The sequence below is a fragment of the Tauraco erythrolophus genome, chromosome 8 (genome assembly GCF_009769465.1).
Source record: "Tauraco erythrolophus isolate bTauEry1 chromosome 8, bTauEry1.pri, whole genome shotgun sequence".
Taxonomy (NCBI): Eukaryota; Metazoa; Chordata; class Aves; order Musophagiformes; family Musophagidae; genus Tauraco; species Tauraco erythrolophus.
In genome coordinates, this window is record NC_141472.1 from 34,237,367 (window position 1) to 34,347,877 (window position 110,511).

General features: G+C 43.8%; 6 protein-coding genes across 11 annotated transcripts; 2 read left to right on the forward strand and 4 right to left on the reverse strand.

Moving 5' to 3' along the window:
* Positions 1 to 4,830: 4,830 nt before the first annotated feature.
* LOC104382740 (protein mono-ADP-ribosyltransferase PARP14-like) lies at positions 4,831 to 27,316 on the reverse strand. Of its 4 annotated transcripts, XM_086615466.1 has the most exons (20): positions 27,133 to 27,316; positions 26,914 to 27,020; positions 26,801 to 26,834; positions 25,774 to 25,848; positions 25,557 to 25,598; positions 24,791 to 24,985; positions 23,493 to 23,753; positions 21,401 to 21,637; positions 18,252 to 20,506; positions 16,748 to 16,981; positions 16,270 to 16,491; positions 15,153 to 15,243; positions 11,364 to 11,513; positions 10,784 to 10,846; positions 9,583 to 9,750; positions 8,504 to 8,707; positions 7,812 to 8,405; positions 6,508 to 6,653; positions 5,797 to 5,971; positions 4,831 to 5,574 (listed from the first exon to the last, which is right to left on the reverse strand). In XM_086615466.1, exons 1-20 carry the CDS (start codon positions 27,314 to 27,316, stop codon positions 5,285 to 5,287), a joined length of 5,727 nt encoding a protein of 1,908 aa, XP_086471592.1. In that variant the 3' UTR covers positions 4,831 to 5,284. The 4 variants fall into 4 exon arrangements, with proteins under 4 accessions (XP_086471592.1, XP_086471593.1, XP_086471594.1 ...); XM_086615467.1 differs by lacking the exon at positions 25,557 to 25,598; XM_086615468.1 differs by lacking the exon at positions 25,557 to 25,598 and having other exon boundaries at positions 6,508 to 6,647; positions 15,159 to 15,243; positions 25,774 to 25,854.
* Positions 27,317 to 28,764: 1,448 nt separating this feature from the next.
* On the reverse strand, positions 28,765 to 37,317 carry DTX3L (deltex E3 ubiquitin ligase 3L). Its single transcript, XM_086615776.1, has 5 exons — positions 37,143 to 37,317; positions 36,583 to 36,812; positions 32,305 to 33,846; positions 31,369 to 31,586; positions 28,765 to 29,798 (listed from the first exon to the last, which is right to left on the reverse strand). The coding sequence occupies exons 1-5, from the start codon at positions 37,315 to 37,317 to the stop codon at positions 29,729 to 29,731; spliced, it is 2,235 nt and encodes a 744-aa protein (XP_086471902.1). The 3' UTR covers positions 28,765 to 29,728.
* A 78-nt stretch (positions 37,318 to 37,395) lies between these two features.
* On the forward strand, positions 37,396 to 49,338 carry PARP9 (poly(ADP-ribose) polymerase family member 9). Of its 2 annotated transcripts, none has more exons than XM_086616012.1 (10): positions 37,396 to 37,462; positions 37,937 to 37,976; positions 39,957 to 40,789; positions 42,166 to 42,384; positions 42,464 to 42,682; positions 43,866 to 43,941; positions 44,392 to 44,766; positions 45,321 to 45,469; positions 46,883 to 47,057; positions 48,406 to 49,338. In XM_086616012.1, exons 1-10 carry the CDS (start codon positions 37,448 to 37,450, stop codon positions 48,744 to 48,746), a joined length of 2,442 nt encoding a protein of 813 aa, XP_086472138.1. In that variant the 5' UTR covers positions 37,396 to 37,447; the 3' UTR covers positions 48,747 to 49,338. The 2 variants fall into 2 exon arrangements, with proteins under 2 accessions (XP_086472138.1, XP_086472139.1); XM_086616013.1 differs by lacking the exon at positions 37,396 to 37,462 and adding an exon at positions 39,235 to 39,289 and having other exon boundaries at positions 37,910 to 37,976.
* A 1,517-nt stretch (positions 49,339 to 50,855) lies between these two features.
* Positions 50,856 to 58,147, reverse strand: FAIM (Fas apoptotic inhibitory molecule). 2 transcript variants are annotated; one of them, XM_086616015.1, is made up of 5 exons: positions 58,122 to 58,147; positions 55,038 to 55,173; positions 54,449 to 54,677; positions 52,932 to 52,981; positions 50,856 to 51,498 (listed from the first exon to the last, which is right to left on the reverse strand). In XM_086616015.1, the coding sequence occupies exons 2-5, from the start codon at positions 55,146 to 55,148 to the stop codon at positions 51,349 to 51,351; spliced, it is 540 nt and encodes a 179-aa protein (XP_086472141.1). In that variant the 5' UTR covers positions 55,149 to 55,173; positions 58,122 to 58,147; the 3' UTR covers positions 50,856 to 51,348. The 2 variants fall into 2 exon arrangements, with proteins under 2 accessions (XP_086472141.1, XP_086472140.1); XM_086616014.1 differs by lacking the exon at positions 58,122 to 58,147 and adding an exon at positions 55,822 to 56,614.
* Positions 58,148 to 58,430: 283 nt separating this feature from the next.
* On the forward strand, positions 58,431 to 69,643 carry CEP70 (centrosomal protein 70). The gene is made up of 16 exons (XM_086615414.1): positions 58,431 to 58,439; positions 58,798 to 58,897; positions 59,058 to 59,181; positions 59,509 to 59,689; positions 60,012 to 60,181; positions 61,424 to 61,483; positions 62,138 to 62,237; positions 62,634 to 62,722; positions 63,078 to 63,152; positions 64,267 to 64,369; positions 65,058 to 65,228; positions 65,876 to 66,022; positions 66,554 to 66,722; positions 67,979 to 68,093; positions 69,044 to 69,123; positions 69,493 to 69,643. Exons 1-16 carry the CDS (start codon positions 58,431 to 58,433, stop codon positions 69,552 to 69,554), a joined length of 1,755 nt encoding a protein of 584 aa, XP_086471540.1. The 3' UTR covers positions 69,555 to 69,643.
* Positions 69,644 to 71,000: 1,357 nt separating this feature from the next.
* On the reverse strand, positions 71,001 to 107,065 carry ESYT3 (extended synaptotagmin 3). Its single transcript, XM_086616167.1, is given in 23 exon segments — positions 71,001 to 71,037; positions 71,953 to 72,002; positions 72,588 to 72,692; positions 74,172 to 74,313; positions 74,854 to 74,943; positions 76,138 to 76,577; positions 77,120 to 77,269; positions 78,118 to 78,204; positions 79,579 to 79,644; positions 80,576 to 80,644; positions 80,739 to 80,801; positions 81,656 to 81,745; positions 82,395 to 82,443; positions 82,896 to 82,978; positions 83,498 to 83,671; positions 84,681 to 84,801; positions 87,510 to 87,565; positions 88,650 to 88,739; positions 89,357 to 89,423; positions 99,614 to 99,690; positions 100,262 to 100,396; positions 101,257 to 101,298; positions 106,781 to 107,065. Coding segments are annotated over 23 exon segments (2,568 nt in total).
* Positions 107,066 to 110,511: the final 3,446 nt, after the last annotated feature.

Here is a 110,511-nt window from a genome sequence, read left to right on the forward strand (position 1 = left end):
GAGATTGTCCATGCGGTAGCCCTTGGGCCAGTCCGGGAAGGACAAGATGTAAAAAACGTTCTCTACACTGCAGCCGGGGAGAATGGCCCTGCTTGGAGCCTTTGGCAGAAAGCACCAGGGGAGACTCGAGGTCGACCACTTGGGTTTTGGAGTCGAGGATACAGAGGATCTGAAGCCCGCTACACTCCAACTGAAAAAGAGATACTGGCAGCATATGAAGGAGTCCGAGCTGCTTCAGAAGTGGTTGGTACTGAAACGCAGCTCCTCCTGGCACCCCGACTGCCAGTGCTGGGTTGGATGTTCAAAGGAAGGATCCCCTCCACGCATCATGCAACTGATGCTACGTGGAGTAAGTGGGTTGCACTCATCACACAAAGGGCCCGAATAGGAAACCCCAGTCGCCCAGGAATCTTGGAAGTCATCACAAACTGGCCAGAAGGTAAAGATTTTGAAATGTTACCAGGGGAGAAAGTATCACGTGCTGAGGAGGCCCCACCATATAATAAACTCTCAGAGAGTGAAAAACGGTGTGCTCTGTTCACGGATGGGTCCTGCCGCATTGTAGGGAAACATCGGAAGTGGAAAGCAGCTGTGTGGAGCCCTATGCGACGAGTTGCAGAAGCTGCTGAAGGAGAAGGTGAATCGAGTCAGTTTGCAGAGGTAAAAGCCATCCAGCTGGCCTTAGATATTGCTGAGCGAGAAAAGTGGCCAATACTGTACCTCTATACTGACTCGTGGATGGTGGCAAATGCTTTGTGGGGGTGGATTCAGCAGTGGAAGCAGAACAACTGGCAACGCAGAGGCAAACCCATCTGGGCTGCCCCATTGTGGCAAGACATTGCTGCACGAATTGAAAAGCTAGTTGTGAAGGTACGGCATGTGGATGCTCACGTACCCAAGAGTCGAGCAACTGAAGAACACCAAAACAACCAACAAGTGGATCAGGCTGCTAGGATTAAAATTGCTCAGGTGGATCTGGACTGGCAGCATAAAGGCGAAAAATTTTTAGCTCGGTGGGCCCATGATACGTCAGGCCATCAAGGAAGGGATGCCACATACAAATGGGCTCGCGACCGAGGGGTGGATTTAACCATGGACACTATTGCGCAGGTTATCCACGAGTGTGAGACATGTGTTGCGATCAAGCAGGCCAAGCGGTTAAAGCCTTTTTGGTACGGAGGCCGATGGTCAAAGTATAAGTATGGGGAGGCCTGGCAGATTGATTACATCACACTCCCACAAACTCGCCAAGGTAAGCGCCATGTACTCACAATGGTGGAAGCAACAACTGGATGGCTGGAGACCTACGCTGTGCCCCATGCCACTGCCCGAAGCACTATTCTGGGCCTCGAGAAACAAGTCCTGTGGCGACATGGCACCCCAGAAAGAATCGAGTCGGACAATGGGACTCACTTCCGTAATAATCTCATAGACACTTGGGCCAAGGAACATGGCATCGAGTGGGTATACCACATCCCTTATCACGCGCCAGCCTCGGGGAAAATCGAGCGATACAATGGGCTGCTAAAAACAACACTAAAAGCAATGGGTGGTGGAACTTTCAAACACTGGGATACCCATTTAGCAAAGGCCACTTGGCTGGTTAACACTAGAGGTTCTGCCAGTCGACCCGGTCCTGCCCAATCAAAACTCCCATGTGTTGTAGATGGGGACAAGGTCCCTGTAGTGCATGTAAAGAATATGTTGGGGAAGGCAGTCTGGGTTAGTCCCACCTCGGGCAAAGGCAAATCCATTCGTGGGATTGCTTTTGCCCAAGGACCTGGGTGCACTTGGTGGGTGATGCAAAAGGATGGGGAAGTCCGATGTGTACCCCAGGGGGATTTGATTCTGGGAGAAAATAGCCCATGAATTAAATTGTATTACGTTAAGGCCACACACTGGTCACAGACCAGAGCGTGGTTTTCTTTTTTTTTTTGTTCATGTTCCCAGGAACAGAATTAAGACTCGGAGTCAAGCGCCAAAACAACTTTATTGAAAAGAAAGAAAAGAAAGATGCAGGGAAGGGAAGAGTTAGAGGAGAGCTGCCACCATGGAATTGCAGTGTCCCAACAGTCCGACTCCTCGAGCAGGTGGATGCGAAGTCCCCAGTCCCGCTTGGCTCCACCCACTACCTGGCGGTGGTGCGCATGCCCGGTGCTGTCACTCGAGACGCCACCAGGGGTCTTCGATGGTCTCCAGTCCCCTCTGCTTTTGGACCCCAGGGTCTGGGTGCACGCTGGTTTTCCTGGATTCCACTCTGAGGTCCGTGGGAGGGCAGGAGATCTCGGACACAGCCAGTGGTCTTCCTTCCCGACAATCTTCGGACGGACATCCGCGACTGGTGTTTCTTCAAGAAAAATGGTTCTCCATGGTGGCACAAGTGATAGAGATAGAGAAAGAAAGAAGAAAAGAGATGGCGCGCAACAACAATTTTCAATATGGAAATAGAGACTTAACAATTTTAAACCTGATTAACATTGATGAACAACGATAGCTAACAACAGTTTTCAACGTTAGAACAGAGACTTAACATTTTTATTTTTTTTTTTTTTTTTCTTTAACATCTAATTAACATTGACTAGTTACAACATTTGGTGGCTCTGACGCCTCGGGAGCAGGCTGCGGGGATGGCCTACATGGACAGCGACAACAACAAAAACGTTCCCGGGGAAACACCCACATAATCACAAACACAACAATTAGAAGTAAAGTCAGGCAATAAATTGGAAAGAATATTGGCATAAATTTCATCATTTTTCTCACGTTTTTTTTGAAGATATAAAGCGACACAACTCTGCCCTCGCGATCCACGCAGCCTGCTGCCCTGGACTGTTGGATTCTGGGATAGTGTGCGCAGCAGAAAATTCTTTTCCACGCCCCCTGTCCAGAGCGCATGAGTGGTTCGGAATTAGAACGAGTTTTCGGCAATCCACGTCCAGCAACTTTTCCTGAGACTGACATCTCTGACCCACAGTCAAGGATCGTGCCGGACACACCAGCCACGAGCTCCAGATGCAGCGTACAACAGCCTGACACTGCACACCGCCTCGCCTGACCTGAGGGACTGTTTGGATAACGGGGCCCCGAAATCGCGGACTAAATGAACTCAACGGACATGTTAGAGGGATGGTCCATAAATTAAGGGAATTAATTGGAAGATGTATGTTCTGAGCATGATGCAGATGGTATAGAATAAGGGGTGGATAATGTTCTGGGTTGGGCCGGGAAAGGGTTAATTTTTTTTATTTTTTTTTTTATTTTTTTTTTTTTTCCTTCCTTTTTTTTTTCTTTTTCGCGGGAGGCTGAAAGGGACACGGTTCAGGCAGCTGACCCAGCCTGGCCAATGGCTATTCTATACCATGTGGCTCATGCTCAGGGTATATATTGGGGGAGCAGCCGGGGGAGGGGTTCGCTTCGGTGATCGGGAGCGGGCGGTGCGTCGCGTTTCGCGTGCGGTCGGTTCGTATTGTTTTCGCGTTTATACGTTCAGAGTTGTTTACCCTGTTTTTCTTTTCCCTTTTCCTGATACTGTTCTATTAAATCATCCTTATCCCAACCTACTGGTCTCGCCCCTCTCGTTCTGATTTTTTTTTTCTCCTCCCATCCTGCCGGAGGGAGGAGTTGAGCGAGCGGCAGCGTGGTAGCTCAGCTGCCGGCTGAGCTAAACCACGACAGACACCAAGCTGTGTGGTGTTGTGGACACGCTGGAAGGAAGGGATGCCATCCAGAAGGACCTTGACAGGCTGGAGAGGTGGGCCTGTGACAACCTAATGAAGTTCAGCAAGGTCAAGTGCAAGGTCCTGCACGTGGGTCGGGGCAATCCCAAGCACAAGTACAGGCTGGGTGGAGAATGGATTGAGAGCAGCACGGAGGAAAAGGACTTGGGAGTGCTGGTGGATGAGAAGCTCAACATGAGCCAGCAATGTGCACTGGCAGCCCAGAAAACCAACTGTCCTGGGCTGCGTCAAAAGGAGCGTGGCCAGCAGGTCAAGGGAAGTGATTCTGCTCCTCTACTTTGCTCTTGTGAGACCCCACCAGGAACACTGCGTTCAGCTCTGGAGTCCCCAATACATGAAGGACATGGAGCTGCTGGAGCGAGTCCAGAGGAGGGCCACGAAGATGATCCAAGGGCTGGAACACTTCTGCTATGAAGATAGGCTGAGAGATTTGGGGCTGTTCAGCCTGCAGAAGAGAAGGCTCCGGGGTGATCTTATAGCAGCCTTCCAGCACTTAAAGGGGGCCTACAAGAAAGCTGGAGAGGGACTTTTTACAAGGACATGTAGTGATAGGACAAGGGGCAATGGCTTTAAACTGAAAGAGGGGAGATTTAGATTAGATCTAAGGAAGAAATTTTTCACTCTGAGGTTGGTGAAGCACTGGAACAGGTTGCCCAGAGAAGTTGTGGATGCCTCATCCCTGGAAGTGTTCAAGGCAAGGTTGGATGAGACTTTGGGCAACCTGGTGTAGTGGAGGGTGTCCCTGCTCATGGCAGGGGGGTTGGAACTAGATGATCTTTGAGGTCCCTTCCAACCCAAACCGTTCTATGATTCTATGATTCATTCCTCCTTAAGATCACAGGAAGGTTGCCACAGCTGGTGTATAACAACAGAAACACCTCAAAATTTGCTTTCCCGTCTCTCTTAAGCTATATATAAGTAACTCAGGCAACTCCTATAACCTTCTGTAGAACCTCTTACTAACCTGCCAGGGAAGGTTATTGCATTAAAAACGAGCAAACCCATATTTGAGACATCAAGTTCATTAAAGTTCACTGGTTGAAAACCAATGCTAAATGCTCAGAGACGTTTAGACAAACAAGAAGCCATTAACTACAGTTAGTTCATTTATTGAAAACCACTGTATCACAATTCATGATGCAGACTGTCACCAACAGAGCTAAGAAGCCATCAGAAACACAACACTGAGCAGTCAGTGGCTGGAAGAAGTTCTCTTCGAATCCGCCGCCAGTTCTCCCCACTTCCCAGTGCAATTAGGATGGCCATAAGGCTGCATGGAAGGACTAATACAAAGGCTTGACAGGTAATCTAACAGTGGTTTTCCGTAGAATGCTGAGCTCAAGTGTAAAATATGCTCGGCTACTCTGAGGGTAAACAAGCAGCCTATTTCAGTGCTATCAAAAATTGCCAGAGGTTGCTTAAATATAAACAAGCATTAAGAAATTGATTTGATAAACCTATTTGTTTTTGTTTTGTATTTTGTTACAACTGTTTCCGTCCTACATAAAGGACTGCAAGACATGCAATCTTGGCTGCAATCAAAATGCTTATTTAGTGAAAGTGATAAGGTATTCTGGGTAAGCTTGAATGTCACTAAAGATGATAAACATGGACGGCTGGTTCACATTATCAGTTGAACTATCAAACAGATCTAAGGAGTTACTAGCGTTTTTTGCTGCTGGAGTAATTGATCCTTTTGTCCCCTGAGAATATTCTCCAACAAGGACTCGAGCCAAGTACATGAACTTCTTCCCATCTACATCTGGTTTAGAGTAGGTGTCCTGCGCAGAATAGCTGGCATTAACAGCAAAGTACGTTCCATTTCCAAAGTTTGCAGCTGTAGGCAGAAAAACAAACGTTTGTGAGCATTTCAGTAGCAGCCATCACTTATCTGCCATCTTGAGAGCCTGTGAATCAATCTTGACAATTTTGCTTTTTATTTGCAATAGGGAGACTTAACAAAACAAGTACTTTTGCATACGAGGCAGGACTATACAGACAGGGCAAACAGTCCTAGCCCTACTCAGGAAAATATGAGTTGTTTTGAAATTCACATTACCGTGCATTCCAGCATAGCTCCGGTTAAACCCACGGTCGTTAATGAAGGTTAACGACTCCTTACTTGTCCCATGAAACAGAAGCCTCTCATTATTTCTGTTACCATTTTTCTTATCCATTTCGCTCTTTTTTATTTGGTAGACCTTCCAAAGATATGGGTTCTGTATCCTTTCAATCTGCAAAATTTGAAAGTAAGACAGAAAGAAAGTAGGTTGCTGTCATGAAAAACATTAGTGTATCAACAATTCAAACTGCTTCCAAGATTCTTCTCCTAGTTCCAATGCATGCCATCAGATTATGAAATAAATTAGTCCAGTCACTCCAAACTTGGGCAGGACAGACAACAGAACCCAGCGCAAAACATGACAGAAACACTCAATGGGAAACAATACAGGACACTTTCACAGGTTTCCAGGGCACAGATGACATGTCTACCTGCAAAGTACATGAGGCTTAAGTGAGCAAATGTTGTGCTCTACTTTAGCAAAAACGATTTGAAGAAAGAGCACTCTGCCTTGGTGCTGAAGAAGCAACTGCTTAAGAGTTGTTCCAAATACCTCAACTGCAACAAAATGATGCCGATTAAAGTTAGTGACAGCCAAAAAGACTAGTCCAACTTGAGAAATCCCAGTGCAATTTATTTTTCCATTGTTATTACTCTTCATCACTCATATCAAAGTATTTATGCTCAGAGATGATGACATGCTTTTACCTTTTTAATTTTAAATAACTGGCAGGTCTTCAGAAACCTTTCCTGAACATCTTTATATTCTCTTGTTTCTGTTTTTAGTTCCACTATTTTGAGTTGCTGGTTTTGCATATCGTCCCATGTTGCAGGGAGCACTGTTGATGCTTGATCTGCAAAAGAAACATAATCAATCATATTTACCATAATCCTCTGCTTAAAATTACACATGCCCTGCTACAAACCCTTCTAAAAGCCTATATACCTAGCTTATCGCTAGCGCCTACTGGTCTGTCAGCCAAGAGTAGCCCCTGGGTCTTTTACCAGAGGATGAGGGCGTTTTAAGTTTCTAGTTCGCCATTGCACTGGCAATTGATGTGCCTGAATTGGTAGTTCCTAGACAAATCTGTTCTTCACAGCTGAGGAGGGGTCCTTTGCAACATCTTTTACCAGCAGCCTTTCCTGTAAATCAAGTTTTCAAGGCCATGGAGCAAATGCAGAAATACTGAGTAGTTAATTGCCATCAACTAGGAGACTAGGAGCAAAGCATTTGAACAAGGAAGGTTTTAACTTAAAAAGATCAAGAATATAACTCTCCATTTGAAAAGCAGAAGTCTTCCCTTTCATCCCTTCTCTCATTTCATGCAAGGTCTAGTATCTAGCTGTATTGTCAAGCAGTAACACTGACGCATATGCTACAAACATCCGGCATTATAGGTTTCCTCAGTTAGAAGTATGAAACTCTTTTGATAAGTGACATTTTTTGGTAAGAGAACAAAAAATAAAAACCTGAAAATACATGCAGGAGGCATTACTAAGGCACTGGGTGCTGCACAGTTACTTAAACCTGCCCACTTTCAAGTGTTAAGCGGACTAAAAAGTTGTTCCCATCAAGATACAAAACGTGCCCCTGTAAAACCGAGTCGCAGCATGACAAAGAAAAATAATACACTGGGAAAAGTCCTGTATGGATGAGTAAGAAAAAGGTAGCTCCTTATATTGTAAAGGACTAGAAGTAAAGGGAAAGGGTACATCAAGAACAGAAACCAGCCCATATCTACAATGACAACTTCTACAAACATCTAATTATTGCTAGCAAGCCTGTTAAGAACCTCAAAATGCATTACCTACATTTCCAAAAATTTTCAATAACTGCAGGATTTTTTTTACTTTCGTTTCCCAATTCAGTTCCTTTCTACATTCTCCAGAAATGGACCTGCACAAAACTCCTAACAATATTTGCATACTCTTACCATTTCTTACTCTTTCTAGGCTGGATGCAACCTAGTTTTAATGTGGGAACGTCAGTTGGTCAAGAAGCTTTTACTTACCTTCAGATTTATCAACACGTGTAATGGGTATACGTTTTCCTTGGTCATCCACAGCATATCTAGCTTCTATATTCACTGTGTATTTTTTCTCATCAATGATGACTGAAATGTCTCTCTGCCTTCCCTTGAAAGCATTTTCCAAGTGCATATTTGTGAGACTGTCAAAGGGCACATAGGAATCCTTTTCAAAATACTTCCACTCAATTAAGTTTTGTAAAAGTTCCGCGCTCATCTCCTTCTGTTTAGCAGCTTCCACCCTGTGGATCATTTCTTTAACAGCTGAATAAGCAATCCAGACATTTTTCTCAACACCTGAAATTCGAATAGAGTTACCATACATACGAAGAGCAAGATTTAATTTATCTTGTAGGTCACATAGTTCCTTGCTCTCCACTTCACCGAAATGTAAGATAGACTCATCTGTGATTTCTGTTTGAACCTGTTCCTTTAAAATTGCACTTTTCAACCAGTTTTCAGCAGCTTCCACTTTCTTTCTGTTTTCACCACAAATTTGCACCACAGCCATGTCGATTTTCTTTTCCAAAACTGTTTTGGTTTTTTGCTTTGGGGACTGTTTCTCAGAGCTCCAGATTGCTACATTGAAATACACAAATGTAGTAATTAATATTAACCCTGATCAGCTGGTGCTAACAGACTGATCTAACACCTGTATTTAAGTGACATCTACTTACAGATTTTGTTGAAAAAGAATTTTAATGCTGTTTTCAGACGACTTTCTCTTTTCTGCATGCTTGTATGGAACACACTCAGCAGATGAGGCTGAAAGATGACAATTTTAATAGTTTTCACAGACGGAGCAGAGTTACTTCTTGCAAAGTCCGTTATTGCCTCTATCATGCTGTCAGCTACTACAGCTGGATCACGGCCTGCCTCTCCTGAAACAAGTTACAAATATTTTGCCTTAAAAATCATTAACGTATGTTACAAATGGTTAAAACACCTTTAAAAGAACAGTTATGAACATACTTACAATCACTTGGATCACAAAAAAGTCAGAAATAACTTCAGGCTAGCAATTTAGCAAAGATTTTTATTTATCAGGAAAAGGAGGTTTGAGATCATCTTTCCAGCAAGGGAAAAATGGAAGTTTACTTTTGCTGACATGGCGACTGATCAGATTATGATGTAGATGACACGGCTTGGTGCTTGGTTACCTAACAGACCACAGGCCTGACACTCAGTGGCCCAGTAGCCAACTCTTTGCTCAAAAAATAAGCCTAATTTTACTCATGCAAGAGGTCCCTGCATGCATGGGGTCCAGTTCTAGATTCTCTCTCTACGGATTTCTACTGATCTGACTGAAAATAACAAAGAAAAAGAGATAAAGGGACAATCTGGCCTTTTTGACAGGTTCACATTCCATCCGTATCAACCCTACTTGTGCGGCTGTCAGCCAGAGTTGCATTATCTACTGATTTCAGCAATGGAGAAGTAGCTTCCTGGATATTCTCTGATGAGCTGCCCACACATATCAGGCTGCCGTGACAAGCATTTATGGTTCTCCAGAAGTATAGACATACTTCTGAATCTCTGGTAGCAAGGAAGTGTTGGCTTTAGAGCACTCATACTCTGTACATACTAGCTGACTGCAAGGAGTGAAGCTTTCTAGGTTTTCATAACAGTTTGAAAGTTCACAGTTTCTGAATATATTTTCACCAAAGAATAACCCCTCCAGATAAATCAAACCCATCGCTTGAACCCTGAGATCAGCAGAATCACAGACACTGAACCCATTTCAAAAGGGACAGACCCGTTCCAATTGCTGGGAAGGTGACAGAGGTGTGCTGCTGTAATTCACACTCCTGAAGCACTTTGGAGACTAGCCCCTTGATATCATCTTGGGCAACAAAATGAATTATTTTTTTGCACGGCAGGTTTCCTGCTTGGGTGGTGATATAGCCATCGTTAGGTTGTGAGGCTGAAACATAAGTGGGAGAACGTAATCAATCAACAGTTATCCACAATATAGATGTGTACTAATCCTCATTATGAGATAAGAAATTATGACGAATATGCCCCAGGACAAGCTTCAAGTCTCCTTCCACAAACTGTGCAATACCCTCTCTCTATTTTCATTTTCAAAGCACAAGGATTCATTTTATGTTTGTAAAATATTTGCTTCACTCGGCAATTAAATTTTGTGTGCCTTTATTTGTCAAGTTTGCTCTAAAGACTTGAACTTCATGCAGACTAGCACTATGTCTTCGCACGCACACACGTCATCTACCCTCAAGCTGCCTAGCCCGAATCACCCTCATGGCCTGCGCAACAGAGGTCTACCTCTTACCTCCTCCACATAATTTCTTCCTTTGGTTGTTCTTCCAAGCTGACCTCCACATAAGCCTCTTTTCCACCTTCCTTATTTTGTGGGGTTTTAAACCACGTACTTGTCCATCCTTACTCCCCATTCATCACACCTGCTGTTCACCAGCTGAATTTGGTCTACAAATAAATGCTTCTTCTGAGGCAGGAAGCCAACTTCACTAGTTTTCCCTCTTGGTCACATGGAGAATATGTTAGTGGGTTGCAAGTTAAGCCAACAGTAAACATTTTCCTCACTCAGGAAAGACAAAAGGAGTTTCAGGGAGACAGTTGCTTCCAGTGAGGTATGGCTTCTCTTATTGACATTCCTGCCAACATCATCCCTTGCTCATGGCTTTGTTCGATGTAGACTTGATTTGTTTTTATCATGGAAAGCTTTATTGGAACAAGGGGATGCAATAATGAATAGTTTTAGTTCTGTACATGTGCTTAGAAGCCCTCTCTTCTTCAGGATTTTTCTTTTCCTTCCCTCATTAGATGTTTTACATATATCATTAACTGATTAAAACTAGCTGATGTAACACAGTGCATAATACAGATGGATGTACAGTAGGCATTAAGGAAGTATTCCAACAGACTCCCTGCCATGCAAGCACACCTTCAGAAAGGTCAGAAATGTTGTACCATACCTAGTTGAGCACACTCATCTTCAACTGCTTTTCCAGCACCATTCAGAATTGCTCTAGAGACACCTTAAATGAGAAGAGGCATATGAATCCATGGTTACTACTGTTAATGCTGTTAAACATCCCATCTGAGGTAGAACTGTGCACCACATAATATTTAAATATCTCAATCCTGATAACAGTAAAGGTTGTAATTGAAAAGCACTGTTGCTTCAATTGTAGGCTTATACTTTTCAATTCAAAGTGATGTCTGAAGTACCTAACCAGTTTCACAGAGGTCAAAACCTCACTGAGGCTTATCTTCTCCTTTAGTCCGAGAGATGTTCTATAAAAAGATTCTACAAAAAAAAAGTTATTAGTTTCCCTTTCTGCAAAAGCCTTAAATGTGCCATCCTGCAATGCAGATAAACAAGAAAAACAAAGTTTCATACACTTCCTAATTGAATCTTTGTACCCTGAGAAGCAAAACAGAAACTGCACTGAAACAAAAGGGTTTGAAACACTGAAAAAATACTTCCTACTCTCCTTATTCAGCCCTTCCAAACACTCGCAGTGTTTTCACACATAATACCAACCAAAATACCTGTTTTGAGGCTGAAGGTTTGGTTTGTTATGTTTACAATGACATCTCCCTCTTCCTTGGTAATATCACCTTTCGCCACGCGGAACACGATGGAGCCAATTGTCATTTCATGTACATCCTGTGCTGAGGCTGAAGAGATACCAGAGGAAGCTGCAGGAAAGAAATACCGACCCTGAGCAGAAGGGAGCAATAAGGTAAGAGGTAAGGGACTTATTCACAGGTACAACACCTATAGAGCCCACAGTTTGGCTCCACACTCCACCTGTGAAGAGGACTGCCTGCCATGTTAACTGAAAATCATTCCTTTCTCACAGGAGTCTCTGATCAACCTTCACCTATTCCCATCATTGCTATTCATGCTGAGATGGCAGAAAAAAATTGTTGTGCTGCACACCTGGTACACCGACACTACTTTGTGACATGTGAATGGCTACAAACATGTGAATGGCTACAAACTCTTCAGGAGGGATAGGAGAGGTAGAAGGGGTGGTGGGGTTGCCCTGTATGTAAGGGAAGATCTAAACTGTTTAGAGTTAAATGTTGGGGATGACCTAGTGGAATGTCTGTGGGTGAAAATCAAAGAGGGGCCTATGAAGGCGGATATTGTAGTGGGTATCTGCTACAGGCCACCCTATCAGGACAGTGAGACTGATGAGCTATTCTTTAAACAACTGGGGGAAGTCTCGCGCTCACTAGCCCTTGTCCTTATGGGTGACTTTAACCTGCCTGATGTCTGTTGGAAGTATAACATGGCAGTCAGGAAACAGTCTAGGCGGTTCCTGCAGAGTGTGGAGGACAACTTCCTCTCACAACTGGTTAGTGAACCGACTAGAGAAGGAGCTCCCCTAGACCTGCTGTTTGTGAACAGAGAAGGTCTTGTGGGAGATGTGAAGGTTGGAGGACGCCTGGGGCTTAGTGACCACGAGATAATAGAATTCTCAATTCTAGGGGAAGTTAGGAGGGGGAACACTAAAACGGCCAAGCTGGACTTTGGGCGAGCTGACTTTGAGCTGTTTAGAAGTCTGGTTAACAAAGTCCAATGGGAGACAGCTCTCAAGGGTAAGGGGGCGCAGGAGGGATGGTTACTATTCAAAAAGGAAATTCTGGAGGCACAGGAGCGAGCTGTCCCTGTGTGCCGGAAGTCGAGCCGCTGGGGTAGAAAACCAGCTTGGATAACAAAGGAGATTTGGGAACATCTCAAAAGAAAAAGGGATGTCTACAAGTCTTGGAAGAATGGGCAGGCATCCAGGAATCAATACAGGGAGGAAGTTAGGGCATGTAGGGAAATAATCAGGGAGGCAAAAGCCCAATTGGAACTTAGACTAGCCTGCTCCGTAAGGGACAACAAAAAGTCTTTCTATAAATATATTAATAACAAAAGGAGGGCTAAAGATCACCTCCAGCCCCTACTGGACTCAAGGGGTACGTTAGTCACTAGGGATGAGGACAAGGCTGAGGTCCTTAATGCCTTCTTTGCCTCAGTCTTTAATAATAAGGTCAGCAGTTCCCAGGTGAGCTGGCCTTCGGTGTCTGAGTGCAGGGAGGGAGAGCAGATGGAAGCTCCTGTGATCCAAGAGGAACGGGTCAAGGATCTGCTCCTTCGGCTGGATGCCCACAAGTCTATGGGGCCTGATGGTATCCACCCGAGAGTCCTGAGAGAGCTGGCGGATGTCATTGCCAAACCCCTGTCCATTATCTTTGGGCAGTCTTGGCTCACTGGGGAAGTTCCGCTGGACTGGAGGCTGGCGGATGTTACCCCCATTTACAAAAAAGGGCGGAAGGAGGATCCGGGGAACTACAGGCCTGTCAGTCTGACCTCGGTGACGGGCAAAGTCATGGAACAGGTTATCTTGAGTGCTATTAATGAGCACATACAGGTTAACCGGGTGATCAGGCCCAGTCAACATGGGTTTATGAAAGGCAGGTCTTGCCAATCAAACCTGATCACCTTCTATGACAGGGTGACCCGCCTGGTTGACGAGGGAAGGGCTGTGGATGTAGTTTTCCTGGACCTCAGTAAAGCCTTTGATACAGTTTCTCATAGTGTTCTGGTGGAGAAACTGGTAACTGCTGGCCTGGATAGGCACACCCTCCTTTGGGTTAAAAACTGGCTGGATGGCCGGGCCCAAAGAGTGGTGGTAAATGGGGCTAAATCCGGCTGGAGGCCGGTCACCAGTGGGGTTCCCCAGGGCTCAGTGCTGGGTCCAGTTCTGTTTAACATCTTTATCAATGACCTGGATGAGGGTATTGAATGTACCCTCAGTAAATTTGCGGACGACACCAAGCTGGGAGGCTGTGTTGATCTGCTCGAAGGTAGGGAGGCCCTTCAGAGGGATTTGAACAGACTGGATCGTTGGGCTGAGGCCAATGGCATGAGCTTTAATAAGGCCAAGTGCAGAGTCCTTCACTTGGGGTATAAAAACCCCAAGCATCGCTATAGGCTCGGGGAGGAGTGGCTGGAGAGCTGCCTGGCGGAGAAGGACCTGGGGGTGTTGGTTGACTACCGGCTTGATATGAGCCAGCAGTGTGCCCAGGTGGCCAAAAAGGCCAATGGGATACTGGCATGTATCAAGAACAGTGTGACCAGCAGGAGCAGGGAAGTGATCCTGCCCCTGTACTCGGCACTGGTGAGGCCGCACCTGGAATATTGTGTCCAGTTTTGGGCCCCTCGCTTTAAGAGAGATATTGAGCTCCTGGAGCGAGTCCAAAGAAGGGCGACTAAACTGGTCAAGGGGCTGGAAAATAAAACTTATGAGGAGCGGCTGAGGGAGTTGGGGCTGTTTAGCCTGGAGAAGAGGAGGCTGAGGGGAGACCTGATTACGGCCTATAAATACTTGAGAAAAGATGGTGGGGAGGTGGGGGAAGGGCTCTTTACATTAGTGATGGGAGATAGAACAAGAGGAAATGGGCATAAGCTTAGTCAGGGGAGATTCAGGTTGGATGTTAGGAAGTATTTCTTCTCTGAAAGGGTTGTCAGCCACTGGAATAAGCTGCCCAGGGAGGTGGTTGAGTCCCCATCCCTGGATGTGTTTAAGAATAGGGTGGATGAGCTACTTGAGGATATGGTTTAATGGGGATTAGGGATGGTTGGACTCGATGATCTCTAAGGTCTTTTCCAACCTAGAAATCTATGAATCTATGAATCTATGACATTTTACTATAGAAGCCTTTGTGAAACTCCAAGGTAAGAGAGCAGTAAACTTCCCAAGTCTCACTCCCTTGCTCCTCTGTCTTACAGAGTTTTCAGGCAGGTTCTCTACTGCGTGACAGGAACTTTTTACCTATGTGTTACTTGTAAAAACTTGATGAAGCTTTCAATATGTAACTCATTTTCCACACTCTGCAGTTCCATTAAGTTGTATAACACCAAAGATACTTCAGTTTGGTTTTGCTGTTCATCTGAACACATAAAAGATTTTAGAGTATTCCAAAGAGGCCACTTTAGGACACATAACCAGGAGCTCACCTGCCTTCCCAGGATATAGGAAGACACTGAGCTGTTCACAATCTAATTGAGTACTGCAGCAATAAAAGAAAAAGCCCTACTTATGCCCTCAACACAAGATAGCTTCTGCTGTCCTAATCTGTAGGGGCACTATCCAGATAATGAATCACAGGTATGTTTTGTTATCTTAGCATCTCCAAACACTGTATCAGACATCACAGACACTCATCCTGAAAATACTATATCCTGCCTTTACAGCAACATCTATAATGAATGCATTCTCTGGAATATTTAAAAGAATAAAAAAACCCAGTAGGCACACAACTTCTGTGAAACAAGCTTACCTGTGCCTTGGCTAGCCTCATTTGGAGAAGTCTTCCCCAGTTCAGCTTCTACAGTATTTCCACATCTGTTCTCAAATTCATCTGAAAATTCCTAGAGAAGGAAATTACAATCAGCTCCTGTAGAAGTCTTTATATTACGCAGTAGAAATAAAGGTTTGAAAAGTAAAGTTAAAAAAAAAAACGTTTAGAAAGAGCTAAACGCTCTCTCTAAAGAGAAAGACTGCGTACCATCTGCCATAACGCTGACGGCAAGCCTTGACACACTGTTGTTCTCGGAGAGCAAGGTTGTTCGGTGTGAGCAACAGACAGAATTCAAAAACAAGTGAAAGCTCCAGCTACCATTCCAGGGGGATACATTAACAGATGGTATCCTTACACTGAGGGGCTGGTGTACACTCTAACTCAAGTCTTGCAGCTAATGCCACCCTTCTGTATGCACGACAGCTCAGGCTTCAGTGCGCTTGCCGTCGAGTTTTGCCTTTCAAAACGTGTTAGCTACTACACAAAATAACAGAAGTCAACAGATGCAGAAACACTTACTTGGACCTTAATTCACAGCATGACTACTCTCTTTTGAGAGATTCATGTGTGAAACGAGTAACTTCAGCATGGATATAGAAAATTTGTACTAACATGATACTGAAGAAAGGGAGATGTGGAATACCGATACATTTCTACTGGAAAAGCTTACCAGCACAGCAATGCTAGCATAATTATTCTTCCTAGAAAGACATTAGCACTCCACTGAAAGCACTTGCTTTTCCAAAAGTGAAGGCATCTATGCAGGAGTTGCAGCAAATTTATCTGTAGGCAAGTCCTATGTACTGAAGAATTAGGTGAGTTCATGAGATAAAGAGCAATTACACTTTTGTCCGTATTATTGCCAGGGAATGGAAAAGGACAGGAAGGGAGCAGGGCTGTACAGGACAGGCAGGTGACTATGAGAGGTAGAAGCAAGAAGAGAACTTTCAGTACAGACGAGAGAGACTGTCAGCAAACTTCTTTAGCGTAAGAACAAGGACCATGTGGATTCTTCGGAGATCATCAGAGAGCCAAGTATCATGAGATAGACCCAAATAAAGCAGCGTGTAATAGACAGAAAAACATGGTAACTCACCCGAATATTATCTGCGTCTTTTGGGTGCAACAGAAAGTGAACTTCCTCAAGAGAATTTATTTCGGTTTTACTACTGAATTCAAACACTTTGTCAAACAGTAATTTAGCAACAATAGACCTTGGGAATCCTAAATTCCCTGTCCCAATTGCTGGGAAAGTAATTGACTTCAAAGATAGTTCCTCAGCAATCTCCAGGCATTTTGTGATGATGTCACCCAAGACCTGCAAAGCACAATTATTTTTTCAATTACTGAAGGTGATTTTTCCCTTTTAGCTACCTCTTGGTATTAAAATACAACAATTACATTCATTACAAGGAACATATTAGTCAACAAGGGATCAGCCACACAGTCAAAAAAGAACAGGACAAAGTCTCTCGTCTCCTATGACACTGTCCCCCATTTCAAAGGAAAAGTGGAATTAAACCCACTATAAAGCACAGTTAAATTAGAGTTCAGGCAGACAAAAACCCTTATACCTTTAAAGATGCGTGTTTACTGGACCATGCAGGTACGACAGCATGAAGCACAACACTGCAACCCAGATTGTAGCCTTCTGTTTTCAACACACATCCTTCCTCAGGTGTTTTTTCTAGGCCCTCTTCTTTTAAGCGTGTCTGAAGCATTGGCCCTGCCCTGCTTAGCAAAGCTTTAGAGAGCGGCCCTTTATCAAGCTGGAGATCTTTGGCAACACTGATGACGACAATGTCTGTCTGAAAAACACACAAGCAAAAAACTCTAGCTTTTAAGTATCAAGTTTAAATTCTGCACTGATTAATTAAACACAGCCTGCCTGCTGATTTTCAACGTACATGTTTGGGACAGCAATCTGAGAGTGAACAAAGTTTTGGAATAAACCAGGGAAGTTATGCTCGGTCCTAATACCATGAGCCTGCCTGCAGCAACACAAAAGCCAAATTAATAATGAAATTCATTTCAGGCCAACAGGAGAAAGTTAAAATTCTGCATTCCTGGTCTACTCATTACACCTCCATTTGAAAAACATTTATGAAGTTCATTCTTGTCTTGGTTTCAGCTGAGATAGAGTTAATTTTCTTCCTAGTAGCTGGTATAGTGCTGTGTTTTGGACTTAGGATGAGAATAATGTTGATAACACACTGATGCTTTAGTTAATGTAAGCATTGCTTAGTAACAACTCAAGGACTTTCCAGCTTCTCATTACCCTGGCCAACTGGAGGAAACGCATGCACAAGCTGTGGGAGGCATCCACTCCTGAAAGCATCTGCTGGCCACTATGAGAAAGTTTCTGAAAGGAGTTGCTTCCAGTATCAGTGATCCCAGTAAAGGACCTATCAGCCAGCTAACAGCAATTGGTTCTCCAAAGGAAATGCAATAGCAACTGCACAATGCGTGCCAGTGTCCATCAACAGCATAATGGATAACAGTTCCCCAGATCAACAGCCTACAGGTGGAGGGAGAACCAGACTGGCTGCAGGCCCAGGGCTCAGACGTGCATGGCTGTGCTGCCTCAGGACCATGGTGGATCTGGAAGTAGCCCAGCCACTCTCACACAGCAGAGTACTCACATTAACTGACGCCCAGCACCCTTCTTTTGCTTCTGCACTAGTACCACACTCCTGTAGCAAAACAGGATTTCTGGGAAAGTAATTGCTGCATGCAGGTGGTTCCTGCCCAGCAAGGCAGAGTCGGGGGGGTCGGAGCCCAGAATCATTCCTGCTGACCCCAGCTGCTTCTGCTGAACTGTAACGCACTGTGTACCACAGGGATCTGTGTGCCCGTGTCAGCAGATGACAATACAATGCCGCACAGCCATCCGTATCGATCGTGTAAGCATCATCTAACAGCAATTCTTGTTATCAGCAGTGATAGCCAATTTCAGTAACATATCAAACACGTTACATCGCTAATTACGGATGGTCGTTTTTTGCTTTTGTGCTGTGTTTAAAACAAAACAAACGAACTCATCTGATATTTTAAAAGCAGATAATTTAAAACACTTACTGTAGCATCTTCAATGCTTCCTTTTTTCAGCATGATATCAAGGCCTTCCTCTGTTGTTACCATTGGGAAGTTTTCGCTCTTTTGAGAGAATTTTCTTTTCCTAGGCTGAGGAACTGTACTGGTCTGATGCAGTGAACTGTAGGAAGGTGAACAATCTGGAAACACTTCTCCCAGTGCCTTGCTGAAAGCCTGAATGTTATTCTGTGAAATATCCACGAGATGAACCTCTTTTAAGCTGCTGTCTCCCATGGATTCTTCCAAGGTCTCCTTGATGGAAGATACAATCGAATATGTACACAGTTCCAGTGGGAAACCAAAAATCCCTCCGCTTATAGCGGGCAGAGCTATGGAACGATAATTGTACGTTTCAGCTAGCTGCACGCTTTTCTTGACCGTCCTTCTTAACAAGCGCACGCATTCTTCTGCCTCATCCTTCCTCCACCTGGGCCCAACAGCATGGATGACGTTCTTGCAGGGGAGTTTCCCGGCGCCCGTGATAACCGCACACCCAGGCTGCAAACTCCCGTGCTTCCTCACCAGCTCCTCACACTCCTGTTGCAGCTCTGGGCCAGCTGCTTTCAGCAGCGCATCAGCAAGGCCACCGATGTGCCGTAAGTCTTCGTTAGACGCGTTCACCACAACATCAACCGGGTAATTACACAAGTCAGCTTTATAAACCGCTATTACAATCCCACCTATGGTCACCTGCCTATAGGGCTTGCCTGTGTTACTATGTTCTTGCTGTTCTTCCAGCTCTTCTTCTGATGGGTCCTCCAGCCTGACTAGACAACTGAAGTCTTGTTTCACGCTGGCAGCAAAAAAGTGTTCTCGCTCTTTGAAATATGACTTGGCTCCTGGCTCTCTAATTACCACACGCTTATGATGCAGGCCAGACAGAGTTTGCTCAACTAAGGTGACTCCCTTCAGCACTTGCCTCCTTGGCCCACTCAAGGATATAACTCTACATTTCCTCTGTGTGCTAAAGTCAACTTTCACACCTTTATTCTGTAAGTCACCCCAAACATTGGTCTTCTCTTTCTCAAAAAACATTATGACCACCATAGGCTTTTCTCCGATGACCTTTTGCACTTGCGTGTTCTCATCTACAAAATCAAAAAGTTCCTCAAAGGCTTTTTCTACTGCTTGAGAAAAACCAGCAATGATGACCTGACTCTCTGCCTGAGTGACTGTTACAGCTTCATTAGAGCAGTTTCGCTTGGTGAGCAACGTCCATTCCCTCTTCTGGAGGATTGACTCATCCTCCAAAGTAATGCTCTTGTAGTTCAGTTCTTTCTTTATTTCTTCTTCTGCTTTTAGGAGATCTTCAGGTGCACTCCCTTTCAAGATGATAGCGTCTGTGCCAAGCTCATAAAAGGCACTAATTTGTTTTGACATAAACAGGCTCTGTGACAGGGTTTCATTATCAATATGCTCTAAAAAATGGAAAATGAAAGGGTGTATACTAACTGTTTTCTTTGCCATTTTGTGTATATTATCTAGTATTTCCCCTTTTACTTTATAAACTTCCTCAGGCACTCCACATAGGCTAACTACCTTCAGCAAATGATCGTAAGTTATCTGCAGGGCTGGGAACTCCGTACGAATTTTTTCCTCAAGACCAGTACTCTGTAAAATTGCATATTCCCCTGAACCCATTACCATCATTTCCTCAGTTCTTTGCTTTTCTCTTTCAATTTCTCTGGTGGCCTTTTCTATCAGAAACTTCAGTTCTTGTTCAACATTCTTCACGACTTCTTTTTCGCCTACTAGAACAAGTAAATCCTTGGAAATATCTGGGATTATCAGAACTTCATTGTGGGTAAAGTTGTTTCTGATGGTTTCCCACACCTCTGCACTTACTTGACATTTAATTGCTTTGTACTTCGATACGCTATGTGAAAATGCCGTGGAAACATTTTCATTCCATGTCTTGATCAATCGAGATACTAATCTCTTCTGCTGAGACAAAGCAGCTGAAGGATGCAAAGTAACTTTTGGATCTGCACAGCTGGGTTCAGGCCATGTTAGCTCACAATTGCACTTTGCCATTTCGCAACTTATTGCCTCAATTAGTCTAGCATTTCTCTGCAAGTAACTCCAGATATACGGATCCAGAGGCACTGTAATTGGATCCGGCTTCTTTATTTGTGGCCCTTGCTTTCCATATAGAGCTGTTCCCAGTGAGATGTAGTATGGATAGACAGAGACTGGTGTTTTGTTGAAGGAATGCTGCTTTGCCAAGATATTGGTTACATCTAAAACAAACAAATCAAAACCCAAACAATTAATGCTAGCACTTAAAACCAAAGGTCTTCTGTTTTTTTTTTAAAAAAAAACCCTTGTTTTCCACATAATAAAGTTTGTTATGTCTAAGAATAGTTTTGCATTCATTTTCCTGCCTTCCCAGATAGAAATAATTCCAAATTACTGAAGAGTTACTGGTTTTAAAAGCCAAAAACTAAGCTGGAGAGAGACAGTTAAGAACCAACACTGTCCATCTTCAGAAGGACGTATGCACAGCACTGTCTCTGCCTCCGCTTCCGTTACCTGCTATACCTGAAGTGCCCAACTCAGTAATTGTCTCGGCTATTACTCAGCAGTATCAAATCACAGCACCTCTGTTTCCCCCCAAAAGACCATCTATTTTCTTCAACTTCCCTTCAGCTCTCCCCTTCACTGCAATGCCTCCAGCTTCCCCCTTGTCCTCCATCTTCCACAGATGCTCATGTCTCTGTCACTGGCTGGACAAGCCACAGCACCTGCTCTCCAGCCAAAAAGCTGTCCAAAAAATTGTCCTCAGACCAGCCAGACAGCACGCATGGTCACATGGTGGTGAAAGCAGGGTGGAAGAAACCTCCTGCACTACATGGGGCTGCGCTTTCTCTATTGAACTCAAACTGTAACCTGAACTCTGTAAGGATCAAGGCCTGGGTGAAAAAAGAACTGTGCATAAAAAGGAAAAAATTCTTTGCCTTATGCCCAGCTGGTCCAAAACTTAAACTTGCACTCCAGTTAGCACAGACATGATGACAAAGCACCAGATCTGCTGTTTTATGAAGGTAAAGTAACCATTTCTCTAGAAAAATTCACATTTTGATCTTTAAGTGAAAGGATCTCAGAGAAATAGAGGCTTCGTATTTCTGCATTACCTTTATGGTCACTGAATGTAACGATAGCTGCATCTTCATCAGGCAGCTGCTCAACATTCACCACTTGTGCACCTCCGTTCTTCTTGTTTTCAAAGTAGATGGTTATATAGTCATTAGGTGTGTTGGGTGGTATATTTTCAGCCCTAATGCTTCTTGTTAGCTCAAGGCACCGTGCAGTAATATTTTGTTGCTTTGCTCTGTGGTTTTGATTAAGCTTTTTAGCAAATTCCCCTGCAACTAGAAAGAGAAGGGAGAAGAAAAAAGGAAAAACAAAAAAAACAAGATCAAACTAGAAGCTCGCTTTTCTACTATGATGTTAGCAGACTATCACTGTGTGCATTGACCAAAGCACAGAATTACAAAGCATTTGTCAACTCAGAGGTGCCCACAAAGCTACTTCTTGCCACGCATTCAGTATCTGTCACCTAGTATTCGCCACATGGTTGATCACAGTTGTTGATCACAAATACTGTAGTCAGAATTCCTCACTAGTTTTCCTACCGAGTTGCATTGGGTCTCTTTAACCCCAAAAGAAATTAAAATCAGGTTTATTTTTGGGCTATGGCTCTATACACGACTAATCAGACATAAGTCAACAGTTCAAATTTGGATTCTTTCAGTTTTATAACAAACACATTCTATTTTTGGCTATTTTCCCTCCCGTTATCATCACGGTAAAAGATAGTCAAGTCACTTTTACGTCTGTCAGGCAAATACATGATTAAGTTTTCAAAGCATCTGCTTATTTCTGAAAGGCTACACCAAAAATTTGGGACTGGACCATGACATGAGAGGCAAATGATTTCTGACTTCTAAAGCAGAAAACTCCATGCCTTCTCAGAGACTAAAAACTTCTTTAGTTTAGTGATACCACTGACTAATCCCTTCACAAGTTTAAGATTTCTGAGTAACTTCATTCTTACATATTACCAATAATACAACTACTCTCACAAAGTTCACCATGTTCCACCTTCTAAAGAGATTTTTAGATAATTTTTCCACACAGAAGACAGGATTCTCTCTTCTTTCCTGTCCCACCTCCTCACCCAGAACCAAGCACACTTAAAATCACCTTGTCCCTAAAAAAGACTCAAGCGCAGCAGCACTCAAAGAATACTGGGACCAGTTCACTGCTGTCAGTTTAATTCAGTTCTCCTGGTAATGCAGTGCTGTTATGCCTATAACATCAGCTATAGCACTGGCTTACGCTGTTTCTGAATCTGATCTTATCATACCACTTACTGTCATCCATGTCCTGGGATGGAATTTGTTAACAATATCAACTGTAAGTCAACCAGGAAGCCCTCCCAACCTCTCACTGGTGAGAAGCAGGAGCAGACACCTCTCCATCACCTGGAAGATGCCTTTGTCCTCCATCAGTAATAAGGCACAAGACACACACTAAAAAAACCACAGTGGGCACACAGTAGCTAAACAACTAGTTGGTGCTGGAGCATCAGGCGAAACATACAGTGTTAATTCCATGCTTCACATAACTGACAGCTGCCACTCTGCGTAAGGACAGCTGGATTTGCCTCAGCATCCCAGGCTCCATCCAGCCCAGTATCCTGTCTCCAGCAATGGCCACAGCAGGTACCTAGAGAACAGCTGTGAGAAGACGTTGACTCCCTAATCTTCTCCCAGCCTCCATCTATTTTTTAGTACAGTAGATTTTCCAAGCCTGATGCAGTCTATCCAATAACCTTAAAAAGCTCTGTTCCATGCACTTCTTCAATTTTCCCTCAGATTTGTACAAACTTACTAGACATGTAACATCTTTTGGCATCAATCCATTTAAGACAGCATACATCCTCTTGTTGCTTGTAGGAGGTTACAGTTTGTTTTCAGACTTACCTGTTCTGTTAACTATCCAAATCAGAGCTAGCCCTCTTCTGACTTACCTTTTATCTGTAAGGTGTAGAGGCCAATGCATGTCATTAACATGTCATACAGTACAGTAAATTCTCATTTAAAATGACGCAGTCTCAGATTAAGCCTTAAACTTATGACAGAAAGCATTCTCTTCCCCCCTTAGTCTCCCTCACACACACAAGTAGCTAATAAAAGATCTGCAACTCTGACTCCTCCTTACCAGTATTTCCAGTAAAAGTAACTGCAGCAGCATGTATTTCAGGTATCATTTCCACGCTGAAGTCACCATCATCCTCTGACAGGCCACTGATGTTCTCTACCAGCATAATTAACATGCAATCTTTTACTGCCTCCTGCACATTTTCAAGCACAACTACAGTGGAAGACAGGGATCCTTGAGAGTCCTCCACTTGCCATGGCCTCACGAGCAGATCAATTTTCTTCACTGAGTGATGCTTCCTTCGCAAAACTTCTTGGGCATCTAGTTCCACAGGAAAACAATCAAAGATGTGATCTTCCCTTCCTCCCCCACCTCAGCAGACCAATATGTTAAATTACACTCTACTTTAAAAATCTGGCCATATGTTCTCATATCACACAAGAAACAGAAGTAAGGCAAAACTAAATCAAAAGTTAGGGTCTGGATAAAAGCTACTCTGTGATTTAGATGTGCCCAGTCTCCCTAAAGGAAAAAAAAATATTACTTTTTCAGTTAAGGGCTACCTCCTTTCTACTACACTCAAGAGTAAGAAACTCTTCTCCAGATTAGTAACACTTAATGAATAATAAAGAAAGGAAGAGTTTTCCATCCTACTTATCTTTGCATTTAACAGATATTTAACTATTAACATGGAACTATATTAAATATAAATATTAAACTATGTTTCCTGCATAAACAGTTTCCTCTTTTTGTGTACATCCTTCACACACCACCAAGAAGCCAACAGCACTCTAGTGCAGAGGACAACATAAGAAAACTACAGATAAATTGAGGCTACTTTAAAACCATTTTCTCCAAAGAAGTGAGTGAACGCATCTCTCTTATCTCTTACTACCTCTTACTATCTCATCTCTTATCTCTTACTACCTCTTTTCCTCTCAACCTCCAAAACCCTGGCAATTGAAATGAATATGAAAGAAAATCCAACAAAATAGTATTTACCCATGATCTGCAGTTAATACTGTGCTACACTTTACCCAGTCCACTGAACTAGAATTAAAGCTTACTTATTCTGCAGTGCTCCTGACACCATTTTTCCCGTATTATTCTCTGTGAGCTGGGATCAAGCATTTAGGAGAGGTCTAGAGAACCACTTCCTTCCCTGTGGGTTATTATAAACACTGTCAGAAACCCACATCTGCATTGAATAGACAGGTATATTTGCTCCTTTTATATCTGTCATTCTCTGGGAATAATACATCATTTTTGGTGGAAAAATACCCACAAAGAGATCCAGCACCAGCAAAGGTCTATTTTTAAAAGGGAGCTTTAGTAATATAACACCCAAAAGATCATACCTTCCTCATCCTGAAAGGTGAGGATCACTTGCTGATCCTTTCTGAGGTAGGACTCGATGGCCCCGCCACCAGATCTCTTTTTATTTTCAAAGTACATTTCCACAATTTCATCTTCTATTTCCTCCCCAGCGGCAGTTACTACTATGACAGACTTCCTAGAGGCTGCATTTTCTGCTTCCAATTTCTCACATGATTCTGAAATGACAGATCACACCCTAATGTCTTAGGCAAGAGTTAAGGAAAAAAAACGAGCTTATTATCTTCAAAGCTTTCACATCACTTTGTTTAGATCACAGGTAATACCAGGATAAAGAACAGGCAAATAAACAGTAATTCAGGTGTGGTTTGTTCTTTTTTTTTTTTTTTTTTTTCACAACAGCCTTTAAATCCCAAACAAGCTGAGCATATCACTAGCATTGAGTTGTCACATCAACAGGTGAGAGGAAAAGGCTTCCATTCATCACCAGGCAAGGGCAGCAGAAGTAATGGCTAGGAAAGCTTCTTTGCAAGTTCATGATAAGGGGAATCATCACTGTTTTGTCTATGCACTCTCTCCATATACAGTTCCAGCCACTGCTGTGAGTCAACATGGGTCTACACGCGCTGGCTGCCACAGGAGCTCAGGTGCACCCGGGATACACCGCTACTGATGTTCTATCACAAGTCACCCCCGCAGGGCTGGTGGCATCTGGGAAGGTCTGGGTAGGGACAGCCTTACCCAGAACAAAGGTCAGCATCCACTGCACACTCACTTTAAGGAACTGACCTGTCTGAGGCGGCCAGTGAAGTGGGGAGTTTCCTAAACGGACTCATACAAAGAAAAAAATATGTCTTTATTTTTGCCTGAGACCATGATTTCTACACTACATTAGACAAACACCACAAGCCACCCAGGTCACCAGGGCACCACTGCAGCATAAAGGTCAATGAAAACCAATGAAGCAAGAATACACTGGTCTCTGCTTGGTAAGTGGCATGCTTACCTGTCTTCTCCTGCTGAGCACACACAGAAGTCTCCTTATTCTGGCAGGTGGGAAGAGACAGCTGGGGTTCATTAACTAGAGATAAACGACAGTGATTTCTCAGTTGCTGAGTACTTCAACAAGAAAAAAGTCACGCTGTTGTAGACCCAGGAACTAATACAGCTTGAATTAAGTTTCATCTGACACTACCAGAACCACAGACTTCCATATATTTCTTTCTTTAATCCATATGTTGAATGTGGTTACAGAAACACTCTTTAAGCTCAAGAAGCCTCAGGCATAACTTTAAAAAACAAACTAGCACACAGTCATGCTGTGTGAACCACTGCAAGCAGGTCCTCCCGTGCATTACAGCGCTATCCTCAAACAAAAACTGTGCCATCGAACAAGAGCTCTGTGGAAGACATCCCTCCTCTGGAGGGAACTGCCTTTAGAAACCAGGCACCTCTGTAAAAGCATCATCTATCATGACGTACTCTGACTGCATGACATCTCTAGCCGTTCGTTTAAAACAATAAGAAACGCGGCTAAATTGGAAAAAAAAAAAAGATAACGGTAATATCTGCCAGACTGCTTTTCTAGTCTGCGCCCTCGAGTTTCACCTCTGCGCTGCCCTTGTTTGCAGAAACCAGCAATCTGTACGTAGAGACAAGCGTGCTGCGTGTGATGAGCAAACTCTGGCCCGCAGCGAGAACACGCGCGGCGCCGGCGTTCGGCTGGAACCGCAACGAAACCGCAGGGGAAGTCAGGGCGTTCGGGCCTTATGCTTGCCTTGGAGCTTACTTAAGGGCTGCGCTTTATGAATCAGACTAATTTTGTGGTTTTAAACAACAAAGGAGAGTGCTGGAGGGGGGAAAAACCGGCAAAGGAGCGAGCGCAGCCGAAGGCAGCCCGCACAAGCGCTGACGAGCGGACGCTTCGCTCAGCGGCTCCTGCCGCTTCCCCACGGCCCCTCGCCGCTGCCGCCCGGCCCCCGCCCGGCCCCGAGCTGCGGGCAGCCCCGCACCGCGCGTCGCGCAGACCCTACCTGGCGCCTCGGCTCCGCCGGCCCGTCCCACCTCCTGGAAGCGGAACGAGAGGAGAGCGGTTACCGGCGGCCTCGCTCGCCCACCCCTCCCCGCCCGGCGCCGCCCGCCTCACCTGCGCGGGGTCGCCGTCCGCAGGCAGCTCGGCGACGAGCAGCGACAGCCGCCCGCTGGGCCCCCAGTCGAGCTCATGGACCGGCCGGTCGAGCACCCGTCGCCGCACTGCCAACACGACAGGCACCGGTGAGAGGACGGCGGTGGCGGCCGCCTCCCCATCCAAAACGCGCCAGCTGCCATTAGCGCCCCCTGCCCGTCCCCCTCCCCGGCCGCTCACCCTCGGCGTCGGCGAAGCAGACGAGGAGGTGCCCGGTCCCGGTCCGCAGCTCGCACTCGCCGCCGCCCGAGCGCCTCTGGCTCTGGAAGTAGCAGAGCAGCTTCTTCCTCAGGGCGGGCGGCGGCTCGGCGGCACCCCAGTCGCCGCGCACCAGCAGCGGGAAGCCGCCCGGCTGCCCCGCCATGGCCGCCTCTGGACCTCCCTCCACGCTGCCTTTCGCTTTCGGTTTCTTTTCCTCAGCGAGGAAACCAGCGGCGCCGGCTCCACCCTCCGCCGCGCTCGGACGGCCCCCGGGGCTGCGGGCGGCGGGCGGGACGCAGCCCGTGACCCTCCTTGGAAAGCGGCCAAGTGACAGCCCGCTTTCCTCCGGAGATCATAAACGTAGCGTTGTACTTCCACAGGGTCGAACGAGAAGCCAGTTTTACAAATGCAGCTGCTTCCAATGCCTGAGCTTATAACGCTCGGCTCTGGGTGAACAGACCTCACTCTCCTCTCTCTTGTGCTTTCAAATTGAGTCGTGACACAGTTTCCACCGTTCTCCGTCAGAAATACTTCTACAAGTGCGCAAGAGTGCAACAGAAGACTATTGTCCTCAGACCAAGGAGTCAGCTAGCTGAGACACTTTCAACCGAGCACTCAGGACTTCCCCTTGCAGTTTTCAGCTATTTCTTGCTGCGTATTTTACTAATGTGCCCAAATATGAGACACTAAATTAGCAGGTAAATGAACATTTTTCCCCTTAACTTCACTGAAAGTTCATTGCGGAAATGGATAATAACCAAATGCCATTAAATATGATGTCAGCTAAATATAGGTGCCGTCAGACATACTGCTGAGCGGACCCATGGGGATGCCTTTGTTTCTCCGTGCGCGATTAATCTTTCGCTTCCTAATGCCCTGCTCTCCCAACAGTTAGCCCAGGTACATGTTCTCCTCCCCTGCTGTAACCCAGGTAAAATACCCGACTTTGACTGCAAATCGGGTAGATTTATTCCCAAACTGTACAGCTATGATTAGAAAGCAAAGGTCTGGTTATAGCATAAAGGCTTGGGAGCGTTCAGTGACAGTGAACAGGACTGCTGCAAAACTCAGCCTGCGAAACTTTGCCACAGATAAAAAGCGAGCTGGTGAATTGGCAGATAGGGGTCTGACATCTCTGTACTGGCTGATTGAGACAGAAAGCGAAATGAGAGACCCAAAGAAGCTGGGGAGATTCAACAATCACAGCTTGTTACCATGTGCAGAAAAGCCCAGTCATTTAGAAGCAACTGGAATGTTGGTGTATTACTGCACAGGAAAGGGAGGAAACTTGAAATAGCGTCAAAGGTGAAAACAAATACAGTAAAACAAAACCACAGAAAGAAAGACATCCCAATCCACACAGAAATCAATCAGTGCCCGATACCTCAGAATCTGAAAGTCAAGGTAGTAAAGTAGTACTGCCTGTTCACACAGTGGGAATCTTAAAAAAAAAAAAGAAAAAAGGAGGTGGCAAGGGGTCCAAATCACTCCCTCCATTCGTGGCGTTGCTGGGAAGGTCCTAAATTAAAAAAAAATATACAACTACATGTATCTAAAACGGGAGGGAAAACGTGTACAGAAGAATGCAGAACGAAGCAGATTTTTTTTTTTGATTTTATTTATTAGTTATATTCACCAGGCTAACAGAAATGGTTTAACTCACTAACGATTATGGCTGCATTAAGTGAAAGCTCTCTGTTTCGCACCACCACAGAGGTTATGAGCAGGCTATGTAGACAGTGCAGAGTAGCAACAAAGTATGTTTATAATACAATTTAAACGATATATCGGAAGCAATGGGAAGAATATAGTTTTATAGTTGCGAAGCTGATTTAAAAGTTGTATTAAAGCTTAAATACGATAGAAGGCACAGAACCAGGACACCTTTATCAGAGATGGCCACAGGCAGTTACTTCCCATTTGCTCCAACGTGGCTCTGAGCATTCAGCACTTCTGCAGGGTTAAAATATAGCAGCATCCACGTGCCCCTCCCATATATTATCCATACTTATTTCATGTTTAAAACCCAAACCACTAATGCCATTTCTACCCTGAAAAGGAAAAAAAGCAAAAGATCATAGCCTGATCACGGCTGATACCATAACAGCTGCATAAAAATCTTCCAGTCGATGAGTTACAAGATGCTATCCACAATGACAGACGTAATAACACAAAGCTAACGTAAGCATTGATCAAACAAAAGCTAGTAGCGGATCTAGTAGTGGGTTTGGTGGTCAACTGAAGACTTGCGGGAAAAAGCGCAGATCAGATTCACTGGTAAAATAAGATGTACAATCTGATATTCGACAAATGCAACTAGTACTCATGCTGCACTTACAAGACATTCTGTAAGGGTTACTCGTAGAAGGAAGCATTACTCAAGGAAGTAAATGATGTGTAAAAAGAATGTACATCATTTGATGAAAAAATAACTTTTTCTAGCTGACTGCGAAATACAAGGGATTTAAGCACAGCAGTTGAACAAAGTCACTTCTTTCTTCTTAGTGCTTGAATAGTAAAGGAACTACCACATGGTCAGTTAGGACACTTAAGAACTGACGGTTGATAAGCTTCTTTATTCAATTCCTTTTGCTTTCAATTCTGATCGAACCCGCTTCAGATAATCCGGATCAGGGTAACCAAAACTAGAAGAGGAAAAGAATTGTTCGGGCTACTTCTGCAACGAAGCACTTCACGGTTCTACAGAACCTTCTCATCAAAATCTCTTAAAACACTTCACAAATTGTACGCACTTACTTCTTACTCTATAGAGAAAACAGACCCTATTCTGTAGGTCACAGAGGTGGTACAGATAGTGTAACGCTAAAAACTTAAGAAAAGGAGCTGCTGAATTTGGTTATCTAAACTGGCACTAAGAACTTGATTTTCAAAGCTGCCTGCTGTCTCACTTGAAAATGATAGCGTGCTTGTGTATGCATCTTTCTAAACATCAGACCTGAAGCGCATCCAAGTGAGCATTCAAAACACAAATACGATGGCACCTCTGGATTTGAAGTACTGAATCACCAGAAGTGTGTATGAAGCAAGTGGTAACTAGGGAGAGCATTGGGGCAGAGGGGGGATAAAGTAAAACTGATACTTTTTGCTCTTTTATGATCCCTGCACAAACCTTTAGAGCTTGCAGGTGAACACCTGCCCCTGAGAGGCCCCAACAAGCTTGGAAGGACTGTTCCAAGCCTCCCTCTTCTCTCTGTAAGATTTTTTCCAAGAGCTAAACAGTTTATTGATGTAATCTGTAGTTAATCTTAAGAATGGTCAATTGTATGCGCATCAAGGGGTGGAACATAGTGATTCTGACTGGAAGACCATTATACATTGAGGACTTAGTGACCCACATGGCAGTTAACCTGGGCAGCCCCAGACCCGTGCCGCGCTGTGCTGCATGTGCGGCGTGTCCTTCAGGCCATGTTGTGCTGTGCCCGTCCAGTAGCTGCATGACAGACTCAGCCCACCCACTCCGAGAGAGGCCCTGCGGGCAGCTCCTACTCGGTGCTGGTGATTACACCACCTGCGTGTCCTTGCCTTTATCTAGAAGTGCAGCAAGTCCTCAAGAAAAGCTGAATAGAGTTGTCTTCTAAGAAAATCCTGTAATAGCTCAAACGGCCAAAACAGGATAACCCTTTCTACGGACGGGGTCAGCATGGCCTCCCATGCTCTGATCAGAGACCCACTGAATGCTGCGCAACCCAGGGTTCCTAGCATCTCAAAGGACACAACCGTATCTATACTGCAAGTTCTTTCTTCCTGCTGTTAGCTCTAATGAGCAGAATTTCAAATCACAGAATCACAGAGTCTGAGTGCTGTCTTTACCGGGATCATAATGGACCAGCACCTCCTGGTGCAAAACAGCAGACAACGGAGGAGGCTGAGATCAGGAGTCCAGCAGCCTTAGCTGTTATCAAGAGCTTCCTGTCCTGTCCTGTACTAGAAGTAGTTTCTAATCAGAGCAGTTATGAGTAGGTGCTTTGCACAACCCACTGCTGAATGAGTGGCCTGAGCGGCAACAGAAGACTAAGCTCACCCTTGTTCCAACTGTCCAAACTGGTGAAGGCGATTCAAGTCTGGGTCCATAGAGCATTCCACAATCACTCTGTTAGTGACAAAATCTGAAAACTCTAATGTGGAAAACATTCAGGGTAGCATTCCTGACACATCTGAGTAGCAATAAAATTATGTAAAGAGAAGACTACTTACTTGGTAGGTCCTCCATAAATGGAAGTTTTGTGGTGAATATCATTCCATGTGATAACACCTTGTTCACCAGTAGTACGTGACTGCCCCACTGTGAAAATCAATTTTTGGCTAAAGGCCCTTTTGAGGAGCTGCAGAATTTCTCGCCCTTCTTTATTGTCAGGTAAATACGCTTTTCGAAAAGTCGCAGAATAAGGTTTCCCTGGGTTTGGATGGTTGCTCTGCTTGTCAAAAACCAGAACAAAAACACATTGCATAAGAGAAATGCTTTGAAAGTGTGAAAATCACACATCTCAGCTTTCACAATGCTTTTTATCCTGTCTTTGATTCAGGAGGACATAGCATGACTGATTTTGAGGTGGTTTTTTCTCATTAGATAATTTCTTTCATACAGGTTTCATTCACATTTTCTTGCCATCACTCATGCATCCACTGTTAAATCTGTTTTTTAGCTCTTTGCTATCCCAAATGCATGTCACCCCACCCCCAACTTACTCATTTATCCCATATTCAGTCGTAGTTATGATTCTAAGCACATAACATACGCTGATTTCTCACCTGGAAAGTTTACAAGCCAGCCCACTATTCGTTTTTGTGCGCTGGTGTCAGCATCTAGGAGAATGTCTCAGAGAATCCTCATCATACTCACAAAATCCTGTTTACGTGATATCACTCCATAGATTTCAGTTCAGTTATTCCCAACGTATGAATTAAAAACAGGTAGCTCTGTCCTGGTGCATATAAAATGGAGGGCTACCATTTGACTATTTAATTCCTACTGTATTACTTAACCACACTCAAAAATACTGAATTAAATACTTGCAGATTGCTACAGAACAAAGAAATGCATTAAAATGAGGGAAAAATAGTTAATTTTATATTCAATACTGGTTTTGTTGTGGGAAAAATATATTTTATGAATCTTTAAATTAAACTTACAGTTTGAATACCACTTTGCATCCTATATGTAATCTCAATAGTACCACATCTGGGAAAACCAGGGAGAGATGAAGACATCATTGCTGTTGACATCGTTCCCTCTGGTTGGTCTCCTTCCACGACTCCATAGACAGTATTACAAACAGGACACATTTGCTTATAACTCATGGCCTGGTCGATGCAACTTTTGCAAAATGCATGATTGCACTTTCTCAGTATTTCTTTATTATTAACTGTATCCATGCAAATAGGACACACATCTTCGTCTTCTTCTTCTGTCTTTGCCTTAACCTGTCCTTCGGGAGAAAGATTATTCTTTCGCCTGCCATTGTATTTCTTCTCAGATGCTCCTGTAGCTTCTGGATAGCTGAGATTAGAGGACAGTAGTGCCCTATTTTTAGTTCGTGTTGAGTGTTCAACGTTAAGAAGATTCATAATGTGCTTTTCAGCAGCATCAAGATTGTCTGGTAAACCACTTAAGATGAATTTGTCTTCCTCCTTCTTAAGTTTTACATGCAGATCTTCCCATTGTTTTTCATTAAGTAGCATAGTTAATCTTTTCTTCTGATCTTCTGAAAGCTTCCAGCTGATAAGTTTTTCTCTTAACAGTGCCAAGGACTTCTGAAATGCATTGATGAAGCTTTCAGTAGCATGCGAAGACATATCAGAAGTTTTGATCCTAGGCCTAAATATTAGGAACATCTTCTGGCCAAACATAATGTGTTTCTTTTCTATTACTGTATCAAATTGGTCTTTAATGTCTTCAATTTCTTTGCTTAATATGGTTTCCAACAATTTAAATACAGAAGCATCAACCTCAATTCCATTCCTGTATCTGTACAGTTCAGATGATATTTTCATATTCTTTTCAGCTTGTCTGTTCTCAACTTCCTTTGCTAGAAATTTTTTGGCAGCTAAAATCTCACGCGCTGGACCACGGAGTAGCAATTGATTCCCTTCCTCTTTGGCAAGAAGATTACTAAACTTAGCATTTAATTTCATTATTGTCTCATTTAATGTGTAACTGTTTGTTACAGGAATTTTTTCCTGTTTCAGATCTTCTACGCTTTTTTGAAAAGTCCTGATAAAAAATTCATTAGCTTTTGGTATTGATGCAGGACTTTTATCAGAAGTGAGGCGTATTGATGTGGTTCCATTGTCAAGATCTTTACTTCTTATACACACTCCAAAACGTTCACGTAGTGCTCCGATTTCTTCTTTGCAGGCATGACTGAAATATTCATAGAGAGCTGACAGAACTATAAGCTCGTTCGTTTCTTCTGTATTCAGACCATTTTGATCTTCCAAACCATTTTTACTTTCAGAGTGTGAAAAATCAGGGTCTGGGTCATTGCCTTCAAGGATAGCCCTAAAGTAGTGGTAAGCTTTTTCAATATCTGTAAAATCTCCTGTCAACTTCTCAGAGCCATCAATATCAGGATTTCCTTCTCTTTTTAAATTTGGACATATAATGGTTATTTTCTGCCTTTGCTGTTCAGTGAATATACTGGTATTCAAAGTTGCAGACACCGTAAGAAATATCTAGAGGGAAGATAAGGAGGTATCAGTATTTGTTCTTTTTCTAAGTTTCTCTGCTTGCTCCTTCTGTGTTTTGAGTACGGAAAAACTCTATATGTCTCAATAGGGGCAGATTACTATAGACATATTTGCACACAGTGTTTCTTTTATGTCATGTATGCCAACACTACACACCTGTAAGTAAAGCAATCTGCTTCTAAGTTGGCAGCAAAAATGAAATTTGTTAATATCATCAGCATTACAGGAACAAAGAAAATAACTTTGCTACCTAGTTCGAAACTGTGACCAGTACTCCCTGCTCAACATGGTTAGCATAACTAACGCCATTTTGTAAGGCAAATGGCCATTCTCTGTCACCAAGCTGGTCACGTATTAGTCCCTTTTCCCCTCATCATCAGGCCCTGGAGGTCCTGCGCACCAAGTAGACAAAGCAAACAGATTTCTCCTTCCCCTCCCTGTCGTCCTCAAGGTTCCTGGGCACCAGGCCAACTACTCCTCTCCTTACCGGCCTTGAAGGTCTCAAGGCAACCCGCCAACCAAGTGGTGATGACCCCATCACAGAACAGGGAAGCGTAACAGCACACAGAGCACGGTCCATAAAATCAAGCAGTTACAAGTCCTAAGTGGGAACTTGGCCCACAACTGCTGCTAGACAGTGAGACCCGTGATCCCTCAGTAGCCAGGGACACCTCCACTGTCATCTGCTTCCTCTGAGGACTGAGTGAACGACTTGTATTCTTCTACGTGTTTTCTGAGTCTAGATTATGATTGTTATATCGATATGGCAAGTCAAGTGTCAAGATTTGACATGACCTGCAGAGGGTCCGGGCGATTAGAACCCATAAGCTAAACCATGCTATAAAATTCTGTGCTCCACTACTTACAAAATTGTACTACACCAATTCTGCTTGTAGAAAACCTGTGCTATTCTGATCATTAACTCTATGCTATGCTAATCATAAAATCCTGGTTTTATATAAAAAATAAAAATTTATAATAAAAAATATTATAAAATATTTTGTAAAAATAAAGCTTTAATTGTAACTACGAGTTAGTGCCGTTACCATTCTGCCAAGGATCCCCAAAAGAACCTGTCTGTCCCCTTAGTGTCAAGTGACAGCAACACATCTTTTACAGCACAGAGAAGCTATATTACCTTGTTCTTTTACTGTACTAGACTTTCTAGTTTTCTCTACTATCTTTCTTTAAAAAATTACCAAAAGTCATGCTTTAGTAACTCAAGGTTAAGATAGAAAACAGGATTCTGAAAAATAATAACAAACACGTTCACATCTCTGCTTTGCACAGACAGACGGATAGGGAAATTTGCAGTATACTGCTACATCAGATCACCACCGCGTTAGCACATGCTAGACCTCAAAAGCTACATCTGTGCTACTACGCAAAACAGGGTAATTCCTCTGGGGCAGATAACAGTGTCTTGGTAGAGCTACGTCCGCATCATGTAACACGTAGGCTGGCCCTACCCCATGTCCCTAACGCGCAGTCGATCTTTTCTTTTCTGCGTAACTTTTAGCTCAAAGTGTTTGAAATAATGTTTGCTGTGCAACATCACATCAGAGCAGATTTTTGTAATGCTGAGGTAAGGGATGGAAGTAATTAGAGCCGTCTGTAAGTCCAAAACATGTTGAAATAGTGTTAGAGGTTTGCGTACCACAAAGAGATCATAGAATCACAGACTGTTTTGGGTTGGAAGGGACCTCAAAGATCATCTAGTTCCGACCTCCCTGCCATGCAGAGGGACACCCTCCACTACACCAGGTTGCTCAAAACCTCATCCAACCTGGCCTTGAACACTTCCAGGGATGGGGCATCCACAACATCTCTGGGCAACCTGTTCCAGTGCTTCACGACCCTCAATGTAACAAACTTCTTCCTTACATCTAATCTAAATCTACCTTCTTTCAGTTTAAAGCCGTTGTCCCTTGCCTTATCGCTATATACCCTTGTCAAAAGTCCTTCTCCAGCTTTCCTGTAGGCCCCCCTCAGGTTCTGGAAGACTGCTATAAGATCAGCCCAGAGCCCAGAGCCTTCTCTTCTGCAGGCTGAACAGCCCCAACTCTCTCAGCCTGTCTTCATAGGAGAGGTGCTCCAAATCTCATATGATTTTTCCACCTTTGGGAGCAGTCCTTGGTGCATACTATCACCTGAAACCTGCCAGGGCGTCACTTTGGAGAGTAGTGGTGGGCATGTGCCAAAGCCATGTTGGAGAACATGCTGCCTGTTAATATGTGTGGATGACCTGTGGTCCAGCACTCAAAAGGCACTCCCCGCCCCCATTTTATTGACTAAGATAATGTAACTGACATTTGCCTGGCATGAAATATTGAAGTGCAACAGAACGCAATGCAAAGGACTCCGGGACAAAGTTTCTAGCAGGGCCTGTTGCAATATGACAAGAGGTAATCATTTTAAACTAAAAGATGGTTGATTTAGGCTAGACATAGGGAAGAAATTTTTTATGAGGATGATGAGGCACTGGAACAGGTTGCCCAGAGAAGTGGTAGATGCCCCATCTCTGGAAACGTTCCAGTTCAGGTTGGACAGGGCTCTGAGCAATCTGATCTAGTTGAAGATGTCCCTGCTCATTGCAGGAGGGTTGGACTAGATGTCCTTTAAAGGTCCTTTCCAACCCAAACTATTCTCTGATTCTGTGACTCGTGGAAATAAATGCAGGGCAAGTCATGACACGGTTTGTTAGTGCTCTTCCTGATGTACCTTTTTGGTAATGACTTCTCTTGCCGTGTCTCCATGGCCTTTGGCTGCCAGCTGCTCCTCGAACCTTTCCAGAGGTGGGGAAGAGCTGGAAGGGACAGAGTAGCTGGGGGAGGCCTGCTCTGAAATCTGGCTCTTGCTTGGGTCCCCTTCTCCCAGCTGGACGACTATCTTCAGGCATCTGTCACCGATTTCCAAGGTATGATCCGTGCGTGATTCCACGCTCTTCTTATCTGCGGTAATTTGAGGACAGGCAGATAAGGCTGATAAAACTACCCGAAAGCTTGATTGCTACACGCTGCCACAGAGACCTCCTGCCCGTTGTCTGTCCCTGCACCCCCCACGGGAGCAAGATGGTGCCCTCGGCGGCCATTTTCGCCCCCTCACAGGGATGCGGGACCCGCGTGCGAGCAGCCCCCGCGGGGCGGCCGGGGCTCAACAGCCCCCTCAGCCCTCAGCGCCGGCGGCGGCGACACGGCGAGCCGCGGGGACACGGCGAGCCGCGGGCCCCGCCGCGGGCAGAGCTGCACCGCCCGCCCCAGCCCCTCTCCGCCGCCCCGTACCTCGCTCCTGCCGGAAATGCACCCAGTAGATGCCGGGCTCGGAGCCCGCCCGCACATCGCACTCGCCGCCCCCCGACCGCTTCGCTGACTGGAAGTAGCTCTGGATCTTGAGCCGAAGCTTCTCGCTGGCGTCGGGCGCGGGGCAGACCCGCACCAGCAGCGGCGCCGCCGCCATGCTGCCTCCCGCGGCCCGCTTTCGCTTTCGTTTCCCGTCCCACCGATCGCGGCCGCGGTTCCCCGCCCCGGGCGCCCCGGCAGCTCCCCTCAGTTGAGAGGGCGACGGCCGCGCCGCGCAGCGCCGCTTAATGGGGATCTTCCAGGTAACGGAGCAGGGCTGGGGGGAGAGGGGGACGAGGCGCCGCTCGCGCCTCTCCCGCCGCGGGGCAGCGGCTCCCTCACGGGCCCGCGGAGCTGCGGCTGGAAGCGCCCCTGTGCCACCGGCCAGGACGGGCTATCCGGGGCTCGGCACACCTCGCTGCCAGCAGGGTTTAGGCACTGGGGAAAAAAAAAAAAAAAAAAAGGTGCTGTTCTCTGGCCTGGCGCTCGGGATGAGGTAAAACTTCCCGGCTCCTCACCGCCCGCAGGTCAGCTGGAGCTGGAGGAGGCTGTGGGTGGCCCGGTCACCGTAATTTCGGCTCTGAATAGGGTTCGAAATATTAGGAAACTGCATACGAGTTTTTGAAAAGGTGGCGCTGCCAGTTTTGCTCGCAACATACCTGCTCCGGCAGGAACGCAGCCCATCGGGCAGTAACCTGAATTTTCTCTTCCGTGGTTTTTTTTTTTTTTTGCAATAGAGTTACAGTGCGGAGATCTGGAAAAAGAAGAGCAGTTCAGGTAAGCCTCTCGTTTAGCAAAGTGTGCTCCTGCGTTTGTGTCGAATAGTGCCAGCTGCAGCCGGCAAACTGGAAAACATTGACATGGGATAGGCAAAAGCAACCTGAAATGTAGGAATTGGACACGGTTATGAATTGATGTTATTATTGATTACTTTAACGGGATTTGCTTGTATTTTTCTTTTAAAAGTAAGAGCTCAGAAGTGTTTTGATGAATCAGTGTGTATACATAAGTGCAAAATGTCAGACTCTTTTTACAAGCAGGTAGCATACCCCAGAGGAAAGTTTGATCAAACTCCTACAAATTGATTTACACTAATTAGCATAACTATTGCATATAACGCTGCTGATATCTGCCAGGAGAGGGCTGTACAGTCACAGTGATAATAGAAAAACTACCCCACTCTTTACCATTATATTTGTACCCTAAAAAAAGTGGTTTAAAAAGCTCTTTGGAATTCGTAAGTTCCTTACAAAGAACGAACTTGCTTGTGAGCTTTGAGTGCAGACCAAAGAAGAGCCACAGAATTAAGACAGAGCTGGGCATGAGATCTCTGTGGCAATGTTCAGTGGACAGACCGGCAGGTATTCCTCTGCCGGTGTGGCGGTGGGTCGCTGACTCTGCAAAGGCTGCGGTCCTCACCCTTGGACCGTGCTGGAAATCGGTGAGAAAACGCTGAGAATGCCCTGGAGAGGGCGGAGGCAGGCTTCAGCCCTTTCCGCAAAACAAGCTCAAGAGGAGGGAGTGGTGTTTTCTGCTTTTACAAGCATTCTGAAGCCCCGATTATGGCATGGCTTTTCACGTTTGCTTTCTCAGCTGGAGTTTTAGTGGCAGACACAGCACAGCATCACAGTGGCACTGCAGCCAGTTAACAAAGCCCTGTAACAGCACCTGTTTCAACGATGTTCCTCTCATACTTGTCTGCTCCTTTTTCTCCCTTCTCACCATTTATTCTCAGCCCATTCAGTTCTGCTGCTGTGTCAGTCTTTTGAGGTTGGTGCTCTAAATAAATTTAAATTTTGTGGTGCAGTTATTTTTTTTCAGTTCAGATTCTGTTACTGATTTATTTAAGAATATGTCCCTGACAATGGTTGTCAGCCTAATGATGGGATAAAATAAACAGTAGGAAAGAGAGAGAGAGAAGAACAAGTAGCAGGAGACACATCTTAACCAAGCTTTCTCCTCAGGTAAACAGTAAGGCAAACTCAAACCCTCAATTCACCACAGGCTCAGTGATACTGTTATTGTCATTTTTTAGTGCCTTTGGAGGAAGAATAGGGAAAGAGAAGCCATCAGTCAGTTCCAAGGAAAAGGTAATTGCCCAAGGGACCTACAGGCTATATGCTGGTCATCCCTCTGCTGAGGGGACTCTGAGCAGGCTGTTTGGGGGCTAAGGGCATATTTCACTGAGTCCAACATCTGCTGGGTCACAAGAAGGTAATATTGAAGACAGACTGCTTCAGAGGAGGGTGTGTGGTCTCTGAGGACACTGATCAGCAGATGGCCACTCCCATGTCTGCCTGTGTTCAGTTACGGGAAGGAAGCTGGTTGTTTACTGAAAAGATGAAACTGGAAGTATTCACAGGCTTACAGGAGACAGCATAACACTGGCTATTTCTCAGAATCCACGTTTCGCTGACAGAGCGCACTTGAGCTTTGCACTTTTCTGAAACTGACACTGCTGTGATTCATAAGGCATTGGAAGGAAAGAGGAGAAGGTCTTGAGGAGAGGTGGGAAAGGAGCTGCTAGATGGTGATGTTTATTTAAACAGAATAATGAACAACGCTCGAGGCCTCGATTGCTTTGTTGGGCTTTCTAAGCCTGTGAAAAGGGGAAAGAGAAGATCAGACTATGCTAAAAAATATTGGTAAGTAATGACAGTAGGATAAAATCGAGAGCTATAAACCACACTTCTATGTAAAGAGCAATGTTTTGACAGTAGTATCTTGGATTTCACTTTATGTTATTCTGTATCCTAGGGCCAGGCATGGTAATGGATGAGCACAGCCAGTTGATCCCCATCAATAAAGATGCCTATGAAGTTCTTAAGAAAAGAGAGGACTGTCTAAGTAATCTCATTTACAAAAAGTTTGCTTGTACATTGACCTTCGAAAGTACAAAGCGCACTGCTGAGGTATACAGGAAAAAACTGAAGCATGGAATTGACATTTGTGTTTGTAAGGATGATCTCACAAGACACAGGGTCGATGCTTTGGTGAATGCAGCCAATGAATGTCTAGATCATGCAGGAGGCCTTGCTTTAGCCCTTGCAAATGCTGGAGGGCCAGAAATACAAGAGCAAAGCAATCTTTTTATTCAAAGGCATGGATTACTCAGAGCTGGCAAAATAGCTGTGACAGATGGAGGGAGGCTTCCTTGTAAGAAAATTATTCATGCAGTTGGCCCAAAGTGGACCGCTTATGAAGGGGAAAGATGTTGTGAAGTACTTCAGGAAGCTATTGTGAATGTCCTGAAGTACGTTAGTGCTCCAGAAAATGATATAAAGTCTGTGGCTATCCCAGCAGTGAGTTCAGGTATTTTTGGCTTCCCACTCAGTTTGTGTGCTCAAATGATTGTAATGGCTATAAAGAGGTTTGTTGAGTCAAGTCCACCAAGCTGTCTCAGAGAAATCCGCCTGGTGAACATTCATGAGCCAACAGTTGCAGAAATGAAGAAGGCCTGTGAAAACCTTCTGGATGATACCAGTTCACTCCAAGGAACTCTTTCCGCTTCACCAAGCCAGCGTTCAGCTTACATCAAACTTGGAGGCATTCGCTTGTGCATTGTAAGAGGACTCATTGAAGAGCAGAAGGTAAGTCTGTCCTGTAATATGTTGAACATGGAGTTGCGTCCAAGTCTTTGCAGAAATCGAAGTTCAAGAGTTCAGAATACATACTGTATCAGTCCACTAAATAGTTATCTTCTCACCTGATGAGAATGTACAAATAGTAAATAAATTATAGTGGCAAGGAATTGTGGTTTTTTTTTCTAAATGGATATTAAACATTAGAATTTTTTTTTTATGCATGTTGTTATGAGATAATAGGAAGCAGCTAAAGATTGGATGATTAATAATAATAGATCCCTCTGTTAATGTTTATCTTCTTATTATAACTTAATGGGAGTTCACATTTTATCATGCGTTCTCTAGAAGTCTCTTATTTTTTGCCTTGCTTTCTTTCCTCTAATTTATGTTCTCATAGGTGTCACTACTGGAGTTATTCAGTAAACACGGAAACAGCTGAAAATAACTTACACAGACAATGTGCACCTTACCTTTAAAACAGTGCATCATTTAAATTGAGTCATCTAACTTTTTAGCTAGAGGATCTGATGCAAAATATATGAGCTTAGTCACAGTAATCCAACAGAGCTCTTTGACTGGAAGCTACATCACAGAAATAGCATTTGCTTTTAGCAAATACTGTATCTTAAAAACATTCATAACTTTTATTTTAAAGAAGTATCTTAAAGTGAATAGGAAGTTAATTTTTTTGAGGTGAGAGCGAAGGATTGCAAAGTTGACATTGTGGGGAATTTTATTAACCATTTCTACAGCACTGAAAGATAACACATGCCCTCAAGACTATGGAAAATATGGTCCAAAGTCTTGTATCTTTAGGTAATTTTCAACAATTAAAGTTAGAAAAATTACTGCCGTTAGGAGCATTCTGTAAACAAATGTTTGGCGTTTTACATATTTAACTTGAAATACAGAAGACCTACTATAGGAATCTGCTGTTTCCACTGGGAATTGGAAGCAACCATAGCTTTGCACTTCTCCCATGTGCACTGACCCGCAAGTTTGGTGATGAGTGCTTGCTGCCCTAGCACGGGCAGCATCTGTGTGAGCTGCAGTAGCAGACATAGCCATGGTTCTCTCCTGCTCATTGGTAACTGGCTACAGAATTGCATTTGATGAGGCGCATATGGGTCACTTCTGTAGCTGCGGTAATAATTTTGTTGTCTTCTGAAAAAAAAGTATGCATTTACTGCCACTAGAAGGTGCATTCTTTGTTGTATTCCAGCGCTGCCCTTAGTAGTAGTAAGAGACCCTTTCAAACAGCTGGTCTGCTGCAGTCAGACTTTTTTAAAGGAATTGTTCCTAGAAAGAGTGCTCTCTATAGTAGAAAAGCTTGCACATAGTGAACTTGAAGTACGCTGAAACTTTGCACTCTTTTCTTCCAGACTACAGCTATTGTTAATTCTATGTCTGTGAGTGGTGATCCTTACTCTCCAGTTTCAAAACAACTGCTGCAAAAAGCGGGTTCAGCTCTTCAGGATGAACTTCGGTCTCACCTTTCTTCGTCTTACAAGGAACTCATAGTAACAAAAGGGTGTAATCTGCCCTGTGAGTTTGTACTGCACATTGTATGGCCGACATACCACAGCGTGTCACCGTGTGAGGTAACGATCAGTTAGACTGGATTTTAATGGATTTTCCTGTTAAATGACGTGAGGACTAAAACACTTGCTTTTCCTGCAGGAACTAAGAGCTGCAGTGAGACAATGCCTGCGTTGCTTAATGGAGCGGCAATCTCCCTCAGTTTCTTTTGCAGCAAATGGGATTTGGATGTTAATGATACCTGTTGATAAAGTGGCAGAGATCATGATTGAAGAGGTTTTGAATTTTGCCAGGGCACACCCTCAGACGAAGATAGATGTTCAGTTTTTCTTTTGCCCAGATGATGACGATGCCTATCAGGTAACAAATTTGTTGTTAACTACCAATAAGGAAAACCCGAAACTGTAAAAATATTCCCATAAATAACTACAAATTAAGATAATCTGAATTCTACACTACTTACAACATTTGTGAGCAGCAGGTCCCTTTATGAAACTCTTTATCTCTTTAACCGGTATTATTAATCCTTACAAATCTTTATTTTCTCTTCACTAAATCAGAAGTCTTCACCCTGTGGTGTGACAGTGAGGCTCTGACATTCTCATGACTGTCAGCGAATCTATAAGAAAGAGTTCATTAACTATTTTTTTTTGTATGAGGTTCCTAGGGCAAAACACTATCAACACATTATATGTCCTAATGTGATAGAAGGGTTGCAAACAGACACTGGATAATTTCAACTGCAGTGTGCCATTTTCCACCTTCGGAATATCTGGCCAATGTGATTAATACACAACTATTTTAGATAGACATCTATTATAAAAGTACAGTTTCTGCTTTTGTTCCCATTTAACTTCAGCCATCCATTCTTTCAACAGGTGCAAGAACTCACCTCAGGAGAGGGGTTGGAACTAGTATGATCTCTAAGATCCCTTCCAACCCAAACCATTCTGTGATTCTAAGATTAGATCCATGTTCTCTAACAGTCCCACAAACTCTAAAGGAAGCTGTGTGACAGCTCTGTGCTCATCGCTTAATCCCTTAATAATCAGGACACAGCAGAAACACTTTTTGCTGAAAAAAGAAGGAAAGGCAATTTGCCAGATGGCATATCCACTGCCCAGCAGAGTAGTGCTTCTCAGACGCTTTCCATGTGTGATCATGAAGAGGAGCTTGAGAGTAAAGGCAGGGGAATAGTCTGAGTTTTCAAACTGAGTAAGGATTCATCAGCAGTAAACTGCAAGTAATGAAAACCTTTATCTGCTGTGGTTCCATGAGTTCCAGATATGCTACAACCACAAGGAGTTGGTAAAGGTGCCGTTTAGTGTATAAGGTGTCTTAGGAAATGTAGAAGAATAGGAATGCGTTTGATATTGTCAGGAATAAAATTTTGGGAAAAGCTGACAAATGTCAGCTGTTAACAATTGCAGAATTTGGAGGGTGGAACTACAGCTGTAAACTGCTTATCTAACAGTTTTGAAGAGATGAACTGTGTATTTGACAACAGAGATTGCAAACTGCTCCTGAACTTTTATCTTTCAAGGTTTTCCAGAGAAAATTTTATTCAGCAGCACAAGAACTGGGAAAAAAGCAATGTTATGACAGAAGTGATCATTTGAGTAAGTAATGAACAGAAGGGGCATTTCAAGTAAATGAGCACTCTAGATTTGAGAATCTGGAATCATATTCCTTTAAAAAAACCTTAGTATTTACATATGTGTCTTGGGGAAAAGGAGAGGCACAAATGTGTGAGTGCTTTGTATTTTTACATTTATAGGAGTGGAACTGGGCAGTCCCTTATAAGGTTTTCAAACATAAAAATCATCTGTGCCTAACTTGTTGGAGGTCATTTAGTGGAAGGCAAATAAATTCTGCATGTGTGGGTTGTTTTTTTTCCTGGAAACCTTACCTCCTGGTATCTAGTCTCTTTTTCTTTGAGCATACCAGAAGAGTAGTGTGTTTCTTGCACTGTATGTCTTGGATTACATACAGAAATTTGTGACAGCACCTGAACACGTTTCACTCTTCCAATGCACTTGTATTAAAAAAAAAAAAAATCTTTCTTCCAGGTACAGAGTCAGGCAGTCACAGTATAAAAGAGACTGCAAATAGTGAACCAGCTATTGAACTTAAAGGGACCACACATACAGCAGTGGAAGCAGCAGAATCGTGGATCCAAAACATGCTACAAATTCAGGAAAGTTGCTGTGCTGTTATTGAAAACAACTACATTTTTAGCCTCGGTAAAAATGAGTTTGCAGAACTATCTCAAGAGCAGCATTCTAGCGTACGTGTATCAGAAGAAGTGCGAGGTGGAAAAGCAAGACTGGAGTTTAAGGGCCCCGCTGCTGCTGTGATTGATGCAGTGCTCACAACTGAAAAACTGCTGCTTCGTATGCAAGAGAAGACTACGGCCGAACAAGAGGAACTGCTGTACTTAATGGGTATGTAAGGTAAATAAGTGACTAATGAAGTAAATAAGTGCCTAAATAAGGCCAAGGATGAAGCAACATATATCTGTGTGTTGCTGAGAGTGGACAGACATGCATTCAGTTCACAGACATACTAAGCATTGCTTTGATCAACGGTATTGCTCTGCTTCTATCATATGAGCCCCTGAAAGAGCATTTGTTAGCTTTGGTTACTCACTTGGTAGTATTCCCAGTAGGGCACAGTTTATACAGGGTCTGGCCATCGTTGTATATGAAAGTTATATGAAAGTTGGGCTGTGGAACGATGCATTGGAGAAGATAAATTGCTTTTCTGTGATTCCCTCTCTATCTAGTTTCTTTAATAAATGTAGCAAAAATGAATAAATTAATATATCTGTATCAATCCCTCTCAATATTAGCCTCTGGCATTAAATTGGAGAATATTCAACGTTCCTTGTTCTTAACTAAACTATCTAACTAACGAAACTAAAGAATTTGATCTTTCTTCCTTGCCTTTGCTTCAGATATTATGATAGATGAAAATTTACTTCCTCATTTGTATCCAGGCCAACCAGAAGCAGGTCAGCTTTCAGAAGGACACCTTCACAGGACAAATACTACTAAATGCATCCAGATTTCACTGGTGGAATCACACCTTCAGGAGTTTAAAGACAGACAGAAACAGTTTGAAAAAGCTGGGCTTTGTGTTCTCAAGGTAAAGAGAGTATTCATGGAAGAACTAAATCTCAGCTGATATAGTTGAACTAACATGTTTAACGTGCTTGAAAAACTCAGGTGAACTATTTTAATCTGTTGCTTTTAAAAATTAAGATAAATCAGCCTCATCCTTAAAACAGATGTAGTCTGTTATAGATGTAATAAAAAGTACTTTAAACATAATGCAAATAATCACTCGAAAAGTGTGTTAAATTCTGAGAAGTCCTTTTAACTGTACTGTATATTCTGACTCTGATTTTGTGCTCCAAATGTTCCTTTGTAGGACTCTAGAGAAATACGAGATTGGTATGTTAGAATGAGTACAATATTCCAGAACACTAATGCAGTGTCTCTGTTTTCTTCTTGTGAGCTCGATATCAAAAATTAGCAACTGAATTTGTCAGTTATGATCTGATTAGTAGTGCGTTGAAGTTGGGATCTTGCTTGGATATCAGTGCCTTAGTGAATGGGAGGAGGATGAGGCTGTGCAACACAGAGGAATACAGAAGTTTGTGAACAGGGATTTGTGCGCCTCGAAGTAACAGCGGGTGACTGGAAACAGGACTGCCACGTACCTAACGGCCTTTCACAGGGGAAAGGTGTTTACCTCTGAAATAAATACCAACCCCAGTGAAAGCAAGTGCTTTTTGATCTGCAGAGCTGAAGACTCTGTTGAGGCTCAACACAAAAGCTCCATCAGAATATAAACCAGTGCTGCACTGAGGATCAGTCGTAGCTCAGTTAAGTGGCTTTTAGCAGACCAAAAGCTTGATGTGCTTTAGCGCCTGCGTGTTTTTAGCTGAGCAGTCAAAAGTCTGGCATGAGCAGGATGCTGGAGAAGAGGCCTTGCAGGCCTCTGGTACTGACTTTTGCCATGAGACTGTGACTGGCCCACTGGTCGAGTCAGGTACGGGAGTGAGAGCCACAGTGTAGCCAATTCACCTCAAGTTCTGTGCAGTGTTGTGCTGCGTGCAGCCATGCTTTCGAGACACAAGCTAACGTAAAGGCCAGCTTATCTATGGATCTTTATTTCCCCAAGAGATGTAACGTTTTGATCAATGAGAGCCAAGCTTCCCTACACCTTACAGGACACTTCAGTTCTTTACAAGATGAGGCTGTAAGCACCCAGTTTATTCTCACCTATATACTCGATCTGTTCAGCACAACTCAAGTACTGGAAATCAGCACACTAGAATATATTCCCACTGATTTCAATGAGAGGCATGGGACAGCAACATGATTCTTCTTCTGTGCATGAGCTTCACGTATCTTATCTGCTACATGGTCAATGCGTGTAACGTAAATCCAAGGTTCTTACACTGAAGGACATAGCCTGAACAAGAAGAGCACACATGGATTTCATGGATATTGGTCTCCGTTTGCTTATACTACACTATTATTTATGTTACAGATTGAAAAGATACATAATCCCCTTTTATCTGCTGCATTCCAACAAATGAAAAAAAAAATAGAGGAAAAACAATGTAGCTCCAGAATAACCCACAAGTTGTACCAGTGTGTTCCTGCTCAGTTCTGTATCTCGGTGTGCCAAACTGGATTCCACAGGATGTATTCTCCACCAACAGGTAACAACTTGCTTTGGCATCTTTAATCAAAATCAGTAGTGACTATCTACTAAATTGGATTAAAATAAGAAAAAACGGTATTCCTAAACAGGAACTGTTTTTCACCCGTCGTTAGTCACATGAGCTTACTTTATCTACAGCAAGATTTTCCTGTTTTCTTTTTCCTTCCTGATGTATTGCAGAGTCAGTAATGCTCTGGGAAGATAAGCCTGAATTCTAGCCTAGCCCCGACACTGTTGACGGAATTGTTAATATACACATAACGCCATGTCCAAGTTTTATTTTGTTGATCGCTTTTTAAAGAAAGCCAGCGTCCTTATTTGCTGGCTGCAAGCATGCATTCAGCAGCTCGATGCTTTAAAGCACATTCGAAAGAATCACAGAGTAATTGAGGCCGGAAGGTACTTCCGAAGGTCGGCTAGCCTAAGCCCCCGCTCAAATCAGGTGCGATCGGAGCCAGCAGATAATCTGACTGAGCAGACTGCCATTAGAACCAGAGCACGCTTAGGAAGAAAGTTGTGATGTCTGTGAAATATTGTAGCAGACATGTTTTTAGAAATGGAAAGAATAAGCATTTAGTGCCTCATCGGGCAATAGGGCAAGGGCGTGATATTTTGCTTGTCAAATGTAGAAATGGGATTTCAGGCAATAAACTGCTCATGGAGACTTGCCTTTTCTTGTCTATGCAGTGTATACGGTGTGTTTTTACACTTCCAAAGTAATAAATAGGATGATGGTCTAATTTAATTTCTTTGCACTTTTTCATGTGATTCTTTAATAGCATTTTTATGCAGCATTCTCTTTATAAATCTCAAAGCTTTTTTTTTTTTTGTAGTTTGCATTATTAAAATCTTACCTTCTTTGGTGCTTATCAGAGTCCCTAGTACATGATGACTGAAGTGTTTATATAAATACATTGTACCTTGATGTTTCTGTCACTGGATTAACAGTTAAATCTGAACAGTCATCACTGGAGTAGCAGTTAAATCAGAATGGCCATCAGCTGTCACTGCTCATGATTTCAATGGGATGTCAGTGCTGGCATGAGAGCCACTTAATCATAGAATCATAGAATGGCATAGGCTGGAAGGGACCTCAGAGATCATCTAATCCAACCTCCCTGTCATGGGCAGGGACGCCTCCCAACTAGACCAGGCTACTCAAGGCTCCATCCAGCCTGGCCTTGAACACCTTAATGCAAGTTTACACCCAGAAGGATAGCACACATTGAGCAGTAACATCAAATGTAACACTGAATTAAGAAGCCGTCTCTTAGTACTACCACCCCAAAAGAACCAATTGTTAAAGGCTTTTTTTTTCCTTCTGAAAATTTTTCTTTCTTTTCCAGAACAAAAATATGGAGCTGGCATCTACTTTAAAAGGAACCTGAAAAGCCTAATAGAGGATAAAGATACAGGGGAAACAGACCCTAAAATGTATGTGTTTGAGGCTGATGTATTAACAGGCTTGTACACTAAAGGTAACCCATTTTACATTATGCCACCAGCAGTGAAGGGGGATGCGATTAGGCGATACGACAGCTTAGTAGATGACGTAAACAATCCTGACACCTTTGTCATTTGCAACAGTTTTGGGGCTCTTCCACAATATTTGCTGACTTGTTCCCAAGTGAGAGAGAGAGGTATATGGCCCTCTGAGGAAATCAGCAGCATCCTGAGTGACAATTAATTAGAAGTGTGGCTATTGGGAAGACCCCTCAGAACAAAGTCAAGTGCTTAAGGTTTTTAAGAGGATGCTCTACCTAGTAACATGCTGTGATCAAAGTGCCTCATGCAAAGTGCTCCGAAATATCCATAAACAAAAAAAAGTAAGTCAGTGCCTTAAGGAGAATAGAACAAAATTATCTGTGAATGGAAACAGAAGAGAAAGCATCACAAAATACAGTTTAACATTTATCTGGTCACTTACTTTATGCCTTAAAGTCTTCTGAGCATGTGACTATACACTTAATGTTTATGTAGGTTGTCATTCTTCTATTACATTTTCTCAATCTGAGATATTGCCTGTATTAGCGAAATCCAAGAAATTTTGGCTGTGCCTTTGATTCTTAACTTTTCTTTTGACTTAAATAGGTGAATGTATCAGGTGAAAGCTGTTTCCCACTCAGTGACATGCTATTAAATACACATAGTTGTAGCAGATGTGAGGCAATGCTTCATGATTTCTAACAGTAGTTGCTCTTACAGTTTTTATTAATTAAGAGATTCTGAGCATTGTAGACACATGTATTCAAAATAAAAAGTATGAATGACACTGCCAACTAACCTGTTATTTTTCCATATAGTCTTAAGAACATGACTTGGACTGTATTTGAGGTTCAGATTTCTCTGGTGTTCAATCTCTTTGAAAGGCTACAAAATAGTAGAGAAGTGGTTCAAGCTAAAGCTTGAAATTGCTCTTCAATTAATCTACCTTTACCAGTATCTTTTAAAGATATCTCTATATTGCTTCTGTACTGACCTGAAGCCAGCAAACGAAAAAGCCTAAGAGCTGTTACACTCATTTCAATGTAAAAGGGGACTCAGTCCAGCTCTCAGGTACTTTGAAACTTTCTGTACTAAAGCCTGAAGCTATGTCTGATGTTAGCGGGGTTTAAAACAAATCTACTGCCCCAAACTAAAAGTTACTACCAGATTTGTCCAACTGAAGCATTTGAAACCATCACTTACTTGGTGGTCAAAACTGTACTTATCTGGGGAGAAGAGCTCGTATAAAACCATTAAAAACCAACAACATTGTCATATGAAAAGCATTTCATCCACACATGAAGCGGTGTGCTAACAGAGAGCAGTCTGAGCCCTAAAACATAGATGAAATAGTGTTTAATAAAATTTTTCAAAACAATTTGTTAGTGAGCTCCTAGCACATTTGTACTGCACCTGCAACTGTCAAGACAGTAGTCATAGTGCCAGGAACCACTCACAAGTCCAAAAGAAATTAAGTTATAGAAGTCTGGTCATGCAGGTCAGAACTCATGAGGTAGCAGAGACATCCAAAAGCCATCAAAAGGGACTTCAGGGCACTGGGGCGATTGGTAGAAGGGTCAGGAGTGCACGTAGTGTTTTCCTCAATCCCTTTGGTGGCAGGAGAGAATAAAGAAAGGAATAGGAAAACACACCTGATTAACATATGGCTCAGAGGCTGGTGCCACCGACAGAGGTTTGGTTTCTTTTATCATGGGGAGGCTTTCACAGAACTGGGTCTGATGGCAACTGATGGATTTCAGCTGTCTCAAAGGGGGAAAAGGATTCTCAAAGGGGTTAAGGTATGCTGCAGTGTAATGTTAAATGGGCAAAACCACTCATGAACTTGTAAGAACCATCTAACACGAGTCGTCTTGTCACAGAAATCCCAAGGCTGCTCTCGGAATTAGTCTATTCCTATTTTAACTTTTCCATTTAGGCTACCAGTTATTCTATATTTCTGGCCCATTTTTCCTCTTGTTTCTCGATTTGCACATTACTGCCAGGAAAACACACAGCTGTAGATTGAAAGTTTGTTAAACGGCACTGAACAAGATTAGGCTCTTATTTCAGCTTGCTTCAAGAGGTTTCATTTTTTAAAAGGAGTTTCATGGCAGGAATTATTTTTTTTTCTGTTTTCTTTTTTGAAAAAACTCAGTACAGAGTTTCTGATCTTCTGCAACAAGCATCAGTTTTCAGACAACCTTATGGAATTTTTTTTTGGCACAATATAACATTGTCTACTGAGAATAAAGAACAGTTTTCATAGGGCTGTATTATTTTAATATTGTTACACAAGTACTGGTAACAATGTGTTTCATTAATAACCTTTTAATTAACTTCGTAATGCTTCTTAACTGCATCTAAAAAACTTGGTAGTCAGTTTAATAGAAAAAATATTTACTCAGAAAATTTTAACAGCTTACTCAAATGCCCAGCACATGCTTCCTCCTCCCTCCACATACACCCGCAGTTTATAAGGATTCAGTTTTACTGAATATTTATCTTGCATTTTATTACAGTGAGATTTTTTTCTAGTATATAATTTCTACTTAAATTTACCTCTGTGCTCTCTGCACTTAGTGATATAATATACATTCTCTATATATTTAAAAAAAAACACCTGGTAATGTAAGAGGTTGTATATAATTATTTTCATCTGGTCCTCAAAAAGAATAATTTCATATACAGAAACTAGAAAATAAACCCAGCACAAGGTAAATGTACCAAGTAATACATATTAAAATAATTACCACAGTCGTTGAAAACTCCTGATCTTAGTCCTACAATAATGGGTTAACTAGAGGTTACTCCACGGCCTCTGGGATTTCTCTGTCATCCACAATAAGGGTGTGAATAATTCCTTCCTTTCGTTTTCCACTACTCACAGCCTTAATGTAACAGCTGTGATCACCAACACTGAAGTGAGTTTCAGTCCCATCTTCTACAAATTCACCCTGGGAGAAAGGAGACAAGAATAAAACCAGACATCTGCTATTCCAGTAAAGTGAAAGCTTGAGTGCATCAGACTGTTTCCAAGGTCAAGATCACTTGTAAGCTCTCAGCATTAGAGCAGCCGTAGGTATCTGCAACAAATACAGCACAAATGCTGAACAAAGCTGCAGAACCTCAGATACGGCTTTGTCAGGGCATCCAGATAAAGATTTGTGGGTGCAAATCAAAACTTCACATAATCAGAAACGGTAAAGTTGGAGTTTGTGAATTAATATTGTTGATCCATGTCAGTAAAACAAAAATGAAAAAGACAGTTTCCTTGTGCATTGTGCAGTACAGCCAGTAAGTACCACACAAACCTATGCTGAAGTGGCAGTAAAATGTGAAGCATTTAGTGGTACCTTCTACAGCAGGATGAAGAGATCCCTGAATTAACAGTTGTGTACTTTGGATACACAACTCCTGCTGCAGGTGCGTAATTTCCTGTTATGGATTTGGCCATGCATGGCTGTGTTTTTGTCACCATCACTCTAATGCAAGCACAGTTTGACTTTACGTGTACTCATAGCTTGCAAGAACATCTCCTAGTGCATTTATTACCTTATAGAAAAGAGAGAACCATCAAGAGCAGAAGTTCTGATTCACTGAGAGAGGATGTTTCTTCCACTGATTACTGAAGAAACATTTGATGAATCTTTTCATCCTATTCTCAAGTATAACAAAACTGTTGATTTTACAATTTGTACTCAGCCAGGGGATTACTTGTGGCAGCAGTAAGCACAGTGACAACTCTCTGGTGAGAAAGCACATCCTTCAAGGATGGGGAAGCCTACATAGTGTATGTATTGAAAGCCATAATAAAAAACCACACTAATAGATTATGCCTTTTAGCTGTCAGTCTACTCTAAAAATTAATGCAGATGTGGCAGAAAGACAAAAGATTTGATTTGTTCCAATGAGACTCTTAAACCCAGAGTATTAGGGACCATCTCTAGATGGAAAAAAATCGTGAGTCATAACAGACTGCATGCGTTCAACTTTCAGTCACCACTGACAAGAGCAGGTTTGGATGAGGTGGCTCTACACTCTGCCTCAAACTCAAGTCCCTCTCTCTCCCCTGAAAGTTTTCTTCCCAAAAACCCTGGACAACTGAACCAGAAGTTTTATTTTGCTTGTCTAAAAAGTGTAAACAAAGGCCCTGTTTATCCTTAAATAGCTAGATGTCAGGCATCCTAACCGGTAAGTCAGCATATGAAATACTCTGTTATAAAATCCAGCGAAGAACAGTCAGAACAGACGAATAGCCTCCTGGCTGTCTAGTTACATGCTCTTACTCTGGGGCAGAGTGAGGTAACGTGCCCCTCTGTGGCTTATTTTGCCAAGCTTTGGTTATCTAGCCATAACCTGTGAAAAGCCTTTGGAAACGATCACGTACCGCTGTTTCCATTTTTTGACCGTTGCACCACACATCCATAGTGTCCTTTTCTGTGAAGGAAAAGAGGACAAAAAGTAGAAAGAACAAGAGGTCCCCTCCCCCACCCCTAGCCAGGTAGATCTAGGAATTTAAAAAAATTTCTGTTGAATTTTACTTTCAATTCCCAAAAGAAATTCCTAATTAGCCATAGTACATGAGCTACAGGGCTTGTTCTTATGTTGTAGAGATGGGAGGCTCTATCATCAATGGGCAAACAACTTTTGCTAGGAACATACGTTTTTAGCTCTCTCTAGCCCTGGCTATTAACATTGGGTTGTTCTGAATATTGTCCAAGATGTTAAATTGAAAATCATTCTTAAACTGAAATTCTTGAAGACAGAAAAATGAAGTAATTTCTGCTGATTATTTGAGTGCTGTTTTTCCAGGTTGGTTTAACTCAAAAGCAGCATTATTTAACATCCATCAAACTGTCTGTGTTCTCAAAATCTCCTTGAAAACCCAAGTACCACTTGAAATATGAATCTTAGATTTTTTTCACTTGAAACAGAATATTCCTTTACTTCTCCCAGCACATCCTCCTTAAATTCCTTTGCTCTAGAATTCACATTAGTGACTCTGTCATCCACAGGACATCAGTAGAGAGCTGAACACTTCTTGCCTTTTAAGTAAACATAGGGACATTAAAAGTCTGTGAGGAGACTAATCTGTTTCTGGCATTAAAATTGTCTTTCTTCCCTGCCCCCCTTCATCTTAGGGCAGTTCATTCTGTCCTGAGGCTTAACAAGAAATCATGGGCCAAGATCTCTTGTCCTCAGGTCTAACCATACAGCAATACCTAAGTGGAAGTTTTCCCACTAGATGCCACAGACAAATTCCTCAGGGGATCCCTTCCCCCCCATCTGCTTGTAATGCATTTGGGAAAGGGAGGCAGAAGAGATGTATTGCCTTGCTATTAAGAAAGTGAAAAAAGTCATCTGAAGGTTTGAAATTAAATTTGTAGTTAGCAAGTAATGCAGAAAAAAGGATGCTGATTCATCTATCAAACATGTAGAATAACATTGTTGCACTTCTTCAGTTCAAGACTCCTTGACTTTGGCTTATGAATTTTTGGAAGGAAAGCCTGGTCACCTGGTTAACAAACTTACACATGCAGCGGTGTGATCACATTGCAGATAACACTTGTTTAGCACGCTTCACCTGCAGAACTGCCCTGCTATGGCAGCGCTATAGATACAGGAGCCGTAACCTCTTCCAACCTTTTTTTTTTAAAAAAAAAAAAAAGATCTAGACTATGCTGCTGTAGAACAGAACACTGACAGCAGGCTCACACAGGTGTAACAAAGACCACTATTTTTCAGACCTTGGCATCTAATTCCAAACTTCCAGACCACCCAGGATTTTATGCTGTAACAGTGCTAGCTAGCCACTGAACTGCGCCTCCTCTTAATTTCCAGTTATTAAATACACACAAGTTTATTCAAAGGCAGCAACATGAAGTCAACTCAATGTTTACATACCTAGAACAACTCTATAGTCCATACCACCCAAGCTCAGTACCCAAGTATTGGTTGTTTTTAACCTGTTCTCCATATACTTCTTGAGGCTCTTTCCATTGATCTCCAAAGTATATTCATATGCAAAACCACTGACTGCATCGATGTTAATAGTAGCTTTTGTTTTGGCTGCTCCAACAGTGAATGTTTCTTTACCCACTAATTTAAACATCCAGTCTTTTCTTATTTCTTCCTGTAGAATAAAACAAAGACAACAAGTATTAATTGATAAACCTGAATACATGTTTTAATATTAGAAAAATTGAACTAGAACTGGGGAAGCAGCTCACTTGACTCTTTTTCAGAATGAACGAATACACAATATTCTGTATGTCTAGAATGCCTCTGCCCAAGGAGGCAAAGCAATTCATGAATACCCAGACCTGAACTGTAACTGAAAAAAATGATGCAGTTCATTAAATTAGGTAAAGTTAATCAAGTGAATATACCTCACTTGCATTGATTAGTCTTTTGTTTGTTCTGATGCCTGTCGCGTGGAAGCGCGCTTATATAATCTGTATCATAGTGAATTTTGAGCACATAGGAATTTCACCTTTCCATCAACATAGACAACACGTTTCCCTGAAGTGGTCCCATGTTCAAATTCGATCTTATGAACACCATCACTTAGAGCTACTTCCCAAACAGCCACCAAATCTGTCATCTTCTCTAAGTGGCTGTACCGAGACCTATGGAAACACCAACAGAGTAAATTAATTGTTGTTGAAAGAGTTCAATTACTGATGTCTGTAGTTCAAAGCTTTACCACATGCTTTTTACAAATGAGAAACGAGACTTGAAATAACAAGCTTGCAAACCTGCTTATTTTGTCATGTTTTTTGAACACTCAAATATGACAAAATACCACAAAATATAAACAGACAGTTAAACAGACTCACTTTGACCAACACCATACAAAGACATACATATCCATCTAACTTCTAAAACGTCCATTTCAGGGGTCAGTATGGTTACAAAATTATACTTAGAATTCAGATGCTCCCGCACAGTTCTGCAATTTCTTGGCAGGTGTTAAAATACAGTGTTTTCATTGGTCTCTAAGATAAAGTGTTTTAGCCTTTTAAATTTGAAAAATAGTCAGGATGACCAGTTTAGCTATTGTCCCTTTTAACAGATTAGTCTGTAATCTTTCTCGTAAACATTACCTACATCATTCAGAAATGCAACTCTGCACACACAAACATCCACAGGGCAGGAGACCTGGCAAGATATCCTTTCATTTAAGTAATTTTTGAAGTTTAGATACAGTCTTAAGTGACCACTGGAACTGTGGATATCTTTCCAAATCTGCTCATACCACAGTTCTGATTTTTTACCTTAGTTCATCTTCATAGACAGTAATCTCCTCACGGGATGCCATAGTAACCAAAACAGCTTTTAATCCAATTAGCAGCAAGAAAAAAAGAAAAGCAGAATAGCAGCAGAGAAGTGTTGAGGCCTAAATTTTCCTCGTTTTCTCCATTTAAGATAAAGGATATTTTTGAAAGTGTCATGAACTATCATGCACTACTGTATATATGATGAAACGCAAACATAATTTTTCTTCTTAGACAAAAAGGCAAATGTAAGTATTCTTTTGCAAAATTAGTATACGCAGTTTATCCTAACTTTATTAGCACATCATAACTTTGTCAGTTATTTGATGGAAAAACGGTTTGCCTAACTTGTAAGCAAAAAAAACCAAGTTGACCAAAGCAGGAAACCAATCCAGAGCGGCCCATCTCAGTCACAAATCATAACAAACTAGGGACTGTTTGCCACCTCAGGGAAAGTGAAACAGCACAGGCAACAACAATTTCAACCTGCTCATTTTTCTAAACCACTGTAGTAGTTTTCAACAATTGCAATTTTAACCTGGCAATTCAGTCGTAAAGTCTACGTGAACCACAAAGAAATCACTTGTTTCTTGCTTAGGACGTTTTTAGGTCATGACTGTATTATACAACACTGATGATATTTTTAATTTATCATAAACAGACTAATTAACGTAAGAGCTATCTGCATTAAGTCTGTGCATATCAATAAGCATAATTTAAATAAGTGCAAATAAGTGAATTTTTGATAAATTGTACCTTTCAGTGAAAAATGAATTAAAAGTAAAGTTGTAAGTTCTAGGGTCTCTCTTCAGCATAAGAGGAGTGTGCGTTTTTTTAAAAGAGACAAACCTCCTTCACTCTGACTTAAGCTTCTATTTTAAAACATGCCCAAGTACACTGCTGTATTACTGTCCGTGGTTTTGTCAGTAGTTACACACATTTCTGCTCATAAACTGAAAAATAAGTTTTAAAAACAGTGAAACCGTTCTTCGGATATAAGGACTTAATTCTCACAGTAGCGAGCAGCATCCACCACCTAACCAATGCCAAGGAGATTGTTCTGGTTGTTCCTAAAGTTGTGGGTGGATTTCTGCGAAGGCTCGCATCCCCTGGCACACGGTGGAAGTCAGGCAGGGTATATTTCTGCGCTTTTCCATTCCCCTCGCCGGAGGAGCGGGCACCAGGGGCTCAGGACAGCCCCAGCCTGTCCCTGCCGGCTCTTCAACACCAGAAGCGGCCCCAAGCACAGGAAGAACCACCAGAAGAGGTGGCACCTGGCTGCATGTCCGCAGCCCACCCACAGACACCGTGTCACAGTCGGTGCAAAACCCTGCTGCGGGAATTTGAGCAGATAATGCAGGACCAACGCTGAAAGGGCCAGGATACATCCCAGAACACGCAATTCCCAATTTGTTTGTAAACAAATAATCTGGTGAGACACCTTTTTTTTTTAAAATCAAACCTAAGCACAAAACCCGAGCTCTAGGCCAGCTTTGTTTTCTGAAGGACAGTCGATGCCATCGGAGTCTGACGATGCCTGACTGGGAGACGCCTGCTGCAGCGTCAACCCTGGGACATTCGCTCGCTGGCTCCGGTCCGAGGAAACGGATTTGTGCCAACGCCAACCATCTCGTTTCACTGCGTTTTTCTGTCCATCAGGTCAGCAGCCCGAAATGAGATTTGCTTCTTTACGCATAAGGGCTTGTTTTGAAAACTAGGATGGGATTACCGCTCTGCATCCGCTTAATCCACGCCTGGTAGCGGACAGCAGGGAACGGTGCACTGGGACGTATGGGAACTCCCCACCGCCGGCGTGTACTGTCGGCAAAGAGGTTTTCTTTGAATTGAGTCCTGACAGCCACCTTTCTAAACCCTCCTCAAACCGCTTATTGCGGATGGCCGCGACCCTCCGTGCCCAGCGGGAACACTCGGCTCCTCGCGGAGCCGCGGTCGCCCGAGCCTCAGGCGGCAGAGCCCCGCAGGACCCACCGAGCCCCGGCCCGCAGGCCCGGCACGACCCACCCCTCCCCGGGACGGACCCGCGGCAACAGGCGGAAGCACACGCCACCACACGCGGTCTGCTTCCTCCTTCTCCTCCTCCAGGGGCAGGAGGTCTCCAAGGAGCCCGGGGAAACGCTCCCTCAGCCCGGGCGAGCAAAGGCCGAGGGCAGCTCCCAGGCATCTGCCTCCCACCCGCCCGCACGCTGCGGTGCCTGAGGAGACACGAGGCCTCCGCAGACGGGCGCTCAGACGAGAGCGAACCCGGCCCCACGCCCCGCCGCTCCCGGCGCCGGTCCTACCTCCGCGGGGCTCTCCTCCCCTCGGTTCCCCGTGCCTCAAAATGGCGGCGTGCAGCAGCGCCGCCCCGCGGCCGCCCGCCCCCCTTCTTCCCTCCCCTCACCGCCGTTACCCACGGCCCGCCGCCCTCCCGCCGGCCCCGCGCTTTCCCGCCGTGAGCGGCCCCATACGAGCCGGGGCCTCGCCGCCGCTCGGGGCCCGCTCTGAGGCTCCTCGTTCTGGTAACCGACCCCTTTCCTCTCCCGTGCTCCGGCGGCGGCGCGGGACCCGGGCTGCCCCTTCGCCGGCGATCCGAGAGCGGGCGTCTCGCCATGACAGAGGTACTGTGGCGGCCCTGAGGCGGCCGTTGTTCCTGCTGGGTGGTGGAAAAGAGAATAAAAAGAAAACAAACAATCAACCCCAAAGCAGGCGCCCGCGTCCGCTGAGCGCTTCCCTCGGGGCTGGGGCGGGGGCTGTGGTTACCCGAGGGCTGGTTGTCCCGGTGTTTTAAACAGGTACATTTTACTCAAGAAAACCGAGTATTCTCTATCTTGTTAAGTACACTTTTCCCCAATAATGTTTGCAGATCTTTTGGAAGGTCTCCCAGGCCCTCCTTCCCAGGCCCTGCTTCCCGGGGTCTGGGGTGCGTTGGTTGGGTTCGGGGCATTGGGTATCGTCCTCCCCCTTCTCCCCCTGCAGCAGGAGAAGGCGGAATGGGAAAACTTAAACAAGCTGTTAAGGCGCCGTGGGTTGACACCGGTGAGTCTTGCCGCCCCCCAAAGCTGCAGAAATACATCAGGTAAGGAAATGCTATTTTTACAAGTTTTATCGTATTTGGAAACAGCCTAACTGCATAAGGCATCTCTAAAGCCGTTGCTTCCGAATGGTGGCAGAGATTTGAGCTCCTTCAGCTATTAAAAGCCTTTCGTTATGACTCTGCATATTTTATGTATCTCCAGATGTGATTGTCTTAGACAGTCGGTCTTCTCTAGGAATAAGACTTGCACTAAAAACACTGGTGGACGACACTGACCGACAGCAGAAGATGATGCAGGGGCTTATGGAGGCCAATCGTTGCCTTAGGTAAGGTGTAGTGGAAGGGACTTACCTGCTAATGCAAAGCAAAAATATTACCAGTGTCCGTCTGCTGCCAGGTGGAGCTCTTGTCACACCTGAGGCCTAAGACCTTTTTGCTGAGATTATTGTCCAGTCTGCAGCAATGTTGGTTGGCCTAGTTCCTTTTGAGCTCTTACGTTATTTCATCTGCTGCTGATTCCTATAGCACCATATTTCCCATACCTGTTGCCACAGACTATTTTGGAGTGTCAACAGATAATGTTGTCAGGCTTGTGCATCCTTCACTGTCTTCAGTTAAATAATTTAAATCAAGTATATATATTTTTTTTTCAGAGATGAGATACAACTGGAACGAGATCGGGCATCTCGACAAGAGCAACGGGCTAATGATTTGGAAAATGTGGTGAAAAACATTAAGTCCAAAATTTGTCAGCTGGAAGATGAGACGATAGCTAAAGTTTGCCAGCAACAGAATCAAGTCAAAGAACTTCAAAAAAATCAACAGGTTTCACAGGTAATTCAGATAGTGCTGTCTGCCGATTCAAACTTTGGACTTGTTTTAAAAGCTCTAAAATTATTTACATTTATCAAAATAAACATGAGTCTAGGGTCATAGAGTTAGTACACTGCTTATAGCTAAGACTTTTCAATCTGTACAGAATTTTCTAGTGATAACATAGAGAAATATCTGTATCCTTCTTCCACTGCCTTTTCAGTATGGGTAAAACTCAAGTACTAAGCCTCCTTGGGACCAAGAGCCTACTTGGGCACGTGTGGCACAGTCTCCATCTTGAGGGTTAGAATAGTTTCATAATGTTCCTGTTATCTGTTCACAGGCAAAATATCAACAGCAGCAGGAAAAGCTGCAAGAACAGGAGGAGATTATTGCCCGTTTGCAGAAGGAGCTGTGCGAAGTTGGGATGGAGGAGCAACGGCGCGTTGTCACTCAAAACAAAATGTTTTGTTGGTTTTGCAAAAGAGCTCCCAAGTCTCTTCTAGATCAGCAGTAAGCACTTTTCTTATATTGGTGAATGACCTGTAACATTACATGAAGAAACAGATTTTAAAGTAACTGTTCTCGGTATTTATGTGAAGAAGAAAAAAAAAAAGCTAGAGACCTTAGGAGTGCAAGCTGAAATATGAATTCTTGAAAAGGTACATCAATGCAGTAGTTTTTTCTTGTATAACAACTGTGAGCTGGATAAATCCATGGCAAAACTTAAAAAATTATCACCCACTGTATACACTAGGTGTCAGCAAAGAGAAGGGAATGATTCACTGTACTCTGGAACTGCAGTATCTGCTAGGGTGATCTCATCCTTGGATTCTAACATTTTAAAATGTTTAAAACCACCAAACAAAAAAACACCAACCCCCAACCCCCTCAAAAAAACCCCTTCCAGTTTTGGAAAGTGATCTTTGCAACTGCTGACGGTAGGCTTGCTGTAAGGCTTCCCAGGTACTTCAGGGGAAGTTCTGAAAGTATTCCAAGCCCGTGGCTCTTGCAGTAAGATCTCCGTAGTTCTGCTGTAATCAGAGATTTGCCAATTCTTAGGCCTCAGGTAGCCATCGCTTTATTGTGCTGCTGTCGCCTGGCTTTCTAGGCCTGGCTAGCAGTGTTTACCTGGGAAAGCGTTTAAAAGGGATTGTGCATGCGCAGCCTTTTTCTCTTGCCCTCACTAGGAGCGGAATGATCGCTGAAGTTGGTTCCCTGTGCTTTCTCATCTGTCTCTCCAAAACAGACGATCTCAGAGTGCTCAGGAAGAAAGGCAGTTTCTCAGCTGTTCAGTTTATTGTGGCTCTGGTTTTTTGCAACTGCTTATTTTGAAAGCGCTTTTAGTTTCTGTGGGGACGGATGTTCTCCAGGCTGTGTGGGACCTGGGCTCTCTACCTCCTGCAACGGTAGCTAAGCCCTAGCGCTCGGGACTGTGCCTTGCTGTTAAGCTTGCTGGGTAGACATAGCCACAAGATGAGGAGGCCATCAGGAGGATTTAGCTTTTGTCTTGTCTGGAATAATTTTGCCACTTTTAATCTAGTACAGAGTTAACGACTCGACTTTTATGTTTTAAAAAATTGTGACTGTGTGTGTTTGATATGAGAGGGAGAGCCTACTACTGGAAGCAGTCACTTCTGAAGTGCAGTGCAGTTGTGTAGGGTCTCCTGTTTCTGTGAGTTGGTCACGGTATCTTTCAGGCATGATTTTTTTGAGCACATCTGAAATTCAAAATACCATGTTTCCTTTCTGCAGGTTTCTTTGTCTAATTGATTATTATGAATCTCAAATTAGTCAAATGAAAAAGGAGCTAAGGTAGGTCTCATGTAATGCTTTTTGGTTCTACTGTTCAAAATTTTCTTACTTCTTACTGTTCTTAAATCTTATAATGATAAATATTCTGTATTGCAGACGTCACTAGCATGTAAGAAACTGCAAAGGATTGTAATGGTCATGGAAGTTTGGATTAATCTGGGGAGTAACTGTCAGTCAGGCTGAGCAGCTGCTCAGTCAGGAGGCCAGGACAGCTAAGAAGTTGGGGGTATTTAGACACTTGAGCTGGAATTCTTTCTTCTTCCCCTCCCTCCCCGCATTACCTGTGCTCAGTCGACTGATCTCCCTACACGAAAGGAATACCAGCTTTTCAGTTCTGTTGCGGTGCCTACATGGTACAAAGCCACAAGCGGATACCTGAGACATTCCTATAATTCGAGATTATTGTCTTGAAAACGGAAATGGGATTTGCTTGTACTGGAATTTCTCTTGAGAAATAAGTGCACTTAATTATTATATGAAACAGCTTCCCAGGAATAATAGAGAAGAGCAGTGGATCTTAGGGCAGAATTTGTATTCTGTTTACTTTGCAGTTTATGGAAACGTTATGATCATACACAACTGCTAACTAAACCAGCTTGGGTCTTTGAGGTAATCGAATTACAGTAAGCTGAAACAATTTATTTTTCCCAATAGGCGATATAAAAAAGATGAAGACCAGGTACAGAGAGAAGTAAAAAGCAAGGAAGAATTCTTAAATCTAGATGCTACTCCTAATTATAGAGCACTGCTTACGGTATGGAACTGCTAAGAATAAGTCAGTGCAGATCTCTAAATGGTAACCCTTCAAGAGCCACATAGAAGGATACAAGTGTTTGATTTCTATCCCCTTGTTCTTATTATGTCTTCTGAATTTGTAAGCTCTCTGGGTAAGGTTTGCTGTCTTTGCGCAAACATTCAGTACCATGTTGTGAGTTGTCTTTGCTGGGGACTGAATAGATCTCCTTAACCACAGGTTCTCCACCTGCAGCCTAATGCAGCAAGCTCTTGATCTTAGTTGAGTAATTCCTCATCCACGCTGTCTTGCTATATATAGGCAAGTGGGACCCCTTAACACATGTACTTTAAAGAGTTCAAGCTTGTTGCTTATGGAATGAGTGAAATAAAAGAAATAACACAGTCTACGTTGCAGTCTTTCCAGAAACAACTTATTGAAACAAAAGCCAGGAATGAACAGCTTTTGCTTGAAAATATAAATCTGAAGAAAGATTTGGAAATAAGGTGAGAAAGGATAAGTATCGTTCTTTGTAAGGGCACTTCAGTAGACTTTGCTTCACAAAGAAAGAAACCGAAAACACCAGCAGTTGTAATAACGTGGTATGAAATCTGCCTTTGAAAGCAATTCATAGAAATAAGATATGGCAGCAACAGTCAGCCTTCCCTCCCTACGCTGTCACAACAACTGCTAATGGTTATTTTGCTGTTTATTGCTCTTGCCACGTAGAAATGTTGCAGAATTTCACTTCCAGAATGATGTTGCAGCACTGGCAAAGCTTTCTTACTTTTTCGCTTGGCTGAGTTTTGTAGGTACCTTCAAATGCAAGACGTGTAATTTGGTACTTTTTCTTTCTAACAGACCAACTGCAAAAGAATTAAAACTTTACAAGCACCAAGTGAAGAAACTAGAGAAAACTTTAAAGAAAACTATCCAGTAAGTGTATTTCTTCAGTAACTTTCGTGAAACCTCTGAACTTCTTAAGGCAAAGATGCTCTGCTACCTGTAATGCAGATAGTAGCTGATAAAGCAGGTACCTTATCACCGTTCCTCAGCGCCTGGTTATGGCCAGCAAATGCTACTGTATCTCCAAAACCACCCTGTGAATCTCTGAAATGATGTCGTGGTCTCCAAAGGTGGGCACAGCAGTGTGTCTTTTTTATTTCATCTTTCTGGATTTGATTTGAGGGCTATGGCAGGCAACACAGGCAGGACCAAACTGTGTTGTTTGCAACTTTTGTGAACGATAACTAAAGCTACTGGTTACATTATGGATTATGAATGAGAAAGTATGAGTTGGCAAAATGTTGCAGCTGCTGAAGTTATGTCCATAATATTCTCAAAAATTGACTTAGTTTTTTTCCGAAACATTGCTAAGAAAATACATTGAGGGTATTAGAGATCATCCATTATTGACAGTGTTTTTATCTGTAATTTCACTTAATCATTTGTGCACGTCTATAATGAATACTAAATATTTTATAGCATAGTATGTAGCCTGAAAAAGGCATCACTTAAACTTTAAAAATGTTCAGTTCTTCATTTTACATTGCATATATGTAAATGGTCTTTTCTCTCATGCAATGGATATGCTTTGGATGGTAGTTTCAGAGAAAGTCATCTTAGATTTGGCAGGACGGGTAGAGAGCTGTATATGGTAAGCCAGGAAGGATGTTCAAGCAGAAGCAGATAAAGACTGTGAGCATGGAATTTGACCCTTTTGCATAAAACTCTGGATTTCAACTCTTCAGCTGTAGTAGAACCTCTGGTAACAGGAAAAACTTTACATCTGGTGGTGTCTCTGCTAAATTAGCATGTAGTCTGGAATAATCTCAGCCTGGAGACTTGAGATAAATTAATGATATTTACTTTAGGTATTGTATTCTTCAGCTGGCTCAGTTTGATGGAATTCTATGGGCAGGCATCACAAAATGGAGATTTTACTTTGTTGGTGTAAGTTTATGTGTGACATACCTGGTTCTCTCATCAAGTCAGAAGTAGCACCTCCTGCTAAGGCTACTCTGTGACTCACTGTGCATTTGGCGTGTAGATCCTCGGGCAGTAGTACTGGAGAAAGAAGAGAAGAAAAGAAGGAACCTGAGAGTATTGCAGGAGCAGATCAGCGGCAGGCCGTTTGCCAGCAATACTTACAGGTACGCAAACGTTGTCTGTTCCGTGTATATCTAGAACTGTTACAGTGACATACAACCCATGAGTTTTGTTTAACTGTGTAAACTGAAGCATGCTGTTTTGGATCTAAGAGTTCATACGGAGTCTTCTACACAAGATTCGTCATGTTCTGCAGCTGGCAGTTAACGTAGGCTTGTTCTTAATGGTTCTATCTTAGTGTAAACTACCTGAAAACACAGCAAGGAAGCAGAGACTAGGTTGGCAAATGTAAAATCGATGACTTAGCTGAAGTCTTTTCAGGACAGGGGATTTGTTCAAGATGCTGGGCAAAACAGATCCTTACGTTACGGTTTTACATGCCTGAGGAGATAGTGGCTTTTATTTTTCTTTGAATTAAAAAAAAATATAATAAAACTTAGCAAAATGTAAACCATGGAAGGAACAATGCCTCAAGTGGATAAATGTTAAATATCTCTCAAAGGGAAGTATATTTGCATTACTTGTACATATCTTCTAGCTCGTATATTTTTAAATCTTTGAATCTATTACATATTGAATGCACCTATAAAATGCCTACTATAAAAAAATGATAGTAACTTATTGGAGCTATTTATGATTTAATGTTTAGACAATCATGGCTGTGGTGGAGAGGGATTTTATTACGAAAATGTCACACGTTTGAGCAATAACATTTGTTATTTGATGCCGAAGGTGTTGTCCCATATTGATTCTATTTTGCGAAGTCCAAGAGCTCCTCCGTTAATATACAGGCGCAGCAAAGGGCCGGTGCAGAATTCCATTAAAGAGAACGGACAGGAATGTGGATTTGAGCACCTTCCACTTACTGTAGAGTTGTGGGCAGATCAGCTGATGGCCCTAAAGGTAACACATTATTGAACTTGGCTTTATACTGCCCCTTTAATCTTCTGACCACCCCTTGGTCTGTCCCTACATGTCGGGTTTTTCTGTGTGCAGCTTTTCTTATTGCCTGACTTGACACTAAATTTTAAAAAAAGAATTCTGTTGTCCGTTTATATACCACTTTAAAACCATCGTAAAGTGAAAAATGTGCAGTGTACAGGCCAGAGATATCCCTCCGTGGATATCATCTAAATGTTCTTGTTCACTGGCCGAGTCCCGAAGAAGACACTTAATCTTTGGAGTCTTATGTACTTCACACACTGATGACGATGCGTTCTCTTTCTTCCTTTTGTCTTGCCAGAACAGTAATGTTCTGATATAAATACAAGTGAAGTAATTTTGTTTAAAACCAAACTTTCTGTGACCAACACTTCTTGTTTCACTGAAACTGTAATATATGAAGTACTTGGATTTTTAGACTATCAGCGTTCTTTTTAAATCAAAGAATGTAAGCAAGATGCTGTGCTTAAATTCCATGAGAACTAAAACTTTACTGTCTCCAGTACTGGAATGTTTTTGCATGTGAGAAACAGAAAATCCGCCCATTTCTATAACAAAACCAACTTTAAGCAGTTACTAAAATAAGTTGTGTCCCCTCCCTTTTAAAGGATTTGCATAGGTCCTTGAGAAAACTGTCTCTGGAGTTAGTGCCCTGGCACACTGCAGATCCACAGGATAACACAGAATCCATACGAGTTGAAGACCTCCAGTTCATAGTAGATGCAATTTTGGAAGAAATAGAAAATAAGGAGAAGGTAATTCTTACCAGGAGTTTATAATCACAAGTTACTGTGGAATTCTTAAACACATTCTTCACACGGTGATTAGATTTGCATGTTTCAAAGCCTTGCAGGATTTAAGAAGTAGCTGTTTGAACATCTTCAATAGTTAAAGGCTGTTTTACCATAATGGATAAAGTCACCATGGGGAAGACTGCTTTAATCAGAGCCATTTGACCAGCGCTGAATGTGCCTTGTGCTGTAGTCTCCGGTATTACCCTGTGCTGTCTCTGTCTCAGTCAGCACTGAGAACACATAAACATACTCACCAAGCAACAGAGAAGAGGCTTTCAGAAGAGTGGTTTTGGTTTGCTGGGTATTTGTGTCTGAGAACTCTCTTCAAAATCTGTCTTCAGATTTAAGAATTTTTGAAATGCCGTGATTTAAGAAGGGAAGTTACACACGTTTTTCTTCATAGACTAGTTTTAAGAGTGTTCCACAGTTTAAAAGAATCCTTGCTTTGTTAAGGCAGTAACATTGACGAGTTATTCTTTCTGCTTGCTACAGAACAGCCAGACACCGTCCCTCCCAACCCTGTTTGCAATAGTCTCTCACTTCCAGAAGCTCTTTGATGTGAATTCCCTGAATGGCATTTATCCTCGAATGAATGAGGTTTACACAAAGCTTGGGGAAATGACCAACGCTATGAGAAATCTCCATGAGCTCCTGGAACTAGGTAAAGACTTACCACCTAGCATCTGTTCAGGCCGTTTCCAAAGGAAGAAGAAAAGTGAAAGGCTGATCTCTTCATAGAAAATGTGTTGAGCTGCTGAGAAATGAGTAAAATAGATATATTCTTCACGGGGAAGATAAAAATAGGTTGCTGTCAATCGAGAGTTTAAATAGCAAAACCCATTATTTGTAAGCCTTTAGCAGTTGCTGAGGAATACCAGGGAGGCAGAAGAAAGAAGTAACAGATGAAATTGAATTTTTTAATTTTTTCACAAATCTTTGTTTCCTGTGAGGCGACTTCATAATTCTTCTTGACCATATTTCATTCTCTACTTGAAAGAGAAGTTTAAGAAAAAATAACTCAACCTTTGCTGTAGATTTCTAGTCAGTAATTCGTTCAAGTGTAATTATGTCCAGTCCTCAGAAACTTCTGTCTTATGCTGCTAAACTTAAAAGAAGTTGTTGAACGTCAAACACTAAGTGCCAGTACTCAGAGGCATACTTAGATACTCCTCAGTACTCATTCTCTTCTGGTTTGTACTTCTGGAGAAGAGCATCTGCTGCTGCTCCTGGGTGTAAAGGTTTGGCTGTGCTGTAGGGTATAAGCCCAAGAGCAGGGCTCCTGGACTGCTAAGGTCTTCAGAGCCTCATTCGAGGAAGGAAGCAGTCTTCCTGCCTGCAGCCAGCGCAGGAGATGAGGAAGCCTTGTGTCTCCCTAGTAATGGCAAACCAATGGAGCTCAGAGGACGCCTTCTCCAAGCCTAGTTCTTCTGAAATTGAGAGAGAAAAGGACAAGGAGCCCGTTACCTGCAGTAACAGCAGTCAAAGCAGGTAAAATCCAATAGCAGAACAAGTTCTGGCTGTTAACAGAGTATTTGTTGAGCAGGTTCCTTGTTGGCTAACTCCTATACCGTGCTTCTGCTGTGTTACAGGAACCCAGTGAATAACCCTTTCTCTCGATATGATTTCAGTTGGCTGATTTCCACAGGCGTAGGGTGCACTTTAGTACCAGCTCTGCTGTGAAAATCCACAGCTCTGACAAGTTTTTTAGCCGTCAAAGGATTAGTGAGACTCACCATTCCTAGCTGCCACTAGTTTCTTTCTGACCGTAGGCACTTCGTTTTCTGTGAACGATGGAACTTGTGTGCCTAGATGTGAGAAAACCAAATAAAACCTGGGCACTTGCAAGAACTGGATTGTGCCTAAGACACATCCCTGTTGTTACTGTTATAAGAAACAGAAGTGTTTGTTTTTCCGCAGACAGTTCAGCTCCACCCACTGTGGTAGTGGATACTGTTGGGAAACTGCGTGACATAGTTAATGAGAACGTGACTGAGCAGGTACGGCAGCTTCTGGGGACCCAAGACATCCACAGGTATGTGGGGCTGTTCCGCTGGCGACCGTTTGTCAAACATCAAATTTAGTAATTGAGAGAACTGGCTAACACTGATACTGAAAGAAACTTTAGTAACTTGTTACGAAGTCAGTGAGTTGTGAGGGTAAAGGAGTTGCTACTCTCCTACATGGAACAAATCTTGAATACTTTCAAAAGGATAAAGCTGGCAAAGAGAAAAATTAAGACCAGAAAGTTCCAAAACATCTTGTTCATTTGCATAAATAAGGTGATCAAATAAGCTTATTAAGGATGTGTGTTTCATAAGGAGACGAAGCAAGTACTGCACGTGGGTGGGAGGAGAAAGTGTTGCAAGGTTTCAGGTGTAGTATTGAAGTGTATTAGTTGCTATGAGAACGCATGCCTCATGCTGCCTACAGGTATTTTGGGAACTGGACAACTCTTGTTCTATCTTCAGCAGGTGAGAACATAGATATCCTTGGTAGCAGACCCTGAGAGCTTGCATTCAGCATGTGCTCTGCAAACATCCTAAAAACTGCAGCAGGCAGCAAGTCTGACTTGTGCTGAATTAAAGTACTGACTCCCTCAACCTTTCTGCACTCCTTAGGTTTAACCAGAAGACAGCTGCTTATAAAACATTCCTTGCTCCACCTCTGAGCCACCTCCAGGCAGTATACGTAGCACACATAGACTATTGTTCCAGGCCAAAAATTACCTGGTGCCATGCAAGGAGGAAAGGAAGGATGTATATAGGGCATGAACAGTGAAATTAGAGATCCCTTTTTGACAGCTAACACACATTGGCTGCAGGTTTCAGAACCTGAGAACACGTTTTTGATGTAGATGGCTTTGTGTACTACTAAGTAGCAGTGTTTTCAGAAAGTAATGACACAGTATGGCAGAACAGCCAAGGAGATGAACTTAAAATGCCCTTGCACCTCTGACCTGACAGTCTCACTTGTGTATTTCAGCATAATCAATAAGATAGAAGAACACGAGTGCTTCTTTCCACCATTTCAAGCTCTCATTCAAGATTTGCTCTGTCTTCTAGGTGAGTAATATTTCCAACAGTTGTAATTATCTTCATGCCATTGCTTCCTCCTAAAACTTTAAATAGCTAACACGTGTTTTGTTTACTCCTGGTGTGCCAGAACACAAGGAGGGTGTGAGGGAAGGTGCTAACTTTTGCCTCACTCTCCTCTTCTTTCACTCCTTCCTCGGGAAGTGACTAAAATGCTTTATGCTGCATATATTCAATCATATTATTCCTAAGATAAGCTAAACTGAGTTTTTTCCAAAAGCTTTAAAAGTTGTGAGGAGTTTATTTCATGCATTAGCTGTATTTCTAACACTTAAGTTAAAATTTTGGCTGAACCTGAAGGTGTTCTAGGTACCGTTCTTGCTTTTCATTCTGTTTCAGAGATCAGTAACCTGGATGACATTTTACCTGCTGTGCGAAACTTGAAATTAGTAGCTAGTTAAGAGTCAAATCTTGCTAGAAAAGACCAGACTGTCTTACCTGTGACCACTCCTGTTGATGCATATGATGTTACAGCTACCTCTAATCTCTGTTACCCTAATAAACAGCCTCAGATTTTTTGACATAAAAGCTGCTGCATTTTTTTCATTTTTCTTAATTCTTGTTTCACGGTCAATTTAAGACTTTCTGTAACTGCTATCAACTGGTCTACTCAGTCCCAGAGAGAACCAGTACATTCTGCATCAGAGTAGGAAACTGAACCCAGCACAAAGCCAGACATACTACACCACTAAGCATTTTGAACATTGCTGACCCAGTAAGTATGAGATAAAGGTGCTCTAACTGCCTTAGCCATAACACTTTCGTCCTTTGCCTACTGTGGTTTTCTGGAGAGGCTGTTTTAAAATGCTGTTTACATGTTCAGATAAGTTTGGGCTGAGAGCAGATTGTTACGCAGTGAGTGTTCTTTCTGGTTAGGGACTGAGACAGGCTAGACTGCAGATTACATTAATCTAGGCCAAAAATATTCAAAAGTTGCTTCAGGTGGTGGCTTATGGGCTTCTGCCTAGCACAGATTTGGAGTTACCATGGTCATACTTCAAAAGTCAGTTTTAGAAAGGGATAGATCAAGTTTATTATGCAAGACAGTTAGAAGTTTATTGTACAGAAACAAGTACACCAAGCCTCCAAAAATATTTTGGTATATTTTGCTACAATGTTAATAAAGCTTAGTTTGCAAAACTCTGCTGTTCCTCAGGCAGAATGCTTTACTGTCAAGGTTTACAAGATTTTGAAATGTACTGTAACAAAGAACAAAACACGTTAAGGCATCACAAACAAAAACTTTAATGACACTTGGTAAACTAATCTCCTTGCTTTTGGAAGCTCATTATGTACATACCCGCAGCCACAATCTGCTAAGATACTTCTGAACAGCGGAGTATCAATTTCTTAGTTTCTCAAAAAAAAATTGCTATTAGAGTCTTAAGCAGTTTCTTTCGAGGGGTTCTGTAGCCCTACAGATGAAGAATGTTCTTTAGAAAATTATTCTTCTAACAGTACAATGCTTTCATGTTAAAACAACATGAATAGGATCCTGGGGAAATAAGACTGCCGAGCAAAGCAATGACACTTGGCTGGCAGGCTGAAATATCTCCAGGTACAACACTTCCTTAAGGGAGGAGTATTCACACTTAAGGGTTCTTTGGGGAAGTGTGCCAGAAGCAGCAAAAATAAAGAGACAAATTATTCCCAATGTGGGGTTGGGTTTTGTTTGGTTTTTTTTTACTTTAGTGAGAACTAATCTCTGAGTAGGATCATTAAATTTACATGTCCTGAGCTGGAGACTGCCTCAAATTTGCAGTGACTCTTCAAAACACGTTAATTACAAGAGATATATACATTCTTATAAAGTTGAAAAATTAGTAACTTATGTACATGAGAAGAAATCAGTTTTTCTTGCGTCTGCTCCTTGTCAGCTCATACCTGCAAGACAGACACAGTAAGTAATTATAGTAGTTTAAGACTTTCTTTAACGTTTTAACTGGCACAGCAGAGAGAACTTGGGCTGCTTTCTTGCTTGTGCTTCATAGGTAGCATGGCAAAGGAGGCTTCAGAAATGGCCTCAAACTTCAGCTCTTTACCAGGAACTTTGGATACGTCATTTTTCTCCTGCTCCTGTAGTTGCTGTATCCTACATGCGACACAGACACAAGCTGGGCAGGGGAACTCAAGTTTTCCTACTCTTTTGGCTAGTACTGGCTTGCTGCCTATGTGGATGGCAAGCTCCTGGACTACCCACGCTGCATTCCTTGGGCTCCACTGAAGGAGAAAGAAGGAAGAACTACTGCCATTAACTACAGATATAGAAGGGAAAAAAAAACCCTGGTTCTTAATTTTTGCCTCAGACTAATGCTTAAGGTTTAAGTCTGAACCACAATGAACACACAAGCAAAACTGTAAGTGGCTTATTAGAATAGTTTCTATAAATGCTTTGTAATTAAAGTTTTATCATATATATATATATTGCTGATCAGAGTATTAATTTAGTTAAGATCTTTATCCAAGTTAAAATTTGTTGCAAGGCTACTTTAATAAACATAGTTCTTTTACTCATGTGTCCCTGTGGCTTTTATGGTAACTTAGAACATGCTGAAGCCCATAACTGACGTACGGGCCTCTCATTAAAAGTGCTTCCCAGGGCAGGTGTGGCACAGCAACCGGATTAACGTGCAACTTCGATAAAACCACCCCATCAGCTCAAGTTGGTCCTGCGTTTGCAGGTCAAGTACTCGTTGCTCACCAAAACCCACAGCCCGTTTGCCAGCACTCCGACAGCAGTCCTGCAAACTCCCAGCAAAGCAATTAGCAGGGTCTGAAAGTACGGAGATGAAAACTTACCATTGTGCAAAACCTTTTATTAAATCCTCCTGTGACAAGTCAATCCGCACCTTTAAGAAGGAAATTTTATTTCTTTGTATATTATTCTGCGTATAAATTGATTAGCTAAGCTAGTGCTCCTCCCAAGTCAGACCCGGTTTCACGTTCTAGGGCTGCAGCTCAGGCTCAAGGGAAAAGGAGCTTCCTGCATTCCCAGGACACGGATATTAGCCAGCCTCAGCCCTGCAGCTCAGTATCTTAGTAGCACTACTTGGAAATTTATCTGTCACTGAAGAAGTGATTCCAGTTTGCTTTTTCATAGAATCCAAGTTGTTCACAGAAAGCTTAAAGCACTGTTGGCAAATTCTGGGTTTTAAATCACACCTTTCTCAGCTTCACGTTTGTACTAGTGGAGCCATTCCCAAACAGGCAGCAGTGCATCCCAGGACCCTTTTGAAATGAAGCAGCACAGCACACGAATCACATGAGACCACACAAGCTTCCACATGGACACAGCCTCATTTCAGGTGAAAATCTGGCAGAAAAAGTTGTTTCCGGATTGCTAGCCCTATTACTGAGACTGTGTTTGGGCATTACAGGAATCATTCCGACTGTTCAGCTCTATTAAATCAGTAGTGTAGCTTTTTTAAACTTACTTTCCCCAGCTCCTTCCTCTCCTGTGAAATGAACGGCCTGCTGTTTTTCACTGCAATGTCCAGTGACCTTTTCTTGACATCTTCCAAAGATTCAAAAATTCAAACCTAGAAGTAAAGTTTTGAAAAGAGAGACTCAAGTCAAAAATTAAAATCCTGTAAGCATCAGTGGCCAGAAGACAGTGACAGAACACAGCGTCAGCGGCCAGAACTTCTTTTACCAAGAAGGAAGACACAGAAAAGGCAATTCTGTAGTTAATTTCATTCACGCTGTAAGAAATGCCTTCCAGGCCTCATGAAAGACTACGACGCTGCTGCTCAGACTGTTCACTGTGCTGGGGAAGGAGGAAAATATGCATCCATGATGAAATGCTATTTGCCTTCATTTTCCCCCTTCATGGAAGATCATGTTTTCCATGCAACCTTTATTACTCAGAGGAAACGGCTGAGCCAACCCCCCAAGTTTACAAAGCAGGCTTACACCACATTAAGAGAAGACAAAGGTTGAAACCTGTGGCAATTAAGTTTTTAATGGCTCTGACTCACGCCTCCGCACACATCAGCCAGTGTCCCGGGAGGTTTGTCCAGCTAAACCGTGGAAGTTCTGCCCACCTGAATAGCTTTTCCCCAAGTCAGAGTTGTAAAACAGGTAATGTGTTTTGGAGCGAAGTATTGCTCAATCTATTGCACTTAAGTGAGGGTGTACAGGACACGTCAATGCTGAGGATGAGGAAAAAGAGATGCTGTTCCTCACATCTGTGCTGTCACTAAATCAGTACCAGAGAAGAGGCAGAGGGAAAATCCACAACTCTACACTGTTTCAGTGTTAAGATGAAATATTTTAAAGCGTTTTCTCCATTTCTGACCTACGCTGACATATACAGAAAGGACCCAAAATAGGAAAAAACTGAGTCACCCAGGATAACCCAAAATATACGTATTTTCACATATGCATACCTTCCTCTAAATATGGGATTAAAACCAGCTCTCAAAAGAGCTCTACTTCTAAGCGTTACTGTGTTTGGTTTTACACAGAACACATTCCATTCCAGTGGCAGAGCTGTGGACATGACTCTGTCAGCAAAGAGGTGAGAGCGTTTTACCCTGTGCACACCAGGTCTTGAGGACATCTATGTCTGTCCAAAGAATGGTCCAGTCTCAAAAAAAAGCTTTGCATTTCTGCCTTTGACTTTTGGAAAGATGTCAGAATAAGCATCAGGCCAAGAAGTATGAACAGAGAAGTAGGCTTTGTGAGGTACCCAAACGGAAAGATTGCCTCTGCAATGAAAAGGAATTAAACATGGGTAGGGGAACAGCTGCGTGCAAAGAAGCAAGCACAGCTTCCCCCTTGCCAGGGTCAGGGAAGGCGGTGGAGAGGTGGTGTGCCCTCCTACAGCGGGTCAGACAACACCACAGCAGAGCAAGGCCAGACCTAAGTACTTGCAAATCACAGTTAAAGTGCCATTTTTTCCAGAAGACCTGCAAATGTTCACATGAGACAATCCTTAGGTGCGAGAAGAGCACAACTTATGTACACCCTTTCATTATAAAGAGATCAAAACCATTTCAGCAGCAATCATAATTAACGTTTTCTTACTTCTCATCGTACTGGGGGTTCAGGGTTTTTTTCTTAACAGAAGTCTTCTTCCTACTTGTCCATCTTCTATCTGGAAGCAGGTATATACGAACATATGGATCTACTCCACGATTGGAAGAGGGCACTAAGTTTCTGTTAAAAGAAAACAGTGTTGACAAGCAAGGCAGCTTCTCCCACTGACTCTCTTACAATCAGACCCACCCTTCAGGGGTTCATGGGCCAAAAGTTTTTATCTTGGGAGTTGGAACATAAGAATACAAAACTTTAAGGATGTGCAGTTAAACACAATTTTCACTACTGAGTGTGTGACCACTTATCGAAGTTCCTAAATTAACTTTACAAATTCAAACTTAGGTGTCAGTCCTGTCAGAATGCCTATCACGACACCCCAAAACACACGTCAGCTGTCAATGCAGTTCAGAGGAAGTTTTGGGTGGGTGAGAAAGCACCTCTGCTGCAGGGAGCAGTACTGGCTGACCGCTCTCACTAACCAGAGCTGGTGGTTTCCACCTGCCTGGGCTTAGTCAGGCTGCATAGATCGCAGTCAGCCTATGTTAAGGCATCTCAGCCGGGCAGCCTGCAAGTGGTTCTGCGCCAGCTTTGCTGACTGACAGAAGCTCAGAGAGCTCTCCCCCTTCCTATCAGAGAGATGCCAGCAAACGCCAGCGTTACCTGCAGCCATTCACCAGCACGACGAGACTCTGCCGGATGGAAGCATAGCGCACTGTGAGCTGAATCTCTCCCAGAGGCATTTCGGTCCCGCTGTAAGACAGTGGCACAGTCAAAGCTTTTAAACACGGCTCTTTAACGGGCCACATGCACAGAGCTAGCAGCACGAAACGGGACACGGGCTTCAGAAGCTGGCGATGCATTTTCAACTAAAACCAACTTTCAGGGCACTATTCTTCTTTCTGGCATCCAAAGGTTTGCTATCTAGAAAGCAGCTGGACCACAGAGGCACCACAGAAACAACACTCCCGTTGGCGCCAGCACTCCCCAGCTGGCCTTCTGTGCAGGCACCTGATTTCAGTCCCACAGCATAAATGGCCAAAAAAAGCACCTTACTGGCCTGCTGTAGATGGAGCAGCACAGTACAGGTTAGCATGTTACTCAGCTCCTTCAAGGACGTCTGCTATATGCAAAATCGGATCTTTTTTACATCTCATTCTGCATGCTATTAAAGTGGTTTGAAATTCAAAATATTGCTTAAAAATGGCTTTAAAATGGTTTCTAAATGAGACTCTGTTCAGAGCTGGAGAATTTGCCAGTCCAGAAGTACTAGATTGAACAGCTGGAGCTGGGTTTGATGTTCAGGTTGATAACCGCTCTGATGGTCTCTTAATTGAGATGGACCTTTGCTACTTAAGTTCATTAAGGATTCTACTAGCTCCATTCTGCGCCTCAGGAGAGACAGATCTGTCTCTGTCCTCCTCGACAGAGCAGACTACCTGCAGCCTCACACTTAGCACTGTGGGAAGGACACACACACAAGCACATTTATCCACAAAAACTTTGTTCATAGCATTATGAGAGTCTTAAAAAACTTTGCTGGATGAAACACAGCATCCAAAACTTTAAGCAGCCAGACACACCTGTCTAGAGTTTGTTTTTACAGAAGTGGGATATTCAGACTGCCAATATCCTGTTGCTAAAATCATGACTGTTATGGGACCCAGGATACTCTGTGTGAGCGGCTCTTAAAACAATATAAAGCCAACACATGCAGCACCTTAGGAGAGCCAGAGAAGCAAACGCTTTCACTTTACACCTGATCTGATAGTGACCCTGCAATTTACTTTACTGTTGACTGGAATATTTAGGTCAATTCTTTGTAAGGTGGTTTGAAACCCCAAACCTCAAATGACTTAGCAGTCTTGAATTCAACCATATGCAACAGCAATTTATAACACCTAAACCTTCCAAAGAGAAGAGCAATTCAGCTGGAAGAACACCTACTTATGAAGGTCCAGATTGCTGCTACTTAATTCAAAACAAGAAGAAGGCAGAGAACCCAGCGAAGCAACGCTGGGTGCAAGCCTCAGTTCCTCCACAACTGGCAACGTGGGCACTACCGCTGCTCTGGTATGCAAAGCTGATGACGGGTGATGCTCTGGATTTTGCTGGAGCTCTGCTTCAATGCCAGAAGCAGTTTCACTTGGTACAGGTGCTGCTGAACTGTCACTTGTGTCCAGGTCTTCTCTGCTGTCCTTTTTTAGCAGGGATTCAAGTGCTGCAGAGTCTTTGCTCACAGGAGGTACTTTTGAGACTTCTGGTTTTGGTGGAGAGACAAACTTTTGCTGGTTTCCACCCTTCTCCATGACACGCACGGGACCTTGCTTTGAGGCATTGACACCAGCCTTGACTCTTTGTGGATCGGGCTCTTCCACATTCAAGGCCTAAAAATCACACGGGAGAGAAATGAGTGCTGCTCCCAAAGCAGTGGGGTTAATGCCAGCATTACCACCTAGGACGAAATTTCATCACAAAACTGTAATAGTAGGAATTTGCCATTAAAGATGAAAGAGGCCTATGGGATTAGCTGTGATGTTCTCTTCCCTTGTCCTACTGTGTATGTATGTATTTAACAGTGTCCAAACGCTGATCCAGAGTGCAAGGAGAAAAAAAAATCCTAAGCATCAGTCTCTCTTACTGCTTAACAGCTTTGACTTCCCCAGCTTAGTTTTTCTCAATCCAACTCTTCATGATGAGAAGCTTTTCAGCTTCAGCACTGCACTAAGTTTTAGAAGCCTCAGGGATAGCTCTCAGCTCCACCGTGCACTCTTAATTGCACTTAAAAACCTTGTCACACTTCTACTTTCTACTCACCTGTGAATCAGAGTTGCACTTCTCCACACCCACCTTTCATCTCTTTTGCCTGGTTAGAATTGGATGCTTCCTCCACTGGGGAAGCCAGTGAACACAGCAAAGAACAACTTACCCGCAACACAAGTTTCATCTTGATGAAGCTGTCAGAACTGGAATGATCCAGCTGAAATCTCTGATCCAGAGTCATGTTTGGGTCCTTAAGTAAGTGGGAGAGACATACCACTGAAGTCCCCAGGACACTATCCCGATCCTTGTCTTTTATCTAGAGGGGGATGGAAAAAAAAGTTATTATGAGGTGGCAAACTAGAAAGCATACCACTGGGAATAGCAAAGCAAGAAGCTATTTCAGAGAGAGATCAAAATTAGCTTATTTACTTCAGGACATACTATCAAGTATCGTTAATTCCAAGTGGGCGATGCCAGTATTTCAGGACTGTAACAAATTAATATGTTTGGAGTAAAAATCTCATTTTTAACCATGCAGAGAATGAACTGCCTCAGCAGAAAAACTAGGCCCTGGGATTTGCTTGACTTTCCTTACTTGCATTGGGGAAAACCTACCAGGCAACTGGGACGACAACTGATCTAAACCTTCACAAGTTTTTTAGGTAATGGTTTGTTTAGCCTATTTAACCCCAGTACACCTTCTAAGTTCAAATCCACTTCTGAAGCTGAGTGAACAGCCATAGAACTGGCTGTGAGTGCAACGTGTGCTGGTGAAATACAGGATTTCTTAATGAGCCAAAACGCCAAGGTAAAGAGATAAGAGTTCAGTTGAGGATTATGAAGGCTGCAATTTCCGACAGAAAAATATTCATGGTTTTACTACACACAAACCTGTACAAAACTTCCTTCTCACTTTGCAGCCAGAAATGTCCCATGTTTTGAACTAAGATATTACACGCTACATGATCCTAGAGCAAAGGTAGTCACCAGCATCACTCAACAGAGAATTGCCAGTGCAACAACAGGTGCTTCTTCCACCTTTTAAGTAGGAAGACCCCAGTGCAAGCACACAGAAACAACCAGCACTGACATCACAGCCACCATAGACGAGGTTTCTTCCTATGAACGCGCGCTCGGTCTTCAAAGGAAAAGCTTTTCTCTCACCTCAACATGGAGTGACTGGGAATGAGCACTGTGGACAAAGAAGGTGAAAGCCTGGCCCCACATGGGATCTTTGCTGAAATTGCAGGTCTGCAACAAGAAGATGGCGGCATATACATTAGCTTATTCTATAAGCAGCAAAGAATACTGTGACACTGATCACTGACTGTCTTGTTTTATTCAGTGATGCTACACCCTAGCTGTATGGAGAGAGTGAAATTTCCAGGTCAGAAGTGTGCAGAAGCAAAGTCTCTGGCACAACCAGAACAAGTTCTGTGGGGCGTGGAAATGCTGAAGAACAAGTCTGGTGAGCTGCAGTTGGCCTCACCACTGCTGCCTGGACCAGCAGCCTGCCTCCTCTGCAGCAAGGCACCGCTCCCTCCCTTCCACCTCTGCACCCAGGCAGAGCCAGAGTGCTGCTTCCAGCCCACAGGCACCCAGAGCCAGCTCCCACAGCTGCAGCGAGCTGCATAGGAAGGGTAGGAAAGCTAGAGAGGCAGTCTGAGGGGTGTAGAGCTTGAGGAGAAGAGTAGGAGAGCACAGCTTCAGCACTCTCCACTTCAAGGATGAAAGAGCATGGAAAGCACCCACAGAGGCTGCGGCTGAGGCTGCTCCATAAACCAACCGCTTCTGCCAGGCCACGAGTGCTGGCAGTAAGGGGAAAGAGGCAGGGGAAAGCTCAAGTTTGACCTAGGAGAGGCAGGTGCTGTGGTGGGGAAAAGGGAAAGCAAAAAAAAATGGTTAAGATGTAAGCAGAACCCAATTTCTGGCTGGAGAAGGTGGAAGAAGCAAAGGAAAATAGGTGCCAGTCCCATATGCTTGTGTGTAGCCAACAGGATTCATTCCTAATTGTTGGGTGTCCAAAAGAACATAGGGCCACCCTCATCTGCTTCCAGCTGCGGGGCAATAAATGCAGCAGCTACTGGGATGGCAGAACTCAGCAGTTACTCATCCTCATCAGGTAAAAATGAATATTAAATAATGAAAAAGGAACTGAAAGTGAAGCAGAAAAGATTGAGATACATTCTTGTCCAGATAAAAACAATTCAGTTAAACTCCTGTGAAACACAGGAGCCAGGAGACTCTAAAGAAGGAACAAATGCCAGTTCAATGCAAATGACACCCTGCCCTGAGAAAGCATGAGCCAGATTGGAGACCTAACGTTTTTCCCTCTGCAACCCTTGTAAAACTGGAATATCTCGGCCAATGTGACCTCATGGCCATGAGCACAAAAACACACACCTGTACAGCAGCTGATCAGACACTCACTAATCAAGCACAGCTCAGTGACACATTGCTTCCACATGCTGCTTGACCCCCACCTCCCAGCCTCTGCAGCCACCACCATAACTACAGCTCTTCACATCATCTTTACTAGTCCGACCGTTCCTAGGGGCTGCCTGGAGATAAATACTTTCTATTTTATGGCTGACTAAGCAGAGCAGAAGAGTCAAACAGCCTCACCTTGCTTTTCTGAGTCTTGCTTCCTACTGTGAGCAGGACGAAAGAGGAAGGTTCTCGTTCCGTCTTCTGTAATTTAATACAAGGGGCAAAAAAAAGAAAAGAAAGAGACATTTATAGTTTACAGGAAGTAGTATTAAACCACTACTCTTAATTCAAATAGATAACAATTCCCTCCCAGAAGCAGTAACACTGAACCTCTCGTACTGTGCTCTTCTGCACTAGTGTGCTAAGGCTGATGATCTGCTCTTGGCACAGGAAGAAAAGCGTACACAACAAAATCCAAAATCCAGGATTCTCGAATGTGATGTGTATCAGTGCTAGCAACTCACCTCAACTGCAAAGATCGCATTTAGGAGGGGAGCTACTCAGAAAGAACGGGAAGCTTTATCCATTGCTCAGAGCTGTGGTTGTGCGCAGCTTGTTCAAGAAAAGAGGGAGAAGGACATTCTGCCCTACACCTACTACTTACATCACAGTAGCAAAATGCAGCATTTGGGGCAAAAAAAGTAACCTGAAGCACAGAGACAGGAGGCATGAATGACAGAGTGGCTTCTGAATCCCTCTAAAACCAAGGGGCAAGGAATCTGGTGGTCAGGTCTCCAATGGACAGGAAGGTTACCACAACCAACCATACCTCTCCCACCCCAATGTGGGAGATCGAACTGGAACAGCTCAGCATGGGAAGAACCCCTGCAGCAGCAGAAAGACGTACATGACTTGATCTGATGTCTGGAGGCTCTCACTGTCCAAAATATGAAATCAAAATAAAGATAACCCCATACACAATCAAACATTTCTGTGCTGCATTCTACCTTGGACCTCCCAGACTTTCACCGCGGTGGGGGCGGGCTTTCCATCACTATTTTGAACCCCTGGTCACTTAGATTCTGACAGTGGAGAGATTATTTCTTTTTAACCATAGCTAGTTTCAGTTGCTACGATACCGCACAATCCAGAATGTTGTTTTGTAAGCACGGGAGAAGAATATAAATTTTACCTTGAGGTACTTGTTATTTTTGATCTTCTTTGCTCCACATTCACCATTCGAATACTCAAAGTGGTTTTTCTGAATTAGTAAGAGAGTATTGAAAACCAATTAATTTGTGGGCTTTAAAAAAAAGGTTAGGAGTGAAGGCTGCCTGCACGTGGTTTGTACTTACAGGAAGGTTGAAGGCGCTGTCCAAGTAGACTATCAGAATAGCTGTAGACAGACCCTTCTTATCCTGCGAAGGCCAGGAAAGACAAAACAAAACACAAGGTAGGCATGATCGCTCACCAAGGACAACATAAAGCACAACACAAATCTAAAGGATGGTTTCTGAAAGCTAAGCAGCTCTTCACCTTTCTCCTGAAACTCACAATTCAGAGAAGCACAAGCCAATACAGCATGACAGTTTTAAGCAGACCAGTAAGAAAAGGTTTAAGTCTTTTCAATTCACTGGCCTTAACGCTCTTCTATCCCTCTAGTGCAGAACTGGTTGGATTCCCCAGTGCAGCAAGACACATGAACACATGCTCAACCACATGCATCAACATCAGAAATCCAGTGTCAGCGGAACAAAGTCTGGAAACAAATGTTATTCATTTCAGTGGAACTCAAATTCTTTTGCTTGATTATGAAGAAACAGCATCCTTGGGAGATGGGCTTTATCCAAGCAATTCTGCTGGACAAGTAAGACACCATTTGGATCCCTACCAAGCACCAGTGCTGGGTATTTGTCTATGCCTGGTACAGGTTATAGACAGGGATCCTACACAAATCCTAGGTGAAGAGGGAAAGGAAAAAAATATCAAAGAAAGGAACTGTGAGAGGCCTTTTTTCACCAAGTCAAGCAAAGCTTTGCTAATGCAAGCAAAAAGAGCTGCCAGATTTGAGCTACTCCTGAACTACCAAGGGAACCTGGGGCAAGCAAATGCCCTTCCTCATCACGGGGGCAGGGTAAGGAATCACACTGAAACTTTGTCAGACAAAAATAAACTCCTGTGAGTTTGTCTGAGGTTCCTAATTTTATATACTCCTTTGTTGATCACTGGAGAGGGATCAGAGTATCTAAATCCTTTAAGCAAATATACTCACCTCATGTAGATTTTCTTGGTCATTTACTAGTGAAAGCCACTCCAGTTTTAAATGCAAGTGTCCGCTTGTTGTCTTACTTAAGGGAAACCACTAAGTGGAGACAAGAGAGTAACTTGAGAACTGTGAGGCAGAATTTATATATTTGTACGTTGCAGTCTCTGAGACTTAGATACAACAGACAATATTAATTGCACTTAGATTCTTAGCTTGCATTTTTGGCACTTAGATTGTAGCATGTCCATCTACTTAGAAACACAAGCCAGAAGAAATGAAAATAAGATACCCATATACATGCACAGCACATGGATATTTCCAACCAGCAGCAGCACAAGACAGGCACCCTGGCATTGTTCACAGTGTGCTGGGTTGCAGGACAAACCACAATAAGGTCGGATCATTCCTTCCCTCAGCAATCAGACTGCTTCACCAAACTTTAGCTGTAGCCTTGTACAAAACATTTGCACACACAAGACACGAGATATCAACACATGATACCCGACTGCTGGCTCACTGTAACCTCAGGGCTGTCTGAGGTTGCCAGATTGATTGTAAAAATTATTTCAATGGCTACTTCAAGTTTACTGAGCAAAGGTATTGTCTTTTTGTGAAAGTACTACAATGCAAGTGTGCAAGGAAGCTTTAAGCACACAGAAACAATGTAGTAGCAGAGGGAGAGCACAAATGAGCACATGTCAGCATACACCACCAGCCACATTTAGAAATAAGCTGTCATCTTTACCTCATCAACAGTTCTGTCGTTCATTACATCCACTAGGCTTATAAGCAAGCTGAAAGACAAAAAGCAAACGTTTCAGTGTATACTTAGGCATATAACATACAGCTGTTGGGGGGAGGAGGGGAGAAGAAATTGCCACCAAAAAAGCCCACACTCATCTTTTCCAAATAGCAACTTCTACACGTTACCTGTGTGCGCGTGCGCTGGAACGCACTTACACTTCTGACATCCCCCTCTTGAAATACTTCCAAAACTAAAATATATTTTAAGTAAATCTCAAGTCATGTACTAACCATCACTTCTACTGGCTTCCTAGGATTCCCTGCAGGAGTCTGGGTCCATTCCCTACCTTGCTCAAAGTTAGTTGCTCTAGGAACTAACAACTCAGTATCAATATTGGGATAAAAGGAATAGCTTCCTTCAATATTAAGTTTCTGATATGAATAATCTGGGTGTCCTGTTTCAGAGGTAACTCGACCCCAAGCATGGGTCATGCTAATTTACCTGCCCATAAAGTCATCTTTATCTGGATCTTCATCGTACAGGTCCACTTCTAAGTCCTGACCAGGCACTTCATGAACAACAAACTGGAGGACAAGAGGCATTTATTAAAAATAAAAAGCATTCACGTAGGTTCATATAGGCTTAGGCTGCGGACAAGAAAGTGACACTTCACAGCTGTATAACACATTAAGGACATCCCCTGCTGTTTCGTGGCTGATCATATAACAAATACAACTGATGATAGGTGAAAACATTTCAAAACCAGTTTGCTTGTTTCTGAAATACAAGCTAAACTGCTCAAACTGCAGAGAAGAATCAACAGTAGAGCAGACTACAGCTGCACAGACTACTGCACTGATTGATATTTAAAGCAGTGCTTTGCACCGCCTGCAAAAACCCACATATGTAAATCAGATCAACCTGTTTGACATTTCAAGTTTGAAATGTAAATCTGAACTTGTTTAAGGGACAGAAATGCCTCATCAATCAAGTAACAAGGAAGTCCACCTGCTCCACTGCAGTCAGTTAAGAGAATGTCCTCCAAGCACAGGGATGTAAATGGCTGTGCATCCTACAGATGGAAAGATTGAAAGGTTCAGTACCTCAAATGTCTCATTCCAAATGGGATTAAGATCTCGGGAAACTGTCTTGCTTCGATACTGCACCGTGCCAACGCGAAGAAGAGCATACGGGTCAGACTTCCCCCTGATTGCACCCAGGAAACTGTCTTTCTGGACAAGGTTTTCAGCTTCTAGCAGATGAACCCTTATTACTCCCTGGATAAAATAAGATACAAAATTGGTCATGAAAATGCAATCTTTGAATAATAATAATATGCTACCTCCTAAAACTAGTTATTTCAGGCATGAAGGGTAGTCACCATGACAGGTTTACAAAGACATATATTTTGATGCAGTATATTTCAAATGACAGCTGTATTAAAACACTTTTCCCAGCATTTACCTAGGGAAAGAAAAAACAACCAACTTCAACAGATACACAACCCAATCTAGATAACTGGGTAGGAAATTTTCTTCAATTTATTTTTAAAATAGAAACATACATATGCGCACAGGATTCTAGCCACAGTCAAGTCAAGTATGGAGTGAAGATCAATCCCCACTGACTGAAGGAGGAACTAAGCATCCATTGGCAGGATCTTATTTTATGGCAGAGTAGCCATTCCCTTCGATTTGGTGATGCAAGTTTGCACTACAGAGCATCCCTTTGTCATTCATTTATATTTAACCTCATTAGAGAATGTATTAGTTATTTGATGGATGAAGGAGACTGAAGATCTGGATATATGTCAAGCATTTCAGAGATCTTAGTGGTTTGATTTTAGTCCCTGAAATTTTTTCTGTAGCAAAGAGACGTTGCCCTCTGAGCTCCCTACTTATATCCCTTCACATCATTTGAAAAAAAAAAAAAAAAAAAAAAATCAGTAGTCTCGCACTCATTGCTTCTGTATTTACCTTCTCTAACTGAAGATCTGTGGTATTCTCAAATCTACAGGTTTAAACTGGTAAATGAGCTCAGTGTCTAAATAGACTTCTTATGCCACATACAGAGAGTATGAGCCCTCAGCCCCCATCCTCCCAAAGCATGAACTATCCAACACGTGCTTTTATATTTCTGGAATATTACCTACAGAAAGCCTACAATCCAGGTTGAAACAGCTGATGAGAGCTGGGTGTCCAGGAACCTAACACACTAAGCTTGTGTGCAGTCACATTGTGGCAAACGCGCACTCGGGTATAATCCCACTCATTGAAAAACACTCACATATGGGATAGGGAATCTCAAGTGGGCAATGTTCATGTTCTTCTTCAGAGGCACTGTGATCCTGTTCGGTAGAACCAGTCGGGCAGCTATGAAGTCTTGAATTAGCGAGTCTGACATTACGCTGCAGGTGCAGGGGGGAGAAAAAAGGCAACCTGAATCTCTACAATCGATCACAACTTCAGTCAGAATGAAAGAATGAGGTACAGTGCAAGAAACGGGTGCTGCAAAAGGAGTGATACTGCCCACCTTCTCCCAAAGCGTGCCTACATGCAGCTGCACATGGGAGAAGAAACTCATACATGTGACATTTAGCTTTGAACAAGAAGAAATGGAGAGGACAGTTTAACACCAGACCCAATCCCCAAAGATGGATGTGGATCACTGTGGAAGGTGAGGCTGTCTCCTATCAATAATTCGTGTCCAATTGAGCTGCAGCAGAGGAGAATATGAGCACGGGGCAGCCTCTCAAGATCCCGTTCAATCTTATTCCCTGTTGTTCTACACATAATCGCCATTGCCTTGCGGCATACATGGTGCAGCGCCCACTTGAACATGATGTTCCAGTCAAGGGTTACTAGGGCTGGATGTGAATTTGGCTCCAGCAGGTTGTAAACGGTGAATGGGAGCTCAGGCCACAAGATGAGATCATCACGCACCCAAACAAGTCCTACAGACTCATGTGCCTTCTCCGTTTCCTTGGGAATACTGACACCAGAGACGGACAAGGTGAGGAAGGAATCTGGAATTTTCAGCATTTCACAGGGGACTCAAGACCTTGAGGTAGTTTGGTTTTAAACTTAGAACATGGCCCCAGCGCACACTGCTGTCTGCTCTTGGTCACATGCTGAGACCTTACTGTACCATGAAAGGAAGAGCCAGCCACACTCAGTTTGGCTTTTGGTGGTTTTTTTTGGTTTGCTTTTTTAGAAGACTCAGCAAAAGATGAGATTCTGTATCTTGATATATTTTGCACTAAGAAGGAAAACCTTGTTTGAAGTAACTGGAACTCTGGTACACAGGAGATGACACAGGCTGAACCAAGGGTACTGTCTGTCTTGGATTTTAGGGAACTTTCCAGTCCAATCTAAAACTTACACATTTTCTGCTTCCAGTTCAAATCTTTTCTTTGGAATTGCTCTACTTGTATGATGGGGACAACTAATTTGACCTACTTCTCCTAAGCAAGCACATAGCTATCATAGATGTCCAGTACTCTCCAGGTGATTAATAAGAGGATTTCAATATTCTTGGCATGAACAGAAGACAATATTAACAGGAAAACCCGAGAGCACAAAACATCTGAAAGACTTTCATTCTTTTGATAAATCTAGTGCTTACAAGGCAGCTTCTCAGGGTAAGATTGTGCAACAAAATGTTCACAGTTCACAGATGAGGCTGGATTTGCACGGAAGGAAAGTACTCTCCTACTCCAAATGTAAAACCAGAAGCCTGAAAGCCCTTGGTCAGGCTTTTGGCTTTCCTGTCAAAAAATACCCACAGGAAGGTCACAGACGTGCCCCTTCTCTTGAGTCTCAGGGTACACCCAATTAAACACCGCTTGTACATGAGGACAGACAACTGCATCCAGTTTCTTCAGTCTCTTAAGAAAGCCCAATTCATTTGAAAGGGAGAGCTCTTGTTCAACCTGTACTTCAGCCTATTCACCGTCATGCATGTTTTGCTCCTGGCTTTCATGTGTAGTGCCGATGGACAAGCAAGAGCGTCTGTGTTCAGATCCCTGTGAGAGAACCAGGGAGTGAAAACGTAGGACACCAAATTTGCACTTAATTATACAAGAGGCTGTAGGTTGGAACACCTACATACCTCCTCCCTGCAAGGATTAAGGAAAGCTGCGTTAGAAAAGAACAGATCAATTCTTCTGATAAAAACTGGAGCTCTCAGGGCAAATTTCGGGACAAAAAGCCACTCTGGCCTCAAATTAAGGAAAAAAAACAAGCTTCCTCTCACTCAACATCAAAGGTCTTCAGAGACTCTTTAATGCACAAACTGGCACCTAAAGTGGCCAGCCACTTCCTATGAATCTGCAAACCACCAGTTGCAGGGGAAGAGAGGGGAGCCAAAGTGTCTGCATTTGCATTTAAAGGGAGGAAAGAAATGGCTGAGCAACCAAATACATTTTGTTCTTGTGTAACAGGTTTTCTCCTTACACTGAGGAAATAAGGAAAAAGCAAATCTTCGAACTGGAGAAACAGTTTGAAACTTACAGTACTGAAAACCACTAACATGTTCATCCTTGTTGCACGAGTTTTATGTACAAGAGGCCTTGTCAACCCAAGAGGCATTGGGGAAGAGCTACATTTTCTGAAGAACCTAAAGGATGAGCAGATTGCACAGAAAGAGAAGAACATTTCTCCTTGTATATCTGGTGCAGTTTTCTTTATCATGGATTGTACTTCAGCTTGTCAGAGGGACTGCAAGTCTGTGATATCTGCCTTTTCCACTTTAAGGTAAACAAATATAAGCACAGACTGCCAGTCACCTAGATCTACCTCTACCTCTGCAAGTAACTGGCACATGGGAAACAGAAGGGCTTGGTTTTCAGTTTCTAGATCATTGTAGTTTGGGTGATTTACGATTTCCATCCTAAATCCCAAATGCAATGAAGCAATTGAAGCAATTTTGACGGAATGTAAAAAGCACCCTTCTCAGGTTTTGCAGACTCTACAGCCAGATATGATGGGATGAGTATCAGCACAACATCTTTTACTCAATGGTCTTGAGAATAGCTTTCATGATTACTGAAGAACACCATCCCAACTTCCAAGGGCTTTTTAAAGAAGAATAAAGTGAAGCAAAGTAGACACTTACTTAATCCCTGGAACATCCAATAGATTGCTCATGCCTGCCCAGTTGATTTCCAAGTGCTACAACAAGAGAGAGAGTGCTACATCAAGGAGAAAAATTATATAGGACCATCAAAATTTATTTCAGAACAAATGTGGAATTTAAAGGGGAAGCAAATTATTTTAAAACAAAGTCAGCTGTTTAAAGAAAGCAAAATCTGCACCAGTAAGTGACTACATTTGTACATTGAAACCAACAGCTGGTCTCAATTCCCTCATCTGTTTTACCTGCCACACCTGAAATAAGGGTATCACTGGGACTTACCCTGCAAGCACAGGGAAAGAGGCATTCAGCCGCTAGCAATGGCCACTGGCACATGCCCTGGGGTCATGCGTAGTAAATTCCACAGCTCTACCTACACTTTCAAGCTGTTTCCTCATCCTTTCACTCAGGGGTTGGCCTATGCCCCGAGGCAGGGGGATTTACAAACACCACCCACTTCAAGAGTCTGTGTTTCTATTCTCACAATAAACAAAAAGGCTTTTTTCATGTGTTAAAATAACGCTACTACATCTAAACACAAAAACACCTCATCCATGATCAAAAACATATGACTTCTAGGAACTCAGGCAGAGAATAACCCACAAGCAAGCAAAGCTGTGCACCATAAGATAACTGGTTCTTACAAGACTAGAAGGTTTCTCATATTTTATTAAACCACAATTCAACTACAAGGCACATGACCTTAAATAGGCAAGCTTTCAAAGCAGGACCGTGACTGAATGTTCTCCAAGATGACTGCATTTAAAATCTACAAATGGGAAGACCTAAAATCCACCTGCCAGGAACCTAGCAAAGGCCTCCAAAATGCCTGCTGTGCTGTCACCAGCATAAAGTCCTCCCATTCTTAGAGCAAGGCAAGTAACTTTTTAGGCACTACTGCAAGAGAACGGGGCAAAATCATTCCCATCCTCTTGGGGTTCAAGAGGAGCATTGAACAATCAGGAATTTGCTATTCAAACACCTGCACGGAGAGGCTTTCACAGTCATGCAGTTTGGGTTACCAGGGATGGACAGCCTGTGTCGTTCACTGACGACCTATCCATGCATGAAGACAGACCAAGTACCAAGAGGGCTGCGGAGTGCAGCTCACTACTGACTCACCGGTTTCTGCATAAAAAACAAGGTCACCGCTCCAATAAAAGGTGCATCGGTTAGAAGAGGTTCCAGTATCACCCGCAGCGTCCCATACAACTGCAAACAGAATAGACCAAGGAAAACTGAGCCTGAAGGTACTCTCAGGATGCAGTTTCAAAACAGTGAGCTTTTCAGTGATGGAGGTAATGTAAAAAGTCCCACTTGAAGTCACTTTATTTCAAATTTAATAACATAAATAACCCCCTCCCCCCGAAACCACTGCTATTGATATTGGGTGATGTTTTCTAAGTTTGTGGAGCCTCTCTGCAATCCTGACTGCCATATAATGGAGCGCTTTCCCTATAAGTTTTCAACATTGCATGAACAGGTTGTTGTTCTACTATAAACCAGTTTATGAACACCCTGACAGAACTGGCTCTCCTGAAGTCCTCTGCCAACACGAGCTCCTCCGAACTCCAGTGAAAGAAGATGGCCCACATGAGCTCGATGCTTTAGCCCTGACCCCATTTAAGAGTCACATTAAGAAGCTTAAAAGTGGTATTTAGGTGCTTTCCAAGGAAGACATCATTTCCCCAGCTGAAACACAAGGAGATAATGCCAATCATTCCAAGCCTGCTAGTTGGTGATTTCCCAGTTGTCATGACCTCCCCACTGAGGCATTCTATCTCCTGCCATACACAGCCTTGAACAGACAACGTTAGCACTGCACGCACCTGTATGCCTTTCACTCCAAGGTTAAATTTCGATATGTCCATGTGAATCTCACAGTCTCCTATGTAACTGGAAGAAAATTCTCACATTATTCCATAGTTTGCAATAGTCCACGAGAAACACTGGGCTGTACAGAGCATAACAGAAACTAGTTTAACGATTGACAACATGACCCCATGGGCACAGATGGATTTTCAAGCAACTGAAAAGGGAGAGTTAAGCACATTGAACAGGGGTCAGATCTTCACAAGAGAAACCCTGCAGTCAGCTGCGATATTGATCTACTGCAAAATGTCAAAGCAACATCTGTATTTCAAGGTTACTTTTCCATTCTCAAGACTGGCAGCTGGATGAGGCAAGCTTGCTCCAAAGAGAGGATCCACAGCCTCATTCAAATTCAAAGTCACAGCAATTGCCCTCTTGCTCCCTTCTCTGCCAAAGGCCTGATCCCACCCCACAACCTGGTGACCCAGCTCCCAAGCTGACGCAGAGCCATCTTGCCACTACATATGGGGTCTGTACCTTGCCTACAACCAAAAAGCCCATAGATCACTCTTACCTATAACCCAAAAGGCCACTTGAAGGGCAAATTCATCACTAAAAATACCCTGGTTTCCTTGAGGCTGAATTAAAAGACAACTCAGATCAGATTTTGGACAGTTGCCATGGAGAACGTCAGGCTTTGAACAAAATGAATGCTGAGTGCAGTACTTTCACAAGTTGGAAGCCACCTTAGACTTTAATAAAAGCACAAACATCACCTTATGCAGAAACCGATAGCCATGGGGAGCGGAACCGAACAGATTTGTTGATGCCTCTGGCAGAAAACAACTGAAGAGAGCTACCAAGTTGCCCTTCAGTCCTCTGAGAAAAAGCTTTCTGGATGCAGACACACAAACACCCTGCAGGTAAAGCAGGCTGTAAAGGTACCGAAGCCTAGTGAATGTGCTGTGCTTGCCACCTGCGTGCATAATTTCACACCATAATCAAAGAAAAAGAGCAAAATTTTTGCTCTGACCACATGTATATGAGCAAAAAGTGCTGCAGTGGCCACCAGTTCACACTGTAATTCTCATGTAGACAGATTCCCTCCCCCTAAAAAAACCTGCTAAGAGTGTGTAACTGTGAATTTGTCTCCATTTTCGCAAGCAAAGTTCTTGAATAGTTGTTTACAGAGAGTCACTTAGCAGAATTTAAAAAGCTCATAACACACAAATTAAAGCCTTTAATGTTGGAGTATTCTCATTTCTTAAATAACCAACCTCACAGGCCATGCCAAAATTAACACAATCTTCCTTATAAGCTAGTCACATAATTACACAAACTTAATTTTACGTTTATTAATTTCTACAATTTTGACATTATCTTACAGCTCATTACTCTGGGTGCTAATAGAGTTTTGTCACAATAAAGGTCTAAATGAGAAGCCAAAATGAGTTCCTCGATTTGCAGTAATTAATCCAAGAGGATTTAATTCAGCTGTTGCCAGTGTTCAACACAACAAATAGTTGTGGTGTTTCAATTTACGACCTTTATGCCTTTCTACACAGTCAAAAACTTTTCCCACTCAGTCCTAGATGTCTCTTTCTCCAGTAACACTTCAATACATGCAATCATGTTTTAAAGTCTAGATGTCAGAGAAGTCTTTATCCCTTTTATCAGAGCCTGAGCCTTTAATTATCCTTAATTCTGCTTCATACAGGCATCACCCCCACACCAGAGTGCTTGATAGGAAGGATGCCTCTTTGTTCATCAGTTTTACTCCAGTCCAAGCTCCTTGTGGTTTTGTCTGTCCCTCTGCTCAGCATAACCTTGCTGTGCTCTCTGCTGTCCTCCCCCAGACAGAGCACCTGAGCCAAACTCAGGCCTTGACACTCAAAAGTGTGCAGGGCTGGGCCTCTCTGTCACTATCCACAGGATTATGCTTTACCCACCTGTGACGGGTAGAAGAAGAATCCATTTCTCTCCTAAATCACGTATTGCACAAGGAGATGCAGGTAAGCATGCCTGTGCCATGGATGAGAACTGGAACAGCTTGTACAGATGCACGTATCTGTATCTCTTCTGTACTCAGGTGGAAAAGCTGGACCCAGCATTTACAATACAATGGCAATCCATTGGCTAAAGGCAGGGATGCTACAAGAGCACATACTGACAAGTTTGACTAACCTGGATATCTACATACCCCTTTAGGAAAGGCACGTGCAATTCTCTCCCTGTAAAGTAACTCCCCATGGACCCATCTTCTCATCAGCCCACATGTTAAAAACCCCTTTGGGTCCAGCCTGCTTTGTAAAGCAGGCTACTGCCTAGTCCGCCTGACTTTGGACTTGGGTAAATCAGCAAGCAGTTATTAGACAAGTAAGAGAGACAAGAAAATGTGACCAAGTACCACAGGGTATGAGAAAAAACAGGCTACCTCTGCCTTTCCCTTCTGCCTATCAAGTCACGCTCCTGAGGGCAAGCGTTCCTTTTCTGCTCAAGACTGACAAGTTTCCAAAATGCTTTTAGTTTCTTGTAAGATCCTACAAACTTAGTTAACCTGAACTCCACCAAAGCTCAAAGTATTGTTGCACACTTCTTTTGACTACTTTCTCCAATTCTGCACTAGACGACAGAGACTGTCTTTCCAGATTTGAAAACTTGCCAATTAGGAAGTCCAGAGATTCTCTTTTAAGAATAAATTCCAATGCATACATATTTTAAATTAATATATACATATTAATTATTACACTATTCTTCTATGAAATCTCATGTACTGTAAATGCCACAGAAGAACACGGAAACGAAAATTCAAAACATTTCCAATGAAAAATGATTATGAGAACTAAATCAGAATAATGAAATAGGAAGCAACTGGATTGCAAGATATTCTTCTGGGAGGTAACAGCACCTTCAAATACTTTGAAACTGATGATTATAGCCAATGAATACATGGCTACAGAGCAGCTCAGGCAATTTCAGAATTAGTCGGAAGAAAAGCAGCTGTAGGAGGTTAAGTGGCTGCACTTGAAAAGTTCCCATTTTAAAAAACGCACTTTTGGAGAACATTTCTGGAATGCTTTGACATTCACTCATTTGGAGAATGCAACCGTCAGCTCCTTATGCTCAGGGGACAGATTCATGATTTAGATCCAGGGCAAACCGTTTGGAGATCCCAGGGTATTGCCAGCTGATTTCCAGCTGGGATCTCATATTTCAGATTTGAGGATTTCAGATCCCAGTCTGGCAGGGATCTCTTTTTTCATTTAGCCACTGCAAGAACCCTCTTACTTTCTTATGTGTTATGTGAAAGCTGTAGATCAGGTATATTTGTACAGGGAAGCGGACAGATGAACAGAACACAGCCACCAAGACCCTCAAATGGATAAACAACAAACTTCGCCTGTACAGAAGACCCATGGGTAAGCAGTGATTACCTCAATGTTTCTGCTCAGTCCTATAAGCTGTGACAAAATTTACACGACTTAATTTACACCAATTGGGTACATCACGTCAGGGACTGAGCAAAAGATTTTGAAAGAAGACTTATGACCTCCTTCCTTGCATTTGCCAAAAGGTCTCTGTGCCTCACAAGTAAGCACCTCCAAGCCTTGGTTTTCCTGCCAAAAACTCAAGTATAGTCCTTTCACATGGGACAGTCAAGACTGTAATGAGACAGTACTCTACATAACCATTGTCAGTGCTCTGATGCTATGGACATGTAAGCTGTTGTTAAGAGATTTAATTAAAGCAACTTCTTGAGTTCCTTTTGGTAATTCGTGCCTGACCAACTTGGTGGCCTTTTACGATGGGGTGACAGCATCGGTGGACAAGGGTCGACCAACGGATGTCATCTCCCTGGACTTGTGCAAAGCTTTTGACACTGTCCCGCACGACATTCTTCTCTCTAAACTAGAGAGGCATGGGTTTGATGGATGGACCACTCGGTGGATAAGGAATTGGCTCAATGGCCGCACTCAGAGAGTAGTGGTCAACGGCTCAATGTCCAAGTGGAGACCGGTCACAAGTGGCGTCCCTCAGGGGTCCGTGTTGGGCCCGGCCCTCTTCAACATCTTTGTCGGTGACGTGGACAGTGGCATGGAGTGCACCCTCAGCAAGTTCACCGATGACACCAAGCTGTGTGGTGCCGTCGACACGCTGGAAGGGAGGGATGCCATCCAGAGGGACCTCGACAGGCTGGAGAGGTGGGCCCGTACCAACCTCATGAAGTTTAACCAGGCCAAATGCAAGGTCCTACATCTGGGTTGTGGCAATCCCAGGCACAAATACAGACTGGGCGGAGAATGGATCGAGAGCAGCCCTGAGGAGAAGGACTTGGGAGTACTGGTGGACAAGAAGCTCAATACGAGCCGGCAATGTGCTCTTGCGGCCCAGAAGGCCAACCGCGTCCTGGGCTGCATCAAGAGGAGCGTGGCCAGCAGGTCGAGGGAGGTGATTCTCCCCCTCTACTCTGCCCTCGTGAGACCTCACTTGGAGTATTGCATCCAGTTCTGGAGTCCCCAACATAAGAAGGACATGGACCAGTTGGAGAGGGTCCAGAGGAGGGCCACGAAGATGATAAGAGGGCTGGAGCACCTTTCCTATGAGGACAGGCTGAAAGAGTTGGGGCTGTTCAGCCTTGTGATAGTTTGATGGGGGGGGGTGTTCTGGTGGCAGGGGAGGGGATTTGCTCCCTGTGCCACCAGATCTGAGTCCCATCCCCCCCCCGGGGGAGGTTGAGCCAAATCAGCGCCTCTGCGAATTGCCCTATTTAAGTTGGGACAAAGGGGCGGGAAAGGGCTTTTTGCTCAGGAGCGAGGAGAGAGAGAGGAGGGCGCTGCCCTCGCTCCCGGCTCCCGGCCGAGCGGCCGCTCGGGCTCGGGCCGGCGCCATGTGCTCAAGATGGCGCCGGGGGAGCCGCATGGGGGACTCGGTAAGCGCCCCACTCCCGGGGTGCCCACCGGGCCGAGCTTCCCCAGAGAGGATTAAGATCTAAGAGAAAACAACCACAACGACCGGGTCAGTCAAGATGGAGCAGGAGGAGGTGTACTGGAGCTGAGGTTTTCCTTGCAATCGGTGTGAGATGGCAGGCGGCCCCCCTGCAGCCAGGGTGTACTCGGCGGAGCAGAAACCCACTCGTGGCCCGTGGAGAAACCCACGTCGGAAAGGAGATGCCTGAGCCCGGGAGAGGTCGTGGAGCAGGGGATGCGCGACCAGGTACTGTTAATAACGGGGCATGGAAATGCACGACGAGGTCGTGGAGGCATCTGGAATCCGTGGGATGACCCACGCCGACGCAAGTGGCAGCAGCTCCCTAAGAGGCCGAGACTGGTAAAGCCCGAACTGGTACAATCCATGGGGAAGGATTGCAATCCTGCGGGCAGGACTCACGTTGGAAAAGTTTGGGGACTTTTTTCTTCATGAGTAGGGGATCCACCGAAGCAAGGGAAAAATGGTGTAAAGACTCCTCCTCCTTTGAGAAAGGAGCGGCAGTTAACAACATGGATGAACTGACCTGCACTCCCCATTCCCTGTCCCCCTGCGCCGCCGGGGGGGGGAGGTTGAGCCAGGAACGAAAGGAAACGGGGTGGGGAGGTGTTGTTTTAAGATCTGGCCTTGTTTTCTCTTTTCTCCTCTCAAGTAACCGGTTTCGTTCCCTTGTCTCCTGTTAAGTAACTGTTAATAAATTGTTTTGTTTTATTAAGAAAGCCTGAGTCATGTTTTGCCCGGGACCATGGTTGGTGGGTGCTCCCTCTCGGTTCTTGTCTCGACCCTCAGTCCAAAAACCACGACAAGCCTGGAGAAGAGGAGGCTCCAGGGTGACCTTATAGCGGTCTTCCAGTACCTCAAGGGGGCCTACAAGAAAGATGGGGAGAGGCTGTTCAGGAGGGCCAGTTGTGACAGGACAAGGGGTAATGGTTTTAAAATAGAGGGAGGTAGATTCAGGTTGGATATTAGGAAAAAATTTTTTACCATAAGAGTTGTAGAACACTGGAACAGGTTGCCCAGAGAGGTGGTGGATGCTCCATCCCTGGAGATGTTCAAGGCCAGGTTGGATGAGGCCCTGAGCAACCTGATCTAGTTGGAGATATCCCTGTTCCTTGCAGGGGGGTTGGACTAGATGACCTTTGAAGGTCCCTTCCAGCCCTAACGATTCTATGATTCTATGATTCTATAAATTCCATGCAATACAGGATCTACTGCATCACTGGCTCTGCTGACAGCTACTGCCCGTACACGTAAGGGACCTCTAAGTGCTATTTTTCACAGTTCCCAAGCAAAGGATGCGATTTGTGGTATCACATCATTAACTTAACACAGAGGAAAGGAAGCTCTTCTTCACACGGCACAGACCTGATCGACAGCATTCGGTGTCACATCATCGCAAATGTACCCTCAGTAAATTTGCGGACGACACCAAGCTGGGAGGCTGTGTCGATCTGCTCGAGGGTAGGGAGGCCCTTCAGAGGGATTTGAACAGACTGGATCGTTGGGCTGAGGCCAATGGCATGAGCTTTAATAAGGCCAAGTGCAGAGTCCTTCACTTGGGGTATAAAAACCCCAAGCATCGCTATAGGCTCGGGGAGGAGTGGCTGGAGAGCTGCCTGGCGGAAAAGGACCTGGGGGTGTTGGTTGACTACCGGCTTGATATGAGCCAGCAGTGTGCCCAGGTGGCCAAAAAGGCCAATGGGATACTGGCATGTATCAAGAATAGTGTGACCAGCAGGAGCAGGGAAGTGATCCTGCCCCTGTACTCGGCACTGGTGAGGCCGCACCTGGAATATTGCGTCCAGTTTTGGGCCCCTCGCTTTAAGAGAGATATTGAGCTCCTGGAGCGAGTCCAAAGAAGGGCAACTAAACTGGTCAAGGGGCTGGAAAATAAAACTTATGAGGAGCGGCTGAGGGAGTTGGGGCTGTTTAGCCTGGAGAAGAGGAGGCTGAGGGGAGACCTGATTACGGCCTATAAATACTTGAGAAAAGATGGTGGGGAGGTAGGGGAAGGGCTCTTTACATTAGTGATGGGAGATAGAACAAGAGGAAATGGGCATAAGCTTAGTCAGGGGAGATTCAGGTTGGATGTTAGGAAGTATTTCTTCTCTGAAAGGGTTGTCAGCCACTGGAATAGGCTGCCCAGGGAAGTGGTTGAGTCCCCATCCCTGGATGTGTTTAAGAATAGGGTGGATGAGCTACTTGAGGATATGGTTTAATGGGGATTAGGGATGGTTGGACTCGATGATCTATAAGGTCTTTTCCAACCTAGAAATCTATGAATCTATGAATCTATGTTATGGAAGTCAGGAGCACAAATGGATTAAACAAAACATTGATGGACCGTATGTCTACAAGTGGCTATTAAAACTACACAAATTATTCCTTACAGACCACAAAGGAAGGGAAAGGTTTTTCTACTCCTGCTCTTTTCCTGTTTTTTTCCCTGGCCAAGTCAAAGACTCTGGCCTTCAGAGACTAGTTGCCTCCTTGATAAAACTAGAGGAAAAAAATCCCTCCTCCCATACTGCTGTGAGACTGAAAGCACAAAGCATTTATAGAACATGCTGAGATTTCTGGATGCAAGACACTGCCTGACACGAAGGGCAACTCAGCACTAGAGCGGGGCAGAGCTGCTGCTAAGGCAGGAGAGCTGTCCATCCGGACACCAGCACCCGGTGGGAAGTGGCTGCTTGGCGTTCCCCACTGCAGCTTCCCTGGTCAGCGCCGCATGCAGTGGTGAGCCAGCCTGACCAACAGGTCACGCTCACACGGGTTCACCAGCAAGGGAACTCCCATCAAATTACAGCTGGCAAGCGCCAAGGGCAGAGGAGTCATGTTTATAACATGCAGACACATTAATCCTTTAACATCCACTGCAACATAGCTATGCTTCTCTGAAACCTAATTCAAGAGAGGGAAGATGATCTGAGGGCTGGAGCACCTCTCCTGTGAAGACACGCTGAAAGAGTTGGGGCTGTTCAGCCTGCAGAAGACAAGGCTCTGGGGAGACCTTACAGCAGCCTTCCAGTACCTAACGGGGGCCTACAGGAAAGCTGGAGAGGGACTTTTTACAAGGGTGTGTAGTGATAGGACAAGGGGTAATGAATTTAAACTGAATGAGGGGAGATTTCTATTAGATATAAGGAAGAAATTCTTCCCTCTGAGGGTGGTGACGCACTGGAACAGGTTGCCCAGAAAAGTTGTGGATGGCCCATCCCTGCAAGTGTTCAAGGCCAGGCTGGATGGGGCTTTGAGCAACCTGGTGTAATGGAAGGTGTCCCTGCCCATGGCAGGGGAGTTGGAACTAGATGATCTTTAAGGTCCATTCCAACCCAAGCCAGTCTGTGATTCTATGATGTCAGTGACTGGGGTCTCAGCATTGCAAAGTGCACCACCCTGGCACCCACAGCACATCACTCTTCTCCAGAGCTGTGAAGCCAGGACACAGCCCTGCGCACAGGTCCAGCCATTGAAAACTCATCATCACACAGCAACTGAGAGGTAGCATGCAGCCTCACATGGGGTTAGCTCAGGTGCATCTCCTCTGAGCAGCTCTTCTTCCAACACCAGCTGCACTAGTGCAGACACTCACTGCTATTCATGTAGCTAAGAGAGCCTATTTTGTAAGGGGGGTTTGCTTCACTCCAGAAAAGTGAAGATTGCCCATTTCTTTGATTAAAGGAAAAAAAAAACACAACACCAAATCCAAAACCATGTTCCTTTGGCAATCCAGAAAAAGGCAGGTAAATAACACCACTGCTCATAGATTCCCCATTCCTGGAAGTAATACACTGCCTCCTGCGGACACTGTACAATGCACAACACCCAGCTTAGTTGCAGAAACTGATGTTAACATATTAACAGAGAGAAGCTGGGTCATTAATACAGCCCAGAGGAGAGACCTTAACGCACCCCCATCAGAGAGACAAGGTAGTCTGAATACTCCCATGTGAATACAGAAAATACTTGGGTTATCAGATGATAGTTCAGGTTAAGTCATCATCAGGATGAGGAACAGAAGTGTTTGTCCAGTTTGGAGATGCTGATGGGTCTGCCAGAGGGACAGAAATGAGGAGGTGGGGGAATCCCTCTGCAGAGAATTGCTAAAAGACAGTGAAAATTAGTATGTGGGAGAAGCAGCATGGAGAAGTACTTTGACAGAGAACAGCAGCAAGCCCCTGCAGAGCCTTAAAGGCATTAAATCCTTCAAACTCAATGGGGAAAGCACGAATGATTTGCCAAAGGCCCTAAAACTGGTCTGGCTATTACAAGGAGCACTTCACTGACAGCACTGAAGCACAACATGTTCTGGCTGAAAATCAAGCATGTCATTTTGCAGAAAGCTATGGTGCTCTGCTAGGGCTGGGGACGCTGCCATGCCATTGCCACATTAAGCAGCAGGCACAGTTCTGAGCAGCTCTGTGCTGTTGCCAAGACACTCCGTAATTTCACACTGCTTTTTCCTGGTGCTACCATGAAGAAAAGTCATTTAAATTAGGCAGCTCAATCGCCCACTAAACTTAGAGAGCTACAGTAGCATGCAAGTGGTAATTCCCCCAGCAATTCCATTCTCCAGGCTAAACGAGGAGAGAGTTTAGCTCTGCAGTGGGCTCTGATGTTAACAAAACACACAAGCTCATTCAAAACAGCCTGGGAGGTATCAAATGTTTTCCCTAATTTTGTTGTTGTTGTTGTTAATAAAGCCAGAGGCAATTTTCTGCTCAGACAACAGCTGAAATGAAAAAAGCAGAAGTGTTGGGTGGTACAAGGAACACACAGTGAGTAAAACAAGACGATTAATCTAGGGGAAGGAATTAAAAAATAAAGAGCGCAAGGAGTTCTGGAAGAACTGGAGAGGTTGGACTGAAGAGGTACCATAGCAGGGGCAGGACAGATCAAGTGCCTCCAGGCCTGAGAGCTGTCAGAACTGGAAATACAGTTCCAAAACTTGGGTTCTCATTGCCATGAACAGCAAAGCCGAGGGACGTATTCTTACATCCATGGCAGCAGTGATGGGTCAGAGGAGGTAACATCTAGACCTGTGCAGGTGAGACTGCTTTCTGACTTAAAGGCTGATGCACAACATCTCACTTCTGTACGTATTGAGGACATCCAGCTAGGGGACAGACTATATCCTGTCATTCTAGGTTGATATACGATAAGGACCTCTCCATTTCATGCTGATCTAGTGGACCACATGTCCAGTCCAGCATGACAACCCACACACAGATGTCGAATGGGCAGTGAGTTAAGAACCATCTACATAATCAATGATGCAATGTTACCATATCTGCAGGTCTAGGACAACTTGTCTTCTATCGATTTCTTTGGTGTACACTTTTATTCCATTGATTCTAGGGCACTGAAGTAAAGACAAACAAGATACAACATAGTTAATATCTTTCAAGTTAAGCCCAAGTGAAAAGTCCTACTCAATCCACTTCGATCAATTTGAGTACAGCATTCATTAAAGATTTCACAGAACCGCATGTAAAGTATGAGTAAACTGCACAAGTTTTTCCCTTAAAGAGGTAGTGAACAGCCTTGGCAGTCCTCACATACAAGGCTGGTTGCAAGTAGCCCATGCTGCAAGCCTTAGGAAGCACTAAAAACTCCTGTTGCAAGGGTGTAATAGAAAGAAATGTGGATACGTGCCCCTTTTTCTATCTCCAGACCCACGATACTGACAGTCGGTGGGAAAGGATGTGTGTGTCTCCTGTATGATCTTTCCTTCCCAGAGAAGACACTCAAGTCAACACAAGGAGGGAACAAAGGATGCAGCAGTGTTACACCAATATAATTTTGTTAAATGCTCAGAGCTGTTAAGGAGCTGAACATCAGAAACATCAGACCCTCAAACAAATGCTCTCCCTTTTGCATCTGAACTTCTCAGAAAAGACTGAACTGCAAGCACTGCAAAGATTTCACACTACCTTCTCGCCAAAGTGGATCTTGGTAAAGGTGCATGTTTTGAGATGTACATTCTTTGCTCTGATTTTTGGTTCAAGAACTTCTTTAAATGTTTTTTCCATGATTGTCCCAAAGTATGGCCAAGCCTGTACAAGAACCTAAAGAACAGCAAAAACAGAAACACATTGTAGATTCTTTGTATAAGATACTTTTTGTTGAGAAACAGACACACACATCACAGAACACCCGGCTATTAATGTCTGTCCTTTTAAAATACCAGTCACATTTGTGACTTTTAAGTCATCCTTATTGGAGAATGCATCTCAGTTCCTCAGAAAAGGAATTTGTTTTAGGAACTGAAGGGTGAGTTTTCAGCACTATAAAGTCTGACTGCTTCTAACCACAGGGGCTGAGCCAGTAAAGCTCAGGGGTAAAGTCTCTAAAGCACAATAGCTCCTAATTACTCTAAAGTGTCACAAAGTTCCCTGGAGTTAGGTTTATTTAGAAAGGAGAGAGATGAGCTTTTACATCAAAAAAAGTTTGCTAAAAAGAAAAACAGGATAGTTACTGGATGCTAATTTGCAAGTTCAGATGTTTTGCTTTGAATTCCAGCAAATCTCAGCTCCCTTGAGAGCTTGACTACACTTGCTGATGGAAACGCCTGCCTCGGAGCTCTCTGGGAACCTCTCTGGTAAGAGGAGACGCCACTACTTTTGCTAAAATAATAATAATACATACACACATATCTATATACACACACACTCACTTTTTTTTTTTTTTTTTAATCTCAGAATTGTGTTGTGGCCAAATTCATCAAACCTGTATCAACCAGGCACGCATTTGGCTCTACCAAAACCTCAGTGCAAACTCTATACTTAAGTGGCTCCAAGACTTAAGTACTGATATGACTGAGCCGTATTTTAGCGACTTGATAACTTTCTCAGATTTGGCCTACAGTCTGTGGTGTGATGCAGCTCAGAGCAGATGGCCTCACAAACTGGAGTTCAGAGATCCTCACCTTGTTCAACCACTCCACTCGTTCAACATCAGGGAAGTGAACCTGGATGCAAAGAAAAATAAAGTGAGTGCCACATGCCATTTGGCACATGTCATTTTGGCACACTACAACACATGCAAAAGGTACCATGGAACGTGGAACAAGTTTTAAAGTAAGTTGAGACACCTCTGCCCTCATACATACATCCTTTATAATTTACTACCTCCTTGAAAAATTGTCAAAGGCAAATAAACCAGTGAAAAATAGTAAAAGGCAAAAGAACACACGTGCACTGACATACTCGTATGCCTCTGGGCACATTTATATGATTAATCCAAGTGTCATATCCTGTCCGTGATGTAAAGCAGCATTAGATTTCTCATCCTTCTTTTGGTCATGCCTTGGGAAGCCACGAGAACCTGCTTCCCTTCAAGATCACCAGCTGTACAGGACCTGTTTCCTGTACTGGCTGACCTCAACCAGGACACCACAGTTTGGAAAACAAGAACCTGCTTGGGAAACTCAATTTACTGGTTGCGGTAGCATTTCTCCACTAGTACTAACACAGTGCCAATGGCTTCAGGGAAAAGAAGCACTGTAAGAGTTGAAGACTATCAGCATACACTATCACGTGTAACAGTCCAGTGTTTTCACCTCTCAGAGCTTTTTAAGATGCTAAGGACAAATTAAAATGAAGTAGTCACTCGTGCATTATGTTTTCAACTCGGACACTCAAATGCCAACAAGGAGTATGTGTCCATTATACAATTCCTCCAGCTCCCTGAAGCGATGACGTATTTAATCACCATCAGGACAGTTGGATATGAGGCCACTCTCAAGTAGCTAACTGATCTCTCAGACCTCACCAAGAAGCTGCAGAGTGAAGAGCCACAACCACCTGACTGCAATCATTTTCAGCTGGTGCTACAAGCTGGTAGCGAGTTATTGCAGAAGGGAAGGACAGCGCAGCAGCTTCTCAGAACGGAATTCGGGCCCTGCTCAGCTCTACAAGAGCACCCAAACACAAAAGGACTCCTTCGACTATCATCTAGCCTGATAATAGTAATTGGGTAGGACAATACATCACCTCCTTATACAAGAGCTGTGAATTACACTCTTCAAAGGCTTGCTGTTTAATTCAGCAGCTTCCAGAGAGCTGCTCAGAGATGTTCGGATGGAAAGGACAGCAGCTTGCTTTTTATTCCAGCTTCATATATGATTTCGGAGCCCACACTTACCTTGCTCAAATAATGCTTCAAATTATCTCCAATTATTACATTAAAAAAAAACTAAAGTGATATTACCACATTCTTTATAAGCAATTTCTTTTGATGCTCTAAATAGCAACTTTTCCATTAAATAAGACAACGCAAGTTCACTGAAATGTCAGCCTACCCAGTTCTATTTGCATGATAAAGTGAGAATACAGCACCAGAAGGGACAATCAATACTGATAAACTGCTGCTGACATTTTACAGTAAGGCAGATTATGTGAATCAGGGGACCTTCACTTCACCTGCCAGCCTTTCATCTTTCACCAAAAGGTCCCCCACCAGGGCACATAAATCCTGGGGAGCCTGAAGGCAGATGGTCCTCAGCTTCAAAAAAGCAACTGCCAAGCACTGGTGTCCCACAGCACTTGTGCCATAACATCAGCTCAGTCACAGGCAGGGTAGAACAAGGATGGAAGTAGCATGGTAAGCTGTCCTTCAAAAGACAATGTGTGATTGTCCTTCAAAAGACAGCGAGAAAGGGATGTGACCCAAAAAGAAGGACAGACCAGGACTCAGGGCAACAGTTAAGCCACCACATCCCAATGAGAAAGTCACAGCCCATGTGTGAGATCCACTAATGGTAAGGGGAGAAATGTAGCACAATATAAACCACTAAATTTGGCTGGGATTATTCACTAGAACCAAAGCTGCTAGAGATGTAGCTGGAAGAGGTATCCAAGAAGCAAGCTGGTGGCCAAGGAGAGCTGGAACAGCACACAGGAGCATCAGGAAACAGGCAAAAACCATGAGAAGGAGGCAGCAGCTAGATCCACCTTAAGAAAAAGCAAAATTGAACTAACTGTTTGAGCCACAGACACCCAAACTGGACAGCCCAGGGCAAACTCCAAAAGCAACCACAATGAATCACGTGTCACTGTATCACACCTCAGACTGCTGCAAGAGGATTAGCAGCCCTTTGTGGTACATTTCCATCCTGCTGGATGCCCCCTCAATTCATGTGTCTGCAACATGGCCCCTACTCAGGCAGTCTGTGGCACAGTTTCCTTTGCCAGACAGAAGAAACAGCACTGCTGTAGCTCAAAGGTACCAAAGACCACCAGGAGCTCCTTCGCTAACACAACAGGGCTCTCACAGAGGCAAACATCATAGAAATTGGCTGACCACACGTCTCCGGTAAAAAACAGCTTTCAGCTTATTATCAAAGGCCACCAAATTTCAGTGGGTTCCCAATACCAAAGGTCAGCAGCACTCAATGGTACAAATTCCATGAGCAGACCTGCAGAAGAAGCAGAGCTTGGCATCCAAGTGTTGCATCTAGATTATCCACTGCCTAGTAAGACATAAACTGAGCAAAGCCTTTCCTACCCACAGGGTATTCCCATAACTAGCATGTCCTGCTAGCAGATGAGTTCAGCTCTAGTTCAGCCCAGTCACATCACCAAGCTCTCTTCTAGACCCAACAGCTTACTCCAAGAACTTACCATGTCCTAATACCTTTTGGAAAAAAAAAAAAAAAATCTGGAGTTGCATGCTTTCAAACCACAAGCTCTGGACTTCAGACTCACTTCTGACCCTTGTTACTGGCAAGAGCCATTGCAGGAAGAGGTCTTGTCCTTCAGTTTGTCATCAGTACAGCACAGGTAAGAGGAGCACACTAAGCCTGGAACCAGCTACCAAGAGCTATCAAAGTTGACCTAATCCCAGAATAAGACTGGGTGGAAGCCCAGCTACCTCTGCTCTGGGCACTGACTGGTTTTACAAAAGTCAGGCTAAAGGCTGCACAGGCTGAAGTGAGAAAGTCTCACCTCTCCAAGACACAGATCTGACTCTGCTCAACACAAGCAGATTTCCAGCCTGGTTTCCTAAGGAAGCAGAGCCTGCCCACATAAGCTGTCTTGCACAGGAATGCCTCTATTCCAAACTCACTCACCGGCTGGTTTCAGCCAAGAAACTGGTGCTGCAAAATAACCCTGCAAATTCCCTGAAACAGATGGTTAAGTAGATGAGGGAAACCCTCCCAGCATCCCCCCTGAAGGAAAGGCTGCAATACGAATGCATCTCCTAACAACAGATAGGAGGACTGAGCAGAGCCCAAGCCACGTTTGAAGGAGCCACTGCACTGTTCTTAGGGAGAACAGTTTTTAACCAACTAGCACAATCAATGGTTGGTCTTAACTCTTCAGGGGACAGATCCTCCTCATTTTACTACAGGGCACACAAGAAGGCAACTACTTACTAATCCCCTAAAACACTGCCATTACTTCACACCTCCTGAACCTTTCCTAGGATTACAACACTGCAAACCCAACCCTTGCTTTCCCAAGCCTGAACTGTATTTCTACTCTCACCTCTGCATGTCAAGAGAGAAGGCAGCAAGAGACATCTTTAAAGCTGTTTCAACTGAAGCCTCGTGAACACCGAAGGCAAAAATGAAAGGTAAAAACATATGACACCACAGGGAATAAACCAAATAGACAGCAGGTGAGAAGGAGCCTCCAAGACTGGCACAGAGAAAAGATCAAATTGAGGAAGGAGAGTTAAAAAAACGTCAAGTACAAGTACAGTGTGGAAGTAAAAACCAAATGATGAAGAATAAAAGTTACCAATGTAGAAATGGAAAGGAGGAGAAATGGCAATATGGATAAAAGCTAAAACTAAAAGCACATGGTGCACTCCCTTTATTCTTAGGTCCAACTTCCTGCCTTCCAGCAGCCAAATCTAAGAATTCCTAAGTCAAGAGCCAGGCCTCTGAAGAGAGCCTGACTCCACCTTCTCCGTGAACATGTGCTAGGCAGCAGCAGACAGCAGTGAGATCCCCTTAAAGCCTTCCCTCCTCCTTAGGGAGGGTAAGCAGCCCAAGCTCTATCCGCCTCTTCTCACACACCAGGTGCTCCAGCCCCTGACCATCTCAGTGGGCTCTGCTGGTGTCTCCGTTTGTCAAAACCCCTCCTGCTCTCAGGGGCCACAGCGCTCTCGCTGCAGTCTTGTGAGTGCCAAGTACAGGGCCACCAATAATCCCTTCCATCGACTGCCTGCCCATGAACTAATGAAGCCTGGCACTTTCAACCACAAAACCTAAGAACTTTTGGGACTCTGTGTGTGTGTGTGTGTGTGCGGGGGGGAGGGGACGATTCTGATTTTTCAGTTTCTTATTACCAAGATTCAGGGCACTTGAGGATAAAACACAACATTATTCTCACAGCATCAGGGCAGGAGCTGACACCACCACGCTCATTAATGCCATGAGTTGTTTTAAACGCTCTGTCAATACAAACAAGGAGAAACCTCATTCAGGGACAGACTTGGGCGCCTGGTGGGAGGGCACATGTGCAGGGAGCTGCACCAGCTCTGCTAGGAGACCCTGGCCTCACTCCTCAGAAGCACCAACTGCCTTCGTTAAGGAGAGCCAAGTGCTGAAGGCTATATAAAACAGTTTGCTGATTACAAATGTCTCCATGCAACACTCCTTACAAATACAGCTCTTTGATACTCTTTCTTACAAGAAAAGCATTTCCCTACCAGTCCCTGACATGTTTTCAAATGCTAAGCAAACGACGATGAAGAAAAAAAAACAAACAACAGCCCTCATTATCCTTTGGGTAGCCAACCAAGGCTACCCAACAAATAACCAAAGACAGAATAAAAAGTGCCCCTAGATTTTACAGTTTCTTCACTTTAAAACCTGGAGTTGCTAGGAACAGACGTCAAGAACAGGGTTTGGCTTTCCATACCATCAAGAGATGGTTCTTTACAGCTAAATATTTCAGTTTTAGTGGGCAGAAAATTAATTATGTTTACAGATTTAGGGTTTTTTTTTTTCAAATGGCACTAAAGACAAGGGGACAAAACTTTCCGCATGAGAAAGTCTAAAATAAGTATCCTCTACACCAAAAGAGCTGCAATGCAACAGCACATATCCGAAAGATTTCTCCGGGAATACAGACAGCAGTCTGTTTTACAAGCCCGCTTACAGCAACATGCACATTTCCTGGATTAAAACAACTTCCAGTTTAGCGCTCATTTTACCGAGCAAGACTTCAAGATCAGAGACGTTACCGCTCGGTCCAGGGCATCGCTGCCACTTCTTTTCTTTTGCCCTTGGGCTGCTCGCTCCGCAATACCCCGCTCTCCATATCGCTCCTGCCGCACCGCCGGGCGCTCCCCAGCCGCGCAGCCCGGAGCCGCCCGCACACCGGCCGCCGCCGGGAGCCCGCAGCGTCCCCGCTCCCGGGGACTCCCGCCGCTGCGGCGGGGGGACGCGCGGCAGAGCGGAGAGCAAGGCGCACCTCTGCCCCCCGCTCCGCACTCACCCACGCCGGCAGGTGCCGGGCGGCCAGGCCCCGGCACACCGCCTCCCGCTCGTCCTCCAGCAGCGCGAAGGCAGCAGCCAGGCGGTCGCGCTTCCACCGCCGGTTGTGGCCCCAGCAGAGCCACAGCGCCAGCCCCAGCAGCACCCAGCTGCCGCTCAGCCCCAGGTACCCAGCCAGGTAGACGGGACCGAGCCACAGCAGCGCCTGTGCCGCAGACGAGAACAGCAGCCGCGGCAGCGCGCCCGACCGCCGGGCGGCGGGGCGGGAGGCAGCCGCCGGACTCATGGTGCGAGCCGCAGCCCCCCCGACTCCTCCGAGGGGTCGCCCCTGCCGAGTCCGCCGTCCCCGCGCCGCCGTCGCAGCTGCCTCCGCCCGGCGGGGAGGCGCGCCCCGCGCCGCCGGGACACCCGCCCGGGCCGGCCCGCCCCGCCCCGCCGCGACATGGCGCCCCCGAGCGAGCGGAGCGCGCCGCGGGGGCAGGCCAGAAGCGCCGGGTCGGACCGCGCCGAGCGCCCCGCCGAGAGGGCGCTCTCCGGGCCGAGCTCGGGCCACCCCCGGCTCCCGCACGCAGCCCGCTCGCCCAACCTGGCTTCCCCGAGGGCCACCTGGCACCAGTCTTACCGGGACAGTCGCTGCACCCGAGCAGGGAAAGGGGTGGGAGTGGGGGAGCTCCTTACACACACAGCAGGGTGGGCACCGGCTGCTGAAAAGGGGCCGCTCCCACCTGCCCGGGGTAGTTCTGCTTCAGGCTGCGGGATGTGGGATCACCCACCACTGAACAGGAGGCTGCCCCTCGAGGGGCCTGGCTCGCTCCAGCCGTTACTGTGGTCCATTTCTTGCGGTGGGCCCAACCAAATCCCACTGTGATTGCTCCTTAATATAGGATGTGAGGCAGAAACAACCTGTTGGTTCTGGACACTTGCTGCTCGGAAGAGTATGAGTACTTTTTTTCTCCTGCTTTTTTGATTTTGGTGGGGATATTGTGGCGGTTCTGATTATTCGATACTGAGACTTACACATGAGGGAATGCAGCGTTATTTGGGAACCATAAGACACTTGTTGAGATGCTGAGACGAACCCAGCGATATTAATTCTATTATTCTATATTATTCTATTCTATTCTTTCTCTATCTGCCATAAGAGACAGGCTGTAATTGTACAGTTCTACACTGTTTTCCATTGCAGTTTTCCCTGGATCAGGCAAATGCTGCTCTTTGTTCAGTGGATAAGTCTGGAACATCAGTGAATGATGCCAGTGTTTATTGTGGCCCCTTTTTGATATTAGCTGCACAAGACAACAAATGATGAGCAAGACATAAACCTCCAAGAAAAGGAAGTCGAACATTACTGGGGAGAACTAAGTTTGGCTCCTGCTTCACCATGGAATTAGTATTTAATTATGGGTCAGTCAATAAATCAAACAATACTGCAAGCGATCCTCACTTGTATGTCAACCATTGTGCATGACTGATCTGGGATAGAAATCAGTTCAGGCATCCGAAAAAAAATAAAGCCTGAAATGCCTCACATTAGACAAACTCATGCATGAGACATCTACTATTAACAGGTACTTTTGGAAACAAACCCCCTAATCTTTCCTTTCTGTCAAATGAGGATGAATATGCTCTTCCTGGGGGTGTTGCAAAGATAAATCATTACATAACACAATTCATATAGCAGTTCTTTACACAGTAGGCAGTAAACCTCTAGAACTTGGAGGTGGCTGCAAGGCAGACGGCATCCGTGAGTCCAAAAAGAGATTAGATAAATCCTCAAACAACAAAGCCCATAAATACACTCCCTTAACATCCTGGGTACAACAGTTGTGGATACTGGGGAGGTTGAACTTCAGAAAATGACTGGGCTCATGCTCTCTCCTAAACAGCAACTCCTATTGCCACTAAGAGCAAGTGGACCAGTGGTCAGAGACACAGACCAGTGTCTGTAAAGCTGGGAATAAAGACCAGAAGCTGACGGACCTAACAGCTGAAGGAGTATCTGCCCTCCCTGATACCATTCACTAGAAAACATGCAATGGTTAGTTTGCACAGTTACATATATCAGGTGATATGTTTACATGAAAAAATACACCTGGTTTTTTTCTAACTGTGACTAAAGACTGAGGCTGAATTGTTATTTATTTTTTGCCACTGCCTTTTAAAGCTTTGTATAACATTTTCTGTACAACATTTCAGCCATGGGGTGAAACTTCACATGGAAAATCTCAGCCCCAAAGTCTGACCTTTCAGAAAAACAGGAGCTTCTGAAAAAAAGGGGGGCTCTTTTAATGCTTTGAAGGCTTCAAATGTTGCTTTTGCTACCAGGAGAAACTGTAATAAAAGTGTTTTCCTCCTTCAAATTACTACTCTTAGAGTTTGAGATATTTAGCTCAAACTCAGAGTGCTCTGCAGTTTACAAGCACCAACAGGTGGCAGCTTACTGAGCAGGAAAAACACTGGGGCTGCAGTGAAATACATACTGGCTAATTTCATAAATAAACTACAAATTATTTTTTTCTTATTCTTCACTCAGCTGATCACAAAAACCTAGGTTCAGGTTAAAAGATAATAAGAGAGCTCCCTCTGTGCAAATAACAGAGCACTTTCAGTCCTGCAACACAGCCCACAGCTGCTGTTTAGTGAAGGTGATGCTTCCACGAGAGCAGAATTCCATGTTCTAACCTACATTCTCCCCTTAAGACCTTGAGCTCAGAGATAGCCACACTCTCTTGGGCACTGCTTGTTCCTTTGCTGCCAACTCCTTACCTTGTGAAGAGACAATTCCTTTCTAGATCTAAAGAGGTTCTAGGAACTTTAAACAATTGCACAAGTAATATGAAATTTCTTTAAACTTAAGCTCATACTACTTAACATTTTAAAAGTTGAACAAAAGAAAAAGAGGAGTAGAGGTGAACAATTACTTCTATCACAGCAGGTTCTCAAACCAAATATTATGCTCAGAAGAACAAGATAAAGCAATAGGCTTTGAGACCTCTGTTAATTCTGTTTATGATGGATAGTAGTTACCCTTTAAAGAATAACTGTCTCCTGCAGTTTTCTTAAATGTCAGAGGAAATACTGAATCACCAATCAAGAGGACAACTTGAGACCTATCAATTTCCTACTGGGGAAAAGCATGATCTTGACCACAGCGGGCTGCTTTCAAACCCCAGATTTCTGAGCCACTTGAAGCCAATCCTATTTACAATTACAGGGAAATTCCACAACCTCTTTCTCCAGATATACACAGGACAGTCACTAAGGTAATGACCCAAGGCTATTGTTCTGGCCTGTGACAATCTTCACCTCTGATTTAACTTGACATCACCACCGTAGCTTCTTAACACTACGATAAAAGCATACGTTGTAGCTGATTATGACACAGAGATTTTAAAGAAACTGCAGGGCTTTGAAAATGTATTAGTACTAAATTTGCTGTCTCTCAAGCTGGCCATGGTAACTAAGGCAACCCACTTTAAAGGTGGGGAGTTATGAAAAACCACTGCCAACGCTTTTTCTTTTAACTATAGGGAATATGTAAAGGAATTAATCTGAAATATCCATTTAAGTGCATAGCAATGTGATATCAAAGGGTTTACTGAAGATGACTTTCTAACTTTCCTGTGGCTTCAGGGTTTGTGACCAGTGTGACATTCCCACATTAGTGCTAGCGAATACTAGGGGTGCACTTTGTCTTTTCTCTGTGCATCCACAGCAAAATACAAAACATTA

Excerpts from the sequence above, each read along its gene's own strand:
- PARP9 (XM_086616012.1), top strand. Across the intron at positions 37,977-39,956 it reads GAAAAAGAAGAGCAGTTCAG|GGCCAGGCATGGTAATGGAT; the intron begins GTAAGCCTCTCG and ends TCTGTATCCTAG. Across the intron at positions 42,385-42,463 it reads ACAGCGTGTCACCGTGTGAG|GAACTAAGAGCTGCAGTGAG; the intron begins GTAACGATCAGT and ends CTTTTCCTGCAG.
- LOC104382740 (XM_086615466.1), bottom strand. The coding sequence starts at position 27,316 with ATGGCGGGGCAGCCGGGCGGCTTCCCGCTGCTGGTGCGCGGCGACTGG. Across the intron at positions 8,406-8,503 it reads ATTCTTTTTCAACAAAATCT|CAATCTGGAGCTCTGAGAAA; the intron begins GTAAGTAGATGT and ends ATTTCAATGTAG. Across the intron at positions 6,654-7,811 it reads ACGTGTTGATAAATCTGAAG|ATCAAGCATCAACAGTGCTC; the intron begins GTAAGTAAAAGC and ends TTTCTTTTGCAG.
- FAIM (XM_086616014.1), bottom strand. The coding sequence starts at position 55,865 with ATGGCATCCCGTGAGGAGATTACTGTCTATGAAGATGAACTAAG. Across the intron at positions 52,982-54,448 it reads GGACTATAGAGTTGTTCTAG|AAAAGGACACTATGGATGTG; the intron begins GTATGTAAACAT and ends TTTCCTTCACAG. Across the intron at positions 51,499-52,931 it reads GTCAAAAAATGGAAACAGCG|GGTGAATTTGTAGAAGATGG; the intron begins GTACGTGATCGT and ends CCTTTCTCCCAG.
- DTX3L (XM_086615776.1), bottom strand. The coding sequence starts at position 37,317 with ATGGCGGCGGCGCCGCTGCTGGTGCGGGTCTGCCCCGCGCCCGACGCC. Across the intron at positions 33,847-36,582 it reads GAGAAGTCATTACCAAAAAG|ATATTTCTTACGGTGTCTGC; the intron begins GTACATCAGGAA and ends TCTTCCCTCTAG. Across the intron at positions 29,799-31,368 it reads ATTTATGGAGGACCTACCAA|TTTTGGTTACCCTGATCCGG; the intron begins GTAAGTAGTCTT and ends TTCCTCTTCTAG.
- CEP70 (XM_086615414.1), top strand. Across the intron at positions 62,238-62,633 it reads ATTATAGAGCACTGCTTACG|TCTTTCCAGAAACAACTTAT; the intron begins GTATGGAACTGC and ends TCTACGTTGCAG. Across the intron at positions 64,370-65,057 it reads TTTGCCAGCAATACTTACAG|GTGTTGTCCCATATTGATTC; the intron begins GTACGCAAACGT and ends TTGATGCCGAAG.